Below are 121,896 nucleotides of genomic sequence, written 5' to 3' on the forward strand. Positions count from 1 at the left end.
TCCCAGCCACATCAGTTATTCAATTAAAATTAAAAATGCAAGTTGTAGAAAGACAAGTATCACATGATCTCTTATATGTGGAATCGAATGAACAAAATAAACTGATAAACAAAATAGATCCAGAGACATGGAAGCATGGAACAGACTTAGTAATCTCAGAGGGAAGGAATAAGGGATAAGGAAGACATTAACCAAAGAACTTATATGTATATATGCATAACCCATGGACACAAATGATAGAGCAGTAGGCCTGGGAGTGGGGTGCGGGAATGAATGGGACATCTATAATACTTTCAATAATAAAGATAATTTTTTTAATTAAAAATTAAATTTAAAGGGCCTCTTAAATTTTCCCTTCTTTATTATTTATTAAATTTTCCATGATACATCTCTTCCTTATATTGATCATAGGTCTTATCCTCACTATTTGTTTCATGCTATCTTAATTTGAATTAATTTTTATTTTTTATTTTTGCATATCATGTGGCTTGCTCTAATTTTTCTTCTTGGAACTTATATTCTTCTTGTTTTTTATTTTTGCATTTTTAATGGGGCTCAAGAGAATATATGAAATATCTTCTCATTTTCCTTTTCTCTGCATGAGAAACCATTAAAAAAAAACACACACACAAAATGAAACATAAAATGAGGGACATCAAAATGACACCTAGAGTTGAGGCTAGGTTGTAGATTTTGGGCTGCTTTCCATTTTCTCTTTCATGTTCTTTATTCTTCCAGTGTTCCTCAATGAGTATTTATTACTAATAAAGATATTGTTTAAAAAAATTTTTTTTTGCCTCCACTTCTTTATAAAAGGAATAAAATGGCCTGGGAAAGGATACAGGCAGCATTTGCATAGTCACAGGAAACAAATTCTACTGTTCATATGTATACAGGTTTTCTTTTCATCCAACAAGTAATAGGTTGTTGCTGAAACCAGTTTGGCTCAGTGGTAGAGCGTCAGCCTGCGGACTGAAAGGTCCCGGGTTCGATTTCAGTCAAGGGCATGTACCTTGGTTGCAGGCGCATCAGCTGGTCGATGTTTCTCTCTCATCGATGTTTCTACCTCTCTATCTCTCTTCCTTCCTCTTTGTAAAAAATCAATAAAATATATTTAAAAAAAATTTTTTAAAGTAATAGGTTGTTGTTCAGCCTCTAACTCATGAATCTCACTTTTCTTTGATATTCAGTCCTACACTTCATCTGCAATAAAAGGATCTATCGCTTTCTTTTGGAAGGTCCTTCAGGTCCACATGTGTGATGAGAATGTATATACATTCTCATGCACACGGGCAGGGTCTCTTATTCTACCAATGGACAGAAATGCCTGCCAGTTGCTTTATTCGGGAACAACAAAAAAAGGGTGAAACGGTTCTATTTCTGTCCCAAGTGACCTCAGGCAGTTTCTCTGGTAAAGAGTCTGTTTCTATGGAAAAGGTTTGCAGAGAACCCTGGGGCTGCCCAGCTCAAGCATGGTGCCCTTTTTGGAATGGTTAGGAATGGATGATGGTGCGTTTGGATCAACTTCAAAGTATCATCTGCCAAAGAAAATAACTCGGACGCTGTCTTGTCGGGAAAGGCATTTGCCTCTTCTGGAAGTTTCCAGACATCCTCTCTTACTAGAGACAGCCCTTGACACTCTGATCCAGCTTCAGTGCAGCCAGCTGCCCTGTGAACAGGAATGCGGGGACCTCTTCACTGAACAGTCACTCCGAAGCTCCTCCTTTAGTCAGGTCCCAGGATTCTGTGAAGACCAGCTCTCCTCTCTAGTGCCTCCCTGTCTCCACTCCCCTCCGCCCCTCTGGGACCAATCCTCCCCAGTGTCCAGAGGCACTGTCTCCATTCCTGTCTCTTTTGCACTTGACTGCTGTGTCCCTTGTCCTGGGTCCTTCCAGCTGGTTATGGGGTTCCTCACCCAGCAGACTGCTTGTTTGCATGAGTTTCCAAGAAGATAAAGACCTGGGGCTCTGGGGTTGGATCGTGGCTCAGACCCTCAGTGGCCGTGGGGTCTTGGGGAAGTCCCTCAGCATCCCTGGTAAAGGGATAGTGATGGGCCCCACCCCACCAAATCAATGTGGGAACAAAGGTGAGGAAGCTCGGAGCGCTGGACCCAAGATCTGAGAGCATCAAAACTGAGCCAGCTGGAAAAAATGAAGCAGCCAGCGTTTACTGAGCATCTAGTTACGTTTCATGTAGTTCTAGTTCATTCCTATAGACCTCCTCTGAATTGTGTGTTATCGACATGGTAAACGTAAGCCTGAGGTTCAGCGAGGTTCTGCAAGTCTCCACTCCCAGTGACAAGAGCTAATGGGGTTGCAGATACACTTTGGCCCAGACGGTGCTCTTCTCTGCTTCTCTGTGTCCTTCCACTCAATCAGAGGACAACTTCCAAGCACCGTGTCCCCCAAGCACTCTGCTGGGTTTAATTAGACACAATAAACATGGATTCATTAGGTGCAATTACTATTTATTCATTTGGCTAATAAATAATCACAGCTTCCGAAACCAGTTTGGCTCAGTGGATAGAGCATCGGCCTGCGGACTGAAAGGTCCCAGGTTCGATTCTGGTCAAGGGCATGTACGTTGGTTGCAGGCACATCCCCAGTAGGGGGTGTGCAAGAGGCAGCTGATCGATGATTCTCTCTCATGGATGTTTCTAACTCTCTATCCCTCTCTCTTCCTCTCTGTAAAAAGTCAATAAAAATATATTTTTAAAAAATAAAATAAATAATCACAGCTATGTAAAAAACTCTCAGTTAATGAATATGTAAATGCAGCCATGAGGAAGTACCCCCTGGGATGATGGTTGACAAGGTGAAGTGCAGTGACCTCCTCTACTCACAGTTTCACCTTCCGAGGTTTCAGCTCCACCATCCCAAAGTATTAAATAGAAAATTTCAGAAATAAGCATTCTTATGCTTTAAACTTCTCACTGTTCTGAGTAGCATGATGAAATCTTGCCCTGTCCCACGCCATTCCACCAGGGACGTGAGTCACCCCCTTCGTCCGGCGTCTCCACACTGGACGCTCGCAGCCGTGAGTCACTTAGTAGTCATCTATCAGACCAGTTGCCAGGAAGAGAACGTGAGAAGCCGCATTTAGATAACTTTTATGACAATGTGTTGTTATAATTGTTCTATTTTATCATTAGTTGTTGTTAATTGCTTCCTGAGCCTAATTTATAAATTAGACTTTACCATAGGCACCTATGGAAAGGAAAATATAGTACCTACAGGGCTCAGTGCCAGCTGCAGTTTTGGGTGTCCACTGGGTGTCACAGGACGCATCCCCCATGGAGAATGGGGTTCCTCCCCGAGAACACAGCCTCAGGGGCTGCTGAGCTCTGGTGGCCTGCCCCTGGCCTTTGCATCTGTGAAAGGCTGGCTGCAAAGCTGTAAATGGAAGTTTGGCTTTGTTTCCATACTGGGCACTTTGCTGCCAAGTGGGGAAGGAATTAGCCTCCTAGTGCCAGCTGGCCGGATCCCGGGAGGCCACGGTGTCCAGTCTGAGAGGAGAGAGCATGCTCAGCCCTCACCCAGAGGCCAGGCTATCCAGGCTTGCGAGCCCCTCTTCCTGTGTGTGCTGGTCCAGGGAGGAACAGGAGTCCCGCAGATGGGAGAGGACCTGACAAACTCCAAGAAAGCCAGATTCAGAAAGAGGTTTCCTCTTCCCTCGGTCAGAAAAGGAGGCCGGTGCCTGTGTCTGCCAGTGGTGCCACACCCGGTGATCACCGAAATGTTGACCTGTGTTCATTTGTGACCCCCTCTTTGGGAGAACAATTTTATAGAAAGAGCTGTGCCTACTACACATCGCTTTGTATGTGACCCAGCAATGCTGCCTTAGAGTTGCTTTGCAGTGTATTTAAATACCAAGTGGGCCATTGCTTCATGTCACACATCACATTCACAATCTTCAGGTGTGTACTGAGTGCTGCTTCCTCCACCGGGGCATTTGTGACTTCAGATTTGGGGGGTGAGGGTAGGGCAGAGACCTCTCATTTTATCTCTTATCACCTCTCAGATCTAGAGCTGGTTCCAGCTACCCCAGAACCCCAGTAATGGTGCATGTCCTCCATCCCTCTAGCACAGAGAGTGAGAGGAGACCAGAGACCCACACACACGCCCGAGGGGGCAGGGCTGTGCAGTGAATGGGAGGAAGAGCAGGAACAGCAGTCATGGCCGCTGAGGGAAGAGGACTTTAGGTGGTCAAGGGCACTAAAAGCCACGCAGTTTAGGTAAAATGACAGCAGAATCATATCCATGGGGTTTGGCAACATGGAGGGCACAAGTGATCTGGGAAAGAGCCACTTCAGTGGGCACAGAAACCGAGTCTAGCAGCTATTTATAGCAGAGCTATAGGCCACAGGTAGCTGGAGAAGTTCGTGGAACTAAAGGAATTGGCTGCACATTGTCTTGTTTTTGTTAATTTAGGACACTTGAGCTCATGTTGCAGATGGAATGATGGAAAGAACATGCTGATGGTGTAGGAGAGAGAACCTGTAGGATCCAGGTTCGCAGAAGGAAGAGAGGAAAGGACTCAGAACTCTGATGGGAGCAGGAGCAGCTGCCAGGTGAAGGCGGGCACAGGTCTGCCAGGGGTGCAGGTAGGGGGACCATGAGGACGGTGAGTCCTGAGGCGACACCGTAAGAAGGGCCTCTCACTTCAGGTGCTGGCTTTTGTCAGAGATGGCTGTAGACTCCTTCAAGTGATCTGAGCCAGGAGCCTGACCTCACATGAAGTGAGAACAGGAAGCGCTTTTGTCCCTGAGATGTTGTCCTCACTCACTGGTGGCTCTGTCAGCATTTCTCCTGGCCTCTCACATTGAAGCTGGGCATGTGATAAGACCAGCAGTCCAGCACTGGGGAGAGTTAGAGCCATTCAGGCTTCTGGATGCCACTCTAGTCCACTCACTGTGTGGAGTAGGAGATGAGAAAAGTGAGCCCACAGACTCACTTTGAGTTAAAAATTGACAGAGGTTTCTGTACATGTTTGCCATCATCAGAGGACACTGGGCATGTGGGGGCTGATCTAGTTGGGAAGACCCAGTACACCCTCCTCCTTCTCCGTGTCTGATGAACCATCGATGTACCACAGAGGGAAATGTCTTCAGCAGCACCCAATACGAACTGTGAGAACTGCCCTCTTCCCCCCCACCCCCCGCAGCTGTGCCCCACAGGAGACCCTGTGGTCACCCACACCAAGGGCTGAGATTAAAAATTGGTCCTAACGAGCCAGCTGACCTGCAGCCTCTGGGTGAGGTCCCTCCCACAGTACCGAGCCGGAGGAACTCCCTCTAGACAAGCTATATCCTGCTCGAATGACCAAGACTTTCTTCTTTCCACAACATAATCTAGGTCATTCTTTCAACAATTTTTCATCTCAATATCATTTTTAAACCCCCAGAGCAGAAAGAACAGGGTCTCCACACAGGACCACTCAAAACTATGTGTCTACCTCATCAGATAAAAAGACCAATAATTCCTGTATTGCCAACCAGATCAGGTGACCAAGAGGTATGAGAAAAATTACTAGCAAGAGGCTTAGCAAACATGGAAGCCCTCCAGTAGGTGTATTTAGCCCTTTGTGATGGCCTATGTCATGCCTCCATTAACTAGCATTCATTGTGATTGGGTTTCTGGTTCATTTAACTGGGGGGTTATTCAAATAACTTGTTTGTTTCAACCTATGCTTAAAAATATCTATAATGTTTGTACACTTTCAATCATTGGTGACACCATCTTGAGGTAGCTCTCGCTGAGTGGAGGGACATGGGACACAGGGCCAGGTGTGAAGGTTGGAGATGAGCTGAAATGATGTTGGTGTCATGGAGACCAGCACCATGGAGACAGGATCCTTAGTGCAACACAACTTCCCTTCAGTAGCTACACAATAAATATTTGTTACATGAAACCACTCCTGATGTTAATCTTGTTTTGATTTTTATTTTATGCTTCCAAAATAGGGAATAATTAGTAATGTTGATATTCTTATAGGTTGAAATAATTTAGGTTTTTACCATCTTCAGGAATTAATACTTTTCAAATGGAAAATCAAAATATTCAGAGAATGACCAGGGATTACCCTGTCCACATAAATCAAAGGGTAAAGTGAATTAAGGCCATTTAAAGCAGTGAATCCTAATATCTGGCATTATGGAAGCAAAACCCAGAGGCTCTCCTGGGCCTGGGGCAAGAGTCAGGGTCCGAGTGAAAATGTGGGCGTAAAGTTGGACATCCATAATGGGCCCGGTCAATGATGAAGATGAGAAAAGTCCAGACAAAAAGAGTCCCTGGGAAAGCCATTCTAGAGGAAATTCTAGAGGCCTGAAGAAAATTGTCTACATCTTCTAATATCATACAGTCAGCATCATAATGAGATTACCCTAACTTTGAAACAATGGAATCAGGCAACAAAAGCCTTGCCCTAAGTGTCCATGAGAAAGGGTCCTGCCTTAGCGTCAGGGTCACTTAAATGTCCGTTTACTAACACTGGTTCAATGTAAAATGTAAGTCATTTTGCTTTCAGAATGGTCTCAGACACCAAGAGGGTAAGCAAAGACATATGGTAAGACTGTGGCTGGGTCCTTGGCACCTTCCCCGAGGAGCCCCCATGACCACAGCTCAGTGAGAGGCTAGGCCACTGCTGCAGGGTAGGGTTTCTCAAAGACAGGCGGGCTTGGAGGGGAGCCCAGGAAATGCATGTCCAAGTTCCTTGACCTCAATTTGGAAATCACGCATGTCTCAGCTTACAGGCAAAGAAGCCCACACACAGGGCACTGGATTATAGGATCTAGACATCCAACCACCATTTAAATGCCAGAAAGCTCACTAGATTGGCAGTTTCATCTATGTCTACACGGGTAATAACATACTAACGTAGGGGTGTCGAACTCAATCAGAGAAGGGGCCAAAATCTAAAATCCAGCCTAAATCGCGGGCCGAATGGTTTACTGAACAGTCATAAACTGTCATTGTGATGGAAACGCAGCGGAGTGCAGTGATGACAGCACGGTGCGGGCCACATTGCAAGGCCTGGCGGGACGGATTTGGCCCGCGGGCCTTGTGTTTGACACATGTGTTAACGTATGAGCCATGCATGCAGTTTCAGCTAGGTCTAGAATAAAATTACGGGACACCTCAATGCTTAGGGTTTTATTATTATGGCTTTTTAAACGAAAAGGGAGATAAAATATGGATCATAAAGATTTATTTTCAGTTCCTTTGCGCCCTGCACATTTATGCCCCAGCACTTCACACTGAGCCTTTCTACATTACGAAGCAATCAAGACGGTGGTCAGGAATCTGCTCTGAGACCACGGCTCTGCCTCTGAATGGCTAGATGACTTTGGAAATGCTACTTGGCCTCTGAGTCTGTTCCCTCAGCCTCACCAGGTCATTGTGAGAATTAAATGTGATAATTCAGGGGAAGTGCTTAGCTCAATGTCTAACACGATAAACACCCACCAATTCTAGTTGCCATTAGATAAATACTGTTTTTGTTTAGTACACTATTATTCTCATCATATTTGGATCAGAATCACTTGCGTCTAAGCAAGCATATAATCAGGTAACTTCCTGTCTTTGTGTGCCTTGTTCTTCAGGTCTGTCCAAAGCCCAAAGCACATTCCCTGGTGACTTTCAGGCCCCGATCTTCATTACCATTTATGAGGTTTGAGAGGTGAGAGCCAGCTCTGCACTTGGAGCCGGCACAACACTGCACAGACCGGAACAGTGTGTGCTTTCCCTGCGATCCCAGAGAGGACCTCTCCATCCTGCCTCTCCAGGAGCCTGCGCTCCCTGTCAGCCTTGCCGGGTTTTGAGGACAAAGCACAGTGCCTTAGCATGAGGTGAGCAAATGACCGTTCACCCACACCGCTCTCTGCGTCTGTAAAAGGATTTCTAAGAACCGTTTCGTTTGCAGCCGTCATTATCACGCTGGCCAACAACACATGCTCGCTTTCCTTGCCACGGCGTACATTCCAGACCCAGACCCAGGGTTAGTCAACTTTCCTACGGAGGATGAGGTAGTAACTAGTTGGGCCTTTGCAGGCTACACACAATCCTGTTTCATCATCTTCGTTTCTTTTTCCCCACAGCTCTTTAAAGATATAAAACCGGTGGACTGCATGTAAACGGTCTCTAAGCCAAAACTGGCCCACAGGCGACAGCCGAGACCCCTGTTCCAGAGCCCGGTTTCCTTTGCATCAGACCGCTTGGCCCCGGAGGAGAAGGCGCACTGAAGTTCTTCTCTTTGCCAGATCACACCGAAAGGCAGTCTCCTCACCACGGCAGGAAACGGGGCCCTTCAGAGATTTCATGGGAAGGGAAGAGGGATTTCGTTGCAGTGCATTCTGAAGCACACGGTGTATCTTCACACGCGCCCGCACACATATGGTCTCCTTCTTCCACGTGAGTAGAAACATCTGACCTTTTCCAGCTCGTTTCCCTGGGAACAAATGTTAAAACACAATGTATATTCTCATCGAGCTCCAGGCTCCTGGCTGATGCAACGTTTTACGAGTGGACCCTGGAGGGTGTTTCATTTCCATTAGTGCCTGCCTGGCTGGCTCTCCCTCCCACCCCATCCTCTCTCTGTGTGTCCCCTCGGTCACATGTGCTCCTCTCGTCTCCCCCCTCCAGCGCCTCCCTCCTCTTACCAACTCTTTGTGCTGCTTGCTCTGCGGCCTCAGAGCTGAAGGGCCCACATCTGGTTTCCATCCACCGCGCTGTTTCACTGAAGCCCGGCCGACCCAGGTTTCCTGTTCATAAATCATTACTCATCTGGAACGCACTCGGGACCACTTCGGGGGCTGTTTACTCAGCCCAGCTCCTTTTTTAGAAGAAGTTTCCCTTCCCTAGCATTTCAAGTTGGCTGCCATCTTCTCCGTTGATAATTTTCTCAATTTTCAGTGTTGCGATGTGAACAGAAGGGGAATTCACTTGGAGAAGGCGTTAGAACAAATTGCATAAAAATTAGAGTTGGGTAAAACTTAAGAGTTTATAATACTAAAAGTGGTAAAAGAAAAAAAGAAGTGGAAGTACAGATACTGTACTGAGGAGATGTGATATTTGATACTTTAAATAAACTTTTCAGAAGTGGAGGTCGTTAACACAATCATAGCTTTGTGCCAGGTCATGCTTGAACTCATTGAATTCTCTCAAGAAGCCTACCCAATAGGCACAATTGGCCTTACTTTACAGACGAGGAGACGAAGGCACAGAAATGGTAAGTAGCTTGCCCGTGCCGCTGGTATATGGCAGTCCTGTGGCAGGTCCCAGACAACCTGGCACCACAGCCCACGATCCCAAGTGCCTGAAGTGGTTTCTTCAACTGTATGGCTCAACATTTGGTGTTGTCTCTATCCAGGTCTTTATTTCCTCCATCTCTCTCTCTTGCTCTGCAAATATCTCTTTCATTGGTTTGGTTTCTTTAATATAATTTGTGCCACTTTTTCTGTGTTAAGTGGGGTGCATAAATCATGGTGAAGGATGGACACATAGAATAAAAGCAGAAAATTAGCTTCTATTTATTTATACAGACAGTATCCAGATGGTATTTAGTCTCTCTAGTCTCTAGTTTCATAAGCCAACACAAGAATCATCACAAATTCTTCTATTGCTTAGTGATTTCTGTTATTCAAAAGCAAAATATTTATAACTAAGAAAAACCAGCAATTAGTTATCAGATTCTAACAAGGGGAGCTGGCTCAGGTAGAGGTGTGGTAATAGTCCTCCAGGTCTCTCCATCTCGGAATGAGAGCTGGCAGCTGCTATGATCCCCTGGTGCTTGGATGGCATGCCTCCTGAGCCTGGGACTTCATTATAGCAAATTGTGCTCCCTTGCTATCCATGCACTTGGTCATATTAGGAGTGGGTAAGTAAGTACTTGACCCAAACTGGATCACTTCATCATTCCCCAGAAACTGGTGCGAGGGAATCCCATAGTCGTGGATCTGTATCCCAGTGAAGAACTTTTTGGATGCAGGTAAAACAAACCATGTGTTAAGAGGTTCCACAAGATGGAGGAGGAGGACACTAGTGACTATTATGGGATTTTGTGATGATTGGGGCAAACTCACACATAGAGCCTGTTTTTCATAATAATGATCGATGGTGACTGCCTTTTTACTGAACACACTCAATGTGTCATGTGAGGTACTAGATACTTCACTTACAAGGATTCTAGAAATAGATATTATTGCTATCTCCACTTTATATATGAAAAAACTGACTCAGAGAGGCCACACTAACCCAAGTAGATTAATATAAATTGATGCTGTAACAAGTACCACAGAGACAGTGGCTTCAAGCAACACAAATGTATTATTCCACAGCTCAGGAGGTCAGAAGTTCAAAATGGTCTCTCAGTGAAGATTAAGGTGTGGGAGGAGCTGAGTCCCTTCCCGAGGGCCCCAGGAGAGATTCTGTTCCCTTGCCCTTTTCTTCTCTAGAGTCTGCCAGCATTCCTGGGCTCATGGCCACCTCCTCCACTATCAAAGCCAGCATCAGAGCACTCTCTGGCCTTGCTTCCATTATGATACCTCACTTTGCAGGCGTCTTCAAACTACGGCAAGCAGGCCACATGCGGCCCGCAGAGGAGTCTGATCCGGCCCGCCAGGTTTTTTGGGCAGTGAGCGCAGCCGAGGTGTTACAGTAGGAATTAGTAGTTCATATAGTCCGGCCCTCCAGCTCTCTGAGGGACCGTGATCTGGCCCCCACTTTAAAAAGTTTGAGGACCCCTGCCTCACTGACTGACTCAATCGTTTGTCTCCTTCTGCCACTTTGAAGGACCCTTGTAATTGCATTGTGTCCAACCAGATAATCCAAGATAATCTCCCTATGTGCCATCTAGCGAATTTAACGCCCCTTTGTTATGTAATGTAACATATTCATGGGTTCTGGGGATTAGAACGTGAGCCTCTTTGAGAGGCCCTCATTCTATCTACAACACCAAGGTTGCATTGCTAGCACCTGGAAGAAATTAGATTCAAACACAAGTCTGACTACAAAACTCATATTCAAAACCATCCCATTCTCCAGCCTCTCATCTGGTTTCCTCGCTGCTCCTTCTGCCCCTTCAGTGTCTTCCTGAGACACTAGAACATCCTGCATCCAAAGCCTCCTCATTCCTTAAAGTCCCAGGTGATTCTCATCTCTGCTGTGGAGCCTTTCCTGCGTAAACTCTCCCACAGAGCATCCGAGTCATGCAGTCAAACCTCCGTCTGCAGTCTTCCAAGTGCTTGTAGATTCTGGAATAAATGACTGGTTGGTCTCTTTCCTACACATCTCATTCTTCTGCCATCTATTCATCTGGCTTTAAGCCTTAGAGATAAAGAGAACACAAGTAATCTTTCTTCGACAGGAAAGCTTTTCACATCTATGAAGGAAATGACCAATGACCTCTCACCCCGCATCTTCTCATTGCCACATGGGAGAGCTCTGGTTCTTTCAGCCATTCGCAAGGCCAGGACACATTTCCCTGCACACACTACGGTTCACCAGTGGCTCCTTACAGAGTAACAATTCCTTAGGTTGGTATAATCAGACCTCCACTTAGATGCCACATTTCTATAAGCCATGTGAGGCCAAACCAGCTGTTCAGTGGGTCTATTATGTATTTACTCAAATTTAACTAATACTAACATGAATTAGAAGCATTAAGATATTTGCAACATGCTACCACTACAATACCATTTTTTATCTTATATTGGGAGGTAGTTTATTTGTGATATTTGGGTGAGCAGACCTAAATAAAAGACCTTACATTTATGCCTAGTAAAATGTATTTTTACAGAGTCAGCCCCCTTCCACCAACACCTGATCACTCTCCCTCCCAGTTTCACGCCATTTATAAATATGAAAATCATGACTTATGTGTTTCTGTCCATGACCAGTTTGGAATCGGGTCAGAGCTCTATAACGGAAAGATCAAAAACCTTTGGGTTACTGAGTCAACAATTCCACTGGACCATCAACCAGTTAGTAATTCACCTCATTCTACCAGCCTCCACCTCATATTTCTCCAGCGTGTCCACAAGTAGATCATGAGAAGCTTGTCAAATGCCTTGATGAAGAACAGATGGTGCCCTGTGTCAACCCATTCCCAGCTAAACTTCTGTGAAAGAAGGAAATGAGATCTGTGGGTAGTGGCAGCTGGTATTAGAGGAGTTATTTCCCCCAAATCTTCCACAAAGTAAAATGCACTGATAGGAATGATTGCCAACTTTACACAAAATGACAATTATAACCTTTAATAATATGGAAACATATAGAATCAACGAGCACAGTCATATAATCCGCACTGCTGTCAACGAAATAAACACAGTCAGCTCTTCCTGTTTCTCTGGGTTGTGGCATCACTTTAGCTGAGATAATGAACATTTGCTATAAAAACCACAGAGATGCCCTCCAGCTCTGTGTATTAGTTGAAGCAATCTTGACATCCTTCAAGCACACCTTTCATATCATCAACCAGCTCAGGAATGCCATACATCTGGCTGCAAACCTCAAGGAAGTTCTAGATGCAATAACTTTCTTCAAAAAGCACTTACTACTTAGGGAAAGTTTGGAAGCGAAGAACAATTCATAAGCAAAAAAACAAATAGAATAGCACTATTCCCAAGAGAAAGATAATGCCACTTTATTTTAATAGAACAACTTTCACACTTCACAACCCAATTTGTATTTATGTCATAGCTCTGACATCTTTTGAATAGCTCATCCAAAGAAAGGTATTAGCCCATTACATTGAAAGGACACTTCTTAGGTATGTTCTGTCACACCTGGTAGTTAATGCCAAAGAGATTATAAACACGGAGGATGAGAATGTGTTTTCTCCCCTTTCATTTGAACACACAGAGCAGTTAACTGGAGGTGTGTGAAATGTGGTAAAGCAAAGATCATAGGCAAAAGACCAGCATTCTTCACTCATCAAGTTTGGGACCTTGACCTGGCCACTCCAAGTGTCAAAAATTAATTTCCTCATCTGTAAAATGAGTTCTTTGTACCTTCTTTACCATGCCAGCTTCTTCTTGATAGTACCTTCTTCATCATTCCCCACCAGCATTCTCCACCATCTGTCTTCTCTAACATATTAAGGAAAACATTTGTTGCTGTGTTAGTCATGAAAAGTACTATGGTCTAGCCTGGCTTTATTTACCTTATCCCTCACAACTCTACTGCACCTTCTCCAAATTATACCTTCTCCACCATCGTACCTTCTCAACACTACTGTACTTCTCCACCATTCCTCCTTCTCCCCCATTGTACCTTGTCCACTATTGTACCTTCTCTACCATTCTACATTCTTCATCATTCTATCTTTTCAACACTGCTATACCTTCTCTACCATTCTACATTATTCATCATTCTATCTTTTCAACACTTCTGTACCTTCTCAAAACCATTCTACCTTCTCCACCGTCGTGCCTTATCCACTACTGTACCTTGTCCACCATTGTATATTTTTCACCACTGTACTTCTTTATGGAACTGTTGTGAGGGGTAAGTGAAATAATGTATATGAAATTGCCAACTCTAAAGCCAGGCTAGATCACAGTACTTTCCATGACTAAAACAGCAACAAATGTTTTCCTTAAGATGAATCACAGATAATTCATACAAGACCAGCTTCTGGGGATGAGTGAGTATTGCCTTTGATCCCAAGCTCACCATTTGTCATTCTGTCAGAGCTTTCAGTCATTATATCATAATCCCAAGCACATTGACTTTTAGTTAAAATAGAGCCTTATATGATGTATAAGCACTACAAAATAAACTGAGCATGTCTGTATTTGCAATAACAAAATTACAAACTTAAGTAATTTGCAACAACATGGGTAGATCTGAAGGGTATTATGCTAAATGAAATAAATCAGACAGAGATAGACAAATACCATATGATTTCACTTACATGTAGAAACTATAAAACAAAATAAACAAACAAGACAAAAATAAATTCATAGATACAGGAACAAATTGATGGTCTCCAGATGGAAGGGTGGTTGGCAGAATGGGTGAAAAAGGGGAAGGGATTAAGAAATACAGATTTCCAGTTATAAAATCAGTCATAGATATATACAGTATAGGGAATATAGTAAATAGCATTTCAATAACTATGTAAAGTGTCAGGGGTACTAAACTTACCAGAGAATCACTTCATAAGTTATATAAATGTCTAATCACTATGTTGTCCACCTAAAACTAATACAATATTCACTGTCTACTATAATTAAAAAGTAAAAAAGTAATTTTTTTAAAAGTCGAGGGCAGTGAGATCATTCACTCTTAACTAAGGTATGAATTAACATACCTTAGTTATAGATAATGAGGGAAAATAGTATTCTATAATAGTAAAATATTTAAAGTAAAAATTATACTGAACTGTGCAATACAAAGACCATTCCACAGATAGTAGCCCAAAGAACAGCTTTTGCAGCTGGGAAGACTGAAGCTTAGAGAGCTTAGGAAGCTTCCTCGGGGCCACAGACAACTTCAGAGCCAACCTTGGGATTCAAACCCAGTCTGTCCTGCTCTGAAGCCCTGGCCTTTCTGCTCTGAGCTTGCACCCCTCCCAGTACAACAGCTGCCTTCAACCTCTAACTCACCTCTTCCCTGTTCCTTAAAATGCCTACCTGAATACACACCATTGTTGTCTCGCTTTCTGGTTTTTATCAAGAGGACTCGGGCACCAGGCCAGCTGGAGGTTAGGATATTAACTACACTGAGACATGGCTGGAGGCAGCCAAGAAGACCGTGCTAATGTCCAATGTCCAAATGGGAGAAGTGTATTCAGACGTGTCCAAGCAGATGACACCACCCAAGGATGAGCTGTCAGGTTGGTCCAGAAGTGGATGATTGGCTTCCTTCCTGAACAAGTGGAGTTAGTGTTCCTCACCCACCTGGTTCAGGTAATCTGCAGACAAGACTGGAGCAGAGGAACCAAGGCCCCCATTGTCCTGGAGAGAGCAGCAATCAGGCAGGAATTGGGACCTGGGCCAGGAGACAGTGGTTGGAGTTAAGCTCTAGAATCAGGTGGATGGCAGCACCAGACAGACAGGAAAATAAGAAGGTGTTGTTACCCCCTAGGTCTCACTAGAGGCTGGAGAAGCAGGAATTGGACATCAGTCAGAAGAATAATTCAGGAACCTCTGGTGATCAATCAAGAATGCTGACATGCTGCCTACCCTGATCAAATCTGGCACAGGAAGAGTGAGAACTGGTCCACTAGGAAGGAGTCAAGGTGAGTACAGCTAGGACAGGTTGAGAAAGGAGGGGCTCAGTGCTCATCCTGCTCCCGTGACCCTCTTCACATCTGCCCGGTGAATATTGTGTGTTATTATTATTATTATTATGTTGAATTATATGTTCATTTATCAACCAATAGCCATTGAGTTCCTGCAATAAGCTAAGTGGGATTATACAATGTAGCTGAAGCAGACATGGTCATGTGGTTTTCGGTTTTCTAAGTAATAGACTTTATTTTTTAATATTTTTTATTGATTTCAGAGAAGAAGAAGAAGAAGAAGAAGAAGAAGAAGAAGAAGAAGAAGAAGAAGAAGAAGAAAGAGAGAGAGAGAGAGAGAGAGAGAGAGAGAGAGAGAGAGAGAGAGAGAGAGAGAGAGAGAAACATCAATGATGAGAGAGTATGCCTCCTACTGGGAATCAAACCTGCAACCCAGACATGTGCCCTTGACCAGAATCAAACCTAGGACCTTTCAGTCTGCTGGCTGATGCTCTGTTCACTGAGCCAAACCAGCAAGGGTTAGACATTATATTTTAGGGCAACTTTAGTTTTATGAGAAAATTGACCAGAAAATACAGTTCCTATGTGTCTCCCTTACTCATATCCCCTTATGTTAACATATTGCATCAGTGTGATACGTTTGTTACAATTGATGAACTCAGTTAGTTGAGATTCCTAGCAAAGGAGGAGCCTTTTCCTCCATGAGTGAGGAGTCTGAGCCCTTGGGGGTCCTGCCTCCATGTAACTGTGCTCAATCCCTGCTCCTGGTGATCCAGGAGGCACCACGGGAAATCCTGAGGGCTGCATCCGCACTCCTCTCCACCCAGGTTGGGGAACATCTGGTTGGAGACTGGTACCCTGACTGACCTGGCCACCTGTCACCTACTAGTATGACAACAGCTATTTCCAAAGGAGAGTACTTACTTGCTCAAGAGGGTGCGGACGGGCTCCCGAATCACGGCAACACTGCTGTGACTCACCAGTCCAGGCTTGTCACAACTCCTGAGGCTCGCTCACACCCACAGTTTCGGCAGGACGCTCTGCTGGATCAAAGAGCCGCAGCAGGGCCTCCCAGCTGGTCCCCATCTGCCCCCTCCATGTGTCTGTCTTATGATCAACCAAAAAGTCTTTAAAGAAAATAAGCAAATAGCTTGTACAAATAAATTTAAAGACATAAGCCCTGAAGTTTACAAAGTTAATTTTCAAAGAAATAAAAAGAAGTAAACAACCTAAAAAAGTGTTGCAATTTAGAAAGGCAAAATGAAGTAGCATGGACCGAGGTTATGAACCACCAACACACCATCGGAAAAGGTGAAGAGGCTGCCCAGGTAATGCTTTGAAATGATTCAGAGGATAGAATAAAAGTAATGTGAAGACCAAGGGTGATGGAACACTGCTTAAAAGAACAAAGAGACGGTAGTCCAATATGATGGCAGGTCTAACTCCAACACTTTACTTGATAAAGTAACGGTCCACATGACCCCTCTGACCTCTGGCTTAGTGAGGGGCCCAGGCACAACCCTCAAGTTTGGGTCAAATCAGATACTTGGCTTCCTGCCTCACCAAGGAAGGATTTGGAAGCCTTTGCAGTTGAGGCGAGTGTGCCCTTAGAAGCACTTTGTCACTCAGCTCAAGTGTCCCCAGAGAGGTCCCTATGGCCTTCAGCACCTAGAAGCCTGTGTGCGCTCATTCCTCACCGTTCTGTGACTGCACAGTGGAGAAAAGGGAGGAAGTGGGCACGGAGGCCAATTAGGAGATTCGGGCGGTGATGGTTGATACTCCTGGCCCCTAATAAAAGGGAAAGAAACCTAAGCTCTGGGGTGTGGGAATCAAGAAACAAAAGATACAGTGGCACCAATGGCACCTTCCCATGTCCCCACCAAGGATGTGCTCTCGGTTTGGGCATTCTGCCAGCGGGGCGGAGGCTGGGACAGATGCTCTGCTGAACTGTGTCTATTTCTGACCCTGTTTTTCAGCCCTAGCAGGCCATTGAGAGCTGCGGTTGGCCCAGAGACTTTGGTACCCCGGATGACCTGAGATCCTGAGACACCTGAGCCTCAGTTCACAGCATCTGGGGTTTCCCTGCAACAGGACCTTGGGGAGCTGCCTCACAGCTTCAGCTGTGGTACCCGAGGTGTCTGAGCCAGGACCTGAGACCGCTGAGTCAGCCACTCTACATACGCCCCAACAGCTTATGTGGCAATCAAAATTCACTTTGCTTCAAGTGCTTGGCTGACCCTTTTGCACTTTGTTGCTCTTTTGTCCCTGCTGTGGCTTCTTGAGTAAGACAGGCCCTCTCACACAGGGAGGTGGGACCTCAGGTAGGTGTCAGAGAAAGGCCCTGGACAGGAGCAGATGTCCCAACAGCAACTACTGCACTGTTTTTGAACAGGAGCGAGAGAGAGAGAGAGGGCATTTGTGAGCGTGGCAGCAGAGAGGAAGTGTGTAAGGAGAAGAGCAACAATAGATATGAGTTCATCACAATGTAAAGCCACATAAATAAAAGAAAAAACGCTGCCCTGGCCAGGTGGTTCGCTTGGTTGGAGTGTTCTCCCATGCACCAAAGGATTGCAAGGGCGCCTTTGGGAGGCAACTAATCAATGATGTGTCTCTCTCACATCAATGTTTCTCTCTCTCCCTTCCTCTCTTCTAAAAATAAATAAAAACATATTATGGGGGAGGATTTTTAAAAAGAAAGAAAGTGTTACGTATTTTAAAAATGTTTATGAAAGTCATTCAATAAGTACAGAAATCTTTAAAATAGAAAAATAAGCTGAAACTGGTTTGGCTCAGTGGATAAAGCGTCGCCTGTGGACTGAAAGGTCCCAGGTTCAATTCCAGTCAAGGGCATGTACATTGGTTGCGGGCACATCCCCAGTAGAGAGTGTGCAAGAGGCAGCTGATCGATGATTCTCTCTCGTCAATATTTCTAACTCTCTATCCCTCTCTCTTCCTCTCTGTAAAAAAATCAATAAAATATATTTTTTAAATAAATAAAATAAAATAGAAAAATAAGTATGTCCAAAAGAAAACTAGCACATTGGCAAGACAGACTGTTGGGTTTGTTCATTTAGCAACTGTGACAAACTGCTCTGAGCCCCTGCCGGCCTTCCTGCAATGTGAGCTGGAGTCAGCGTGCAGGGAGCGGGGAGCACACTGGGCCAGGCCTGGAGAGCAACCTCTGGCCTGGAAAAGCCAGCGTGTGTGTTCCTGTTAGACTTTTACAGCTGTTTGGGACATATTCCGTTTGCTTCAAACTTTTACTTCACTGGCAATTTCAATAATTGAAAATAATGCAATATAAATTCTCATATCTGTAATTCATCTATGCAGCAAAAATGTAATAAATGAGCACATCCCTAGCAGACACTTCAAAGAGGAGACATTTTAAAGAACGTTGGTAGGAATGTAAATTGGTGTGACTTTTTTGGTTGGCAATTTGCTGACGCACATCAGCAGAGCAGAAGCAGTGTAATTTTACCATATGTCCTATTCTTCTCTTTTGTGCTACGGTAACATTTAAACTGTGTTAACGTCTGCACAAGAGGTTGCTTATCACTGTGTTTTTTCCAATAGCGGAAAGTGGAAGCAGAGTGGGTCTACTCGCCAGCCTCAGCAGCCCAGTCCCCAGTCCCTCACTCTGTCCCTCGTGGCTCCCAGCCCTCACTCCTCCCACTGCAGTGGCCCAGCCCAGATCAGGGCCTTTCCCTACTCCTAATAGCCTCCTCTCTGTCTCCCTACTCCCATCTACATAAGCCTAACGGCTCATGCCAACAGTCAATGTGGGGTAGATTGTCCTGCTTTACAGAAATGGAATGTTTACTCAATATCCTCTGACTTCATTGTCTTAAACATGAACCCTTTCGAGTGATGAGCGGCACCCTTCAAGATCAACCTTGTCTCTGTCGTCTCAGGAAGGGCCCACCGTGACAAAGTCCACATTCCCTGAATACTTCCTCCCCCAAAGCGTCAAGCAGTTGCCATGCTCAGTACACACTGAGCAGGGACACCCCTTCTTTCAAGACCCCTCCGTCTCCCCTGAACCCCGGGGTGATTCAAATATACGCTCCTCAACTCCCACTCTTCTTAGTCTCACCTCCGTAGGAACAAATGTTACCTCGTGTTTACTCGCCTGTATATCTGCCTCTAAATGCTGGTTAAGAGCAAGGGCTACGATGTTCCATGTAGTCATCCCTACTGGCTTTCCCAGGGCCTGGTTGTAGAGGGCCTCCCGGCATGTGTGTGTCTTTATCAGAGCTCAGCCTGCCGCACAGCAATGCCTGTGTACGAGGCTGGACAAAGACTATCATCCCGTCGTTGTCCACGCAGAGTCCGGCAGAGCGGTGCCCTGGTGGAAGCACTCACACACACCAGCTGGTCTTAGATGTTAAAACTCACGTATGTCCTTGCCTTCTAGCATGGCTGTTCTGCGATCTGCTTGGCTTATGGGATGCACAGATGTGCTGAAGGCCAGTTTGAGAAGGAGGACCTACTCTGGACCTCACGACCAGAAGCATCTCCCTTCAGGGGCTGCATTGATGACAACGTTGTGGGCATTGGGCCCTCGTTTTAGGTCGGCTTCCTCTTCCCTTGTGGCCCCGACTGCCCAACACACCCGGACACTTGCTGCGTTGCACCAGGTGCTGCTTGTTCTTTATGAAAACAGTGCTGTGAGCATAATGACTCTCCCGACAGCACCGGCAACTCTCACAGTCAGGCCCGGGTTCACAGTGAGACCTCTAGACTTAGATCTGCTACTCCTGTGGTCAGGAGTGGGGTGGGGGGTTGGTGTGGGAGTGTGGAGGAGAATCTACTTTCAAGCTAAAGCTTCAAGGTTTTGCACAATTGTACACAGCTAACCAGACACCGCAACCATGGATTTTAACCCCGTGCCTCTAAATCAGAGGTGCCAAAAGGCCAGATGGGCTTAGAGGACACATATTTGCATTAGTGTGTTATGTTAAAATCTTCAGACCTGAATGCCTATAAGATGGACATTTCCCCTGTAAGCCTCAAGTCCCATCTGTGAATCTGTGTGCCCTTAATGGCATTGTATCTGTGTCCCCCCCCCTAAGCCAAACCTCCTCACTGAGCTCCACACACAAGGGACTGAGCCCACGGTGGCCACTGAGGTGTGGCCTCCATGACTGATCTGGCTGTGGATCCCATGTTCTCGGTACTGTCCCATCCTGCCCTCTTAGGAAGCTGTAGTGAGGCAGGTAGGGATCCGGGGCCCAGGAGCCTAAGGAAGCATGAGCTTAGCCTTTGGGGCCATAACAATGGGGAGTGGCCTGGGGGCACCCAACTAATGGAGCACCTCTCTGAAAACCAAAAATTAATTTGGGGTGGGGTTTGAATAAGAACTTCTGCCCAGGAAGGACAGTGTCCCAGTGAGACCCAGCCGACAGCTCCTATATTTTCTCCGCCGATAGAGACCAGCGGCCAAGGCAGAGCCTGGAGAAGTCTGCCCACTATTTTTAGCCCTTCTCCCTGCCACGCTGGCAGAGGCTGCCTGTTCACTCGATGGCAGGGGAATGGTTCCATGTGTGAGAGCTGGAATGGGACTGCTGTGCCCCACCACCCAGCTGCTTCCTTAAAAGGCAGGAGAAAGTCCAATGGGAGGCTACAGGGACCAACCAGCACGTGGCCCGGGCAGAGGAGGCACTTCCAACCCCCAGAGCCCTCATTCCACACTGAACTCGCTGCGTGTGAGCATCTTCAAGTGCAAATGCGTCTTTATTTTGAAACTCAAATAAGGATAGGGATCTGAGCTGACAGATATGTTGCAGCCTGGTCCCCTGAGGAAAGACAATTCCTGCGTGAGTCATAGAACACTCTCTAAATTCCCTTCAGACATTTGCATTACAACTCAAAGCTGCAGGGCCACTGGGTTAGAGTGTGAGGCTAAACAGACCCAGTCCTCGGCTCGAGCCTTTCCCAGGGCAATCTCACAGAAGGAGACAGTTTTCTGAATGTAGTCCAAGATGGATAGAATACAATAGAAAGGACAGAATACAATATAACAGGATTTATAATAATAAAAGCATAATATGCTAATTAGACTGGACAGCTGAACGTCCTTCCAGACAAAGCTGTGGCAGCTGTGAGGACCGAGGGCAGGCAGCCACAGCAGCCAGCAGCGGTGGAGTGATGGGGGCAGTGCCTTCCCCTGATTGGTCCAATAACCTCCCACAGAGGGAGGCCAGACTATGGCTTAGGCCATGCTCCCTGGGCCACCAGTAGGATATCCCCTGAGGACTCCTGGACTGTGAGAGTGTGCAGGCAGGGCTGAGGGACACCCCCAATGCATGAATTTTTGTGCACCAGGCCTGTAGTTAGTATATAGTCTAATTTGGGAACTTTAGTCTGAATAGTATAAAATGTGTGTAAGTTTTTATTTCTGGAAATGTTAATATTTACTTTTTGTTCTATTGAAGCTGTGTCTTATCCTGAGTAGCCTCAAGCCCCTTGATGAGTTGGGAAGTCCAACAAACTCTTTATTGTGAGAACTAAGGGCCACGCACTCCGTTGTCATTTCCCTCTTTTGCCCACTGAACCATAGAGCAGCAATATGGAGACATTTTTGAAGTCTTCTCACACAGCTCTAAACACAAACTCCATCATTACATGGTTTTCCAAGACACTGTCATAGGCCATGGCATTAGCTCTGGCCCTGGGATTAAGGATGTCCATCAGAAAATCAAGAGGGTGGAGAATGCGGTGTGGGCTGGAGTGTTGGGCACAGACCACTGATGTGCAAATCAAGAGAAGCAGAAAGCGGTGCCGCACAGAAATAGTTGAGTTGATGGTCACATCAGGGCTGTATTCTTGGCCCACAGACCACACTAGGCTGGAAATGTAAGTCCCATTATTTCAAGGGCTCCCCTTTCACAGAAGCTATAGAGTTTACTCCTGTTGTTCTGATTTCATTCTTTGGAAAATATCATGAGAGTTCATTGGTATGAAAAAAGGCTTACACCATCAGGTGAGCTACACACAGCTTGTTAAAAGTCACGCACATGCAAATTGACACAGTAAGCCCACATCCTCCAGAGCTGAGCCCACTGATTCTCAGAAGGGAGATGGGCTTGTCCTCTTGCCAGTGGTTGGCATAGGGAGGCCTGGGAGCTGAACCTGGCGCATGGAGTGCTGGGGGCCATGCTGGAGCCATTAGGAGACGCTTTCTCGGTCCTGAGGCAGCCACAGACAATGGTCTTCCTTCTCCCGTAAATATTGCCATGAGACCATCTTGTTACCATCAGAGGATGGAGCCCACCCTGAAAATGGCAAAGAGAGATGGAAGGAACTGGATCTTTGATGACACCATTCCACCATCTAACTCAGCAGTCCCCAACCTGTGGTTCTAGGACCACTGGTGATTTCTGAGGTCAGAAAGGTTGGTGACCGCTGATATAACTGATCAATCCCACTGCCCACACTCTGGACATCCTGAGAGCTGGGGATAAAAGATGTCCCTATAGGCAGGCAATTCCAGACTACAGAGAGGGTTTAGTTCCTGGCCACTGAGAACATCTAATCCCCCACCAACCCCACACGAATTCTCTCTAGACTCCCTGCCCTGGTCTCAGCAGCTTTCAACACAGCAGAGCACTGTTTTCTGGAAGCAGTTTCTTTTCTTGCTCTCGGTGACATCTTCTCTCCTGGTAGTCCCTATTGCTACAGCTGCTCCGTCTTAGACCCTCCCGCTGTCACTGAGACCAGAGCCCTCTCTGGCCTCCCTTTTTCTCCTTCATCCACACTCAACGACAAGGCCTCTCATCTGCTTTCACAGCGTAAAATTGGATATATTGCCAAACTGCCATCCTATTCCCAACCCCAACCCCTCCCCTGACCTTCCACTGCCTTCCCATCTTACCACGTGAAAGTTCACAGGCCTCCCAAATCAAAAAGCACAGGAGAGATTCTTGATGACTCCACCCACCTCTAAAAAGAAGCAAATAGCACACTAAAATGCCATTCCTTCCTCATTTTTCTTCGTCACACTAGAAGGCTTCATCAACCATTTAACTATATTCCTTAGCCCCCTGTCTAATTCAGAAGCAAGTCCTATTGTCTCTACCTCCAAAGTAAGTTTAAAGTCATCCTCTTTTCTCCCACCTCATGGCCAGCACCTGATCCGCATCTTCTCTAATCAGTGTTGCAGATCCTATCCCCGCCCTGTTAGCCTGGCTACATCTATCATCCTGCCCTTTTTCCATTGTCCCAGACTCCACACAGCAGGCTCAGAAAAGCCTTGGACCCAATGCTTCTCTCAGCCTGGAGTCCCCTCCCTTAAGGTCGTCCCATGGCTGGTTTCCCTTGCCTTTTGGGTTTGAGGATCTGCTGAGCTCATCAGATCCTCTCTGCCCCCCCTAAGTGTCCTTGGTCATTGTGTGTTTGACAACCATCTCCCTTGCCATTGAGGTCTTGAGGGCAGGGAGTATGCCCTGTTCACCCTGCAGACCAGCACCTCATACCACACCGGGAACAGGTGAGGTGCTCAACAGATATTTGTTGGGTGAGTGACTGAAAAACTTAATATGTACCAGTCAAGGTCCTAGGTTGAATATTATTTTATTGGAAGAATATTTAGTATCTCAGAGCAACAATGGGAAAACTAGAAAACCAGATTCAGTTCCAAAAATGGACAGGAACCAGGGAGCTGAGCAGCCAGAGCCACAGCCAAAATTCACACCACAGACACTATTGCTGTCTCTGCACCCCTGGACTGCTGGACATCTTTTACAAAATTTGCTGATCCCCTAGATTAGGGGTGTCAAACTCAGTCAGAGAAGGGGCCAAAATCTAAAATCCAGCCTAAATCGCGGGCCGAATGGTTTACTGAACAGTCATAAACTGTCATTGTGATGGAAACGCAGCGAAGTGCAGTGATGACAGCACGGTGCGGGCCACATTGCAAGGCCTGGTGGGACGGATTTGGACCGCGGGCCTCGTGTTTGACACATGTGCCCTAGATGATGGAGCGGTAAGCCTGCAGCAGGCCAGGGTAGAGCTCAGAATATCTGCTCAGTCAGTGATACTCCATTTCTCCCCACCAGAGTAATAAGGAATATAGTGTCTATTATAGACTCCCCTCTATTGGGATCTCAATCTTATGTCTTTGCTTCAACTCTGTGGGTTCATGTCCAAAGGCTGGAAGGCAGTGCTGTCTGTGCCATGCTCCTCAACCCACCTCAGTACAGCGGAAGTTCCAGGTGTGCAATAGCTCTCTACCGCAAGGGCTCATGTCTCCCTGCTTCTTGACCTACGGACCTTCTCTAGCAAACAGCCTGGGTAGAAAGTTCGAAAGTGTAAGGACTTAACACTCCCGTGAAACCCCAGCCAGAATATGAGTCAAGAGGTAAGCACCCAGGGTCCCTCTCCTTGTCACACTACCTCCCATTCCACCGGTCCCCAGCAGGATGGGTTGGCCACCACCACTGCTGCTCAACATTAGTGATCTTCTGTTAGCTTCTCTCTGTCTTGCTTCTCAATTCCCTCTTTTGTGCTTCCCATATTTCTTCCTAAACAAACTATCTGCAGCCAAAACGAGGTCAGCACCTGGTTTTAGGGAACCCACATGAAGGCTGGGTCACAAATGACCAGGAACTCCTGGCACCAGAACCCTATCAGACACACTGGTCTCATTTGAGTCTTTAAAAACAGAGATATTGTTTCTCAGGGATATAGGCTCCACCAGTTGTGTGTGTGTGTGTGTGTGTGTGTGTGTGTGTGTGTGTGTGATGCTATTTCTGTTTCTATCATCTCCTGGAAAATGTGTGAGCACTGTATTCAGCATTCCTCTGGAATGCAGATAGGCATGGCTGCTGTCTTGTGCCAAAGCCCACGTCCCTTCCACTGGAGGACTTTTGCAATAGCTTTTTGAAGGTCTTCACAGACATCTCCGATATTGTCCAGGTTGAGTGTCACTGGCAGGTGTTTCCACTGTGCACAGAAGCCTTTTCTTTCTCAGATGTCTCCCATCAGCCACAGTCACATGTCTTTGGGCTCTACAGACTGGATTTTAAAATACTCTTTCTTTGGAGTTTTACTTTTCAGCAATTTTATGCCTAGTGTGTGGGTCCCAGAATCGGGAACGATGTGGAAAGGGGTCCTTGAACTGGCTCCACGCTGAGCCTCAGGACTTCTGAAGCAGCACCCAGCTCTGGAGTCCTGGTTTCCAACAAACAGGAAACCCCCTGGGGCCCGATAGGGCTCAGAGCAGCTCATCACCAGCACTTTGGCCCCAAGGGAAGGCAGGAGGCATAGGCAGAGGCAAGCTCAGACCAGGGGACTAAAGTCGGAGAAGGAGCAGACCCTGGAGCAGCCTCCGGACGTGGCCCAGCGGCTTGGCACCACCAGCAGCGCCAACCTCTCCAGAAGTTGCACTCAGATGAGTGAACCAGAGAACTGGCTTCTGAGGAGCAGCCAGGCTCAGCTGGAAAACTGACAGCAGAGAACTCTGAACTAATCCCTAAAAATGAGTCACTGTGGGGGAGGAAGTTTAAAACTGACCTTGAGGGTTCAGGATATTGGCTTCCATCCACATTCACTCTGACTTTTTATGTATTGTAGAAAGTTGTAAAGGGTGGGGGGGGGGGGAAGGGAGTAGAAGGCACTATGCTCACAAATCCAGGAAGATGACAGTGATAGGGCTGAAATGTGCTAGTGGTTGAGTCCTAACAGATGTCCCCATGACTCGGCCCAAGCAGGCCGCCCTCAGCAAGCCCTAAACATGAGCCAGGATGTCGGCTTCTCCTTCAGATAAAGGCAAGGGGGAAAACTAAAGGGGCAGGACAGAGGGACTCTGTCCTCTGAGAGGAATAGAAGGTGCATGCTGGGCAGGGCATGCTTTGTGCTGGGAGGAGACAGAGCCATAACTCATCTGACTTCCAGGGAAACAGTCCGAGGGCCCTGGGAAATGTCAGTGGGGGTCCCACAGGAATGAACCCATGCTTGAGAGTTTTAGGAGAGCGTCTGGGTCCTGGTGATTTGCCCAGATACAGCCTCCAGCAGGTCATAGCTGGATGAAGTGGACACTCGGACCCTGTTTCATCATCTGAAAGCTAGAATCCTGAGCACTACCAGACACACAGCCTGACATGGAGCGTGTGAGTAACCTAATGCAACTCCTGACACACAACCGCTATTGGACGAAGGTGAAGTGTGTTAACTGAGGTCACATCTGCTGCTACAACAGCCCAAAACCTCAGAGCCTTACCCCAGGAGAAGTTGAATACTTGCTCACAAAACCCATAACTGGTGTTCTTTACTGGCAAGCCACCCTCCACACCAGCCAGGCTGAGAGTTCTCTGAGACTTCTCCTGAAAGAATTGGGTGGACACTGGGGCTAGGGACATGCTAGTGTTCGAGGAATGATTCGGAGTCCCTGGCATGGTCTGGCAAAGGCAGTCGGAGAGTTTTCGGGGCAGGAGTCCCCGTTTCTCTAAGCACAGAGTCCGGGACAGCTGACTCGGGGTTCGCTTTTAGTTTCTTCGTGAGAGTAAATGTGGAAAGCTGAACAGGATACAAAAATGATATCAGTTCTTGCGTATTTTGGATCAAAACATACCCAGAGCGCACACTTCATTCCTCTGCTGTTGCTCTGGTCTTGGCCGCTGCCATCTCTCACCTAAATTTCTGCCACCGCCTCATCGCAGTGTCATCGCCTTGCTGCTCTGGCATCTGGTGCACGCACGGCAGCCAGGGATCCTTCCACACTCACAGAAGATCACGTCAGTCATCTGGAGCAAGCTGCTGAAGGATGACCTGCCTACTCGGCCACCAACTACTCCTCCAGCCTGCCCTCCATCTTTAGAGCTCCTCCTCCATTGGGGACACACTCCTGCTCCCTGCTCTTGGCGTCCTGTCTGACCACAACTCTCTCCTCAGCTCTCCGGGTGGCTGCCTCCCTCACTGTCTTTGTGTGTTTCTCCAAAGTCACCTTCTCAACAACAAGGATGGTCATGCTATCAAAATTTGATGGCCGCTGACCACAGCACTGTCAGCCTCACCTTCCCTGCCCCACAGCCGTTGTCATCATCCAGAGCAACACGTCATTTGCTTCTTCATCACATTCCTTACACTTTGGCTACCTCCCACCATGAGAATGTAAGACCCTCTGGTTTGCTTGCTAATTTACCCCAAAAGCTGAGTGGTGCATACCATGGGCTCCGTATCCATCAAGTGAATGAATATCACCAACTGTATCTATTGAACAAACAGACCCACATGGAAATGGGACCTTCATGTAAAATTGGAAATCTGAGGTGGCTGAAGCCATCCATCACTCCTCCAGTCCATCGTGTAACCAACACTGGGGTGAGAGCAGCTTTGCAAAGGTCTAGAAATGGGGAGTGAAAGCCCTATCACTGCTGGGGAAGCACTGGTGAGCGTGTCCTTGTAGCTGAGTGAGGTTCTGACAACAGCCACCTTCCCTCCAGCAGTCCCCTGCCCTGCACATCCTGGACGAGGGTGTGGGGTGTGAGGTATGGCCACATGTGACACATGTGCCCCAGAGTACTTCTGAAGTCCAGGCTTCCTCTTGCTTGGCACCTCCACTTGCTCACTGTGTAAGGAAATGGGAAAGGTGGACATGCTGCCTTTTGCCTCAGCTCTACCCTCCTAACATTCACAGATGTATTGGTGTTGTCCTGTTTCCCCACCCATCTCAGTTCCAGGAGAACTGCATTTCCAGTGCGCAGACCTGTGTTTAGCACATGATACATAGTCAACAAACATGCGGACAAAGGAATGAGTGAATGAATGAATGAATGAATGAGGGAATGAATTAATTGATGGTTAAGTACATCCATACAACACAGATTAAAACACAATTTCAGTTTACAAGTACTGCAATTCGTGTTAGAAAACATTGTCAAGTTTAAAATAATTGATGAAGGTAGTATGTTTATTTTTGAAAAAAATTAAGTGTGGGAACATTTAAAGAACATTTAAATCATATCACCAGAAATAGTCACAGCTTGAATTTTGTTGTATTTCCTTTCACTATTTGTCTTTGCAAAAGAGAAACGTATTATTTGTGTGCATGTACATACATGTGAATGAAATTATCATATTAAATATACAGATTTGTATTTTTTAACATTATATCATAAACATTGATTGGTTATAGTAGTCTCTATCCAGGGTTTCCTTTTCCACAGTTTGAGTTATCTGTGGTCAACTGTGTTCCAAAAACATGAAATGGAAAATTCCAGAAATAAACAGTTCATGAAGTTTGAAGTTGTACATGGTTCTGAGAACCTCACTTCATCTCATCATCATGTAGGCTCTCATCTTCACAAGAAGAGTGCTTTCAGCAAAATAAGATATTTTCCAAAAGAAAGACCACATTTATATAACATTTTTACAGTTCTATCTTATTATAGTCATTGTTGTAAATCCCTTACTGTGCCCATTTTAAAAATTAAACTTTATTATAGATATGCATTAAAGAAAAAAAGTATATATAGTATTTGGTATTCTCCATGGTTTCAGGCATCTACTGGGGGTCTTGGAGTGTGTCTCCATGGGTAAGGGACCACAATAATTACACGATCCATTTACCAACTTATGGGGTAAACAATGGCTACCCATCTTTTTCCTTTGTTGGTGAAGCATGATGTATTTAAATATCCTCCTCTTGTTGGCCATTTTGGTGATCTCTAATTCTCTTCGTCATTGCAAATAATGACAGATTGAATATCCTTGAACATAATCTTCATACATTTCCAATTATTTCTTTGAGATAAATTTGTACATGTAATGTACTGGGGAGGAAAGCTATGAAAACGTTAAATGCTCTTTACACACATTGCCAGATGGGTTGTCAGAGATGTTTCACATCATGAGGGGTGAGGGTTTCAAGGCATTCATTTGTTAAAATTCATCAAACAATACACATAACCAGATGCACTTTATTGTACGTAAAACTAATTATTTTAATGGGGGGTGGGGTGGGTAGATCTCATGTGAGATCTACTGGGCATGAAGCAAGACGCCCACCTTGCTGCCATCTCCCAAGCTTTTGTTTTCCTGGTTGAAGCGCCCACGCCGGGAATGGCCTAGGCAGCTGTGGAGGGGATTTTAGGCAGCCGCTGGGGGGAAGAGGAAGAGGAGGAGATGTGAGCAGCTGTGAGGCTGAGACAGCTTGTTAAAGGGCATTTGTATGAAGTCAGTTCCCTCAAGGACTCTTCAATAAGACACCCACTTCTTACTAATGTATGGTGAAGGCAGATTCACATGCACTATCGGGGTGCCTTGGGGATGCAGTTTTCCTTCTGGGAGAGTTAGAGGCATGGTGGGAAAGTGCAGTGTTGAACCCATTGACAGGGGACTGGGGACCAGAGCTCTCTGATCATTAAGTTCCTGCACAAGGCTGGCATTAGGTGCCTGATGGGTCCTGTCTGCCCAGAGGTGATCACCGAGGGCCCTACTCCGAGCACACTGTACTGAGCCACACAGTCACCACTGCAGTAGAAGAGAATTAGGACAAGGTCACGGTGACCTTCTGAGGGCCATGCAGCACCTGTGAGGCAGCCACACTCTTCTCTCCTCTCCCGTGGGGAAATCAGGGAACTCACTGCCAGTGGCAGCAGCAAAGGGCATGCAACTGGCCCTTCCTTGAAGACAAAACCATCAGAGAAACACTCCAAGTTGAGGGAGTGATCACCACCACCACCAAGGCAGGGGCTGAGACCAGTTGAGCATGTGCCTGACCACTGGACCAGTGGAGTTCAGTGGTTGAATGGGGAGACTAGTTGATGTGGCAAGGTCATGAGTTTCCTGTGGATTAAGTGACCCAAGAGGGTGGCTGGACTTGAGTCAGCTTGATTACATTGTCCACCAAAAGGGTGATCTACTGGATAAAGACTCCAAGCACCAAGAGCCTATGTGGAGGGATTCCCCCAATGGGGAGCTCCAAAGAGGGAAAAAGGAGGTTCACAGAAGCCAGATTGTCCAAGCAAGTCCCCACAGATGCTGCCAGGGAATCAATATATGCCCAAGAGAGGCAGTATGGGGGCTCTGCTGCAGAAGGGAAACAGGGGCCAGGCAGGGTGAGGGAGCAGCACCCGCAAATACAAGGTCAGCCCCAACTTTGCCCCAGAAGTCCAATTAGGAGCTTCAGTGCAGAACTCTACCAGCCTAGAGGATACAGAGGCATACAGGAGAGTCAGCCCTGCCCTTCTCCACCCAAGCCCCCTCCATGGCCATGAGTTCAGCCTGCACTGCAGGCAAGGAAAAGGCTTTGTAAAGTATTTAAGATAAAATTTTTAAAATGAACAGGACCCCTCAAGGTTCAATAGGGAAGCTTTTAATAACAAAGTGACTGAGAGGTGACAGAATTTGGCTGAAGGGGTCTACACTGGAGCTGCTGTCAAGCTGTCAGCAGTGCTCCCACATAACAGAGTTGGGAGCAGGTACTGGAAATGCAGAGACTCTGCTAGGAGTTTAATCGTGTCCCCCAATAAAAACATGTGCTGAAGTTCTAGCCCCTACTACCTCAAGATTCGACCTTATTTGGAAATAGATGGCATATATAATTAGTTAAGGTGAGGTCACACTGGAATATGGTGGATCCCTCATTCAGTGTAAGAAGACGGCCTTGTAAAGGCAAAGACATTTGAAGAAGCCATATGAAGACCCAGGCAGAGATAGGAGGCTTATGGAGGCAACCTAAGAAATTACCAAAAAGTAGGAAGAGACAAGGAGAAATTCCCATGCAGATTTTAGAGTAGTTCAGCCCTTCCAACACCTTGAGAGAGGAAATGTCTGTTGTTTGAAGCTACCCAGTTTGTAGTACTTGGTTGTGGAGCCCGAGCAAACAGATAGACTGTTTCCTGCTATGCCCCCCTTCACCCCAGTTCACCAGGATCACTCCTTCCCCTAGTCCCTCTACAAGCATGTCCTTGCTCCAATGGAATGAACTTGGATGAGTCCGAGAGGAGGTGCACACGCACATTCATGTGGAAGGGGCTGTTCCCATGGGGATGGAGAATTTGGGTGGCTGTCACTGAGAAGGTCCCAGAACCCATGTTTCCCACCCATGGTCAGTACCCATGACTCCACTGGGCTCTTTGTTGGTCCAATGGGTTTGTCTCATGCTACAAAGGAGGCCCTTCAAAGGTTAAGAGGGTTGGCATCATCTAGAGCAGTGTTTCCCAAACTTTTGACATATGTGTACCCCTTCTATAATTTTCATAATGCTGAGTACCACTCGTACTCATGAGAATGTAGAATTAGGTGCAGCTAAGCACGGTGCAGTGCATATCCCCACCAAACTCCAGTGCAACGCTTACCCCCACCAAACTCTTCCCGTATCCCTGGGAGTATGCTTACCACACTTTGGGAAACATTGATCTAGAGTACAGAGGTGGTCCAGACCCTCCTGACTGTGGGAGCTTCTAAGGAGTCCCCAGAGCTTTGCATGTCCCCTGAATCTGCCCTGATGTCCAATCAGGTCCTCTCAGTCATTATGGGATGCCAATAAAATAAAGTCCCTGATGTTATAGACTGTGGAGTTTTGAGTGCTCCCCCAGGTTCCTGCAATTCCCAGCAGAGGTGTCCTCCTTCCACTGGTCAATGTGCTTTGACTCTCTCCTGCATAAACTGGGGCAGAGAGCTCCACTTTTCCACCAGTCCTGTGCAGGTGCGCTCACCTGGAGGGCACTGTGAGAACTCAGAAACTTGGATGACAATTGCAGGGAGTGGTGTCTGTGATCCCCAGTCTTCTCTCCTGTCCCCAGCTCGACACACTTTGTCTTCCCTTCTCCCTTCTCAATAGAATAACTGACAGATTCACGCTGGATCTCACATACAGCAGGTCTGCCCAAATCCAGGTCCCGGGAGCTCTGTTTACCAGGGGAAACATGTTCTCAAACAAACCCTGTCTCCTTTCTCCCTGGAATGCAGGGACCAGCTAAAGATGAATTTGTTTGTTCCTTTTGTGTTATGTCTGAAGACAAGAAGAGACAAATGTCTTTGAGGAAGAAATTGAAAAACATTCCGCTTTCTCTTTGAGACTCCAGAAAAGGGATGGGGTGTCCTGGGCCAATTGCACATCATCTCTCAGCTACTGGTAGGGGGATAAAAAGGGAAACAAACGAAACAATTCTTTTAAAGAGGCCAAGAAGGAGGCCAAGGCTCTGGGGGCCCATCAGAAGTTAGAGGAAAGGGTGAAAGCCATCCTGGTTCTTAAGATCAGAAAGACTCTAGGAGTCCTAAGCCAGGAATGTGGTCCAGGTGGTCCTGGTGTGCTGGAGCCCTGGGCTGGACCACTAGCTAGTCTCACACACTGCCTGAGAGAGCTCTCTAGCTCCCTTCACTGGAAACAAAGGGGTGATACTCAGGACTAACCGTCTGGCCTAGGGGTGATTCTAGAAATAAGACAGAGAATAACACCAAACCCTAGACACTTTCCATATACTTTATTAAAAAGTTTCTTTGTATAAATTTCCTAAAAACTTTAAAATTAAAATTAGACCCCACCCACCCCGCACCAAAAAAAATAAACAAAAAAACACAACATTAGAGGAATGCCAAAAATATTCTCTATTATGACTTTCTTTTCATTCTTTAATGAAGGCATTGGTCCCATAGCAGTGCGCAGAGGATTAAGAGATTTCACTTCCTTCCAACCAGATGGTTTGTAAGAAACTTTAGAAAAAGAAAATTCTCTTGGACTCTAATCCAGGATTTGGGGAGAAAAATGGAGACATTGGGTAGTTGTTTATTTGCCAGAACAGGCTATCCATCTAAAGTCATGCTTAACTGAGAAGGAAAGAGATGAACCAAGCCGAAGGATAGGGTAGCTGTGAAGTTGGGAGCTATTTTCTAGACCTTGCATTTGCCTGGAACAGGCAGAACGTGAAACTGCAGAGGGAATTTGAATGTATAGACATGTTCACATAGACACCAGCAGTGGCTATTACACACGTTGAAAGTATTCGCGGTCACTGCCTGGGGACCAGAGCGTGGGTCCACAGGCACACTAGCACCATGTTGATAGGTCGTGCGGCAGACGGCTCCCCAAGTTCGAGTGTAAATCAAAGCATGAAATGGTAGGTGCCAGGGAATCTATACCCAGAGCTTCTGTGAAGATGACTTGGACATGGCTGACTCCTTCTTCTTCAAGAGGTATGTGTCCCTGGTCGGCCATGCTTAGGTCCCGATCACAGCCATGACTTTGGGGTTGACAAGCCCTGAGCATTGACAGATGGGGTGGGGAGAGGAGGAAAAGCCATATTACTGACATGAAATGATCCCACAGCCTCTGGTTTTTGTCACCCATCTCTCACGGTCCTGCTCAAAGCCTTCACTAACTCCCCAGCGTTTCTAGGCCTGGAGACAGGGGCTCTCCTTCAAGCTGAGCCTTCTCTCACTTACACCCCTGGCCAAGTCTTCGTACAAACTGAACACTCATCTCTGCCACTGTCCTGGCAGGGCCCAGGCTCTCGGTGAAGATGGCCTGTTTTATTACCAATCGAATTGCCCAACGTAATGGAGATTTTGGGTGGCCCCACAACCAATATTGCTTAGAAGAAGCAAAATTATTTAAAGATGAATCGGTGGGATTTGTTATCTTTAGTGTTGTCTACAATTGTTCATTACACTATTTCCCTCATAATCATGTGTATTACAATATTTTATGAACAACAGAGACTTTATAGCATTTCCAGTAGTGCAGAGTAATTGACCATGTGTTTATTCATTGGCAAAAACATGAGGATATGAGGAAGTATTTAAGAAATGTTAATCATTCAGAAATTTCCTTTCATATGCGTTATTTGAATATATCTCCCTTATCTGAAGATACAACCAATTTTTTTGCTTCATATCTACCATAATTATTGCAATTCAAATATCTTAAAAAGGTGAATTACTGCCCTGGGTCTCTTTTATCTTGTTTAGAACACCTCAAACATAGAAGGCAGTCACTTACCAGGAGAGCAAACCTTCTCACATTCTTCCTGTGAATCAAATCTGTTTTCGTTTCCGCCGCACCCTCTGTACCAGAACCTCCCACAGGTCTTAGTCTGCGCGTTGTGGTACCATTTCAACACAAAGTTTCTGCATGTGCCTTCCTCTTTGGGCAGTTTACATATATCTTTAACAACGAGAGGAGAAAAGACATCATCAGAGCCCGCAGGTGACTGTCCAAGTGCCAGGGGCTGAAGGTCTCATCACAAGGCTGTTGGAGGGAGAAAGAGAAGGGGGGGGTGGGGGGGGGGCTCCCAAAAGCTCCCCAAGCCTCGGTTTCCTTCCTGTCAAATGAACTTTGTAACCACCCAAAGCTACTTAAGCAACAAATACAATTGTACCGGTGAAAGGACTCAATGAACTGCACTGGGAATCCCAGCATATCAGCTCCCCTTTGTTACTGGATAATTTAAGGTAAAATGAGCTGTGTTTCCCTTTCCGACCCTGGGCCAGCCACTCTCCAATTCCCTCACCGCTGAATCCTCCGAGAGGAAACTGAATTTTCCAACCTTGGAGTGTTCCGCTCCCGGGCAAAATAACAACTAATATTGTTAGAATATAGTTCAAAAATAAGGCTGTCCATTTCACTACAAGCCAACTAGATTGAAAATAAACCTTAAAGTGGAAAAAAAAAATCTTTATGAGAGTGTGTATGTGCGAACATGAGTATCTGTGTGTGTGTGTGTGTCTGCATGTATGTGTGCATGTGTCTGCATGTGTCTCTGTGTGTGTGTGCATGTGTGTATGTGTAACTGTGCCTGTAGCCCAGTGCCTTTGTGACTGGCCAAATTAAACAAGTAAGGAAAAAGACATGTTGACACTGATGTAAAATTCACAACAGCAAAAATGCCTCAAAGAGGAGCTGCTCTGAAGGCAGGAGGCATTCTTTGTCCAGTTAAGGAAGTTATGTTTGAATGCACACGCCTGATGCAGCCCAGCTGCCCGCTGAAGCTGCGCTTTGCAGAGCCTGGGGGGAGGCGCCCGCTCACACTCAGGGAAACGTCTGTTTGCAGACTTCCTGGCAAACTGCAGGTCCTGCTGGGAAAGAGAGGCACTAATATCAACTGTTATCTGAGAGTCTGGAAAGCGTAAACCTTTCCACAAAGATCCCTGGCGTGGACGGTGCCACGTGTTTCCGTGAGTAGCTAATGGGTCTGACTCACCAGCCCTCCCCACACAGGGCCTTTACCCACAGCTGCGTGAGCTACCCCCATCAGAGGTAGTCGGCACAGTTCTGACAGATATCAAGAAAGAAAAATGGAATCTTAGGGAGAGAACCAAAGCTTGTCTACTACATAATGGACCAGACTCTGAGGTACACAAGACTGAGGCTCAGAATCCCGTGAGGATCAATCCCACAGGTACCGGGTCCGAAGCAAACCCGGGAACTCGTGTCCGCACGCTGATGTGAATTGCTTGGTGGGAAGCCCACCACTTGAAATGGTGAGGGCACATTCAGGCCCTGGGTTTGACAATTATCTCTCATCAGAACGCAGGACAGAGGTTTAGATTCATCCAAATAGACTACTTGGAGCCTTGAGAGACACAAGCCCCAATTTCAAAAACTCTTTTCTATCACAGGGAAAGAGGAGACCGAAGGGACAAATGTCTGGATTGAAAACACTCTCTTACTTCTGAATCCGTGTCTCAGTCTTAAAAAAGAAAAAGAAAAGAAAAGAAGATGGTCAACCCTGCCAGATTCTTGTTTAAAGATTGTGTTGTTTATATTAACTAAATGCTGTTTATATATTCTTGTCCCTTCTGGACCACACATAAGAGAGCCAAAAAAAAAAAAAAAAAAAAAAATCCCCAAAATTGCTGCATAGTTTACACCCAGTCATTTTCTCTCACTGAAGCACAGAATTTGCTAGAAATTTTACATTTCACATACTCTTTAAGGAGAAAACTTACAATGGCTGAGAAACAATATACACAGATGTCAGTGACTCTGGAGTTATCATCCCATCTGTCCTCACCCGTCTCTTTGGGGGACTTCTATAAGCTCTTTGTGGCTTCTCTCAGCTCAAGCACCTTGTGGGGAAGCCTCATGGAGGTCACTTGGGGGTGGAGCTGGAGGGGGCTAGGAGCTCAGTGCCCAGTGCAGGGGACAAAGGCTTTCCCGGATCCCTTGGTGCAGGACTCAGGAAACTGCTTATGAGCAGAAATCAAATGGCTGAAACTTAAGTTTTCTTCTCCAACCCACCCTCAACTCCACATTCCTACTTCCACTCTTTTCCATTTGAGTTGAAATCCATAACATTAAAACTTTTTATAAAATCTGCCATGAACTCCTGAATCATCCCCATCCATTTACATCCAGAGGAGACAATTTCTTGTTTTTCAATCAATTTTTCCATTAGAAAGATTTGAAGAGCTTGAAAAACGTGGAAGTCCCTAACACAGACTAATTTTCAAACTTGTTTCCAGAGGCAAACTATTATAAACATTTTTTTTCAGTTATCTAAGTAGTTCATTTATTTCCCTTATTATACAAACCAGTATAGGTAGGTGCATAACAGTTTCACAATTCCTGTACTGACTCAGTTACCTCCTTTCTTATAATGACTAAGGCCACATGTCAGTATGAATTGTGGTTATATTAATTAATGATAGATAGGAGAAAGAAAGAAAAAAAGAGAGAGAGAGAAACAATGTAGATGTATACATGTAATGTAAATATAGACATAGATATAGATTATAGATTATAGATTATAGACATAGACACATATTCATGGACATAGGGAAAGTCCATTGATGGAATAATGTATTCTAGTGACAGAGAAGGTTCTCACTAGAAACATAGAATCAAGAAGCCTCTACTCCCAAGTATGGAGTCAGAAGCCTCCCAATTTTATTTAAACACAGACGAGACAGGGTACAGACCCTACAGAAATGGCAAAATGGAGAAATAACACCTTAAAAACTTATAGTGGAAAGAGTAAAATGAGGAATCCTGGTAGGTAACTGAAAAAATAATGTGCTGTTGCTGCTGACGATGCAATACTATGGAGAAAACACAGCTGCTTTGAAATCCAGCACAGAAGCAGCTGGGCCCCAGCAAATGCCTTTTATCATAGTCGGGTACAGAAATAAACCCCAGAAAGAGCTATGCCTTCCTCCTCCTGACTGTGGCCAACACACTGAAAAAATAATGACCTGCCACTCCTAGGAAAACCTTGTGCTCTGGGACCTATAAAACATGGAATTTGGACTATGGATATTAGTAGCAACGTCTTTTGGGAGAACACTCGAAAGCAAAGCATGTTGACTATGTCAGTCAGCAGTTCCTCTAGGCTGAAAGACTGGAGCTCGTGTTCTGCTCAGCGAGGGTTTTACAGGTCTGAGAGAGTCCCACTGACCAAGAAAAGAAGCAAGGAACAGTGGCCAGTCCAGAACACGCCCATCTAGTCCCTGATTAAATGTCAAACGTGCCCTCAGGCATGCAGAGTGGTATGATAGACTGAGCCAGGTATGTGCTTAGGAAATTGGGACCAGAACACAAATTCCATGGGACATTTCCAAACCCATCTGCCATGGATCCTCATCTGCATGTCTTGAGTCCTTCTGAGCAGTTTTTGTTGTTGTTGTTGTTAATCCTCACCCAATGATATTTTTCCATTGATTTTTAAAGAGAATTGATTCTCACAAGAGAGAGGGAAAGATAGAATGAAACATCGATGTGAGGAAAACACATTGATTGGTTGCCTCCTGCATGAGCCAGGCTGGGAAGGAGTCTATAACCAAGGCCCCAGGCTGTGAAGGAGTCTGCAACTAAGATGCGTGCCCTTGACCAGAATCAAACCTGCATAGTCTATCCACTGAGCCAAATTGTCTAGGGCCTGAGAACGGTTTGTTAGATTGGATCACTGAATGGGTGACACCCCACTCTTTGTAGCATCACAGACCACACAAATCCACCCTAGTCCCAATATGAGAAAAGTGATTAACAAAACATGGATTTCTGGCTGCAGTGCCTGAAACAACTCCCATCCAATTTTCTCCAAGAGCCTGGGCATTGGCAAGGTAAGTTTCCAGGGATGGTTTGGAATATGCAGAATGAGTCCAGGATGGGCCACACTAAGCGGATATGGAACTTTTCCTATATAAGTCATCCTACTCTGAGAGTGACAGGGTATCCTCAGCAGGTGACGGGGTATCCAAAATGCAAGGATTGTAACTTGGTTGGGAGAAGGCTGTACTGGTGCTGCTAATGGGCTGAATGTTCTCATAACTCACCTATTTCATTCTCAGCCAGTGGTTCTGTGCTCACCATGAGATTGACGGTTGCACTAGAGGCCGACCTTGCCGGTTGTGGAGGTGGAGGCTGAGTTTTCCCTATAAAAGAAAAAGGATTGAAACTAGTAGGTAACTCTGACACTGAAGGGCCAGGGAATCCTTAGGGCTGAGGCAGGCTTGCCTACCCGGATTAAGATAAGGGTGGGCCACTGAAACACTGGGACCCAGGAAACCCAAACACAGCCTCCTGATATCTGTTATCTGCTGGCTCAATTCATCCAACAAGCAGACAGAGCAAATCTCTGCGCTTTGAACAAATCCTCTCATGTTCTCATGTACACTCTGCTGTTTCTAGCCGAGAAAACAGATCCCTGGGGTGGAAGGGTCTTTGGCCTCTTTATCTTCATGGATTACATGATGGCTGGTGGGAATCCCCTTCCCTCAGCACAATTCTTTGATCTGAATAGCACTGGCCTGAAGAGGAGGAATGTGAGCCCCCCCCCCCCCCCCCCCCCCCCCCCCGCTCCACACCCCAGAGAAGCCAGGGTCAGGAGGAATGTGGGGGGATTAGAAGGAGGTGGGGCATGACTAATTTAGAGGCTGGAGAAGCTGCAGGGCCAGGCCTTGGGGCCCTGGAAGAGCCAGGGGACAACAAAGGGCAGAGCCCGAGCATGGAAAGGAGGGGAGAAGGGAGTAAGGGAGGGAAACTCTGAGGTCTTTTCTCCAGTGGCCATGGATGCCTGTAGCCCCCCAGCTGGTTACACCCTAAGGAGCCAGGGACCCTGGGTGGTGTTTCTGTTCACTGAACATGAAAATGTGCTTCTGAAACACAGGTGTGGTGGGCATCAAGCCCGGCCAGGTTACACAGGGCTATTTCTTTCTCCCAGTGGCAAGGGCGGCACCCAGGCCAAATGGATCTGGTTTCCTCCAGGACCCCAAAGGCAGAGCAAGAGGTTACAAGGAACCCCATCTCCCATTCATTTGTTTATAAAGGATTTTGTTTTAACCTTGTTATTTCAGAACAGAGTCAATGAATACGAATTGTCCCCTCTATGTCCTATCTCCATTCAGGTGAGCAAGTCAGGTACCAACTTTTGTTGAATGGACCCCATACTCACTTGTACTGAAACTTCCATGGTAGATGGCCTTAACCTGAGACCTCAGGTAGCAGACCACCACCACGTGGTACGTGTGCCCGGAGCGCAGGTTCTCGATGGCGCGGTTTGTGACCGTGAGGTTCTGCCTCAGAACTAGGGACTGGTCGTGGGCCGAGGTAACGGTGAGGTCGTAAAAGTAAGGGCTGGGGGGCTCGGGCCTCTCCCAGTGGAGTTTGGCACTGTTCTCGGTGACCTCCAGCACCTGCACCTCTCGGGCAGCCTTGGCTAGAGAAGATCAAAGCACAGTGTGGAGTCAGATAAATAAAACCCCATGTGACAGAAACAGGCAGGCAAGAGACGAAAGCTGAGAGATGTGTATCAGTAGACAGTTGAGCAGAAAGTGAGGTGAGGCAGGAAACCAATTTCTCACTCATGGTCCTGGGAAATATTGGTCTTCTACCAATGTAGATGAGATGTGAAATGACTCATAGTAATTAAAACTTGCATTATTCATCAGCAAGGTACACAACTCCCCCTTTTTCTTTCTGACAATCTCTCTTATTGAGGGGATACTATGAAAATTCATGGTCCCATGTACTATCTGAAATGTGTTCACTATGGCATGGACCCCGGGATTTTAAATATATTGAATCATTAAACCTTAGGGTATGACATGAAATTCTTCTAAAGGAATCTCTGCTTTCTGTTCATAACACGAAGACTACTCCCATGACCTTTTTAGGAGCACATGCATTCTGCCTTCACCTCTCTGTACAGCTTGTGATACTCTCTAGCAGTGGTGTTCAACCTTTCTAATACCGTGACCCTTTAATACAGTTCCTCATGTTGTGGTGACCCCATCCATAACATTATTTTCATTGCTACTTCATAACTGTAATTTTGCTACTGTTAATGAATTGTAATGTAAATATCTGTGTTTTCTGATGGTCTTAGGCTCTACAGCAGCGGTTCTCAACCTGTGGATCGCAGCAGATTGAGAACCAATAGTGGGGTCGCCTAAGACTATTGGAAAACAGATATTTACATTATGATTCATTAACAGTAGCAAAATCACAGTTATGAAGCAGCAACAAAAATAATGTTATGGTTGGGGGTCAGCACAACATGAGGAACTGTATTAAGGGTCGTAGCATTAGAAAGGTTGAGAACCACTGCTCTATAGTATCTCCTAACATTTTCTTTGAGGAAAAAATAAAATAACACCCTCTAGGCCTCCTAGCTCCCCTCCCCTGATTTCTCCTTCAGGCTGAAGCCTGCTTTTCCCATGGACAGGCCTGGCACGAGGTTCAGCCTGTGGGGTGGCTGACTGTCCAGGTTGCTGAACTAACCACTGGGCAGCGAGGGACCGCTTTGCAGCAAAGTCCGCAATCACAAAACTCCTTGCAGATCTGGAGTCATATCTTATGGGAGGCAGGTCTGGCTCCAGAATCCAAGCACAACCCATGGCTCAAGAGCAGACAACAGGCTTTTATTTTTATTTTTATTCTCACTCCCCAAATGGGGCCCCAAAATTCTGCTTCTGTTTAGAACTCATCCCTTTTGGGTTTCCAGGAGAGAGGGGTCATGCCCGCCTGTGAACTTCCCAGAGAGAATGAACCGGTGTGGGCGCAGGTGGGAGGAGGGGGAAGTGGGAAAGCCCTTTTGCCTGTTCTGCATGGAGCTCACCGGCCTTACATGCGGTGAGAGATCTCTTTCTAATATAGAAAACAGGCCACGTTTTGACAATTCCCTACTCTGACCAGCACCTTTTAGACGTACACATCCCCCAGATGTATAAAACCCTGATCAGTGACTATATTTCAATGGCTTTGTAAACAGGCTTTGAGGGACATGCCCTAGACACAGTACACAGGGTGTCAGGGGGCAGCCCTCCCAGCAGCTCGCTTACCCACGGGCTTAGCAGTGGCTGACTTGGTGGTGGCCGGCCTGTCTGCCTGGGGTTTGGGGGCCTCAGGCTTTGCTGCCACTGGTTTGGTAACGGCAGAGGGTCTTGCAGCTGCTGGCTTTGCGTCTGCCACCGGCTTTGCTGCTGCCACTGTCTTTGTTGTTGCTACTGGCTTTGCTTCTACCACCAACTTTGCTGCTACCGCCGGCTTTGCTTCTACCACGGGCTTTGCTGCTGCCACTGTCTTTGCTGTTGCTACTGGCTTTGCTGCTACCGCCGGCTTTGCCTCTACCACCAGCTTTGCTGCTGCAGCTGACTTTGCTTCTGCCACCAGCTTTGCTTCTACCACCGGCTTTGCTGCTGCCACTGGCTTTGCTGCTGCCACTGGCTTCGCTGTTGCTACTGGCTTTGCGGCCAGTGCAGGTCTGACTGTGGCTGTCTTTGAGGCCTCAGGCTTGGCAGGCACGGGTCTTGCAGCTGCAGGTCTCGAGGCGGCTGGCTTTGAGGCCGGCAGGTTGACCACGGCCACTGGTTTGGATGTAGGACTTGAAGTAACGTTATTCGGTGTGTTTCTGTTAAAACAAATTAAATTTTGCTTTAACCCATCTATAGTTTTGCCTGCTATATAAAATGGACAGAGACATGACCTAGTGAGCTATGCAAAGTATGCTGTCTTATTAAATGCATGCAGTAGTTTTATGTATTACATATAGGCCTGCGCATATCAAATTCCTCCTTTATAGGATCTGTGCCAGAGAGAACATACTGGACAGCATGGAAAATAATAACCATTAAAAATGAAGCATCTATTGTACAATAAATACATCTGACATCTCATCTTCAATTTATCAAATAAAAGCAGGGAGAGAGTAAAGAGACAATAAATATTGAAATGATGATAATTATTCTTATTGTTAACAATAATAATCAGTTAATAGCTGCTCTCATTATAAAAAGTGTCCACTCAGCAAAATGCTGTGTTGAGCTGGAAAATTATAAAATTGGTGTATGCTTTCACTCCCAGGCTCATTGTGCATTTTAGTTTGTATTGGTTTGTATGTGTGGTTTGTTTTGGTTATTTTTTTATAATTTCTTACTAGAGGTCCAGTGCATGAAATTCGTGCATGGAGGAGGGGGTGTTCCTCAGCCCAGCCTGCACCCTCTCCAATCTGGGTCCCCTCAAGGGATGTCCAACTGCCCATTTAGACCTGATCCCACCTAAACAGGCAGTCAGACATCTCCCACAATCCAGGACTACTGGATCCCAACAGCCTGCCTGCCTGCCTGATCACCCCTAACCTCTCCCCTGCCAGCCTGATCGATGCCTACCTGCTCCCCTGCCGATCCTATTGCCCCTAACTGCCCTCTCTGGCCAGCCTGGTCACCCCTAACTGTCCTCCCCTGCAGACCTGGTCCCCTCCAACTGCTCTCCCCTACAGGCCTGGTTGCCCCAATTGTCCTCCCCTGCAGGCTCAGTCCCCCCCAACTGCCCTCCCCTGCAGGCCTAGTGCCTCCCCAACTGCCTCCCCCTGCTGGCCTGGTTCCCCCAACTGCCCTCCTCTGCTAGCCTGGTCACCCCTAAGTGCCCTCCCTGCTGGCCTGATTGCCCACACTGCCCTCCCCTGCAGGCCTGGATTCCCACAACTGTCCTGCCTTGTAGGCCTGATCCCCCACAATTGCTTTCCCCTGTACTCCTGGAGCCTCCCAACTGTCCTCCCCTGCTGTTCTGATCACCCACAACTGCCCACCCCCCTGCAGGCCATCTTGTATTCACATGGGGGCAGCCATCTTTGATCACATGGGGGCAGCCATCTTGTGTGTTGGAGTGATGGTCAATTTGCATATTACTCTTTTATTAAATAGGATTCTATTCAAGACCCCAAAGAAAACAGCAACATAATTAGACTCAAAGGCATAAAGCCACCCCTTGTTCATTTCTTGCCCTGACATGAACATTTGTTATTTTATAGATATATCACACTACATGTGATATGCAATATACTTTCAAATTGTTATCATACAAATTCAAATATTAGATTTATTTATTCTGTTTTCCTGGATAAGGTTGAGCCAACTTTTGGGAATGTTCTAGAGGAATTATAAAGATAATTAAGGCTAGAAAAAGAGAATCTATGAACCAAGATCAACAGGGTCGTACCATAGTGCCAGAAAAGGGTCATGGCTGCCTTAGTAATGATTCTCAACTAACGAGGCTGAGATCTGAAGCATCCCCTCTGGCGACAAAAGCGAGAGCTGAGGGACATAAGGGGTGATGGAAAGAAGGGTGTGTAGGAGGAAAAGGTGGGCTCTCCCTCCCCATCCTGAGGTCAGTGGGAATAAGACAGACATTCCTATTTCAAGGATAATTCAAATCCACACATCATCTGGGTGCCACAGTCATAACCCCCACCTCTCCCAGAGCATGGCACACTGTTGCATTCTCTTAATGGGTACCAATTGATGCCACATTCCCTGTGTTGGGTCCTGCCACCACATTCCCCTCATCAGGCTCTCAGTCACACAGCTAACTGCTTTCCCATCTGCTCCTGGAGTTGGCACCACAGATGGAGCTGGGCATAAGGTCACTGAGCACATCTCAGGTGGCCAGTATCACTGAGGGTACCACAGTCCCTCCCATCTCCCAACCCTCTCATTAGCCTTCGTGGTGGAGCATCCTGTTGCCTCCACTTGCTACCACCATCACCTGTGTGATTACAGCATTAATCATTTTAAGTGGATCTGAAGTCCATTCTTTCCTGAATGCATCCAATCCTTCTATAGGAAATCATTTCACACCCAAGATGGTCAATCGATCACTTGGACACAGGGCCTCAACTGCCCACCCTCTCTGTTCCCATGCCCTGCAATGTGATGTGGCAGGTCTCCCACCAAGTCCAGCTCCCATCCTCGAATCTAGCAAGGCTGGCCTCTGGACATGCTTTGACCAAAAGAATGTGGCATAGGTAACAGTGAGCCAATCTTAGCCCCAGGCCCCAAGAGGTCTTGCACACTTCCACCTTCTCTTCTGACCCTGCCCTGTCACCTGTGGACAAATCAGTCTTCCCCACTGAAGAATGAGAGACCTTGTGGAGCAGAGATGAGCCATCCTGCAGAGACCACCCTAGACCACCAGCCTACAGCTGATGAGTTGCTGACCACAAGCATATAAGTGAGCCCAGTAGATGCCAGAAGAACTGCCCAGCTGATTCCAGGCAAAAATTACTAACCCACAGAATTTCAAATTAGAAAATATTGTTGTTTTAAGCCACTAAGTTTGGGCTCATTTGTTATGCAGCAAAAGCTAAAAGATACAACAGATTCTTCTAAAACAGTGGTGGAAAACCTTTTTTTCTGCCAAGGGTCATTTGGATATTTATACATCATTCTTGAGCCATACAAAATTATCAACTTAATAATTATGCTTCTATGAAAAAAGCTTTGAGATCTGTTGAATTTCAGGTCCCACCTGCAATTTCCTTGACAGGGCCAGACCAAATGATATGGCCCGTGGGCCAGACATTCCCCACCCTTGTTCTAAAAGTATGTCTTATGTGACCTTAGGGCAGTCACATTTTCTGAATTTTTATGTCCTCACCCCATAATGTTAGGCGTTTGGAGGATCTTGGCATTCTCCCTAGCACTGTAATTTGTGGGACAATTATCATAATCACTTACACTTGTTTGTGACCAAATTTCACAAGAGTCTTTGCTGGTTGGTCCCCTTGGAACCAACTGCAGTGTTTCCTGATATCAGGGGACAAATAAAAAGCATTTTCACCTAGAGAGAAATAGAAAAAAAAAAAATTAAGTGTATGCAAATCCCTTGCAAATTAAAATATGCTAATGAGTTCAATGATTGACATAGTGTTTAGTTCATAAATATATGTTGACTTAATTAATTCTTCCAGTCAAGTTCAGTGAGTTTTAAACATTATAATGGTACTCGATCAGTAAAACATATTAAGCCAATATGTTGTATTTGGCAATATTTGGGTGATTTGGTTAAAGATAATATTTACTCAATGTAATCGGGAAGATAGGAATAAGAGAATAATCAAGTGCAGAACTTAACAGTTCCAAACCCTCAAACATCAAATTATAACCAAGTCACATTTAATATTTTCTCAACGCTGTGTTTAACAAGAGTGGGTTTTTTTTCATCTTCTGCAGTTAGTGATGATGGCCTATGTGAACTTGCTGCCCTACCTTTGTTTCATATGTTCTCCCATAAAACTTTTGGAGCACAGGCTTCACAAAAGTGACTCCTGTTTTCAGGGACTACACCTTACCTTGAATAATAAACTCTCCATATATGCATGTTTATTCATACTTTATAAATCTCTCTCATATGTTAAGTACAGTGTACCTTCCCGTGACAACTCTGAGCCCAGCACTATGCCAGGCTCAAGAAAACACAGTGAATTAAATACTTTCTTGCCCTATCCGGTTTGGCTCAGTGGATAGAACATCGGCCTGCTAACTGAAGGGTCCCAGGTTTGATTCTGTCAAGGGCACATGCCCAAGTTTCGGGCTCAATCCCCAGTGGGGAGCATGCAAAAAGCAGCTGATTAATTATTCTCTCTCATCATTAATGTTTCTATTTCTCTCTCTCTCTTCCTTCCTCTCTAAAAATCAATAAAAATATATTTAAAAAAACAAAAAACAAATAAGAAACACTTTCTCCAGGACCAACCATGCAGTCCTCTGTGATCATAGATCCCATCAATGGATGACCAATGGGTCATGCAATAAATGCAGAAAGTGCAGTATCCAGATTAACAACACATAAGCCTTGGGAGTGGGGAGCATCCATGGTGAGTAGGGGCAATTGGAGGTGAATTTTGAAGATGAATGTGGATTTGTTGCTGAAGCAGAGGTGGAGGACACTCTGGGAGAACCACATCAGCAAAGACACAGAAGTTTCCAAGGGTGGGGTTGGTGGCAACTTCTTCTAGAAGCTTCTATGAGCTCCATCAGGATATACTTCTCTGTGACATGCCAGGATATTACATCATGCATAACAAATATGCACTTGATCCATTTGCCATCTAGACTGTAAACTCTCAGGGACACTGTCTATGGCTGGGAGGTGCCCAATGGAACTTGGTTAAATAAACAAATGAATAAGGACAAGATTTCTGTCTGTGTGTTCACTGCCAATCCTGGCAACTTAAAGTGTGCCTGGGACTTGTGGGTGTTGATATTTACCTATTGAATGAATGAAAAAATAAACAACATTACACTAGTTGTCTTTCCCATGCCTGTGCCCCTCGCCCCTATTGCCCAAGGGTGTGGGCTGGCAGAAAGCCCAGCCAACATGCTGACTCAGGACTTACTGTTGACAAAAGATGGCAACAGCCTCCCAAAGCGCATGAGAGGTTCCTCGTTGAGCTCAGTGGACTTATCCACGAACTTGAAGAATACATCACTTGGCTCGCTGGCGAAGCTGAATACCTCCTTGACGTTGACCTTCCTGCCAATGCCCAGAATCACAAAGAAGTAGCCTTTGCACTTGGCCTGCAGGATGGCTCTCTGGGCCTCCTCCAGCTGTTGCTTCTGTACCTCCCCCGTCAGCATCAGAACCACAATTTTCTGGTCCCGTGGGTTGGGCGCATTTTCAAAGACATGATCTATGGTGTAGTCAATGGCACGGCCCAAGGACCTGGACCCCTGCAGCTGTACCATCCTGTTGTCCAGGGCATCCACTAGCTTCTCCTTGGAGCCATAGTCAGTCAGGGAGAATTCCACCTTTACAGGTGGCACACTGGCATTGCCCATGGACTCATAGGGTGCATGCTGCACCACGGCCACTCGTGCAAAGTGCTGGGAAGCCTTGGGGTCGGGGCTCAGGTCCAGCTGTCTGACCAGATACCCTATATACTTCTTCATCTCATTGAATTGGAACAGGGTGGTGGACTCAGAGCTGTCTAAGATGAAAGCCATGTCGATGTCCACATCGCTGCCCGCTGCTCGCCGGTCCCTGAAGGAAGGCCTCCAGCTGCCGAATCCACAGGATGGGTCGATGTTGCAGATGTCTAGAAAGAAGCATGGTAGCCATTTATAGTGTGACTTCACAGCTAGATATAACTAATCAATCTGCTGGGAGCCCGGCCAGCTGAAACTATCACAAAACATAGAAACCTATTTATATCTTGTCAATATTGCTGTGGCCAGATTCCCATTTTCATCATAGGATGCTTACTAAATAAAACAAGTTAAATTCTGTTGGTATTCTGTGGCATTGACGTTAAAAAGGAAGGAAGGAAGGAAGGAAGGAAGGAAGGAAGGAAGGAAGGAAGGAAGGAAGGAAGGAAGGAAGGAAGGAAGGAAGGAGGGAGGGAGGGAGGGAGGGAGGGAGGGAGGGAGGGAGGGAGGGACGAAGGAAGGGGAAAAAGAAAGAAGGAAAAAGAGAGGAGAGGGGAAGGAAGAGGAGGAAAAGGGTAGGGAGGGGAGGGAAGGAAAAGAACCTTACTTTTTTGCCACTGTTTGAAGAAATGTACTCTAGAAAGTCCAAAGCCAGATAATTAAAAACTAGGCTCCAAGGTCAAAATTGAAGTAGAACCCAGGTTCTCCTTCATTACTTATAAAATGAATCATTTTCCATCTAAGTGAAGCTCTATTTTGAGGTTCTACTTTAAACATGTAAACTACCATGTAGTGTCTATATGATAAATAACAGGCTCCATGAATCTTCACTTAACTCAAGCCCTTTACCCAGATAACAGGTATTTACTCAAATGTCCCTCCATGGACTGTATGGTCTGCAGTTGCAACTGGACAGATGTGCCCGTTGGAGAAGCATCTTACCCAAGCAAACGTGACAAGTCAAGACTTTCTTCAGGAAGTCTGTGAGGTCCCTCCTGGCAGGCAGGACCAGTGCATGTCCCACAGCTGTGTTATTGATCTGGTCAAAATAAAAGGAAACACTCAGTAGGAATGTTCAAAATCAGTAACTACTTACAAAATATAGCTGAACAATAAATTAGAGTCACATCAATAAAACAAACTTCCCAGAGAATCAGTATCTTCTCACTGTGTTAGAGGGGAGATTAGAAGAGGCACTGAGTTTAATAGAAAAACACAGGTTTTCTTCTGTTGAAATGAGCTGGAGTTTGAATCCCACTCCAGCACTTTTTGTCAGACCTGATTATTTAAGCTCTCTCAGGTTCAGTTTCCTTGGCTGTAAAATGGGATGATAGTAAATTCTCAACAGAATTATTTGAGGGATTAAGATCGGTAATGTATGTAAAACGCCTAGTCTAGCCTTTATCAAATATTGGGGCTTAAATAATATCATCATTTTCTACAATAATAACAACTGGGAAACACTAGCTCCATTCCTTCATCTCTCTCCCAGGTCTCGAAAGGGATTTAATGACAAAGCAGTGATTAAATCATTTCCAGAAGATTTTACAATTCCTGCCCACCACAGCACACCATCACTAACTGTTTATTTAGTGAATAATTAAGTTCAATCAATGAATGACTAATTCATTTTCAAACTTGCTGAACTATGTTGTTAGACACATGTGTGGTTCTGGGTTCCTCGGCCCACACAGCATACCCCTTACAAAAGCGCACATCTGGTGGCCCATGCAGGATCCCATGCCGGGTGCTCTGAGCCCTAACTGGCCTGCGGTTTGGAGAATAAACCCTGAGAAATGGTGGCAATGACCCAGCTGCCTCTCGCTGACACAGGCAATGGGAAAACCATAGAATGTCCAGCTTGGAAGGACAAATGTTGGAGCCCATCTCAACCCTGCCTCATCTTCTACAGGTAAGAAATCTAAGCTACAGAGAGGTGAAATGACGTGACCACGTTACTTTAAGAGACCTAAAGCCAGATGCTGGGTAGACTAATAACAGAGCCAGGGCCTCCTCACTCCTGGTCCAGCTCTCCCTTTGTGCCCACCATCCACCCCCTTGAACAGGAAGCCCAGAATTTACAATGAGAAAATAATCATTGATTAAGTATAACAAACAAGTTATTCAAGCAAATGACAAGGGTGCCCTTTTCTGTGTCACAGCTGACTCTTGGGTGAATAAAGGTTTGAACAGTGGTACACCCTGGAGAGCTGGACTCACAAATGTCTGGGAACCTCACGAGGAGATGGAAGGCCTCTAGGGTTACCCTGGGAGATTCCCCTTCAACAAGTGAGGAGGGAGCCTAGGGTCTGGTGCCTGAGCCAGAGGCTGTCCTAGAAACCCTACTAGAAAAGTTCTCAGCACACCAGCATCCTCCAGGACCTTCTAGAAACTCTGGGTCATGGATACTCCATGATGAGCAGAGGAATGTGTGAGAACCTTTCCAGAACCCAAGAAGGACAGCAGGAGGTATCACAGAGCACCCGGGAACAGACCTGCAGAGCATTGACCAGCTGCCGGTCCTCCTGGCTGGTGAGGAACAAGGGCGTGATTCCGGCATCCGACAGCTTCAGCACAGCCTCCCTGAGCTGTGGGGATGCCCTCGTAGGCTTATTGCTGAAAAAAATGGCCACTTTCCTCATCAGAAATCCATTCCTCACTCTCTTGAACGTGTTTCTGGCCACGAAGGACATGGCAGTCTCCAGGCTCTGCTGCTTGGATGTCAGAGCCACCTGAAGGTTCTTGATCCTGTCCAGGAGGACGGACTTCTTCTTGGAGTCGGCAAACCGGATCTCCGTGGTCACCTCGTTGTTATAGGTGACCACCGCCACGCGGGCCCCCCTCGGGCAGTTGCTCTCAGCAATGGTCAAGTCGCCCACGATTTTCAAGAGCACGTCCCTCATTCGGCTAAAGGCATCTTGGTTGACCCCCTCAGAGGTGTCCAAAGCAAAGGCCAGTTCCGTGGGGAACACGGGGCACTCCAGGGGCCCTGGGAAGGGGGAGGGTTTCAAAAGCAAACTTTACTTACTGGAAGAGGGGGTCTTCTTTCCTCGAAGGAAGTCACACCACCAAAATGAACTTACCATAGCAGCAAGCTACAAGGGAAACAGAGAGAGGAAAAGTCACTTCACCATGTGAGAACTTCAAATATCAAAATAAAAATGTACCCCTGACAGTAGGACGCCATGTACTTACGACATTTATCTTTGATGCTCTGGACAAGGGCACATTGCTAAAAGGGAGAAAAGAAGGTGTAAGGACAGCAGACAAAAGACTCACAAACAATGACTTGTGCTGCATGCACACAACTTACATCGATCGAGTCGCCTCTGTTGCCTTTGTGACCCTGAAAAACAAGGAAGGAGAAGCTGATTGGGGGATGTAGGACACAGGGAACAATCTTCGGTTCACAAAAACAGAGAAAACAGAGGTGGGTCCTGAGCCGGTATGGCTTATTCTCAGACTCCCCTGTACACTAGACTTGACAGCTCAAAGGGCAAAGGGGAGAAGACTGGGAGGACAAAGAGTGTTCCCCCAGTGAAGAGAGTAGCTCCACAAATTCACATAAACAAAACATTTGAGCTTGATTCCAACACCATCTCTCTGAGAGAAGGGCTTCCTTCCACCTGCTAGCCCAGTCCACCCTGTCCCTGGGAGGACAGCGGGGAGTCTCCTGCCTGCCCATCACTCCATGTCTAAAGCATCCACTGATTTCACTCAGGAAGGGACTTTCTGCTGCCCTCGTCATCACATCCCAGCATGTGTTCCCCTGATGCCCAAGGAGTCGCCTCATGGGCCACTTGGGCATCTCTCAATGAGGCTGTTCCTACTGGCTCGTCCCCACAGTAACTGGCATATTGATCTCCCATTGAATGCTTTACTCACTGAACACCCAACTCAACCTTCTTCTCCGAGGTCGACTTTTCTAGGACGACTTCCCATTCCTGAGTTATTGGTTCAATCTTCTTTGAACTTTATCAATATCAATGTAAGGAGACAGGAGAGGGAGAATTCAAGTAAGGAAACAAGGAGATTGGTAATGAAGAGATTTTATGGAGGACCCACAGACAGAGAGACACCTCCTGGCTCCTGGTGGCCAGGTGATAAATGGGTTCTGACCATGAATCAGTAGCTTGATTGGGGGTTTTACAAAGGAAGCATTCCCTAAACCAAGGTCTGACATAATTATAGTCCTCCCACAAGGTGCAATCAAGAGCTAATATGATGTGTTCTCTTTCTTTTGTTCCCTACACAAGCCTCAGACAAGGAAACTACACCCGGGAATCATAGAGGCAAACAGCAGTATGCCCTGGACTGCAGAGTGCCACTGCTCAAGAGCTCTTTTCTTCATTGTGATATCAGAAGCAAAGTGATTAAAAAGAAACAATAATAACAGCAAAGATGCAGACATTGTCTTTGTGAGAAGGAGATAGTAGAAAGTTTTCAGGGACCTCACACAAAGCACCCACCCCACAGGCTACTTGATGGGAACCAGCAGGTACTTACTGATGGTCCCGGATAGCCAGGGTCTCCCTTCTGTCCCACTGCCCCTGGAGGTCCTGAATTCCCCTGCAAGGGGTAGAAAAAAACAATGTTCAGTTGTGGCAAAGGAAGGAACATCCGCAGCTCCCACCTTTGGAAAGGGGGATTGAGGTGATCTAACCCGACGTCCCCCATCACCACAGGAAAGCTCTCATTTTCAGGATTCCTGTGTCTCCAAGATTCAAATATAAGGACAAGAGGCTTTCACAAAACTGTTATGCATCTCCCACAACTGTGCTCTCTAGGAGGTTAGAGAAGGCAGATGCTTACCTAAGACCCATGAATGAGACTGTCCAGGAATGCACAAGAAATCAGTAACTGATAATTAGATCACTGATGGTGTAGACAACCAATTTAATGTTTATAAACCCCACCTTCATTTAAGCGGTAACTGATCTAATTTGACTGTGTCCACTAAGCAAATGAATAGGACAATTATGGTGAGTTTAACTATATGTTAAGCTAAAAACAACTTTAGAAACATTTACCTGTATCTAGACCAAAATTGGTTCACTCAAGACTCAGTGCAATTTTAATGGGGTGAGTAAACATCTCCTGAAGAGAGGCATGCAGAACCAAACACAGCTTAAGGAAGAGGAGTCCTATCGTGGTAGGAGGCAGGAGCATAGGGTGCTAGCCTGTCTTGCCTCTGAGCCCGGGACCTTTATAATCACAGCACACACCCCATGATATCCTGTTGCCTCACCATCTGGTGGGCAAGACCAAATGTGGGCACACGAACTCTGACATTACTCGTTCTGACAACTGAGTCCCCCTGGTCCCATGCAGGGAAAGGACCATGGACTTACGACCCTTGAGATGTGTTAGAGTAGGGGTGTCGAACTCAATCAGAGAAGGTGCCAAAATCTAAAATCCAGCCTAAATCGCGGGCCGAATGGTTTACTGAACAGTCATAAACTGTCATTGTGATGGAACGCAGCGGAGTGCAGTGATGACAGCGCAGTGCGGGCCACATTGCAAGGCCTGGCGGGACAGATTTGGCCCGTGGGCCTTGTGTTTGACACATGTGTGTTAGAGGAAGGGGCTCTCAGGGTTTCCCCTTAAATGAGAAAACACAGCCATAGCCACAGATGGTCCTGAAAACATGGGTCTTCAGCTTAGGATTCCTTTGCCCCCACCCCATGCTATCACTGGGCAGGTTGCCGGTGACAAAAAAGAACTTTCACAGAAGTAGTGGAGGCATCAGGGTTTCACCACCCTCCCACATGTTCTCATTTCTGTGGCAGCCATGGTCCAGGCAAACTTACCCTTCGACCTCTGATGCCTTTGGGTCCTGGTGCTCCCCCTGTTCCTGGGTCGCCGGGGATACCCTGGGAAGAGAGCCAGGAAGCAGTACATTAGCTCTGGAATGGAAGGTGTAGCCGGGGGTTCCTGGGGCATCTGGACCACTCTTCCTGGAGCAGCCAAAGGGCTGACTTTGCTCACTTTCCCACTGGGTTACTAGTGCATGTGTGTCTTGCAGATTTAGCTTTAGCTTGCTGAACAATAATAATAACATCATGAAGATACATCACTTTAAGGTCTACAAAATATTTTATTTTCATTTAACCCTCAGAAGCACCATGACAAGTGTATACTGTCATCTCCATTGGACAGATGAGGGACTTAGAGAGAGTGGGGCCTTCCCAAGGTCACTCAGTCCATAAGTGGCTGACCCACAACTAGAACCAAGATATTCTGATTTGCAGCCCATGGACACACTAGACTCATCCCAAAGCAGGCAACATGTTATCACCAGGGGAATATTTACCTTTGGACCTGGGTATCCAGGAAATCCTCTTTCTCCCTATAAAAGATAAATAAATGACTTAATATTTGGTCTCAATTTAAATTCATCTAAAATAAATTATTCTTGAACAGAAAAAAATGCATATATCCATAGACTCATCAAGAGAAAAGATTCACTATATCACAATAAAATTTTGAGAAAGGGTTCTGTACAAATACAATATGTCAGATGTACATACCTTTTTGCCTTTGCGCCCTTCACTGCCAATCCCATCTCGACCATCATCTCCCTAGTTGTGGAAAGACAGCGTTTCTGCAGGTCACCACATTGGGCACGTCACACCCACCTCTGTCTAAAGCCCTAAGCAGAGTCCTTGAGTCCCTGAAATGTTCCCAGATTGAGGTATAGCTTAAGGCTGTGTTCCTGTTCCTACACCATCTTCCAGGTGTGAACAAGACCATGTCTATAAGAGGGTGGGCATAAAGCATTCCTGTGGCAAATGGTACTGGTGGGGCCACCTATTTAAAGATCCACTATGGCTGTTGGTAAAGACACTGCTTGCAGGTGGAGTCAAATGCTCATTGAATCTGGGAATCTTAAAGTTAAAAGGACTCTTGAAGGTCACCTTGACTCTGTGCATCTATGAGTCTTTGATTCAACTTCAAAGCAAAAAACACGGGACTCAGTCTTCCATACCCTCCTGAGTGGTCTGTGCTCAGACCTTTCCCCCTGCCTGCCCCCAGCCCTGTATCCTTCCCCTGCATAGATCATCCCACTAGACTATCTTCTTTCCAAACACCTCCTCCCCGGACTCTCACACCTGTCCCTGTCACCTTCTCATAGGGGCTTTTAGAACTGCACACAATTACTTCACTCAGAAGAAGTCATGTGAAACATGCATCAATATCTCTAAAACATGAATGGAACGTGCTACTGAGTTAATTTACAGTTTCAAATGGACATCAACAGTGAAAGAGCCATTGCCTTCAAATTTATAGAAACAGAATCAGAAAGATATTTTCTTTGATAGTTTGAATGGATTTTAAGTTTGACTTTTTCCCCTCTGCTTCTGAAACTAAGAGTAACGAAATGTATTTTTTTTTTAAAACTTCAGTTGTCTGTAGAGAAGTTATATTCACAAGGAAAATATCTTAAAGCTTTAAGATCATAAAACAGATCAACCTGGTCAGTTCTTCTATGTATACTGGCTTATTTTAGAAAAATTACCAACATTCTGCAGATTTATTTTTCTGGCATAAAAATATATCCTACAGGATCATTTTAAATAACAATTTTTAAGTGAGCTATCAAGGTAGCAATTTCTATTCTTGGGATGTCTCATTCAAAGGGAACTGTTTCGAGCTGGCTTAAGACCTTATCAAACCCAATTCCATTTGAACCCAAAGTGCTCACAAAGCGTCCATAAGCCTGAAGATGAAGGCGGTTCAAGCTTTAGTGAGCAGTACGTTTACCCCAAAAATGTCAGAAGAAATGTCTTTATCACCCCGCCCTCCAATGAAAGAAACCTTATTTGATAATTATTTGCTGGTTATAAGCTACAGGTTTCACTATTTTCAATCACATCCCAAATGACAGGAGAAGCAACTACCAAGTTACCTCTGTTTAAAGCAAAACTAATCTGCACTGGCAAAGGCTAGCCCGGCACAAGCCCCACCTCCCAATTCCTGGGTGTTTCAGCCAAAAGCGACAGCAGCACAGCGCATGTTGATCTTACCGTCTCCCCTCGGGGACCCCGGTTCCCGATTCCTCCCTTTGGCCCTGGGTCTCCGGGCTCGCCCTGCACACGAGAGAGAAAGCTGAGACACCTGAGGGCCCAGGCCCATTTGAAATGAGAGTCCAAGCCCCAGCGTTCTAGGTGACGCCACTGCCAACCTCAACTTTTGGATTTTTATAAAAGTGATGTCTTCAGTGGCAACATTCATGTGTGGACTCCTGTAGGAGAATCGGGGAGGCAGGTGTGTGGTCTTTTCAGGATCATGGCATGGGGACATGCTGACAAAGAGAGAGAGGGGGTGGGGCAGGAAAGAAGATGCAGGGAAACCCAACACCAACAAAAGGCAGAAAAAAGGCTCTGGACTTGCATGAACACATTTCTTTTGCTGAGAAAATGCTGCCCTTTCAGCATTTTAACTGGTTATGTTAAATTATGGTTTTTCTCATAGTTTGTAAAAAACAGGTACTCAGATAGTCAGGGCTCCTAGATTAGCTCAACATGCCCAGCAGAGCAGCCATGTGGACCACTAGTAGTCAAACAAAGTGTGTTCAGCAAGTCTAGTGCTGTGCTATGTGCTCTCCGCCCCCCACCCCTTTTTGATGGCCCCGAGATGCTGAACTGTGGCCACAGTTCACGGCAGGAGCAGACCAGACACCCACAGCTGTTGGCAAGTCCCGGCTCCCAGAAAGCCAGCCCACTGAGCATGAGCCACATGTTCCCTCGTGGTGGGACAGGGGCCCCACTGGCCAAGCGGCTCTCAACTAGAAGGCTGAGTGGGAAAGACCAGAGGGGAGGCGAAGGGATGTGTAAAAGAAGCAGGTAGACAGGCTGGCAAATGAGGGAGAGGTTGCCTGGGGGGCTGGCTGGGCCTGGCCTCCGGAAACCTGCTCTGCCTTTGTCCAGACAAACCTTTCTTCCCAGGGGACCAGTTCTTCCACGCTCCCCCGGAGCACCTGCGGTCCCTCCGCTCCCCTGCAGTGGGAGAAGAGTGTCAGTGAAATATTCGCCTTCCGAGCTTAAGAGTCTGAATCCCACCTCTCCCCCAGGCCCCAGGGGTCAGAGCCCTAGTACTTAGTGCCACCCATGGTGCTGGAGACACAACTGCAAACACACATGACTTGTGCAACACACAGTATTAGTGTGAGCCTCGGGCCAGTTTGCACAAACACCCGCACGGTGCAGTTTTCCACGTACATTCATTCATGTCCTGAGTCCCTGACTGGAGGATAAGCACTCTGATTTCATGTGGCTTTTATCCTTCCGCCTGTCCACATCTCCACAGGGACACCTGCTTATACAGGTGTGGAGACCTGCGCACACTTATCCGTTGAGTGAAGGAAGGAATCAGTGTTCCTGCGTGTGGCACAGCCCAGTGAGCACAGGAATGACCCCCACAAATATGGCAGAAACCAGCTCTCGGTTATCAGTAATTATTGCACGAGCTTTGCCTCATCCGTATTCTGTCTTAGGTTCTTGATTAATAAGAGCTAAAATAAATATGGGGCAAAACTAAAAGCTTTCAAAACAGGTGTCAGGTTTTGAAGTGGAGAGGACTTTCTAAGTACACAACAGCTCTCGCCAAGGTCCTGTTTCCATGGCAAAGCACATCTGTGCCCTAAGGGAGCCCAGGCTGGTTCACTGCCAGGTTTCAGTCACTGCTCTTTTCTGTAACAAATGGTAGGTGGCTCCCCCAGTGTCCTATCGCACACCAGAGACAGCAGGTGTGTAGGACACCTGGTCCCAGCTCAGCTGTAGCTACACGTCTGCCCATCGTCACTAACAGCTGAGATGCTGAATTCTGCAGTCACAGCAGGTTTAAGGAACATCTTCTGGGCTGAAGTGGAGGATGGAGAACACCAGCCACAAAATAGCCAACCTCCAGAGCCAATCTCCAGGGGCGATTATGAAACCATTTGTCATAATCTGAGCATTTCAGTGGATTAGGTTACATTTATGCAGTCTCATGCTGAGACCTCAGGGACAGGCACATCCTGCCTCGCTGACCCCAGCTGACCTGTGTTGGGAAGGAGTGGCCTAGCTGCCTCTGGGTCACCAAGGAAACAGGGTTCTTACTTCCTCACATACACTAGCTGTGAGGACTGAGGTCAACCCAGTCCTGTCTCCAGAACACAACTCCTCACCTTGAGTGTCACAAAAGAGTCAGGCCAAAAGGAACATCTGTCCTCAGCAACATCCCTCCCCCTACAATCTCAGCCTGCTAAGACCCTGTACAGTTCGCTTAGCCTCACAGAGGGATAGGCTGAGATGCACTTACCCGAGGGCCAGGAATGCCCTGTTCTCCCATCAGGCCTGGAGGGCCGGTGGGACCAGCTGGACCCTGAAAGAGGAAAAGGCCAAGGTCAGTGCTGTGTTGAGGAGACACTCCAGGAGGAAGCTCAAATGACCTCTGTACTTTCTCCGGAGCCCAGAGCCCAGAGCCTCCCTCCCACTGCCAACAAGGCCCCCAGAGATCACATTGTATCTCCACTGTAGGAGAAGCAGCAGCAGCCCAGAGCATGAACGGGGAAGCTAGTTTTTAAAAACACAAATGTGTACATGACATTCATGGCAGCAATATTCACAGTTTCTAAAAGGTGGAAACTACCTATGTCCATCAACCAATGAGCAGAGAAGTAAGCTGTGGTCTATCCATGTAATGGAATATTATTCAGGCATGAAAAGGAGTGGAGCCCTGTGACATTCTTTAACATGGGGAACCTAAAAAACGTTATGCTCAGTGAGAAAAGCTGGACACAAAAGGCCACCTATTCATGTACATGAGATGTCAAGAATAGGCAAATCCATAGAGACAGAAAAGAAATGAGGGCCACAAGGAGCTGGGAATGAGGAGGTGAGGGGAGATGATGGGTGACTATGTAACAGGTACCATGAGGGTCTCCTTTGGGGGTGATGAAAATGCTTTGAAACTAGATGGAGGTGATGCTTGTACAATATTATGAATGTACTAACCACCCCCCCGCTGAGTTGTTCACTGTAAATGATGAATTTTCTGTTCAATTTTGCAAAATTGTCACCTTTGATTAATATATATATATATATATATATATATATATATATATATATATACATACATATATATGCAAAGGGTAATAGCAAAGGGTATGCAATGTCCATGGGTACCAACCTGTGCACCTCTGGTCCCCTGCTCTCCTGCAGAGCCCGGCTGGCCTGGACCACCCTTGTTGCCCTTAAAAGAAGAAAGAGAAGATTCAGGGTAGGGTCAGCATAGTTTATACCAATGTCAGCTCTCTGTTCCAAAGTCACATCTGGGTGAGGGGACAGGGCCATGATCCCAACTCTACAAGCAGCTTCAAAGCCACTGACCCCATCACTCTAGCTTGAAACAGTCAACATGTGGTGCCAGCTGCCCCTCTGCACTGTCACAACTATTTCCACTCTCGCCTCACCTTCTCTGCAAGATGGCTTTGGGAAATAAGGATGCTTTGCAACCTAATCCTGTATAGCACAGGTGAGAAGACTAAGACACAGAGACGTTGTGACTTGCTAATGACTGGATAAGTGGGCATGTTGTAAAAAAGATGCCTAGGAATTGCCTCCTCCATCTCTCTTTTTCCCTTCATTCCCCCCCCCCACCCAAAATCTGACCCCCACTATCAATCATTGTCACAAGTTCATTAGAAGAGGCCAAGTTTAAAGGGCTAGAGAAAGGTGGTAGCTGCTGGTTGAGCTGCAGGCTTTGATAGCAAAGGAGAGAGGAGGTTTTAGCTCGTGGGTGGGAGGTGAACAGGAGGACAGTCCATGAGAGCACATGGTGAGTTACATTGTGCTGATGGAGAAGAGGAGCCAGCTTACCTTAGCTCCTGCTGGTCCTCTTCGGCCATAGCCGCCCTGCAGAAGAAGTCACACACCATTAGGGGAAACAGGACAGAGCCCGGACTTTGCCAGACTTAACCCACACATTCATCTGCCACCCACTGTGTGCCTGGCCCTGTCAGCCCCAAGGAAACTCCTTCCTGCCTCATCTCAGTCAAGCTTTGCCTCCATGCTGCCCTGTTAGTCACCCAAGTGAAAGTTTTGAGAATTACTTCAGACCCGCCAAGCAAAATAATGACTCCTGGCTGCAGGGTCCCAGCCAATTTCAAATAAGGAATGTGAAAGGGGAATGTCAAGCTGTCTGTTTTTCTACCATTTTTCCAACTGTCAGGAGAAGTCATCATAATACGTTAATTATCATGGAAGGGAGTCCCAGACTCTCCAAGTCCTGCTGGCCAAGTATAACAGATCCTCTGGTAGGTGAGCAGCCAAAGGCACATGCGTGAACCTGCGAGCCCAGGGGTGCCTCATGTCTTGGGAACATCTGTGTCTGTGCTCTAGGGGTGACCCCCAGTCCAAATAAATGTGGGCTCACTGTGTAAGTAATCTGCTACCCCCCCCCACTTGTGATTGCTTCCTCTGTGGTGAGGAGGTTTGGGATGGGAACATGGGAACGTCCTGGATAAATCTTTGCAAGGTGAGGAGTTGTGTTCTGGAGACAGTAACAACCGGTGGTTACTGGGCTTGACCGATTGCTGCATCACCCAAAGACCACAGTCTCCACTCCCAACAGGCCATCCCAGGGATCTTCTTGTGGCTGTTTTTTTTTGTTTGTTTGTTTGTTTTTTAATTCATTTTTGCTATTATTCACTGTTGTGGCAGCTTCTTTAATGGAAGACTTGGGCCTCCTTCCATGAACAACATATGGACAAGTCGGGGGCCAGGTTAATCCTCCAGAGTAGCAATCTGGCTGGCCCCTCCCAAAGGGGACAGCCTAGAGTATGTCAGAGGCCACCAGTGCTCAATGACTCATTGCTCAGGCCAGAGGCTGCCTGTGGAAGCCCTGGGGGCTGGGGGGGGGGGGGGTGATGTGAAGAACAAGGTGGCCCCACAGAAGAATGTGCTTTGTCTGGACCTGGGCCTGACACAGTAAGGTCCCAGGGAAGGAGGAGGCCACACTGCCAGGCCTCAACCTGCTACAAAGAAAGCAACTGAGTCCACAAGAGCCCTTGACTGTATCGAATTCAAACCCAAGGGTCCACCTGTGCATAGAATGAAAACGAACTGTTTATATGACTGTCAGTCACGAAAACCAGTTTTAGGCCTACTCTACTCACCAGCAGTTACATGGCACATTATAACAATTGGTTAGCTCCTCTTTGCTTTTTCATTATTTTTTATTAGCTTAGCAGCATTATTCAAAAATAATACTCAGAACTATTAAGAGAGCATTTTCAGATATTAAGTCTTCTTCTGAATTTTAAAAGCGAAATTATGCCCACAGCATGTCATCTGACTATGGATGATAGTAATTTCTTCTGAAAGCCCTCACCTCACATGCTCTCTCAAACCGTTCAATGGCTCAGCCCTTAAAACATTGCTGCCACCTGGAACCGGTTGCACAGCCCCAGCTAGTCTCTGAGCAGAGATATGGCTGGGCACCCACAGCATCCTGAATGGGCCCCTGAGGATTACAAATCCCAAACACTCCTCTGCATACAGGAGCCATCTTCTCCCACCTTAAGCTCTGCGTACCCCTTGGCCCTAGAAGTTTCCAAACTACTTAGTGTCCCTTTGGCTTTAGGTAGGAACTCATCAACAAGACACAAAGATTAGGCATGCAATGAGCTACTGCAGCTCACATTTCTGATGTGTTTAAGAAGCCACTGCGAGCCTGGCCAGTGTGGTTCAGTGGTTGAGTATCAACCTATGAACCAGGAGGTCACACAGTTCGATTCCCAATCAGGTACATCCCCAGGTTTCAGGCTCCCTCCCCAGTGTGGTACGTGTAGGAGGCAGCTGATCAATGATGCTCATTATTGATGTTTCTATCTCTCCTTCTCCCTTCCTCTCTAAAATCAATAAAATATATGTATTTTTAAAAGCCACTGTAAGATGCAATTCTCTAGAAAAAAAGAGTCTAGTTTCATTGATTGGGTTCCAGCAAAACACACACACACACACACACACACACACACACACACACACACATACACACACCATCATACACAGCATCATACACACCATCACACACAAACAGTTATAAAACCAATAAGCATATGACCCCATCAGCCTTCCTGCCCTCATTCCCTCATCCCTCCCAGATTCATGCTTTATTTGGATCTTTTAAATATTTAGTGGGATAAAACATGGCCAAATTTCCTAAAACAGTAAAGATAATATTTTTAAAGCATCTGTTCAGTGTGTTTTCTGGGCTGGGAAAGAAGCAGGTCTTGGGGAGGGAGAAGAGACAAAGTATAGAACTAAGATAAGAATGAGAGATTTCTCTAAGTGGCATGATTTGGATGACAATAGTTTCAGAAATTTCTTAATAAGAAGTAAGGCAGGGTTTGGGGGTTTAGGATCTAGGTGGCACTTTAATATCAGGGAGCCCATAGCCCTCAAAGACACTCACATCCTTGCCGGGATCTCCAGGCCTTCCAATCTCGCCATCTCTTCCAGGGAGGCCCTGGTGTGGGAGAGAAAACGGCGTGAGATTCTCCTCTGCAGAGAAGAGCATCAAATGTGGCAATTTTGTTCAAGACATCATGGGAAACGGTATTGATACACAGAGGGGGTCACCCAAATAACTTTGTGGGTGCATCATGCTCAGACACATTCCAACAGCACAAGGCTCTGGCTTGAAAAGCACTTTCTGTGAACATCTGGGGGGTTGGGGGCCTCTTGGAAGGGTTGTTCCATTTCCCAGTGGAGACTTCCTTCACGGGGACACACATGGGCTCTGGGAACCCTCTGCTCCCAACCTGTTAGGTCTACAGCCTGAAAAGCCACTTCCATGGCCCCCAGGCTAGGGAAGGCCCCCTGTGGGTTTTGTGTCTTGGCCCCCAGCACAGGGAGTCGAGGAACGAGGAGCATCATACCATGGGCCCAATGTCTCCGGTTTCTCCTTTGGGTCCTCTCTGCTGGCTGTCCCGTCCTGAGTCACCCTGGAAACAACACAGGTTGTGGGAATGAGCCTCATGGGCAGGAAAAGACACCCTAAGTTTGCTTTAGGAAAAGAAAAATGTTTGTAGCTCATCTTTGATTCTGTAAGTGCAAGCAAATGACCATCTCTGGGCCAGGCTTCTGTCCTCCCAGACAGGTCTAGGCAAGAGGGCCCGAGGCCCCATCTTCCCTGGAGCTAAGAATGATTGGCCGATCCACAGTCAGGGCCGGGGGGGGGGGGGGGGGGGGGGGATGGATGTTGCCTGAATGGTTGTGTCTAGTGGGGCTGGTGCAGAGTCTTGCATTCATGTCCTCACTCATATTTTTTTTGACCACCCAGTCCAGCTCGATTAAAGAAACCTGAGACCACATTTTAGGGAAATCCTCATGTCTTCCCAGGACAGGACTTGCAAACACTTATCTCCACAGCCAGACAGAAAACATGTCCCCAGCAACCCCAAAGTGAGGGGAAATGACAAACCACATCTTTTATCAACAAGTTTTAAAGCAGCATCAAAAGAAAAATTCCCCCTTTCAGCCCTCTGTTCCCACAGCCCTCTTCCCCAGACTCAGGGCTTAAAATGTCCGTGAGGAATTCTTACCGGGTCCCCTCGAATTCCAGCATCTCCTCGTTCTCCTCTGTCCCCTTTAGGTCCTTTGTCACCCTAACAAAAAACACATGTGGAGCTTAATCACTAAATAGAATTACACATTTTTGTCTCATTCTTAAAACCCCATTCTTCAACTCATAGGTTTTAAATGGACCAATGTCAAGCATTTACTCATTTGGCCATGAAGGTAAAATTACTTCCAAATATTTATGATTTGTTCAGATAATCCACAAATATTTATTAGGGACCCCCTCTGTGCAGACACTGGGATTTATTTGCAACAAAACAAACTCAGTCCCTGCCCTGTGAGACACAGTCTCCAAACAAGACAATATAATGTAATCTGTCACAGCTGCCAGGGACACAGGGATGCCAAGGAGGCAGCCCCAGAGGAGGTCAGGGGAGGTCTCGGAGGAAGTGGTCTTCACATACATCAGTGAGAGACATAGTCCCTCGGTGACATGTCCCTCCATCCCAGCAGCAGTGGAAATGCACCTACCCTTCTCCCGGGATTCCCTTTCTCGCCAGAAGAACCAGGCACGCCTTTGTCTCCCTGCCAAAGACAACAACAACATGTCATTTCTGGCACAGTGGCTTCCAGAGGCTGAGTACAGTCCCTGGAATCTTCAGGACCAAAGCTGCTAGGACTTAGAGCACAAAGTCACTCACATCTTCCCCGTCGAGACCATCCAGTCCGATTTCCCCCAATTCACCCTGGAGGGGACAAGACACACAGGTGAGTGTGGATGGCCTTCAGACAAAGAAGAAATGAGAAGTGCTGGGAACGTTTTCAATAGAAAAAGGAAAACAAACTGAGTACCTTCTCTCCTGGGAATCCTCGAGAGCCCTGGAAAGTAAGGAAAGAAGACACATTAGCTCCTTTTGGAGGCTGGTCCCTGAGCTACAGGAGAGGGCTGCCCCAACCCCAGTGAAGGCCATCTTAGCTGAAAATTCACTATTGGGGATTTATTTGTTTGGGTTATCCTCTCACCATTGCACAAAGGTCATAAAGCTAATTTTCCTGGACCTGGCCACTGGTTGGTTTGGCTCCCTGGTCAGGGGAGTGGTCCCTGAGAGCCAGGAACCAGGAGGCCCCTCTGTGACTTTGCAGTCTGGTGACCTTCCCTTCAGCACCCACTCTTAAACTTCAGCAAATGGAGAAGAAAGTTTATCAGCCCTTGAATATAAGTATTTCATGCAAAGGACTGGCAAGTGCAGTGATCTCTCCCTTTCTTTTGTTGCCCCATCTCCCCGGCTCCTCCCGGAATCCCAGGCTGAAGCCACTGGCACTGGCCTTCTCCCTGTTCTGGCCCACATCCTGTCTGTCCTCGTGATGGTTTTCTGGCGGCTGCCTATTTCCATAGGAAACTCTTTCTGCATTCCCAGGCTCCCTTCCCAGTGCAGCCTGTGCTCCGAACCTACCAGACTGTGGGCTGTCTTCCCAGGAGAAGCCCCAGTGGCTGGATGCTGACAGCAGAGAGACCCAAGCACCATCCTCTCCGTGGCACGTGGAGAAACTGTCCACTTTTTGTACATACTGCTGACTCTCCTACCCCCAGATAGGCCAATGCTGTGGTCCCCCCACATGCAGAGCCCCCACACACACACAGACTGTACCTTTATTCCTCTCTGGCCAGGACAGCCCTGGAAACCTTGAGTGCCATTCACACCAGGAGGACCACGATCACCCTGTCAGGAGAGACAAAGGTTTTGGTCATCACATCTCCAATGGGTCCACAGCTCAGTGAAAGCCCTGCCTTCGAAGCAAATTTGCTGCCGGGAATGCTGCCTGAGCCGAGGGATCCCGGCCTTCCTGCCCCCCAGGCCCTGTGCACAGCTGAACTGGAGGAAGGGGGCCTCTGGGCACCATTTCTGGGTGGGACCTGGGCCCCTTAGACAATGCTTGCCCAGACTGCCTCTCTGTATGGCCCCAGCTCCTGACTCTCCAATGAGGCTGTTCCCAGCCCTGACTCTGGCACTGGGAGCTGGGTCCCCATGACCTCACCTGCTCCCTTTAACTCCAGGGCTGGGCCTTCTTCTAGGGTCTCAAAGCCTCTGGAACCATGTTTGTCCCTGTATCATTTCCCAAAGGCTCTGTACACCCTCAACTGGCCCCTGAGGCTATGGCCCATCCAAACCTTCTCTGGGAGACTTCCCCTAAAGGGCATCGACCTGATTACAGCCTGATTAGGGCCCCCCTGTCCCCTGCTCCCACTCACTCCCATCTCAGCTTGAGTATTGGAGCTTAGCAGACTTTGAATATGCCAGACCCGGTGGCTCTCTGCCTCAGAGGCACTAACCCCTCCCTGAGGAATGGAAGGAGTGGAAGCCCGCTCTCCATAGCCACTCTGGTCATGTTTGGGCCATCACGCTATTTCCATCATGTAGAAATCTGAATAAAGATGCTAAGGAAGTTAGAAATTAATGTCTTCCCAGTGGGATAACCAAACAGATTGTGAACTCTGAAATTCAACCCCTACAAGGGACAAGGAGGGAATAACAATTTCAGGAATAAAACAACTTCACTTACAGGTCCACCTTCATCACCAGGATAACCTCGGTAGCCATCTTCTCCAGAAATACCCTAAAACAAAGTACATAGGTTCCTAGGTTAAATCCATGAGTTTTGAAGGTGTCTGTTCTGTATGTAAGCATCTTCCTGAGCCCCACCCCCTCCTCTCAGTAGAGTAGTGCTAAAATTCAGCATGGCTTTAGGTGCTCCCCTGAACGTCACAGTTTTCTACACATTATTTCAGTGAAATTATTCTTTCTAGCAGGATCTTTAAGGCTCCTGATCTACCCAGAAATCCTGTCCATTTCCTGTAACTGAGGCAGATCCTGAGCATCCCAGCTGACTATCCACAGGGAGTCTGCTCATCGGATCTTCTGGGGCCCACTCCCCTCCCCTTTCCCATCTCTAGCCAACATGAAGACGGACTTCTGAATTCCAGCCTCAGGTGTAAGAAAAGGACAAAGCTGCTACACCTTTGGCCCGATGCTGCCAATGGGTCCTCTGTCTCCTCTTTGTCCAGAGCATTTGCAGGGCACTCCACAGCAAGCTTTCTCAGCGATGTTGTCCTGCCAAAAAATAATGAAAAAGTTCAAGTCTTAATAAGCCTCCAAAGAAAACATAGATATGCCCTGAAGGTAAGATCTAATGTGGATTCCACGATCAGATAAAGGCACTCCCACACAACGCTCACTCACAGACCAGCTTAGTGGTTTAACCGTCACATCACGATAGGGGAGGGAAGTCACCAGTAGGAGACTAAAGAGCAACCAAAGTAGAATAAACCTCATTCACAATGTCACCTCAGGCTGGGCCTTATTTCTAGAAGGTTCTGACATACCTTCTAGAAATATTCAAATTTCAAAGTTTCAAATAGAAAGCATTACTTATGTGTTTTTAAGCTCCAAGGAGCAAAACAAATGAATTGCAGATGGTCAGGTGAGAAGGTGGTTCCAAAATGAATATCCATATGCTCTTCCTCAGAACCATGGTCAGGGCCATGGACTAAGGCACCAGCCTGGAGGAGGCCTGGGGGCAGCCTTGTGTGGGCAGACACAGGCAGTGCTGCCTCTAGCCACAAGCACGTGACTCTGGGTCACCAGTGCCTCTGTGGCCCATCACACACCATGGATGCCCCTTCCCACCCCAGGCCTGGACTTCACAAGTGAAGTGCAGACCCAAAATACATGTCCATCTGCTAAATCCATGGTGGTCAAATGTGCTTCTGACAATGAGCTTACTAGTTTTCATTGTCTCTCACATCCCAGACTCATCCCCTAACTCAACATCTTCCCACCAGTTTTCAAAAATCCTAATTCCTGTGCTGGGAAGAAGACAGAGAGAGGGAGGGTAGAGTCCATGCATCCCACGTCCCACTGCTGCCACCACCAAAGGACTTCAGGGTCAACCACTCAGCCCACATCTCCCAAGGGCCCCACCCGCACTCCCAAGTCTCCAGCAGAGAGAGGCTGACCTCCTGAGGGTGAGGGAGTCCCAATGGCACCCTCATTTGCTCCAGAGGAAATTGGAAGGGAAGGCAATCAAAGCACTTCTCTGCCCAAAAGTGATCCTCCTTTCCTGCACATTCTTGTTTCATCGTGCAGGCTTTCTGAGGACACTTTCTGTTTTGGAGCAGGCAATCTCAACCCTTTGCCTTCTCAACAATTAGGCATGAAAATTTTCAGGAAAGGGAGCCTAGGAAATGACAAGGCAGCAACATCACACACCTGGGGACCTGTGGCTCAGCTCACTGCCTCTCCAGCTCCCGAGTATCTTTAATTCCAGGACTCATATGTGTTATGGCAACAAGGCAGGTCCCAAGTATTTAATGGGTTAAATCACCCACCCAGAGGCCCATCTCCCTGACTTCATTGCCTTGAGAAGCCAAACACTGTGGCATCTGCACTGATCTCACCAGCTGCTCCGCGAGCTCGTAGTCCAGGTCCAGCAAGTTGAGCCTCAGGGGTCTGTTGTACATGAACCCTCGCCCGAACTCCAGATGCATCAGCTGCTCCAGGTTGGCCACACGCTCCAGCCCCACCAAGATCAGAGCTCGGACACCTGCGAGGATGGGCACATTTCCAAGGGCTTGCTGAAGCGCTGAGAGCCACAATATCTTTTGGGGGGTGGTTGGTGTGTTGTTGTTTTGTTTGTTTGTTTGTTTGTTTGTTTAAGAAAACTTCAGTATGTAATTTGGCCTGTAACTGAAACATGTTTAATCAAGCTAGTCAACCAATCTGAAGTGCTTGGAACTCCTCAGAGCAATGGTCTCAGATGTGTCAGTAAGTCAACTAACTGGTTAATATAAATACAAGAAGAGACACCATGAAGTGTATGCATAAATTCTCAAACTCTGGTCTTACCTCACACAGGTATACTGTGGAAAAATTAAAATGCCACATCTCCAAAATCAGGTAGGAGCGATCTTATCTCCATGGTTCGGGGGGTTGGGGGGGAAAGCAATACACAAAATGTTTTTATGATAATGTATGTTTCATAAGTCCTTCTTAACCCTCTGCTGTGGACATCCACTTTTTGATAGAGCTACCAAAGTCCAAAACTGTGGACAGACAAATATTACCTCTGTTAACAGGCACCACAGCTTATCCAGTCACCCTAATTTGGAAAGTATACTGTTATTTACTTTATATTAAAGTATGTGTTTACTTCATGCTGTAGTTTTGTTGAGCTCTAATAACTGCAAACTGCTACAAAATTAATCCCTAGTTTATGGGATGTGGCTAAATGAAGCAAATCTTCATGTTCTTTTGCAATATCACCATGCTTTCTAGATGTTGTACCACCTGGATGAGTCTGAGAATCTGTGGGACCCAGGCCAGCACTTGTCTGTGGCATCCTTGGTAGCCCCTTCCCATAGCCCCAGACAGGCAACTGAGAGCCAAGTTGATGAAGAGGAGCTTGCCCCAAGGACTCTGTAAGCAATTTCTGTCTCCCCAGCAGAGCAGTGTGTCTGCCTCCCCCACATCTCCACTTCCCGTTTAGAAAGCCCCGGAATCTACCTTCTTGTCGAAGTTCCTCCGATGCCTTTTGTAAATCAGCCATATCTCCGTCCACCCCATCAGTAAAATGAATGACCACCTGAAATTAAAAAGAAGCATCACAGAGCCTGGTAAGGGAGCTTAGCCAGTTCAAGTCCCTCATCTTACAGTTGAGAAAACTATGAGGGCCAACTACTTCATGTTTGTAGCTCTTTGCTCTTGTGCAGTTAGACAGGTGGAAAGTGAAGGAACTGCAGTACTTGATTTATTCAAAACACAAGCAGCAATGAAAATAAGAGCAGTTATCTCACTCTCTTAGTATTGTAATGTCTTTTCTGGAAATCACGTGTGTGTGTGTGTGTGTGTGTGTGTGTGTGTGTGTGTGTTGAATACAGGCACCAGCAACCCATCAAATGTGAAGAGTGTTTAGGGCACACTCCTGACCAGGAAAGTCCAAAAATGGCACAAGAAGCTGAACACGGGCCCTGCTCACCTTCACACTGTCGGGTGAGGACTGCCTGAACTTGTTCTGATAGGCCTTCAGTGTGTCTGCTGTGAGGACATAGGGGTGCTGGCTGCGCATGTTCCGGAACTTCTCAAACAGCTCCGGCTCGTACTCGGCAAAGTCGAAGGCCTCCACAGGGCCCGATGGTGTGTTGGCCACCACAGACACCCGCACGGTGGGCATCTGGCCACCGCTGCAGCTGAGTCTTTGCATCTGGCTGATTCTATTCAGGATGATGTCCACCTTAGACTCGAGGCCTTTCTGAGTTACAAAGACATTCTGATCTCTTGAACCATCAAACCCCAGAACCACATCCAGATTGCAGGCTGTAAAGGGAAAAAGCAGGCAATGAGCTCTAAGAGGGGCTGCACAGGTGAGTTCAAGGTATAGGCACAGGACATGGGCCAGACATCATGCTCAAGGGCAAAATGAAATCTTCTAAGGATGAGCTTTGAGAAGAAATTAGACCAGCCTGTCTCACAGGGAACACCAGTGCTGACTGTTAGGAACCAGAATGGTAGGCCATTTTAGTCTATTGCTCTTTTCATGATATTAATCAATTTTGCCATGACATATAGTTGCTGTTTACATGCCTCCCAAGTTCCTGAACATGAGATCTCAAATAATCTGGTCTCACATAATTGATATAATAAGCCTACAAACAGAAACAAGAACCATCTGAATTATTTGGGGGATTAAAGAATAAGGAGAAAAGGTAAATCTTAAAAGGGCATGAAAAGCAGGCTTCCACTCATTGAAGAACATCTGAGACCTGGCTAGGTGCCCACCAGGACCCAATCCTCAGGGAGATGAGGAAATGCCCGAAGTAAACGATGCTTAAGGAAGCCACAGGCCAGTGCTGGGGACCTAGGTCACTAAGTCACATCAACAAGACGGGATGGAAAATCTGCTCAGGAAAATGTTTACCTTTGGAAACATCCGTCACCCCAGGACATAAGACCTCATTCATGGCATCGTCCAGAGTTTCCAACACCTGCTCCTTCAACTCCGACAGCTCCTGGATGTTCCCTACCCGGAAGGCTGTGGCGCTGTTGGACGCAATTTTCCCAACCTCCACTGAGTCGATGTTTCCCAGGCCCACCGCAAACACTTTGACACCTCTCTGGGTGAGTGCCAGGCTCGCCTCCTGAGCATCCTCCGTGGACTTCCCGCCAGTGATCACAAATGCAATCTGAGGAACCCGCTGATCCAGGCGGCTGCCCGCGACTGGCACGAAGTGATTCAGCCGCAGGTGATCAATGCCCACCTTGGTGTTCGCGTGCCTTCCCCCTTTGTAGATCACCTTGTTGATGGCATCGATAATCTGCTGCTTGGTGGAGTACTCCCTCAGGAAGAACTCGTCGGTGGGGCCGGAGTTGTACTGTACCAGCCCCACCTGGATGGAGTCTCCTTGTCCATAAACCGTGTCCACGATCTCAGACACAAAGTGGAGCACCTCCTGGAAGCTTCTCTTCTGGAAGTTGATGGAGCCGTCCAACAGGAACACAATGTCGGCTTTCTTTTTATCTAAAAGGGGCCAGAATGAAAAGGAGGAGAACTTTGGTTTCCATAGCCACACATTAATAAGCAAACTATAAATTAAAATAATTGACATAAGACATTCCTGTAACTTATTACATTGAATACCTTAGCTCAATCCCATGCCTCTATAGCTTCTGAATTCACAGCCCTCAACACATTATGCTAAAGACAAGAAGATAAAATGATAAACCACTGAAACAAAAAGGAAAGAACACGGAAACTCCATGAAACTGAGTTCCCGTTATTCCATACCAAATGGTACTCTACAATGGATTCAGTGGTCCATAGCCTCAGGTGTTTTAGGAAATACCATTGAACACTTTCTTCTGGTCAGAAATAAAGGTTGATATCTGACAGAAGTCAGGGGACATCTAGAAGTGCTAGAGGCAGAGCCAGGAAAGGCTTCAGATACAAATTGGAAAATGGAAAGCAGACCCCCGCCTTTGAAGGGTGGCATGCCAGTATGCTGAGAGCTTTGTGGGACACTGTTGAAAATCAGTAACATTTGGGGTAATAACCCAATTATGTCAAGTGGTCAAGATCAGAGTAGAGAAGGTCATGGATTGGCCAACTTCAATGATGTTGTCCTATTCTGAGAGTCAACAAGCCTGTGGTTACTCCTCAAAGCACCTTCATTGAACCTTTCAATGGGGCTACATTAGCCTTACTGAAGCTTGTGGAAGTCTCATGGAAGAAAAAGTGACCATATGCTTCCTAGGATATTTCCTTCTACAATTTCAACTGATTTTTATGCTAGTAGTTACTTTCTAATACTATATGCAGCAACAACCCTACAAGATGAAAATTATTCAAATAAATGCTATTTACATTTCTCAATTGGAAAGCAATTGATGTCATACTCTTCAGTCATGGGTTCCACAGTTCATACCTGTCCGAGGGGGAGAGGGTATGTCCACTCCCGGTGGTGCCGGTGTGACCCCTGAGGGTCCAAATGAGTTCATGATCCTCTCTTCTACATTGGGAAGATCTCTGAACTCTCGCACTGTGAAGACCAGTCTGGGGTTATTGGTGATAGTCTGCATCTCCGTTCTGTCAATGTTTCGGTCTCCTACCCCTAAACTCACAATCCCTGCGTTGCGTATCACCTGTGAAAACTGGGAAATGTCATCCTGGGATTTTCCACCCAGAATCAGAACCAGGTGTTGGGGCACCCCATCTTCTATCCGGCTCCCAGCAGACTTGACAAAGAAATTTCTTGCCACATGTTCCAGAGCTATGCCGGTATTCCGTGGAGACCCGCCTTTGAACCGCAGGCGGCGGAGGGCATCGACCACAGCGCCCTGGGACTTATGGGTCTTCAGGTAGAATTCTGGGAAGACTTCATTGCTGAACTGCATAACTCCAATTCTCACTTTATTGGGGCCAACATTGAGCCTTTGGACAATCCTGATGATAAAGTCTCGGATGTGTGCAATGCCTTCAAATCTCACACTGTCAGAGCTGTCAATGAGGAAGACAATGTCGGCAGCATCACTCTCGGCAGCTGGGAGAAAAGAAGAGGAAAGCTCAGTGCATGGCTGGCACCCATGTATCTTGATTTCTGCTTTTGTTTCTGAGGTTTGTATTTTATTCTGGACTTGGTGTGGTATTGCACCATAATATTAACATTAAAACTATGATCTGAGTCATTGGTGTTTATTTCTTGGACTTTTTAAAATTAATCATTAAAATTGGGTCTTTTTCGCCTAAACAGTATCCATTTCTTGATGTATTTTAAGGTCTCCAAGACTTTCTGACTTTACTCAATTTTAATTTTGGCTTTGGGGTATGGAATATAACTCATTTCTAAAATAAAAGTGATATTTAGAAACAAATCCCTGACCCATAATCTACAGAGTCATGAACTGTTACCACCATAAGGAGCTGAGATCATCCAGACCAATATGTTGTACAAAAAGAGAAAAGCAGCTGAGGTCAAAGGTCCATTCCCACTCATGCTCACCACTTCACTGCTGACCACCAGGTAATCCCAACTGTCCCCCAGAGGGCCACTACAGCTCCCCATGTGTTACAGTCATAGTATTTCTTTTTTGCTCACATTTCTCTAAGATTTATAGAAAGTTTTTATTTTCAATATTACCATTTCTATTTCTTTACATGAGTTTGTTTTTTAACTATAAAATCAATAAGAAAGTCCTGTTTTCCTCTTAATTGGTGTTCTAGGTACTTCTTGGATGCCATGTATTAAACTACTCATATGTTTCCACTCCACAAATTCAACCTGTATTTTGCTTCATAAATCACTCAGCTACTTATAGTGGAAACAGCACAGCATAAGGTGAGTAAGTCTTGGAATTGAAATGTTTATACTAAGAAAGAGGAAATCTCTCCTGGCACACACAGCCAGGCCTCAGAGAACATCAACACCAGGGAAAGCCACACTGTGGCCACCATGGAGCAAGACAAAGATGAGGTCATGCTGGAATCCTATGTGAACACTGACAAAAAGAAGACAAAAATAACCAAACACCCCTCTGTCCTGGCTCATAGGAATGATCACTGCTTCTTTACCAATTATAGCTTTAGCCATCAGATTTAGCAAGGCACCCAATCACAGAATTCCTTTCATTTCTTAACAACATCTGATCCTGGCAAAGTCCCACTTCCTCAAGTGTTCCACAGACTCACCTACCATAAGCTTGAGACCTATCAGAAATCCTTTCCAACACTGAGCTATCCGTGGTTCGCCGTCCTATGCTTCCTTCTTCCTGGCCACAAGCAATAGGCCCAAGTGGCTCAACAACAGGTGTGCCTTTTTTTAAATTAACTTGTCCTGAGGACAATGGATCTTTGAACCTTTTTTTTAATATATATATATATATATATATATATATATATATATATATATAGATATATATATATATCTCAAAACCACTCAGAGAGCTGCAACAACAATACACTCCAACCTACCAGGAGGAGGGTAGGGAGCTCGGGCCAGCATCTGCTGAATCTGCTGTGAGGTCAGGGTTGTGATGGGCGTCAGCAGCCTCTGCTCCAGGCTGGGCAGCTCCCGGAAGGTGCTCACTGAGAACACGTACTCAGGGCTCAGGGAGATCTTAATCAGCTCCTCCTGGTCCGCATTCCTGGCAATGGGAAATGGTGCCACGCCATACCGCTTGAGCTCTACTGCCGCGTCGTCCACCTCGTCCCCAGAATTTCCAGATGAAATGAGGACCAGGAACTGAGGAACGCCCTCCTCAATCCGGCTCCCCAGTGGCCTCTTGAAGATATTTTTTGACACAAACTCCAGGGCATTCCCAACGTTGATCTGCCGCCCGCCCTTGGGCCGCAGCCGCCTCACCGCATTCTGCACCTCCTCCTTGCTGGAGTATTCGTTGAGCAAGAACTCCACATGTGTGCCCTCACTGAACTGGATGACTGCCACCCGGGTCGTGTCAATGCCCACGTCCAGCGAGTCCACCACTCTCTCAATGAGGTTGCGGATGTATTGAAACTCAGAGGCAGCACGCTGGGACCCATCAATGAGAAAGACCACATCCTTCTTGTTGCCTGAGCCTGCGAACCAAACCATATATCATGGGTTTCACCTTCATTGGCATCTCATTCTCAGCATTAACAAACCACCTCCCTGGTTGTCATGGAATCAGCACCTGATGGGCAAATATCCTAATTCTGAGTCTTGTCACAGCAATGACAAGTCAGGGAGAAGAAGAGGAACCAGCAAAGGATAAGGAAGGGTAACTGAGGGAGGCAGAGATGAGGCATATAAGACACATGTGTAGACAAAGTGGGAATGGTATTTCGGGAAGGAGGGGACCTCAGCGGTGACAGCAAAATGTCACTTGTGAATTGCCAATGCATTGGAGGGGCCTTGAGAAGAGCACTCTGGGTGGAGTGGCAAGAGTGAGGGGCAGAGAGGTGGGTTCAGAGTGAAGTTATAGGGCATATATAATAGGAACTCACCTAAGAGGAGACTGAGGCGCTGCTGGAGGGGATGCAGGGCACCATGAGAGAGTGTTTGACACAGAGAGAAAGCGACAGGTTTGCAGAATGAAGGAAACCACCTTCCCATCCTCAGTGGAGAACTGGTGATGCAGGAGCGAGAAGAATCAGGTGATCAGGTGACGGGAGAGCCCGGGAGCAGAGGCGGGTCACCACAGGCACAGGAGGGAAGCTGAGTTGGGGATACCGGTGCTGGGATGGACCACATGGTGCTTCTGGGAGTTCTTTTCCAATTTACTTACATTTCTCAGAGTAATGGGATTCCAGCCACCATCTCAGACTAAGCTGAGGGAGAAGAGCATAGAAGAAGCGGGTGGGAAGAAAGGAGGAGGAAGGATATAGTCACTTGAAAGAGGGAATGTGAGTGAGCAGGAATCCTGTTATTATGGAAACATGGGCTTGCGCTTCAGGTAAAGGAGCCGCACGTTCTGATGCCGACATTTCCAAAGGGCGCTCTCAGGACACAGGCGCTGCAGCTATGCTGTGCAAAAGGCTCTGGCCCCACTGCGCTGGAGGCACCACGCACATTGATTAGGGGTAAAGCTCTTTCCCTTTGTTTACCTCATGATGCCTACATTCATCTGGTGACAAACCCTTTAGAACAATCCACGTGCTGCTCTCTGGCCTGGACGCCAGCGAGGAGAAGCTGACACCCCTCCCTCGCACTGTGTCCGTCAGCCTCACCTCCCTCGTCTACCCAAAGGCATGTATGCTGCATCCCACTTTTATCCCTGGCTTTTTCTCCTCCCTACCTTCCCCCTGCTCCATGCCATGAGGCCATGGATGGTGTCCTGTAGAACATGAACCGCAGGGAGAAGCCACAGTTCTCTCCCCACCTGGGGCCCAGAGAAGACAGGCCGCTGCTAGGTATTTTTGGAGGGTGTGGCCATATCTCAGTCCCCTTTCTTCTCAGTGGCCAGGCTCCCACCATTTTATAGTTTATTGTAACTAGGCCAAGGAAAGCAGATAGGAAGGAGGATATAAGATAAATACCATCACATAGCCTGGCAGTGTTCCTGCCAGCTAAGACACTTCTCAGCACCAAGAAAATTCCAACACAATCCTCACACTTTGGCTCTGGAAACACCGGTATTTCAGAGACTGTGTTTCAGCTTGACAAAGAGCCTGTGCTCTAACCCCGTCCCTGGTCATGGAAGGCTGCCAGCTGACCTCCCTCCGGCAGCTCAGAACCACACTGAATTGCTGTTATCGATGAGGTGGCTCTGCCCTTTGGATACCTACACAAAAGCCTTCATGCAGAGTCAGAGCACCTACACTGTCAGCGAGGCACATGCCCTTCCTCAGCCTTTTCTTTGGCCAAAAACATGAATCTCAGCATCTCCCCAAGCCTCTGCCATTTCTAAAAACCAAACAAGGTTCCCAATTCTTCACAAAATTAGGTGTAAATAGAAGAAACAAAATGTGCAGGCCACAGTCCAAAGTAGCACCGGATGTTTCAAGGAATGATGATCCAAGAGTCCCCTCCTTACCTGGCCTCGATGGAAGACTAAACACCGGCTCCAAATTGTGCAATTCTTCGCTGGTGAGCTGGGTCACCCTCTGGGAGATGTCCTGCTGGACATTCTCCAGCCGCCTGAAGGTGGGAACGGCCACAGCAAAGTCTGGGATGTAGGAGATGGTCTGCATCTCCGTGATGTCGGCATTCCCGATGCCAATGCCAATGGGCACGACCCTGCCCCTCTTCAGGACCTCTGAGGGGCCTCTCACGTCATCCCCGGACCTGTCTGCTGTGAGGACGATCAGGAGTTGGGGAACGCCTTCTGCCATCCTGCTTCCGGCAGAGCTAATCAGGATATTCCTCAGGACAAAGTCCAGAGCGGCCCCAGTGTTGGGGGTCGGCCCTCCCAGCAGTGCCAGCCTTTGAATGGCACCGACCACGCTCTGCTGATCCATGTATGAATTCAGGTAGAACTCAGGCCTGGTCCGGTCACTGTACTGCACCACGGCCACACGGACTCGGTCTGGGCCCACATCCAGGCTCTCCACCAGTCTCTGGACAAAATCCTTCAACAGAGAGAAGCCGCTCCTGACACCATCAGAGCCGTCGAGTAGAAACACCACATCCTTTCCAGCTGAACCTGGAAGGAAGACAGCCCAAATGACTCACACAGGATTTGAGAGGGACAGTTCCACTACTGATGGTGGTGGGCTGAAGAATGTCCGATTCAGAATACCCAGAACTTGGCTTTGGGGATGTCCTTATAGGTGAGAGACAAGAGGATCAGGTTTAGAGGAAGAAGATATGAGGAGGGAAACAGAAGTCAGAGAAGAGAGAAGACACTATGCCTCTGCCTTTGAAGCTGGAGGATGGAGCCGTGAACCAAGGAATGCAGGTGGTGTCTAGAAACTGGAAAAGGCCAGGAACCTCCAAGAGGGACATATTAGTGGTCAAAAATCCTTTCATCTACAATCCTTGCTGATACCTTGCTTTTAGCCCAATGAAACTAGTTTTGCAATTCTCACCTCTAAAACTGTCAGAGAATTAATTCCTTTTGTTTTAAGCCACTCCACTTGCCACAGGAGGAAACAAACTCACTAATTTATATAGATAGCCCTTTCATTTTAGAATTGTTCAAGTCTTGAGCAATAAACTCTCAAAGGTGTACTCAAGAAAAACACTGAGGGCTAGAGAGATCTGGGTGGAAGAGACTGCATAACCAGTAACATTTTATACTTGGCGGTTTCAAATAAATTGCTACAAGTCACAGTGGATCAATGGGGGAAAAATGTAACCCAGATGTCCAGGTTACAATCCAAAACCAACAGTTTGTGGGACCAATAGTCAATGCAGACACTCTAGATTCTCAGCTTTTAATAAAAAGGATTGTAGATGAAAGGATTTTTGACCACTAATATGTCTAAATTTTTATCATGTATCTTACTGTGAAACTCGAGGCCCAAATATCTGTGCACTTGGGAGAGAGGGTGTCCCTTAGCATGGCCTGTGCCCTCTTGCAATCCAGGACCCCTCAGGGGATGTTCACTTCCCAGCTTAGGCCCACTCCCTTGGGGAGTCAGACATCCCTATGGCAGCCCAGGAGTCCTCGGGGGATGTGTCAGACAACCTTAGCACTGCTGAGGAGGCGGGAGAGGCTCCTGCCACCACCACTGTACTCACAGCTGTGAGCCCGGCTTGTGGCTGAGCAGAGCTCCCCCTGTGGGTGCGCACTGATCACCAGGGGGCAGCTCCTGCGTTGAGCATCTATCTGCCCCCGGGTGGTCAGTGCACGTCATAGCAACCGGTTGTTCCTGCTCATTCTGCCTTTAGGGTCAATTTGCATATTACCCTTTGATTGTATAGGATACTCTCATGTCCTTCCAAATAATCACCCTGATTTTCCTGTTTTGTCCTAAAGAACAGTTGGAAAATCCAAGTGAGGAAGGAAAAGTCATATTTCATTGTTCCTACAGAAACCATTTGTTAGTCTTCCACCTTCCCTGGAAACCCAAGGATGGCTTCGATCTCAGGACCTGGAGCCAGTAGCCCACCATCAAGCCACACCCTGAAGAGCTAAGCTGAAGGTACAACCAGAATTCCTATGCCATACCTGGTGAAGGCACTGGCACTGTTTTTAGGAGATTCACAATCTGTGGTTGAAGTTCTCCAATCTTGGGAAGCGACTCCGCAGCCAGGATAAAGGCGGGGGATGGTACTACCAGCTCTAACTGGGCAGGATCTGCATTCTTGGCCTGTAACACGAAAGGTATCACCCCACTCTGCTTCAGCAGGCGTGCCGGCTCTTCCACACTATCAAACGAGCGTCCCGCCACCAGCAGCACCAGGAACTGGGGCACCCCATCCTCCATCCGGCTCCCGGCGGACCTCACATAAATGGATCTGAGTGCATCTTCCAGGGCATAGCCCACGTTGAGGGTTTTGCCAGTCTTGATTTTCATTCTTTTCACAAAACTCAGGATTTCGGGCTTATGCTGGTGCTGATTAAAATGAGACTCGACCCTGACATTGTCGCTGTACTGAGCCACTGCAATTCGGGTCCCATCCGGCTTCACATCTAGCTCATCGATCACTTTGTAGAGAAAGTCACGGACAACTTGGAACTGGCCCACAAGATTGGCTGAGCCATCAAAGAGAAATAGAATATCTCGCTTGCTCTCTACAAGAAAAAGGAGGTTAGGACACCGTGAGGTTCAAGAATATAACAGGCACCAAACTGACATCAGCCCAGCACCACCAGCATTTGGTAACAGTTCACCCAATTCATCTGACGATCACTGTACCAACAAGGGAGGCAGAACCTCGCCAGCTGTCAGTAAAATGTCTGTTTCAGCCCAGCTAGTGTGGCTCAGCATTGACCCATGAATTAAGAGATCATAGTTTGATTCTCTTTGGAGCACATGCCCAGGTTGTGGGCTCAATCTACAGTAGAGGGTGTGCAGAAGCAGCTGATCAGTGATTCTCTCTCATCATTGATGTTTCTATCTCTCTCTCTCCCTCTCTCTTCCTCTCTGAAATCAATTAAAAAAAAACATTTTTTAAATGTTTGTGTCAAAGCAGTGTATACTTGCAAAAGACCAAAATAACAAGTCAACCTACCCAATCTGAGAGCTTCTCAACAGAGCAAGACAAGGACAAGCCCACAGAGTTCTATTGATACACTAGGGGCCATCATTCGAGGAGAACAAACAGTGTTTTCAAACTATAAATTATCAATCATGTTTATTGTCCTTTTGTCTAAAAATTAATCTATCTCTAATGAAAAAGGCCGATGTAGGTTAATTGCACAGGGATAACTGAGTTGACACATTATCAGCTGAGTCGATGATCAGCTCTAACTGGATTATCTTTTCATTAAATTGAAGGTAATGGATTATGACCCAAAATGGAGTATCTCATTGCTCTGTGGTCAGGCAGGCTGTCTGTCACTGCTTTCCAAGCTACTGTATTTAGACAACAAAAAAGGATGACCACCCATATGGGACTACACTGGATAACGTGAACATGATTTTCAGTTCACACAATGGGAATTCATTCGATTAGGTTTTGGTTGTCTCAGTCTTGTTACCTGTCCGTGTGATGTCAACTGCAAGATCCAGTACTTGATATCTCTCACCATCAAATTAATTTGCAAAAAGAACAACTATCCAAGACTTCCTTTGGAAATCATGTTACTGCCACATAAAGTGGCAGCCTTTGTTGAGTTTACAACAAATAATTGTCTAGATACAGCAGATTTTGAATATAACAAAAAAAAAGCCATCTAAAGAAAAGAACTATGATTTCTAACTGATGCCAAGGCATCCTCATGTGTGACAGGAAACCCACCTCTATCTATCTACACCCTCTCACTTCCACCAGAATCTTCACAGGCATTGGGGGTGGAGGAGACAGCTTTTGAATAAAGGGTGGGATAAGATGCAAAGAATGTAAGCTGAATTTCCTAGACTTGCTTTCATCAATGAACACCCTTTATATAGAGAATGTAAACTTGCTGGTACAGTGTCTCAGACCCCCAATCAAAATACTTCAACCGAAGGAAGTCAGTCGAGTTTCTAGGGTTCACCATTCCATTGAGTTTGGGTTGGGCCACCTGCCTGCCAGGGGAGGGAGCCCCGAGCAGTGGGAGAGCTTTACCTGGCTGGGTGACTTGCACTTCCTCCACACCTCCACTAACATATGTGGTTAGGGGCTGAATGAGCTGCTGCGGCAAAGCTGGCAGAGAGCTGAAATCATCCATGAGATACACCAGGCTCGGGTTAAAAGCAATCTGCTCAAGCTCGGCCTTATCCGCCTGGTTAGCTCCCACACAAAAGGTCAGGATGCCCTCACGGGCTAGTGCATTGGCGGCTTGCAAATAGGAATCCTCAGACCGCCCAGCCGTAAGCAGGAGCAGGAGCTGCGGGACGTGTTCACGGATCCTGCTGCCGCCAGTTTCAATGAAGTGGTTGGCATGAACATAGCGCAGGGCCGAGCCCGTGTTCAGGCCTGACCCCCCCTGGAGCTGCAGCTGTCTCAGGTGAGCAAGCAAATCTGACTTTGTCTGGTACGTGTTTAGGGAGAACTCCGTGACCGGAGTATCACTAAATTGCACTAAACCCACACGAATATTGTCGCTTCCAACATCAAGGCTGTTAACTACATTCATTACAAAGTCCCGCACATAGGGGAAGTTGGTCTTTCCAACGTTGAGTGATCCATCCAAAAGAAAGATGATATCCCTTGGGTTTACGTGAACTGCAGTGAAGCACAGAAAAGAAAGTGAGACACAAACACTCATGTGTGCCTGCAATCAGTGCACACATGACAACACTCAAGACATAAGACATCAGTGAGGCAAAGCATATCCGTCTGGTAAAATATGGCAGAGGTGCGCATATTTTCCCTCCGTGGCTACCAGTGCTATGAGGTATGCCATAGCCAAGTTTATGAGACCAAATTGGCTCACAGAGAGACACAGCGCCAAAGGTAGAGTGCTTTCAACCAACAAAAAGGATCAGAGTCCTTGAACCAGAACATCCTTCCTCGAGAATAAATTTTGCAAGAATGACATCAAATTCTGCCTCATTCGTGTCTCTGAATCAGGTTCACAGCCAAGTTCACCTGGGTCCTCAGGGTTCACCTCTATGCATTCACAGAGATTTCCCTTACAGATAAGTTAGAAGCGTTAACCCAAGTTAACCTGAGAACATGAGTCCCTTATGACTAAAAAACTCAACACTGTTAGTCTGTTCTCATCTTGAGGGATTCCTACGGGCACCCATTTGTCATTTCCTACTGTCCTCTTTTCCTAAAAGGGCATCACGGGGTTGCCAGATGTTAATACAAAAGGGTACCTATGGGAATCCCTCTGGGTGAGATCACAGGATCCCAGAAACATGTGAAAATACAGTCTTAGTGCTATGTTTGGCTGTATATATGAAGAATCAAAAGTGTAATTCTCAAATTAGAGTGTTTTCCCAACACATTTAGTACATGTCCTTTAAAAAAATTACTTCCCATCTCTTCCTTGGTGTCTCACTGAAATTTAAACCTAACAACTAATTTTATCCTTTATTCTATCAAATTGTACTTTGGCTATGAGAAGGTGGGTTAGAATTTTTAAGAAAATAAAAGAGAGGGAGAGAGATAGGCATTCAGAGAGAGAAAGAGAGAGAGAGAGAGAGAGAGAGAGAGAGAGAGAGAGAGAGAGAGAGAGGCTTTTAGAAGACCAGAGAGCATGAAGAGAAAACATGCACTCATGCAACATGGGTCCTACAACATGGGTCATACAACATGCAACATGGGTCATGCAACATGGGTTGTACACTGAACACTCTTTCAGTGGAAAAGTGTTTCCATGGTATTCATCTTCATTGAGGACGGCAAATTATATTTATTCAATTCATAAGCTCATAGACTGCTAGAATGTGTTTTAAAATAACTTCCCACTGACAATCATGTTAAATGAGCGATTGGAACAACCACTGGGATTTTCTCTTCACCCCTATTCATTCACTATACTTTGCACTGAAAGAAATCCCTAAAGAGAGAGGAGGGAGGGTTAATGTTCTACCCTGGTTGGGGAGGAAGATTCCAGGCTACATGTTGGTAGTGGGAAAAGGAGGCCAGGCAAGTGTCACCAAGAGAAACAGAATACTGGAACCTCATGAAGGACAGGAACTGAGAATTGACCTCCTCAACTAGGAGCTTCGAAGATAGGTGACCCTGAACCTATAATTTGAGACAGATGGTTCTTATGACATTTGAAGGCTTGCAATCTCATGTGACATCTTAAGACATGCAGTTGTATCATAGGTTATCTAAGTCTTACAATTCCCTGCTCAGGATACCTGGAAACCTGAAATAAATCTCATGGGTGGCTCTTGCTTCCACCACTTCAGAGTTGTCCCTTAACTGAACACAAGTAAAACTTTCTTTCGTTTTGTTTCTCAAAGGCTCAGCCGGCAAACCACCCTGTGGTGTGTCGGACACCTCCCACCCTGGCCGTACCTTCCGTGGTTCCGGAGAGGGTCCTGAGAGGTGCCAGCAAGCTGGGCAACATGCCCTGCAAAGGGGCAGTTTGAAACTCAGCCGGGGTGAACACCAGCGACGAATCGAAGGCCATGTCCGCCAGCTCCCCCTGGTCGGCAGCCTTGCTCCCAACTGCAAAACACAGGATGCTGCTCCTCTTCAGTTCCTGGGCCGGCTGGCTGACTTCGTCTAGGGACTTACCACCTGTAATCAGCACCAGGAGCTTGGGGACCCCCTCGGCGGCCCGGTGCCCTGCCGCACTAGTGAACAGGTTGTTCCGAACAAAGTCCAGAGCAGCACCTGTGTTCAGGGCCGAGCCTCCCATGGGCTTCATTCTCCGCACAGCAGTCATGACTTCCCTCTTGCTGGGGTAGCTACTGAAGTAAAACTCTGGCCTCACAGTGTCTGCGTACTGAGCTACTGCCACCTGGATGAGATCCTGTCCAATTTCCAGCCTCTGGATGACCTTGCTAATGAAGTCACGGATGGCATTGAAGTTGGACAGTTCCAGTGCTGATGAGCCATCCACCAGGAAAAGTATGTCCCGTTTGTTGACTTCGATGACTGTAGGTAACAACATGAGAAGGTGAGTAGAGCAGTCTGACCAACCACATTCAACTATGACTCTACACAGTTCATTCTGTTTAAAGGACTTCCCCATTGGCTCTGGCTAATGTGATGTGAGGCGGGGGAGCTTGTCATTACACACATAGGAGAATGACAGCCCTATGGGATGGCACATCCCCCACCCACTCGGCACTTTTGTACAAAATTATTGCCCAAGAACAGATTTCGTTTCAGTAGTCACCTGATTAGCATGTTGTCACTGAAAATGTCAGGAAGCCCTTTCCTGCCATAAATCTAAGGCGTGGGTTTGCGAGGCCAGAATGAGGCCACAGCTTGGGTAATGGAGGAAGCAATCAGTGAGGCTCAGAGGCCCCTGTGGCACAATCGTGAGTTCATGAGCACCTACTGCCAAGTGCAAATGCTAAGAGCGCAAACACCCATTCCTTCCGTTCTAGTCTCCTTGCCTTGATTTTTTCAGGCAGCAGGGGAAGTAACACACCAATTACTTGGCATCATAAAACTTATAAAAAGGAAACCAGTGTCAAAACCAGTAAATGGCACAGAGCATTTTTCAGTCGGAGCTTGTGCTGTGAAGGCTCTAAGTCTCGTGGTAAGCATGTGATTACTTAAAGACAAACCACAAAGCAAGGACACCTGGACAAGGCCCCTGTGCCCTGCATGTCACCGAGTGGGCAGTGCCTGAGTCATGGGACCAAAGACTTGAATCAGCCCATCACACCCCACCCAGAAACCGGCAGGGCGTCCAGACTTATAGGAACACCAGTGCTGACAGCTAAGGCCAGAGGGCTCCGTTTATTCAGTCATGATCTGGCCACAAGGAGCCCCTGTCACTTGTGTGGTCAGATCAATAATATGTAGCACATGTGACTTCACTGACATTTATCGGTCCACACTCTTCTCTTTAAGAGAAAACATGGAAATGCACACAGACACCAAGCATTAGGAGCAGGCACACAAAGACCATGGCTTTGGTGCCAAGTTGTGATGTAAACAATACATTTCGAGTCCTCAGCTCTCCTGGAGACCTGCAGATGCCTGGGGATCTCACTGTACCTGCCGCTGAAACACAGGAGTGTCCCATGCCCACCTTCTTTTCCCCCTCCATTGCTCTATGGAGGACATGTATGAGCCATACAAACAGCCATATGCCTGCTTTCACACACAGACAAGGACAGCGAGCACACCTGGGTCTATATGCACTCACAAACGCCCCCACTTATAACCACAGATGGAGGAGCTGATGCTGATACCCTATGTGCAGTTTCCTATGCTCAGCATGAGGTGTGCACCACATGTGATGGGTTTCTAGAAAGACCAATCAGCACACACCCTGTCCCATCCTACTCCTGGCACCTGCTGGAGTGGCAGCCCCTTGCTCATGACTTGCCTACCCAAGCAGAGTCTCTTTGCTCTTACAACTGGTTCTGCTGGGACTTCCTTGCTGGGAAGTGAGCCTGAGGTTCCACTAATCTGTCAGTTTCAGCTCCTTCAGGCTCCAATCCTCCAGCCACACCTGAAGCCCCAAATCTGCTCACCCTGACTCCCAATTGGCCCCTTGCACACTACACTTCCCTCTCTCCATCTTCAGGGCCTTGACCCCAGCTCCCTGGCCCTTCCCTCAATCAGACACTCCTGGCAAGCTTTGCACTCTGCTCAAAGCTGTCACACAGCAAATTAAGGTGGGAGGAGGCCCTCAGCTCCCATTGCACCCACCATACCCTACCCTCCCTCCCCCACACCAATAACTCCATGTCTTCCTCCTAATCAGCTTCTTGGCGGCTCGGGCCCCAGGCGATCTCTGTCTCCCTGGATTCACACTGCCCTCACCTGGCTTCCAGCACCCTCCCTCTGTCACTGACTGCTCCCCTAGGCTTCTTTTCAGAACTTTCCTTTCCTCACCAGCTGTACAAGCACAGTGCCTGCAGCCTGGTCTCAGGCCTGACTCTCCCTATCCACACTCCCAGACCTCTCCTCTCAGCCCACAACCATGTCAGCCCCAATGCCATGCTCCTCTCACTCGCACTCCACGTGCCCACAGGAAAGCTGTTCTCTCTCTTGTCAAGTAATCACCAGACCCACTGGGAGGCACCAGACTCCTGTGTGCTGTAGGCAGCCACTTGGGACTCTCTCCCCTCTGCTCCTCACCTGCTTGCCTCCTTTCTTCATACCCCTCTTGGGCCAGCCTTCCCTGGCCACCCCATCTGAAGCTCTTGGCCCCATTGCTCCCACTCACCGCCCCCTTCCTGGCCTCATCCCTCCAGTTCCCTCAGGCTCCACGCCATCCTCCCTCCCCGCAGCCACACCTGAAGCCCCAAATCTGCTCACCCTGACTTCCCTGTAGTGTCCTCATCTAACTCTTCACTGGGGAATATTTGGTGTGGTCGCTGGTTTATAATTTTGTCATCTATCTCCCCATTATACTCTGACATGCCAGCAGCCACACTAGTCTTGGTCACCAGCCTGTAACTCCAGGGCCTGGAATACTGTTGGGCTCAAACCAGAGAGCCAAGAGTACTAGGTGAATATTTAAAAACTAATCACAAAGATTAAAGATGATGTGTAAACTGGGAATTAACACTTAATCAGCTAGTTAGCTTAGGAAAACTGAAATGAGGGCAACACGCTGTCCAAAATAAAAAAGTTTGAAACTTTGCCTGGAACAGAACTATATATTCACCAAGTGTGATCCCTATGTCCTCAGCCCATCATCACGCAGCTGGTGAGTGTGGGATTCAGGCTCAGAGGCCAGTTCACCATGGCGCTCCTGCAGTGTTTACAAAACCTGTGGAAATCGGGTATTTGTTTCCAAAAATGTACAAGCCCGGAGAAACCTTAGTGGATTGTATTCCCATTAGAGGGATGTCTGGAAATATCAAAAGGATCTTCAGAATGTAATGTCATGTCGATTCTAATTAACCTCCCCAACTACATGCCTGCAGCCATTGTAACAAGATCTCTGATGGATGGAGGGCATCCACAGCTCATATCACTGTACACCTGTGTGCTGGTTCTTTAACTGCCTTGCATCAAGCACCATTGCATTCTTATTTAAATTCTGAGATCCACTTCCTAACTCCCACAGTTGTTACATGTTGTATTTATGGGACTTGGTTAGTTCTATATTTTTTAAATGGCTCCTATTGGTCTTCCTGCCAAAGACCCATATTTGTGTGTATGTCATCATGTCTCCATTCAGAAGAACTATTACTAAATTTGACAGGTGCAGGAAAAAGTTTCTCCTAAATATTACTCCACGTGAGGGCTCTGTAATACATTTCCAGCAGAAGCGCACTTCTCAATACTCAGCACACAGAGGGCTTTGGGAGACAGCCCCCAGGGATCTGTGAGCACACCTCTAACATCCTGGCTCTCAGAAGCCAACGCCCTTTCCCTGGAGTCATTTTCCCAGGACTGTGATGAGCCCTTGCGGTCCACCACTAGCATGACTGCACGATGAGGAGATGACACAATGATGTCTGATGTCTCAAAGGAGCAGGTCTGTTGAATTGGCCTCACAGACTGACAAGGACTTTCCACTCACTCATACATCTTCAGCTTTTTAGACACCCCACCATCCCAGACATGAGATCCAAGAGCCAGCTCACCTCCAGAGGGCTCAGCTGTGGTACTTACAGGTCCTCCTCAAGTGATTCATTCTGTGAGGTGCCCGCCTTCCTTCCACAAAAGCCAACACACAAAACAGCCCGCAACCCCTTCGGATGGTGAGAAGAGCATACGTACCTTGTGTGACAATGGTTGGCGGTTGCAAGACAATGTGCCTTTGGGCCACGCCAACAATGTACGACAGTAATTGCTCCTGGAGGTCCCCAAAGCTACGGAATTCCGGGACAGTAAACACCAAGTTGTCATTGGTAGCTATGTACTGAAGCTCTGCCCTGGGGGCGGCCTGGGCTCCGAGGGCGAAAGAGAATACGCTAGCCTGCTTCAGCGCCACCACCCCGTCGTGGATCTCGTCACTAGAAGGCCCGGCACTTATGAGCACCAGCACCTGGGGAACCCCTTCGTCCACACGGCTGCCCCCTGCCCGAGTGAAGTGATTCTCCACCACAAAATCAAGGGCAAAGCCGATATTGGCCAACTCCCCACCAATGAACCCAAGGGCTTTGACCGCATCCAGAACCTGAGCCTTGGTGGGGTAGGTGTCCAAGGAGAACATGGTTCTGGGCTCATCGCTATACTGGACCACCCCCACTCGGATCTGCTGAGCTCCGACTGAGAGTCTCTCAAGGAAATTGACAAGGAAGTCGCGAATGACTGTGAAATTGACACTTCCGGTGTTGTTTGATCCATCAATAAGGAAAATAATGTCAGCAGAGTCTTGTGCTTGAAAAGAAAGAAATGCAAAAATGTGAAAGCGTTAGAACAAGTGACCACATGCATTGTTCAGTGTCCTGACATGTTTCTTTGGAAACCAATAAGAAACACGAAATACAAACAAACAAAACACATGTTGATTAGGGAATGTGGAATTCTCTTTTCGTTCTGCATTCGGAATGAATAAGAGGCAACTTCTTGGAATTGATAATGTAAAATAGGAACCTTTATCTTATATTTTCATTTGTCCTATCTGTGTAGGGCAGATTTTCACATTCACTTTTCTGTGGGTGAAAATCATGAGTGCATATTCTAAAATTTTTCTACTAAATTTGGAGGGAAATACAGTATCATAGAATTGTGCACTACCATACCCACAGGATAAAATAAAGGAGGACATTAATTAAGGTTCAGAGTTGAATTCCAATTTGGGAGCGTTTCTCTTATTATCCTCAAGTGATTGTAAGAATTTTTTATTTAAAAAAAAAAAGAATTTTTTATCTAAATCCACAGCTACAAAATGTAATGTCAGATTCAGGGGCTGGATTCTTGAGCAACTGTTGTCTTCTTTTGTTTTTTGTTTTTTCAGATGGCTGCACACATGCAACTTTGTTAATTTGAAAGGTAGATCTCAAATGGCACTTCAAGTTTTAATTTTCAAAATACTCTGATAAAGTTTTGAGTCGAATTTATTTTCTCATAAAAAGATTAATTGTGTGAAACTCCAATGCAGGTCTGGGATTAGGCTAGATGTTGTGCTCATGTACTTCTGCTAGTGCCTCTATATTCAGTCACATAATGCAGAACAATGTTAAGCAGAGTGATATGAAACCAGTCATGACATAATTATCCAACTTTGTTTTTATGACATCCTAAATTGCTTGCCCAGTGGGACCATATGCACCTAATAAACCCTTAATCATAATTAAATCTGTGGTTATATTAATGGACATAAAAATGGCCAATAAGAAACTTCCATTCCGACACTAAGAATTGGAATTTCATAGAAGCACTGAGCAATCAATAAGTCTACAAACCTGAGTAGAATATTTCAAAGGCTCAGCTAGAATATGAAATCAGACTAATTTAAACTATAGGAAAAGCAAAATTATTCTGGTGAGAGATTTTTTGATAACTTAAGTGTATGACAGAATAGGAAGAGATTCAAATGAACATATATGGCATTTACATTCGGAGATTTTAGAAAACTATAGTTTGGGCATAATTATATTATAAATAAGACCATTCATTCTGATTTTCTTAATGACTGTTTTAAATATCTTCTATTTAAAACTATTTTTGTGCCAACAAAATTGCTTTTTATTTTCACTGCAGAAATGGAATACAAATCTTGTCTCAGGAAATTGAAAAGTTTTGCCACCGTGAAATTATATTTTTCATCCAAGCTCTCTCATTGTAAAAGCTGAGCCAGTGATACTCAAATCAGAGTATCTCTCACCCTTTCCTCAAATACACATAATCCCTGACAACATCTTTACAGATGAATTCCTAGCATAGGGTAGATGTTAACTTGGGAATATCTTATAAGATCTTTTAAGATTAACTGATAATAAAGTCTAATGAGCATAATTTTTCTTGAGAATAATAGAGATCTTGCATTTTTAATCATTGTATACAGAAAAATTAAGACTGGGCCTTTGCTAAGAATACAAAAAACATTCAGCACTCTTTAGTCAAAACCTAGGATTCCTTAAGAATCTGTGGGAGGGTGATACCAGCAAGTGTGACTACGGAACAGGCCAATGAGATATCTCACGTCATCACCTGACTTGAGGTTCTGCCAATCACATGGAAGAATTCCTCAACATTTCTCAGGCCTGAACCAATGACCCTGAGGGACCAAGGAAGGTTTGCCATATATGTAGCATAGGGAGAGATTTGAAAGAGGAATTAATGATGATCCCAGGGTGAATAATAGAAATTATCATAGGATGACGTATTTCTTACTATTTTATTACTTACTTTTATTGCAATTTGCAATGGTAGACATTAAGAGCAATAAACCCTGAGGGAAAACCCTTGGATATTTCTCTTCTCAAAGGCTGAACAGCTGCAGGTCATAGAAAAATGTTGGATAATTTGTCATCACTGAAAAAAACAACCTTGTCCTCTTATGCACACATGATGGGACACACACGGGCATGCTGTGTTATCCAGGAGAGCCGAAGCCTCAGGAAGACACAAGAGCCAGGTTCTTGTGTTCGGCAGGCACCCCAGTGATCCATAGGGACGTGAAGGGTAATCAGCTCTACCTAGAAATGAAACTGTGAACCTTCTGCCTCTCTGGCTCACATCTCACACCCTTCATGGCATTTTCTACAGAAAACTTCTGCAGTGTCCCTGGAAAAATCAAGGGCTCCTTCAACACTGCTCTCCTGAGCACGTGAGCATGGCACAATGCCTTCCTTACTCACGGGTTGCTTCCTTTCTGTAAAGATAGATTTAAAGGCACCTTTGCATTTCCTATGCAAATGCAAAATGGTTGATAGGTTCCCTGAGTTCTTGAAATCTTTATACTTTTCAGTGAAAAGAAAGCTGGATTTCTCACTGAATATAGATCATCTTTAGTTTTCACTTTAGTTTAAAGCTTTTGTATCCTATATCCACTTAAAAACACAACTTTTAGAGATTGGTTGAGAAGAGTACATTTAGAACATTGGCAATCATTCACATTTTACACACACACACACACACACATATTTCTGGGGAAAAGTTACCTAGTGGACATGTAATGGGAAGAAATTACCCCACCTCATTAGACATCTCTGTAATGCCTTCCCATCTAATTACTTTAACCCAAACGATAAGCAAAAGAATTATTATTATTATCTTTCTGTGGAGCATGCAGTGGGCCATAGTTCTAGAGAAATTGCAAAGTGAAGTTAATTAGAAAAGGCAACATAAATGGATTAATAGTCCACCCTGGTGCTGCTAGTGGCTTGGACGCTAGAAGACAGAGATGCTTTCTCGGCATAAAAACAAAGGTTTATCATCAGTGTGGAAACATGCTGTGCTGATAGCTCACTTAGCATTCAGACTTTAATTATCTGTTCATATATGTACAGTGATTGAACATAAAGGCAAATTCATCCACTCTTTTTCCTGATTTGGCCAAAGCATCAATAAAGATGTTCCATTTCTCTACTGATCCTCTTTATTATTTTTGACATAAATTAGTTATTATACCTATATTCAGAAATGCAATGACCAGTGAATTATGGATTCTGAGGATAGTGTATCGAATGGAATAGGTCATTTTCATGCAACGGGGACTGTTTGGTTTGCGGTGCTCCGAGGGTTCCATGTCCTTTTCCTGTAATCTGGTAGGATCAACACTAACACAGAAAGGAAGCATGTCATTCAAAGGAGGGGAGTGTTTTATATTAAATAGAAATAATCCAGCCTGTCACTCATTCCTCTCTATGAGAAGTAGGCCCACTGGTAGGACATTATTCCTCTCATGCCATCAAACCTGAAATCACAGGGAACCACTGGGAAAACCATTCTCTGAACAACCTAATGAAACACCTTGGGGTTGGTCAGTTCTCAAACCCTTCTTATAACCAAGCTCTGCCTGCCCAAGACAGTTGCTCTGTCCTCCAGACACTGAGTCTCCCTGCTTCCCTTTCTCCTCTCTGCCCTCCATGTCATAGGACATGCGTCTCACCCCTGGAACTCATCTCTCCTCTAAGGTCCTGGATTTCCCCTTCACTTCCTGTTCATGCTCCTAAAATCCCCTGTTCTCCATTGTCCATTGGCTTCATGGACCAGTTCTCCCCACCCTTCCTATCACTGATGAAGAAGCCTAGCCATGTACTGGTCAAAATTGCCATGTACGGTACACTTGACATTTTACTTATCAGATTCCTTCCCTATTGGTCTTTTAGACATTCAGCACTGCAGAGAGAGCTCACAGGCTTGACTGGTTAAATAACTTGCCAGCCAGTTCATTCTACACATGCCCCTGTGCGACAGCCCGTCAGTGTCATGTCAGCGTTATCAGTACTTACAAGCGGCACTGACAGGGCTTTTGAGTCAGGAGAGCCTCTGTGAGCACAGCCATGGTTGCAGCATGGACACGTGAGAAACCAGGCTCAGAGTCAAGGCCTAAGGGCCTCCAGCTGGGCTCTCTCTAACTGCATGTCACTTACCTTCTGGGGCTCCGTTTCCTCCAGATAGACTTGGACTGGATCATGTCTAAGGTTTCTAACAATTCTAACTCCACCAATTCTCTGGAATAAATTCCATGGAGCAAAAGACAGGCGCTCTCTTATTATCCTACTGGACACTAAAGCAGATACCTTTTCTCTCTCCATCCTCACTCTTTCCCATCTCCTTCTTTAAGGAGATGGCCCCTCTGTTCCCATCACAAGTGGCCACACTGACGCTTTCTTTTGTGGGATGTGGTTTTTTTGAGTTAAAGTGTAATTGCTTGATGTGGGTGAGTGCTCTGTCTCAGAAGGCAACTACAGAGACTATTCAAACCTTTGTTTTTAAACCTGCGAATGCTCCTTTCCCTGATCCACCCGCCATGGTTTAGCCATAGTGGTGCTTTAAGGCCAGCGGGAGCCAAGCTTATCTCAAGGAACAGCAAGGCGGGCAGCAGCGTGGCGGCGACATTGCCATTACCTGTGATGTCTTTAAGGGCCTCTGTGCCTCCAGCCCTTTCTAGAATCACGGATGAACGCACATAGGATACTAAGTTGCCTACTATGTCATGAAGGGAGGTGACATTCTCTAGGTTGAAAACATGCATATTGAACGGTTCGCTTGCTATTTCTTTTAAGGCTCCTTCGTCTGCATCCTCAACTCCAATTGCAAACACGTTAACGTCAGCAGATTTAAGTTCCGCTGGGGGCAGAGCAAGATGGTGGTCCGAGTGTCCATCAGTTAACACTACGATAACCTGAGGGACTCCGTCCCCGGCCCTGCTTCCAGCAGCCTCAGTGAGGTGGTTCTGTGTTACGTATTCTAATCCTGTTCCGGTCTGATTGCTTCCCTCAGTATAAGACAGGTTGGAAATATGAGAGAGGACCTCTTGTTTGGAATGGTACGTATTTAACAGGAACTCGGTATGTGGGTTGCCGTTGAACTTGACCAGAGCAAAACGGAAATCATTTTCTCCCACAGCTAAAGATTTTATAACATCATATAGAAACTCTCGAACAAGTTGGAAATGTTCCTTTCCAATGCTCCAAGAGGAATCCACTAGAAATATTATATCGGCAGCGGCACCATTTCTGATATCTTTAAAAAAAGACATTGGTTTAGAGTTTTCTCCTATTCAAGCAGTTACTTCATATCAGCGCAAAGCCTTCCTAAACTAAGTCAGCGTGCACTATGCTCTCACTAAACAATCCACACCTCACTGGCAATGCAGACAGGCAGGCTGACTTACCTGAGGAGTGGGGACCTGGACCTCAGACTCAAAGTCCCAGTCATTGGCCTGAGTTCCCTACATAATCACTGATTGCACTGTTCTGGGGCAGGTCCAGGATTGGGAGGGTGGGGGGGATCCCCCAGGGTGTTTTTTATCTCAAGCACGATTTTTGTGGCACTTTGAACCCCAACCCTCACTTGACCAGACAGGAGGGATAGCCTATCACGAGTGAGTAGCCATCATTTTATAAATTCAGTCTTCACTTTTGGGATCTAAAGCAGAGCCCTAATGAGAAGGAACAGTGAAAATTACTGCTGTCTTATAGTAACTAGCCTCCAATGCTTTGGGTAATTCCAAGAAAAATGCACATAGTAAATAAGTCTTCCTTAAGTGAAGATGACTTGTGTTACTGTAGAGAAAGGCAAAGCCTCATGCTTCTCAGATGGTTTAGCATGAGGAAAGGGACCTTAGCATATTTATTAGGGCCAGAAAAGCCTTCATGGGTGTTGGAGATAATCTCTCTCTCTCTCTCAAAGATAAATCCAGTGGGCCCTCATCAATGGGAGCTGGAGGCTGAGGGTGTGGGAACTGCCCTTCTGCAATGGTGGCCAGGCTGGCTGATCACAGCTGGCTCCTGGCCTCTACTTACCTCGGGCTGATCTGATGCCCAACCAATGATCCCCTTCCACTGAGCTGGCGCCCATTGCCCTCCATCTAACCACTAGTGGGGTGAGCTCTCTCAGCAAAGGAGAGGGGACCTAGTCATCCTCTGAGCTCACAATGCATGAAGCATTTCTCCATTTTCTCAATCTCTGCAAGCAAATTTTTAATTGGGTTCATTAGGATGGATTTTTTTTTTTTAATGGTTTGGAGAAACTGGTTTTTAAGAGATTAGATGACTGCTGATGACAAATGTTTCTGAGTCCGGACTACAGAGAGAGGGTACTACTTTCTGTGTTTTGTTTCCAAGGAAATCAATGTTTACTCTCAATGGTTGTCTTCTGGTTTTAAGCACTCAGAGATTAACACGTGCCAGAAATGTAGAAAAGCTGTTCCAATGGTAAAATATTTGTGATACAAACTTTCTGCTCATGCTCTGTGTAAGAATCAACCACTTCTGAACCAACTTCAAGATATCAAATTCAAGTTCTAGTAAAAGCAAGCCATCTCTCACTGAATAAAGTGTCTGAGAAGATCTGTAAACTAGATGAACATTTTGCAATGATCGGCTTAGCTGGCTCCTAGAGGCATCTCTAAGCTCTAAAGCAAGCTCCTGAGGGCTAAGGGTTGAAATCAGAGAACGCTGCTCCTTTTACAACAGTTTTAAGAGACAGTTCTGGATCTTACCTGGTTGTTGCTGCGCACGAGTTAATGAGAAGCCTGAGAGAAAAAGGCAAAAGATGGCCACCAAGGGCAAATGTCGGTGTTTCCTCATTTTGAGTTTGTCTAAGCACCACGTGTGAACCTGAAAGAGAAAACAGGGTGGAGGAGAATGAGCAGCATTTGACTCTTAGATTGCTACCGAGTGAATTAAGGACTTGTTGCTCTTAAGAAAAATAGTTTTGACTGAATATTTAAATGAGACTCTTTAAATCTAATGGTTGCATTACTTTGGCCATAGCTAAAAACTGTGCTACTAAACCTTTTTTCCTCTCAAACAGAGGCAGGCAACAGCAACATGTCAGAGTGGGAGAGTCAGGGGTAAGGTGCCCACAGTCTCAGAAGTGGCAGTTTGTGGACACCTTAACTTTGTGATTCACATTTAGAGCAATCCCCACAGACATACACACACACACACAGAGAGAGAGAGAGAGAGAGAGAGAGAGAGAGAGAGAGAGAGAGAGAGAGAGAGAGAGAGAGAGAGAGAGCGCTTCAGTTATGGAGTAATGGAGGGAACAGATTTCGCCCAGATCATGGTGTATGCAAACACAACCACAGCAGCTGGGACCACTTTTAATCTCCCCCTTATTCTCTATTAATATTTATACAAAATCTTTTACTGCTCCAAAGCACTAGTTACGGGCATCTCTCTCTGCTCAGGTCTCTACTGGACCCAGGTCAGCAGTTTATAAGTGTCTGTTCCCTTGGAGTCCACTAATTGTAAGTGGGGATCCATGTCCTTGATGGAGAAGCTCACCACTTCCCTGGGACTGAGTGGAAGGATGGGATGTGTAGATGACCAAGATTTCCTCAAAGAAGTTCTGGGAAGGGCCAGAACCAAATCCATCATCACGTGAACTTTCAGAGGCTAGATCATATCATTGGCTATACTTCCTGAGCGTTAGGAAGTATTTTGGTGTATTGAAAAATGTATTGAGTAGACTACAATTAGGTGGGGAAAGCCCATTTGATTGAAGAAACATAAATACATTTAATCTAGAGAGATTGAGTTACCCCCATAATTGATCTTTCATTGTTAGGGTTTGAAAATTAAAAGGAAGATCTTGTGAATGAAAATATGTGAATAAAAAAACCAAACACATCTCTCTCAGTTTTCAAGTATATGTCAGATTTTTAAAAGTGATTCTTTTTTTATCTTCTAATCCTAACAGTCAAAATCCTTCTAAATTACTTTTATATCCCCCTGCCTTGGGAGTGGTTTGACTCTTGCTGGGAGAGCTAAGGGGAAACAAGAGCAAATGAGACATGTAGAACAGCTTCTGAAATGTCATCACTGTTGACAAAGGGAGGACACTGACAAGACTGCATGAGCCTGGAAGAAGTGAGGACAGAAATACATCACAAATTGAATGACCTAGACGAAGTGGGTAAAAGTCTAGAAGCATACAATCCACCAAGACTGAATCACAAAGAAACAGAAAATCTGAATAGACTTAAAATGAGTTAAGAGATTATTTCAGTGATCGAAAATCTCCCAATGAAGAAAAGTCCAGGACCAAATGGCTTCACTGGAGAATTTCCCAAACATTTAAAGAAGAATTAATAATGATCCTTCTTAAACACTTCCAAAAAAACTGAAGAGCAGGAAACCCTGTCAAACTCATCATATGAGGCCAACATTACCCCAACACCAACATCTAACAAAGATATTACAAGACAAGAAAGCTATAGACCAACATCCCTGATGAGTAGAAATGCAAAACTTCTCAACAAAGCAAACTCAATTCAACAACACATTAACAGGGTGATGCATGACCAAGAACTCCTGGAAAGCAAAGATGGTTCAATACATGAAAATTAATCAATGTAATACATAGCATTAACAGAATGAAGGACAAAAAAATACAGAAATATCCCATTATAAACTCAACACCCTTTCATGATTTAAAAAACAAAAACAAAAAACACTTAAACTAGAAATAGGAGGAAATTACCTTAACATAATAAAGGTCCTATATTAAAAGCCTACTGCTAATTTCTTACTCAGTAGTGAAAAAATATGAAAGCTTTCCTTCTAAGATCAGGAATAAAGCAAGTGTGCCCTCTCTCACCACATCTATTAACATAGCATTTGAATGCCTAACCAGAGCAAATGTATGCAAAACTGTATGCGTGACAGGGTGTTTCCTGGGGATAGAGTCTAGGTTCCCATGTGACTCTCCCACCCAAGTTCAAGCACCACTGTGCCAATGAAAGTTTCCATGCACATCTTTCAGGAGGTCCAGCTCAATTGCTTTAAGAATCTGATCCAGACACAAAAATACTCTAAGTAGCATTCCAAAACAATTCTGTAGTCTGCACTAGAGCTCAATAAAATCAAAGTCATCCTAGGATGAAAGCTGGAATGTCTTTCTGAGACATTATACATGCTGAACTGTCTCCTAAGGAAAATGAGAATTTTAAATTGGTTGAAAACTCTATGTAAAGATTTTTATTTCCGAGATGTTAATCTTTAAGACAGCAATCCCCTAAATTAATTGCTTCCTATTGGGACACAAAGTAATGGAATAAATATACAGTGCACAGGATCTGTCTTTTCCAAAATCTATTCAGCCATTGAAGAGAGGGGAGGGGAGGGGGAGAAGAGAGGAGGGAGTGGAGAAGCTCTTCCAACTCTGAAAATGAAGGGCAGGAGAGAAGTTTGTGAGCTAATGAGTTATCCAGGCTCCGCTGGTGACTAATAAACTCACATGATTTGGTGGAGCTGAATTCCCAGGTGGGAAAACGCCTCCCTGCCACACACTTTTCCTGCCATCCCACTTAGGAGCAGCCATGTGGCTCAGGCTTCCCAGCCCAGATGATGAATATTTGTTAATGCTTCTGTTTGCAGTTAAATCTACTCTATTGTTCACCATGTCAGGGAGTCCCAATTTTTTAAAACTGAAGTTCCTCGCAACAAATCTTGGAGAATTTATTTTTTCATTTAGATGATTAAAAGATGCCCACATCATCGCCCCCAAATGATCACCTGGCTTTTCCACTTTAATAAGGGGAAATGAGGCAGTCACTACCCCCTGTCCTCTCCTCCCCACCACACCAGGAAACAGACCAGTGAGCCCCAGGAATATTTACTGGTCTCGCAGTGGGACTTCATGCCAACAACCCAATGGCTGCTTACACCTCTCCCCTTTCATAGCTGGGGAACTAAAACCAGGTGAGACAAAGTGACTCTCCACAGCCACATAGAGCAAACAGGACCAGCATCCTCCCCAGAGCCAGAACAGAAGCCTGTGCGTCCAACGCCCCCTGAGAACCCAGGAAGCCCTCAGAGGCTGTGCCCAACTTGGCCCAGAGGGAGGGAACTCCCCGCGTCTCTTGGGAGAAAATAGACTTCTTTGGTGGTGACAGACCATGGAGTCTGTGTCAACAGAACCCGTTTGTTCACTGCTGTCCTTTCAATATGGAACAAGCTGGCTGCTCGAGACCCTTGGATTGGGTGGGGCGATGTGCCGCTTTGTGTCATAGGCTCTGTCCTAAAGCAACAAATTTAATAATAGCACTTCAAGGCAGTTTTGTTCTTTCTGGTTTGCATTAGTAATTCCTCTTTTTTTTAAATCTGCTTCCTTCTCAAAAAGCATCTTTTTGCTTTTAGTAGCTGTCCACTCCCAACTTGAAAAGATGCCCCATACAATAAAGGTGGTTTTGCACGGCCATGGACTTAACTTTGTGGTCAGTCACAGTCCAGAGACTTTCCCAGGCTATTTTTCAATTCCGTGGGTTTAGTTTTCATGAAGTTTACTCAAAGGCTTCTCCATTTTCCACGTCTGGAAATCTTTTTTAAGAAAGACACATACACAGGCACACAAGGAAACAATTTTGAAACCAAGGCTTAAACACATCCAGAGCGCCCATTGTGAAGTCATTTATTCGGTCTCCTCCAAAGCACTGCCTTTGAAACGAGGCTGGACCTCCTATCAAGTGCTGGGACTTGGGTTAACTCCTAGCTGTCCTGGCTAAAACGGGAGCTGCAGAAACAATCAGAGGCCACGGGAGAGAGGGGCCATCTGCCGCTAAATGAATGGTCACATTTCAGTAAAGCCGAGGGTCCTGAGCCACCAGCCCCTCCTTCTCTCTCTTTTGCTCACTCTGCTTCCTTGTCTGCCTGAACCCTGCAAAGGGAGTCCCCATTCTTAGCCCCAGAGAGGAAGCTAAGAGGGGTTTATTGGGTCCATCTGTTAGGAGGAGAGTGGACATGACATACTACTGTCATTTGAAAGAGCTCTGGAGGATCTTCAAAAGCAACTGATTGGGAACAGCCCTGAGAAAACCCCTTCAAAGAAATACATCAGAACCTGCACTTCCATCCCATGAAAGTTCACTATAATAGATAAGAAACATCAGTGGCAAGTTCCGATCTGTAATCAGGGATCTACTTGACCCAGGCCCTGACTGTGTTTCCTGGGGCAGCAACGTCTTAAGGCCTCCTCTGTGTTGACCCAGCCTCGCTGCCACTTGTTGGTGTCCTCGGTAGACACTGTGTGGCTGACTCGAGTCTCCATCTCTCCCTGGCAAAATCGAGTGAAACAGTTCAAGTACTGGAAGAAAGCCGGACAGGAAATGCAGGTTGGAAGGTCCCCCCAAAAGCAGCCTCCTCCTGAAGGAGGCCACGTGAGGGGGTGCTGAGCACACGGGGGTTCGCTTCCTTCCCCATAAAGGCAACTTCTAGAAGCTCCAGGGGAACTGCCCACACAGCTGGAAATTTATATGAATTTATATGAAGACATAATCCCAGGGTCTGAGGCAATGCCCAGCAAGCAGAAAGCTCCATCTCTGCTGTCATTGGGTGCCCTAAACCCACGGATGCAGATGTCAAAACATTTACCCTCTGAAGCAGGAGTCCCCAGACAAAGCTTCCCCAACGTACGCCACTAATTACAAACATTGGGCGGAAACTGGCTCAGCGTCACGGTAAGGTGGAGGAATGCCTTAGAAATGGTGCAAAAATGGCACAAACTCCCATTGCATCCCAGCCCCATGTCACAGGCCACTGGTGGCTCCAGGTGAGGGCTCGGTGCATGTCCCCCTCGCTTCCTTTCCTGGCCACTGCCTTCGGGCTGCAGGCCTCTCTGAAACACAGTGTCCCATTGTGGAATTATTCAGGGTGGCTAACGTGTTCTCATATTCTAAGGAAAATTAAACATTTTGGTTTGCTTTCTGGTCTGATTCATGATCGAGTCTAAAAGAGAAGCTTACTTAAAGGAGAGACTCTAAAACACTAAGTTAAAACATCTGATAAGATATCATCAACTCTGGTCTGGGCATACAGGCTGGGAAAACACTCCCGGTAAAGGTCAGTGACTGTCTCCCAGCCTCGCTTTGGTGGAGTGTGAAACAAGGTGAACTGCCCCATGCTCACGTCCTTCCATCTGGCCCCCTGGGCTCTACCCAGTGACGGGCTTCCCGCCGCCCCCGCCAGAAACAAAGCGACCATCCCCCGCTCCACCTCAGGACCATCAAGGGCTCAGCTGAGCTGGCTCCAGCCCCAGTGCCGGCACTGGGCTGCCAATCGACTGATGGACATTCCAGAAGAGACAAACCAGTTTCCTGGAACGGCTCCCCCGGAGACCTGAGTCATCTCCAGCTGCCGTGCAGTTTTTAATTTTGAAATGAGACCAGTCCTTCCTTCCAGTAGCCAGTTTTCATGCTCTGGATCCTTGAAAACTAGATCTATAGCACACACCGAGGGGGGCGTGGGGGAGGCGTACAGAGCATTTCCTGTTGCACTTTTCCCTGGTCTCAAAATGTTTCTCCACATTTCCTGAGTCTTCGCTTTTGGGAGAACAGCAGGATTGCATTATGCTAGATGCAGCCAGACCCCTTCAAAACACTAACAATTTGCCTTTGGGAGAGGGTTTGGCAGAACTTTGCGTATTTGTCTTATTATTATTCTCTCCTTTTTCCTTTCCAGATTTTATAACAACAATTACCTCTTTGCTATGTAAACGTAAAACATGCTACTCTACAGGGGGGGGGAAAAAGTGCCTTTCTTCACAGGATGCTCAAAACCATACCCCTGGGCACTGTGCTCCCTCCATAGTCCTGGGCCCAGCTGTCTGTGCGTGGAACACACTGACGGGTGGGAGCACCCAGGAAATGGTGACTTGGCTTTGCTATGGGATCTGTGACCTCAGGCCACTAATTCACCATTTTTCATCTGAAGTGTCAAGGGTGTGGAGAAAGCATCAACCAAGGTAGCAATTTTGATTTTTTAAATATGCTTTATTGATTTTAGAGAGAGAGGAAGGGAGAAGAAGAAAGAGAGACAATGATAGAAGAGAGAAACATCGATGTGCTGCCTCCTGCATGCGCCTACTAGGGATTGGGCCTGAAACCCAGGCATGCGCCCTCACTGGGAATCTAACCAGCACCCTTTCAGTGCATGGGATGAAGCTCAACCCACTAAGCCACGCTAGGCAGTTCTCATTTTCTGATATTTTAAATAAGCAAATGGGCCAAAACCGACTGAAAGGTCCCCTTCCAGACAAGGCATATACATTAGTTGTGGGCACATCTCCATTGGGGGGTGTGCAAGAGGCAGCTGGTCGATGTTTCTCTCTCATCGACATTTCTAGCTCTCTATCTCTCTTCCTTCCTCTCTGTAAAAAATCAATAAAATACATTAAAAAAATAAATATATAATAAATAAATAAATAAATAAATAAGCAAATGGAAGTCAAACTTGCCAACCAGAGAGAAGGGCCTATGTCTTAGTCATTTTTGTCCCCTCCCTGGACCCCAAAGCTCCCCTAAGGAGGGCATCAGGGCTTATTAAACATAAATGAATATGAGCACACAGGAGCCAAATAGAGGATTAGATTTCTTCTCTCTGAGCTAAATTCTGTAACTCAGGACCTGAACTCTGGACTTCAGACTAACAACCAACCCTAAGTCTGAAAGTACATAATCTATTTTTTATTAACGAACATTTTAAATAAAATCTATTTTTTATTAACGAACATTCGTAATTATAGTTTGTGTGCATTGTTTAAAATGTGTTCAAACAAATTGCCTGTCAGGAGAGACTAGCAAAGTGCAGGTAATGAGAAATTTGAGTTACTTGATCAGTTCATCTTAACATCCCATCCAGTTCTAAATTTCAAAAATCCTACCCAGATACAGTGTGGCATAAATATGCAAACTTGCTTTGGCTCTGAAATATCTTACTGTTAATTCAAACTTTTCTTAGTAGGTATGGGAAAATGTTTCCTTAAAAGTTCTTCTTTGGTAAATGCTCTTATAGTGGAATCATCTTAGAGTGAAGAATACCTCATTTCAAGGCATACTTTCACCTCATACCTGAGTTAGAAAAAAAAGAAAATCTAAATTTACTTCTTCAGATACTGCAGTCACATCTTTTTAATTATGTATTGAAACCATCACTCCGTGGTTCCTTAAGTTACTCCCCAGCCCTGTTGAGATCTCTACCAACACTCCCTACAGATCAGAAACCCCACCCTGAGGACTCCAGCCTCACTGGGAGGTTTTTCTGGAGCTCGGAGGGTTATACCGCCCTCTAGAGGAAAGAAAGCCAAACTGCACTTTCAAGAACCGTTCTAACTCAAAATTTCATCTCCTTCCCAAAATAGACCTGTGAGACCAGAAGGTATTAAAAGACATGTTTTCGAGAATTAACATAAGTAATTTCTGAGGGGAAGCCCTCTTTGTAAATCAGGATGGCGTGTGTGCTGGCTGAGTGTGTTTAGGAGACAAGCAGCATCTCTTCTGAGAAGGCAAAGATTATCTCTGGAATTTTTACCTCGGAAAGAGAGAAACCATATCTAGAAGCATCTCATTCAAAGCTGTCTGAATTAGCAGGAATGTTTTTAAGCTTCCTTGCTTTAAAACCTTAGGGTTTCCATTTGCTAAGCTAGCGCTCCTAATAAAAATGGTTTAAGTGTCAGGTCCTGCCTCAAATCGCCCACTGTCTCTGTCAGCAGGGGAGTTTTACTGCCCACTTTCCACAGCGAAGACACCGTGAGAAGACTGCTCCCACAGGTCACCATGGGAAAGCTGCCTGGGACACAGCGTCCCGTTTTGGACGGGTGGGGACATCCCAGCCAACGCCTGACTCTTTTCTAAGAGATAACAAATCCTCAGGTTCTTCCAAAGAGAAGAGTGACAGAAACCAGTTTTCAAATAAAACTTATGACTGAAGTCATTAACATGCCTACAAGACAGTCCTACGCTATAGGCATCGTGACTTGCCAGTGAATTCTAAATCCTAAATGTGGAATTTCACATAAAAGTGGGGGGTGGCGCACACTGCTGTTAAGGGCCACGCTTTATCCCATTGTCTGAACACTGAGCGAGAAGACATAAAGCCCCGATGGCAAAAACTATCCCCGCTTTCACAGGGGAAGGAGATCCGATCTAACGCTGGCTTCAGGCGGCGGCGCCTGTGGCCTCCTAACCCAAAACTAAGGTCAGAGGGAAGCCTCATATGAGCCACAAATTGATCATGGATTGGTTAGAGGGGTTTCTTCCTCCTTTATCATCAGTGATGGGTTAGGTTCTAAGCTACAAGATCACAGACGACACTATGATGGGAAAATCCTGGACACTTTGGAAATTAAGGGAGGTGCAGAAAACAGACAATTCCTACCCAGAAAAGATACCTTTCTTCTATCAAAAAGAAGCTCAAGTTTGAGCATTCACCATATATCTGATCACCTGAGAGCTGCAGGTATGGTGGGGTGGGCACACACCCTTCCGAGTGCCAGAAGAGCCAGAGCCAAGGACTAGTATTCCAGAAGCTTCCCCAGCCACCTCCCAAGAAGGTGGGGTGGCCACACCCTCCAGGTCCCCAACTGGAAAGGGGCAGGACAGCCACACTCCTCCACCCCGCTATGGCATCCTTTCCCACCTCCTCCCGCTACCCCGTGTCCTCCCCATGGTTTTCTCACTGCCATGAGCAGACAATGAGACAAGTAAACCCATCATGAAAAACCCTCCTCTTAACAAAGAGCATAGCAAGACCACGAGACCATTCTTAGATCTCAAATTCCTACAAAATCCCCTCAGCTCCCCACCCCTGTGCCTTCACCCTCAGCAACAAGCCTTCACAAGAACAAAGCAAAACATAGGTCCCATCTTTCTGGGCCCCTCACCCCCCAGACCTGGCCTGAATGAGGGAAGCCACTCATTCAGAGGTGGTCTGATCACAGAGCTAGTGTCCATCCCTACGGCCACTCTCTTGCCCTGCACTTTGTTCTCCATTCATTGGAAGAGCCATGGGAAGCTTACACTTCTTTCCCTTTACTTTTAACAGAACGGGAGAGAGAGGAGGGCATTATCTCCTGAGGGAACGAAGCAGATAACACATCTAGATTAGAAAATCTAGACGTAAATTAGCTCGGGGTCCCCCATGGTAGGCCATCTGCTTTTCTGAAATGGTCAAGATGTTACCGCCTTCTCAGCCACCCACTGGCTCTGTCGCCTCAGCAAGGAATTCAGCCTCTCGGAGCGCCCCACTCTTCATCTTTGAAACCAAGGGACCACGCCCCAGAGGCGCCCATCTAGAGCCTCTCCCATTATCTGTGGCCCAGCAGAGAACGCAGAGGTCCCAATGACGTCCAGCAGCCACTGGTTCTCAGTCTAATGCTGGTTAGAAACATAAAATGCCTGAGTTTAAAGCCATCTCTGTTCAGGGTTTCAAAGAGTTAAGAATGGGTGGGTCCTTGGGAGGCTGGGGGATCCCAGGCTGAGGATCACTATCCACATGGGCTCTGAGCAGCCTTGCAGCCCTGAGATCCCACAGCTCTCGAGGTGCTGCCTGGCATGGGGCAACACCCCTGCATCAGAGCAGTTTCTTCTTGGGGTTCAGAGCAGCTTCTAAGTCTGCTTGGGTGGCTAGGAAGTGCTATTTTTTTTTTTTTTTTTTTTTTTTTTTTTTTTGCATTCCCCAATACTCCATGAGGCCCTTCCCAGGGCCCCACCCCCACCCTCTCCACACTGATTTCCTAACACAGTGAGCCCTTGAAATAAGTCCCCAGAGCAGGCTGGCAACTGTCAGGGAACACTTTCCATCCTGGGTGAGAGGCCCGAACCCCACCCTGCGGCCAGGGAACAGACCTGGGCCTCCGGCTTGGCACCGCCCTCCATCTGAGCAGCGCAGGCCGTGGCCCCGGGGACCCTGCCTTATCCACTGGGCATGCCGCCCAAACTCCAATGCCTTCTCCCAGCCTGACCCTGAGGCTCCTTTGAGCAACCGCAGAGGACAAAGGCTTCACCAGGGGCTCCTGAAAAAATGAAGCCCCGGTGATAACGCTGACTCTTAACTTGGCCCTGATCCTGGGCTCCAAAGTCTCCAGAGCCCCTCCAAAGGACACAGATGTGCTCCCCCAGCCCAGCCCCTGTGCGGACCCAGCAGAAAACCCGCCTGGGGCTCCTGGGAGGGCCGAGAGGCCTCCCTAAGGAGCAGCCCGCAGGTAGCTCCCGAGTTCTCCCTGCTAACAAACAGATTCTCACAGAGTTCCAGGAGAATATCACAACCAATAAATGCCTATGAGCCCAGACACGGCTGCTGTAGGGCACAGGCTGAGACAGAGAACTCAGGGCCCCACAGCCCAGCCCAGGTACCCCCATTGGCAGCCCACGCCTCCACTGAGTCAGAGAAAGCCAGTGGTCACAAACCGAGAAAGAAAAATCAACTGAATCCTCCAGAAACCTGCAACTTATAAAGAAATCTACGACTCTAAGGAGCGACCCTGAGACCATCTGGACATGGTCACCAGCTCCAGAGGAGATCCCTTCTTCCCACAGACTCGGGTGGCACTTACCCTGAGAAACCTGAAGAGGGGATGTCCCTGGGCTTCTGTGCTCAGCTCTGTTGGGTCTGGCGCATGTTCTGCCCACTCCCGGAGGCTCCCTTCCGTTCCGCAGGAGGAGCACTCGCTGCGGTCCCTGCAGGAGGCTGGAGCACAGAGGACTGAGCGCCTTTGGTGGAAGATCCGAGCTGCAACTGGCCCAGGTCCAGGGGTACAGTCAGGGCTTCCTCCAGCTCCTCCCCTTCGCCTCCCTCCCCCACCCCTCTCTCCCCCTCCCCACCGCAGGCCTGCCCCACACTGTAAATGAAAACCAGACTCCCTCTGTTGCTCCTGGCCCACTGCGGGCTGATGTCACCCTCTGAATGCCGTCTTCACCCTACAGCGTTCAGCTGGGCTCCGGCAAACCCTGACTCTTGAAAGAGAAATTCACCAATTCGGACTGGTCACCTTTGGGGCCCGGCCCCCAGTGGCAGAGAGAATGAATTTTAGAATTTTTTCTTAGGTCTCCATGGTTTTCCTGCAATGTTTTCCAACACCATCGGAAAGGAAAACAGGAAATGCAGTCGCCCCTCCACCCTCACCAGGCCCGCCCGCTTCTTCTTCAAGTTTCTGAATTGAGACTTCTCCTAATAACCTCCCCTTTCAAAGACTGAGAGACCAGCAATGAGAACCACCCGGTTTTCCAGTTTTCTGCAAACCATAGCTCTGTTTGCCAGTGAAAAGGCAAGAAAAGGAGGTGGATTTTTTTTTTATTTTTTTTTTTTTTTTACAGTTCAGTACATAATGATTCTGATTGTGAGGGTTAGGACCCCATTCTCCTCTTGCTTTGAGTTTCAAGAAGGTTCTTGAGAAAGAACTCACGTTTCCACGGGGCTTTGCACAGTTCACAACACTCTGACATACAGCCTTTCTTTTACCTCAAACATCAGCCAGCACCCCAAACACCTCCAAATGGATGGACATGTGCCATTTTTTGCTCGGTGAGATTATGGTCCCATTTTACAGATGAGGAAAACCCTGGGTTAAGCAGCAGAGCTCAGAATTGAACTCAGACACTCCAAAATTTCTCACTGCTCTCCTGTCACGTGACGCCTGTGACAAGTCAGCTAATGTGAAGTATTGAGATCCTTCCAAAGAGAAGTTTGAGGAATAAGGACATGGTGAACTTTTTTTCACAGATGATCTCCTTCAGGTCCAGGGAGCAAGGGGAGACAGTACCAGAGAGACCACGCCCACTCCCCCCCTGCAGCCCCAGGACACCCTAAGGTTCAGCTCAGAGAATCTTGGGCTAAGGGACAGGGATGGACACCTGGATGGTAGTGATTCCCTGCTCATCATCTTAGATGAAAAGAAAACGAGCAGAGACTCTGAGTAGGAACCACATTGCCTGTGTGATGTGAGAAAAGACGACATTTAAAACAACCGAGAGCTCATCCGAGCCACTTTGACTCAGTGGAGAGAGTATTGGCCTGCAGACCTAAGGGTCCTGGATTCAGTTCTGGTCAAGGGCATGTACCTCAGTTGCAGGCTTCTCCCCAGCCCGGGTCCTGGTCAGGACACGTGCAGGAGGCAACCAATGGATGTGTTTCTCTCACATCGATATTTCTCTCTGTCTTTCCCTCTCTCTTCCACTCTCTCTAAAAATCAATGGAAAAAATATCCCCAGGTGTAGATTAAAAAATTAAAATAAAATAACTGAGAGCTCTGGCCGGATATTATGCCGAGTGAAAGAAGTCATACAGAGAGCTCTGCCTGTGTCCTGTGCACCAAGAGGTTGCTGGTTCGATTCCCAATCAGGACACATGCCAGATTGCGGGCTTGATCCGGGTAGGGGAATGGAGGAGGCAGCCGATCAATGTTCTGCTCTCACATGGATGTTTCTCCTTCTGTCTCCCTCTCCCTTTCTCTCTCTCTAAATATCAATTAAAATACTTTTTAAAGCAGAGAATATACCTCCCTTGGTATTGGGAGAATAAGAGTTAAAGAAGCCAGACTCTAACATTTAACTGTAACTAGTCATTGATGATGTAGGCCCTCTCCAGCTCTGCCCCTGGTGCCAGCAACTCCCTAGGCTAGTGGCAGTTGGTAGCAAGCCTCCCGCATCTTCCCTTGTGCTCACTGAAGAGAGCATTTTGGTTGCTATGGTTTTCCCTCTCGTTCCTGAGATTTGGGATCCTCATTGGAATGTCCCTTCCTCTCTGCCATCTGGTCCCAGGAGAAACCATCTCAAATGTCAGCACTGGGTCTGCGTGGCCATCTGGGAGGCCTCACCAGCGACCCATCTCTCCCTCAGTCTCCCCTTCGGTGTTGGGTTGAACAGGTCCTGATGCCCCCTCTTGTTTCCTTCTGCACAGTTGGCAAGTTCCACTGGTCTCCCAAGCTCCCGGGTCAAGGGATGGGGGGAGGGGAGGGTTCCCTTAGACACACTGCTGGGACATGGGGAAGGTGGACAGAGGTGCTGGCGATTATTCTGCTACTCTGGCTGGTCTTTTTGCTGCTGGCAAACTCAATGGGAACCCCTCCCTGATCCCCTCCGGGCTGGGAGCATCCACTCCAGCAGCCACTGTGGGTGTCTAAGGGCTCCCAACAGCACCCTTTGGGGAGAATTGCCATTGGCCCCAGGAGCTTCCTCTCCTGGGGCTGTTGGGGTGAGTGTGGAAGGCAGAATTCTAAAGGAGGCTCCAGCTTTCCCAGTGCTGAGGGTGTGGAGAGGGGCCTCTGGGCTCAGAACCCAGAGCCCCTGCCCTGGCTCCCGGGAGCTAAAGGGAAGCTGTGAACAGAGGAGCAGCAGCCAGACTCCACACTCCAGCTGAGGACACCACCCCTATCCTGGATCCCCACCCCCACCCCCACCCCCTGGATTGCAGCCCTGCATACATGTGCCAGCACAGGCTCTCCAATGCAGTCCCTGGGGAGGCGGGGAGGGTTGGCCTGAGTGCCTGCCCCAGAGCCCACGGCCAGGGCCTGCGTCTGCAGTCATGGTCATAGACTTGCTTGTTTGAGGCTGGAGGATCATCTTACTGGAGGTGGTTTGTGAGATTCCGAAGTCAGCTTAAAGTGACCTGCTCTAAAGAGGCAACCCTGCAGCCCTACTATTTCAAGATATGAAGTGTGAGCACAACCATGGAGGAGTCGAGCTTCCCACTGACCCCGCAGCTGCAGGGCAGCTGGGACTCCTCCATTCATCCCTGTGCTCATTCTCAGCCTCCTGAAGTGGCACAGGGCAAAGTGGAAACCAGACCCTCATGCCTTCTTGCCACTAATGAACCACAGGTCTTGGGCAAATCTGCTTTCTGGGCTCAGTTTCCCCATCTGCAGAACCTGTGGTAACCATCACGGCAATGTCAGGACCAGTCCAGCACTGACCCCCGGGGGGCGGGCTGTATCAGTTATATTTGCCTCTGCCTGACCTCCAGCCCCAGGCTGTACACTCTGACTGTCCACCCAGCTGAGCCCCAGGGCTGAGTGGAGCCTATGGTGAGCTCGCTGCTCTGTCCAGCCCTGCACCTACGTGGGGTCTGTACATTCTGCTGCACTCCTTCCACAGGGCTCTCTACTGCTCAAATAATGCTGCTGCAGCAATTTTCTGAGAGTCTGCAGCTCGATGACATTTCCCCTCCAATCACCAAAGCCAGCTGTGGAGGGAAATATAGTGCCCATGGGGGACATCTGTTATGGCATTTGTCTAGACTGCACTTCCCTTGGTTTGGGAAAAGCCCTTCCCCTAACTTCGTCTTGTGCTTCAAAAAGGAGCTGGCAGCGTCCTGCAGAGCCTCAGGCACCACCTCCACTGCTGGATCCGGGGTAGGCTCGTGGCACACGTGACGCCGGCAGACCCCTGCCCCAAGGTCTCCAGCTCACGCCCACAGCCAGCTGATGTGGTGACTCCCTAATATGACCCAGGAGCTGCCATATTTGCAGCCACGTGAGGGAAGCCAGAGGAATCAAGGTGACCAACCATGGATCCTGCTTCCAGACCGGCTAAGACCCAGCCCACCCACAGTCTGGTCCCACCCACCAATCTCAACTCTCCCTTTGATTACATGAGCCAACGATTGTTCTTTTTTATATACTAATTTGAATTAGGTTTCCCAGACTTGCCACCAAAGCAGCCCTGCATGGTGCCTTTGTAAAAACTGTTCACAGGGCAGCTGGCCATCTTAGAGGCCGGCAGATGGTCAGGCAGTGGCGATAATCACCGCTGCGACTCCATGGTCATTCCCACCATGGTGAGCATCTTCATCTGAATTTTCTTTTATTTTTCTTAAAGTATTTTTCTAATCAGACAGCCGGGAAGTGAGGTCCTTGTCCCAGAGTGGCACGTGAACAGCCTGAAATGGAAGCAGAGCTATTCAATGGCTTGGCTGAGGCATCTACCAGCGAGGTATAGGGGAGGGCTCAGCCCTGATGCTTTGACTCGAAGAGCTTCGGGAACAGCCATCCGTGTAACAATATCCATTCTCTCAAAGGAATGCCCAACAAGAGGAATTTTGTATTTACCTTGAATCAGTAGTCTGTGCGGAACACGTGAGCCCCTTCGCTTGGGGAAATGAGAAGATTGCTTTCAGTAGAAGCATTATGCCAGCTCTGAGCTGGCTCTCGGAAAATTTGTGTAAAATTGCCCAGTTAAAAATATAGCATACTTCCCAGAATTTTGTGAGCTATAAAGCATGCTCAGCTGATTAATTTTAAGGGTGGCAAACCCAAAAGTGAGACGGTCCAAGAAACTGTTTGCAGTTGATTGGAATTCAAAAATTTTAGCAAGGAGATATTTGGTTTTACAATTACCATACTACACTGAAGTTCCAATTTGACTCACTTTCTTTTTGATACATAAATTCCATTTGTAAAGGATGGGTGGATTGGTTCTTTCTTGAACAACCTTAGCCTCAGGGTTGACTTTTCTCTCAGGCATAACATCAAAAAACGTCTACTCCTTTTAGCTTCACTGTCACCCTCTGTTCCTTCGTTTATTTAGCCAGCGTGTACTGAGGGGCTATTGTGTGAAAAAGCTGCTCTCAGAGGTGGAGGTGACGCCCAGAGGAATCAGAGTGGAGACCTCCCTCCCTCCTGGGTGGGACCTCCCATTGCAGCCAAGACCTAGGGGCAAAGGAGAGGCCTGGGGATGTGCGGAGTAAATGCTGGAGGAGGCCAGGAGAGGGCGCCCTCACTTCCACCTGGGAGAACTCAGGGGTTCTGGAAGCTGTGACCTTCGGCTGAGGGACTTGAAAACGAGATGTTTAAGATGCAGAGGCAGGTCACTCAGGAACAGGAGGTTCCATTTAATTTTCAAGAGTGAGCTGAGGCAGACGCACAGGGATGAATTGGGAATCTGAATCGAGAGTACGCAGGCCCCTAGATCCTGCCCCATGCACAGCACGCCTCCTCACCCCAAGAGGAATCAGAGGTTAGCTTTGAAAGCAGGAAGGATGCAGAGCTTGTGGTGGGCTCACTCTCCACGTTAGGGACTCACCTTCACCTTATCAGAATAACTGAAGGAGTGGGCATGTTAGTAAAGTCTCTATATGGGAGAAAGCCCCCTTCCGTAGGAAGCCGCAGTCACCACACACTCTCTGGCACAGTGTCCTGGAACTGCTATACCAAAGTGCCACAAAGGGAGGACTCAAACAACAGAGGTTCAGTCTCAGTTCTAGAGGTGGGAAGTCCAAAATCAAGATGTTGACAGGTACACCCTCCCTCCAAAGCTTTTAGGAAAGGGCCTTCCTTCCTTCGTCCAGCTCAGGGGGCTCCAGGTGTCCCGTGGTTTGTGTGAGAGTCACTCCAGTCTCTGTCTCTGTTGTCATATGGAATTCTCCCTGTGTGTCTCTGTCTTCTTTTAAATATATTTTTTTATTGATTTCAGAAAGGATGGGAAAGGGAGATAGAACCATCTATGATGAGAGAGAATCATTGATCAGCTGCTTTCTGCATGCCCCCTACTTGGGCTCTAGGACGCCCTGGCATGTGGCCTGAATAAGAATCAAACTGTGACCTCCTGGTTCATAGGTTGATGCTCAACCAATGAGCCACACTGGCCAGGCTCTGTCTTCTTTCAAGACAGCAGTCCTATTGAAAAAGGGTTCCACACTACCCCTGCATGACCTCATCTGTACTAATTACATCTGACACAACCCTATTCCCAAATAAGGTCACAGTCAGAGTAGAGACAGAAAAGGGCCACATACTAAACCTGACAAGCTCAGGGAAGGCCTGCATGGTGGACTTCCTGAAGTAACCACACAGGAAATTAAAATTCCTAAAAGTGTATCGTGGCAGATAGTCATGTCCTAGGCAAAAGTCAGTCTTTACCTTAACTGAGCCTGTCTGTTGTCTTTGCACCTAAGATAACATGCCTCAGAATAACCCCCTTTTCCAGACCACCTCGGGGAATACCCACCACAACAGAGGACAAGACCACAGAACCCCTCCTTGTATCTTGTCCCCACATGCCATCTCCATGTGTGTAAATGTTCATTGTTAGCTATCCTGTACACTCTAATGTAAAAGCAGTACATGTCTCTGCCCTGGCTGGGTGGCGCAGCTAGTTGGAGCGTCATCCAGTACACCAAAATGTTGCGGATTCAATATGCAGGCAGGGGATGAACCTAGGTTTTGGGTTTGATCCCCAGTTGAGGTGCATATGGAAACAACTGATCAATGTTTCTCACATCAATGTTCCTCTCTCTCTCTCTCCCTTCTTCTCTCTCTAAAATCAATTTCAAAAAATATATCTCAGCCAAAACCTGTTTGGCTCAGTGGATAGAGTGTCTGTTGCAGACTGAAAGGTCCCAGGTTCAATTCCGGTCAAGGGCATGTACCTTGGTTGCGGGCACATCCCCAGTGGGGGGTGAACAGGAGGCAGCTAATCGATGTTTCTCTCTCATTGATGTTTCTAACTCTCTATCTCTCTTCCTTCCTCTCTGTAAAAAAACAATAAAATATATATTTTTTTAAAAACATATCCACCGAAATCGGTTTGGCTCAGTGGTAGAGTGTCGGTCTGCGGACTGAAAGGTCCCAGTTTCAATTCCGGTCAAGGGCATGTACATTGGTTGTGGGCACATCCCTGGTAGAGGGTGTGCCAGAGGCAGCTGGTTGATGTTTCTCTCTCATCGACGTTTCCAGCTCTCTGTCCCTCTCTCCTCCTCTCTGTAAAAAATCAATAAAATATATTTTTTTTAATTCTAAAAAAAAGAAAAAAACATATCCTTTGGTGAGGATTAAAAAAAAGGCATATATTTCTCCATTTTACTCTTTTTTCCAATCCCAGAGATTTCCCAAATTTATTTTCTCTTGTCCCCTTAATCTACTACCAATGAGATACCAATGTATAAAATAAGCTGCAAAACTGCCATTCTCTTGAGCATCCATTGAGATTTTTCCTTCCCAGCAATTGTCTTTAGTTTGGCTCAAATAAACTTAAAAAAATTCTCTACTAGCTTGAATGTTCTTTACATTGACATGAGGTGCTGGGGGTTAGGACTTGAACATACTTTGGACATACCGTTTGGGCGAGTCACAGTTGAACCCATAATCCTCTTTCAGCAGAAAACTGGAAAGTTCCTCCATGGAAAAACTCACTGGGCCAAAAGGAAAGATATTCTGATGCTACATAGAGGTCTCACAGAACAACAGGGAGGTCCTCACCCAACTGTGACAGCTGTTACTCAACAGGCCCCATCCTTGAACAGAGCTTCAATTAGGTTTTTGTGCCCCATTCTTAAACACTAGAGGCCTAATGCACAAATTTGTGCACAGGTGGGATCCCTCGGCCTGGCCAGCGATCGGGTCAATAACCGCCATCTCACCCAGTCCAGATTGGCACTATGGATACTGGCCAGCTGGGGAGGGAACATGGGAGGACTCCAGGGCATGGCTGGACCCCAGCAGCAAGCTAACCTACTGGTCAGAGCGTCTACCTCCTGGTGGTCAGTGCACATCACAGCAACTGGTTGAACAGTTGACCAAAAGCATATTAGGGTTTTTTTTATATATGGATGAACAATGAGGGGAGCACTCTAGGAAAATCCTTAAATAAGAAACCGAAATTTAAGCAAACATATTTGTTTGTTAATTAAAGAACTCAGAGGAGACAGAGATAATGCTGAGAGCAGAGAACTGTTTCTACAGGGCAATCATAAATATTCATAGGAATCCAAGAATAAATCTTGCAGCCATGAAACAAGAAAAGAATTCTAATTTTTAACTGGGAATATTTGCTGAATAATAAATCTATTTATAAGTAAAAAATACCATAGCAAATCTCACTTATATATGGATTCTAAACAAGTCAACCTCACAGAAGCAGAGAGTGGAATTAGCAATGGGAGCGGGGGAAAAATGAGATGTTTGTTGGTCAAAGATGTTGGGGAGGTACTAGTACAAACTCAGTTATAAGTTAAGTAAGTTCTGGAGACCTAATATACAGCATGGAGACAAGATTTAATAAGTCTGTACTGTAACCTTGAAATTAGATGGGATAGTAGATCTTATGTATTCTCATCACACAAAACGGTAATTATGTGAGGTGATGGATGTGTTCATTGTAGTGGTGATCATTCCCCAATTAGACATATATCAAAACATCACATTGTACACCATAAATATACCCCATTTTTATTTTTCAATTTTACCTCCATAAATCTGGGTAAGGGAAGGAAGACAAATACTATAACAAAACTAAAACATTCAGTAGAAGTTTTGGAAGACAAACTTGAGGAAATCCCTCCAAAAATATAACAAAATGTCAGAGATCAAATAAAACAAAAAGACAAGAAAATTGCAGGCCTATCCAGGAGGTCTCATATCCTATCTAATAAAAGGGTAATATGCAAATTAACCATCACTTCGTCACAAAGATGGCAGCGCCCATAGCCACACAATGGTGGTGCCCAGTTCTCTCAGCCCCACCAGAGTCCCCGAGTCCCGGGGGGGCCGGCTGCTGAGAGTGGGCAGTGTGAGAGACCTGGCAGAATGCTTGCTTCGTCACTGCAGTGATGAGGCAAGCATTCGCACCTGGCTGGCTGCAGATGGGCCACTGGGCCGCGGAGATCTTTTAGGCAGTGGGCGCAGAGCGGTCAGGCCCTGCAGAGAGCTACTGGTGCACGGATTCGTGTGCAGGGTTACTAGTCTGAGAAATAGAAGTAACAGAATGGAAGAAGAGAAAACAATAGAGAGAAAATTATTAGATAAATAATATGGAAAAAAAAAACAGAATGGAATGAAATAGAATAGAATATAACAGAATAGAATTAGAGTTAGAATTAGAATGGGATCCTTCTGCACAGGGCCACCATGGGTGACTCCCTGTGTCACCACCAGTGGGCACCCAACAGCCTGCCCTGGGACAAATGGGACAAGAGAGGAGCATTAGCCCTGAGGAAAGGAGGGCCAGCACCCTTTGAGAGACCACAGGAAGGAGGTGGCTGCACAGGACTGGGAGAGGATCGCAGGTGGGTGAGACGGGCCTACAGATGACACGGCAGTGAGTAAGGTTGGAAGCAAGCAAAGGCGAGCCAGCTCACCAGCTGCCCACCCACTGCAGCCACGGAGCGGGAGGGGCTGAGGCATTTGAGCAGAGCAGACAGACTGCAGGGCAGCCGTTCACGGCGGCTGGACAGGCACACCCGTTTCAGTGCCCCCTCAGCCCTCCCTCCAGGGGCAAAGTGAATGGGACACTCACAGAGCAAGCCGTCAGCAAGGGCGGCTACTGATTCACGGTTTATAAGCAACGGTGAGGTCCTTTTTCCACTGGCTGCACCGGCCTGGATGCTGTAAACAGTAACGGTGACCACGCCAGTGGGTCCCCACCACACCCTCTCCTCGTCGCCTCGTCTCACCTCTCCAGCTCGGAGCAGTAACTGGGGATGTGAAAACTGCTCCATCACTTACCCACACAGCTGCTGCTGCTGCGTGCTGAGGAAACACAGTGACAGTTAAAAAGACACACAGACTTTCATGGAATCTGCCTGCCCAGTTCTGAGAGGGGTGCGGGTGGGGGCTGCCAGCCTGTTTCTTAGAGAGACGGAGACATGGAGGCCTTGGTCTTCCCCAGTACAGTTCCAACAGCAGCATGCTCGGGTAGCTGGTGGCAACAGGATGCATCATTGTTTCATTCATTTGTTCATTCATTTATTCATTCATTCATACAACCAAGCCATCCCTGGTGCTTTTATGTGCCAGGACCCAGGCTAGAGACACAGACACAGACAGACACAAGTGTCTCTCGGCTCCTTTTCAGTTAGCAATGCCCAAAATGATTGAAATTGGTCTGCATGACAGTGTGCTATGGGCATGTCATAGTGTCGTCTCAATAAAAATACTAAAGCAGCCTAGGGAGAGGGAGGGAAGGAGGTGGGGGTGTCAGCAGCCCCCTCTGGGGCTGTCCGTGCCTGTGGTCAGAGAGTAGATGAGCAGAACAGGGAGAGGACTTTCTAACTTCACCATCGCTCTCAGCTCGGCCATGGGCTGCTCTGCTGATGTAAGTGTTCCTCCCACTCACAGTCCCGTGACTCCTCCTGAAAAGCTCACAGCTCTTCCTGTGCGGAACATCCTCCCGACAGTCCTAATAAGGAGAGGGAGAGATTTTAACAAGTCATTTTGCCAAAATGCTTCAGAAAGAGGCATGGGACCAACATGGACTGAGGTCTACAGCGAATCCTTAACATGTGTTACTCCATGAACTCTGCAGCCGTGTGACGAAAGGTACGGGTTTTTAAAACCCCTGTCATTACCCCGAACCAATAAAAGGAATTTACAATGCCATGATAAGCTATTTCTGCTTAGGATTCTTCAAGCATTCTGCGACCCCATGATTTCAGAGGTACCCTCTAGGGTAGGGGTGTCGAACTCAATCAGAGAAGGGGCCAAAATCTAAAATCCAGCCTAAATCGCTGGCCAAATGGTTTACTGAACAGTCATAAACTGTCATTGTGATGGAAACGCAGCGGAGTGCAGTGATGACAGTGCGGTGCAGGCCACATTGCAAGGCCTGGAGGGGCGGATTTGGCCCGCGGGCCTTGTGTTTGACACATGTGCTCTAGGGAGTGATGGACACAGGGGGCTCTGCAGCCTCCAAGCCCATCTTCACCTCAAAGGGAACCCCAGAAAGCTGCCCCCTTGGGCTCCACGAACCTGACCCCACAAAGTGCCTTCTTAGGGCATTCTCAGCATCTTCAGGGCCAAGCTACAAGAATACATCACTAACACCTTTTTCTGCAGAAGATACCTCAAGCCAAGAACTTTGTCTCAGAAGCCATGTGGTTGGTTCCTTCTATAACCAACTTTCTTGATCTTGATCAGGGAACCCCTTTTCCAGTTGACCTTTTCTTTCTTCTTATTTTAATTACTTTTTATAAAAGGGTAAGTGTTTCCCTGCCAACATGTCTCAGTGGTTGAGTGTCAACCTATGACAGTTCAATTCCTGGTCAGGGCATATGCTTGAGTTGTGAGCTTGATCCCCAGTGTGGGGCATGCAGGAGGCAGCCAATCAATGATTCTCTTTCATCATTGATGTTTCTATCTTTCCCTCTCCCTTCCTTTCTGAAATTTATATATATATATATATATATATATATATATATATATATATATATATATATATATATTTTTTTTTATTTTTTTTAAGATGTTTGTAGAGTAGGAATCTCAGTTGCTTTAGGATAGAAATTCCATATAGAAATGATCAAGTATTATATTTTACATAATCATGTGTAATTTTATATACACTATATTTTGTTATATTAACTAATATATCATTTTATTAACTACTAGACGTCTAGTTCACAAAATTCGTGCAGGGGCGGGGGGGGGGGGGGGGGAAGGTGTCACTCAGCCCAGCCTGCACCCTCTCCAATCTGGGACCCCTTGGGGGATATCTGACTGACCAGCAGTCAAACATCCCTCTCACAATCCAGGGCTGCTGGATCTCAACCGCTCACCTATGTGCCATCCTGATCACCCCCTAACCATTCCTCTGCCAGCCTGATCGCCCCCAGCTGCTCTCCCCTGCTGGCCTGGTAACCCCCAACTGCCCTCCCCTGCTGGCCTGATTGCCCACAACTACTGTTCCCTGCTGGCAATCTTGTGGCAGGCATCTTTGACCACATGGGGGCGGCCATCTTGTGCAAGAGCATAAGAGTCAATTTGCATATTACCTCTTTATTATATAGGATATGATTCTCAGAAACCAGTTCTAAACAGTCATTACTGGGATGTTTTCTCTCTGGAGGTGTTGACAGATATTCGCAGCTTTCTGGAACCCTAAAGGATTTCAGGCCAACGCCCAGCTGCTCAGGACTGGCCATGTGCTTCTTTCACCACAGGTCTAATGTGGCATGCCAGGGGTTAGGGAGGTCAGCCTCTGCTCTTCTCACCCCAACTGGCTCCATCCATCTGACCCTAGACACCCAGGACAACTTCAGTTATATCAGTTATAGTAGTACTAGATAAAGAAATGGATGGATGGCAGATAGATAGATAGATAGATAGATAGATAGATAGATAGATGTGTTTGTGTGTCTGTATGTACGCATGCATGTAAATATTTTCCAGAGACAAAGTTTGGGGTTCCTGGTTTCTAGCCTCCCCCTCTCTGGCCTTGGAACCCTCTCCCACACCCTACTCCCACAGTTCCATGTGGTTAAGGTGTGATGAAAACCATGGGACCTACGGAGAACCTCCCCACTTCCCTGCAGAGGTACCCCCCCCCCCAAGGCTGCCAGAGCTTCCAGAATTTTAAGAGAAGCTGCAGATATTACTTTTTGTGTGCAATATTAATTTTTAGATATCAGAGCAAATTTTCTTTAAAATAAAACACAACCTGCAGGCCTTCTGTCATGACCTCTGTCACAGAAGGGGGACACTGGGGTTACAGACCTTAGGACAGATCTCAGTCTTGTTTGGGCTCCTCACTGCAAGGTAGGGGTGCATTGGTGGGTGGATGGGTGGCTGGTCTTCCAGCTCCCTCTCAGCTCCATGTTTCTGATTCCTCCACCCTTCACACACACACACATACACACACACACACACACACAAAAAAAAAAAATCCTAACTTAAAGGTTCTAGCCTCTCCTCCGTGTAACTTTTTAGAGCATTAACTAAATTATGGCCACTGAACGTTTAACCAACTACGAGATTTCCAACTGTTTTCCATTGACCCATATATTAAAATAGTAGAAGCCGCTGGTCTCCAGAGGCTGCTGGACAACCCTGGATCCAGCAGAATGACGCACCGTTGTGGAATGTCACCAGGGCAACGGGCCCCAAACAGAAATGTCAGCACTTCTGAGGAATAAGGCAGCATTTCTGGTACACATCCCTCCACCCCTTTCTTACCCAGCTCCTCCTCTTTTCTACCGCTGCTTTTAAGTGTTCGTGTGTGTTTTTAATACTGCAATTTAAGGACTACTTAACTCCCTAAAAGGACCCTTTCTGACTCACTGCCTTGCCTACAATGATTGTGCCGGCCCCTTCTCTGGAGCAAGGCTCTGTTGAAGTGCCCACCTCGGAAAGGAAAGGAATGTATGCCTCCCCACTGGGGTCTGGTGCTCAAGGAGTCGTTCATGAGGAGATCAAGGCTTTGCTCAACAGCCAGACAACTAGTCAGCCCCAGAGGAAGGCCAGCCCAGGAGGGAGCAAGGCCAATGTCAAGGTCCAGCCAAGGGTCTGTGAGCATGAAGAGAGATTCAGGCACCAGCATCATCCAAAGGCAGGCTTCTTCCCAGGAAGAGCCAGTCTACCCCTCGCTGCCATGCAGTGTGTAAACATCTGCTACATGAATCAAGATTAGGAGACCCCTCTCTTTCATATAGTGTGTACCGGTAGTCCCTCCTTGTAGGGTCATGGAGCAGAGAGGCCCCCAGAGGTCCAACAAGGTGGCTATGTGCCCTGGTCCTCATCTGTCAGGCTCCACAGAGATCATTCTACAACAAGCATGTCAAACGGCAGGCAGGCCACATGTCTCACCCACCAGCCACGAGTTGGACATGCTTTTTCTAGAGGGACTGAGGCCAGAAAAGGGGGGGGGGGGGGGGTGTCTGCAATTCAGGAAGAGTGGTGTTTGAAGAGAGGTGCCCCCGCCCCTCAAAAAAATATGTCCATGTTTTCACCTCCAGAATCTCAGAATGTGGTCTTATTTGGAAAAAGGTCTTTGCAGATGTAATTAAGGTAAGGATTTTGAGAACATCCCGAGTTACGGGGTGTGTCCTATAGGCAGTGAATACTGCCTGTATAGAGACTGGAGAGAGGACATGGGAGTGGGGAGAGGAAATGGAGACACTCTGGAGTGATATGCCCACAAATCGAGGAACACAGAGCCACGAATTCTGGCAGAGACGAGGACTGAGGGTTTCCTAGAGCTTCTGGAAGAAGCACGGCTCTGTCGCCACCTGACTTAGGACGTCAGCCTCCAGATCTATGAGACAACACATTGCCATGGCTTTAAGCCATGGTGGTGGGCTACTGGTCCCAGGACACTATCAGATGGAGATGTCTTATGGGGCCTTCACCCAGTGAGGACATGAGCTCATCTGGGGGGTAGGAAGGTCAGTGTGGACTACTGACATTGAGGGTCTTAACCAACAAACCGCTGACCTCCAGGTCACCCCACAGTGAGGCCCACAATCACCTCCACACGGGAACCTTCCACCAGATCCTGCGGCTCCAAATGCAAATGATATGTGCCCAACAGAGTCGAAGACAAAGAAAAGTTGACAAGTGTCGAGAAAAAAGGGACTCAGACTTAAAGTGAACATTACAGAGAGCAGAGTAAACTTCTGGAACCTCAGAGAAATAGATAAAATAATGTATTCTTAAAACAAGTACACTATGTACCCAAAGAGCATACGTTTATTGCCCATGGACACAGACAACAGTGTAGTGACGGCGAGAGGCAGGGGTGGGGCTAGGTGGAGGTGTGTAAAGCAGGTGGAGAGGGGGGTGGAGAGAAGGATGCTGTGAGGGGGGAGTGGGGACATCTGGAATAGAGTCAGCAATAAATAAAAATTAAAAAGTAAACTGATTAATAATGACCACTTTACAGTGAAACATATGAGGATGAGAACAGGGGGGAAATGGTGACAGAAAACAAAACTAAAGAACTCTCCAAGAAAGAAGAAAAATAAGTGTACAGTGAAGGAAGAAAAATGCGTGCTTTAAAGAATCAGTCAGTCCCAGAAATCATGGGTGGAGAGGGGGGAATTTTGAAGGAAATAACACAAGAAAACATCCCAGAATTGAAAGAGGTGAGTCAACAGCTTGAGGGGCCTGACAGCAACCCTCAGCCATGGGGGTTACTCTCGAACTCCATGCTGTGAGAGGACGAGATGTGCTGTGTCCTCTCCTGTCATGGGCTGGGGGCTGCCGGGAACACACAGCCGGGGCCTGAAAGCAGGGCAGAGCCACGGAGGCCGCCAGGGCTGCAGGAGAGCACAGTCTTCCTGGGAGAGAGCGCAGACGGCACACCTAACTCAGGGCTGCCAGGCCCGGCCCTGAATGCTCTTTTCTTCTGCTGTTTTTCCTGCGTGCTTTCCTTTGCTCCTCTCCTTCAACCTGCCAGCTTTCCTTAAATGTCTGGCCCGTACTGGCTGGGTTCACTATAGGGCGTGGCAATGGGCGCTGCCTGGGGAAGGAGCTGGCAGCGGGCAGACCTCGCACGGGGGGATCTGCAGGGACCTCAGGAGCAGTGTCCAGGGAAGGCGTCAGTGCCTGTCAAACTGCCAGCTTGGCTCTGAGGTAGCCAGGGCAGGCCATGCCAGCTTCAAGCCTCCCAGAAGATCTCAGCGAGTTTCTTTAGAGCAGAACCTTCTGTGGGCTGGTTGATCCGTGGATGGGTTGGTTGAATTTTTAGGTGGAGATGAGACGCTCCAGGAGTGACAGCAATGTTTAAATGTCAGGTGTTCTGGGGAGGGGAAAGTCAAGAGGTGTGCTTCCACTTAACCCCCCTCCCAGGGCAGCAGCCTCCTCCACACCCAGCACCCTGAGTCTGGGCATCTCTGGGCTCTGTGAAGTGACCACCCCCTCGGCCTCCCCTTCTCTGCAGGTGTCCACGCTAGGACCCTCCACCGCCGCCCCAAATGTGTTGAAATCTCTCATCCGCTGAAGGATCCCCTTTCCGTCTCATTATGTGTGTGAGTTTATACCTTTCAGCAAACCCACGCTATCCTTTAATGGGCTACAGGCTGGGACTGAGACAAAGCAATAGGGTCCATCCCCCATCCTGACCTGGGAGCCTAGAACTCGTGTGGGTCAAGCATGGCCATCATAAGTCTTCTCAGGGCCTATTTTGGAAATAAACAAGTCATGTAAGTTATCTTTCTTTTTTTTTTTTAATATATTTTATTGATTTTTTACAGAGAGGAAGGGAGAGAGATAGAGAGCTAGAAACGTCGATGAGAGAGAAACATCAACCAGCTGCCTCCTGCACAGCCCCTACCAGAGATGTGCCCGCAACCAATGTACATGCCCTTGACCGGAATCGAACCCAGGACCTTTCAGCCCACAGACCGACGTTTACCACTGAGCCAAACCGGTTTCGGTGTAAGTTATCTTTCTAAAACTGCCTTCATGGAGCTCACAAATTTTTCTCGTTTTTGCTTGCTTCTTACCGCCTTCCTCCTGGTCCTGCTCTGGGCTTCACCTTGAGCTCCTGTCCTGGGACAGGGAGCCTCGTGAGCCCCACTCCACGTCTAAAGAAAAGCTCCAGTGGCCCAGACGTTACTGGAAGCAGCTGTGTCTCTCAGAATTGCTCAAAACAACACACATACAAAAAAACAAAAAACAAAAAACTCCCTAGAAAGTCGCTCAGCCTGGTCCCTTTGCAGTTCTGTCCTTTGGATCTCCTGCCCCTCAGCCTGTCCTTGCAGGCCCCCCAGCGATGCCCCTCCTTTCTCCTCCAAGCCTGCCTCCTGGGACTATCCCGCCCCCTCCCACCCCTGCCCCCCCTCACCCTTA

At 46.8% G+C, this 121,896-nt stretch overlaps 1 protein-coding gene across 7 annotated transcripts; it reads right to left on the reverse strand.

The window, feature by feature from the left end:
• Positions 1 to 32,657: 32,657 nt before the first annotated feature.
• COL6A3 (collagen type VI alpha 3 chain) lies at positions 32,658 to 105,152 on the reverse strand. Of its 7 annotated transcripts, none has more exons than XM_036421270.2 (44): positions 104,959 to 105,152; positions 94,127 to 94,244; positions 92,029 to 92,646; positions 86,785 to 87,387; positions 82,435 to 83,019; positions 80,080 to 80,679; positions 78,035 to 78,601; positions 75,956 to 76,564; positions 73,413 to 74,018; positions 71,371 to 71,985; positions 69,867 to 70,466; positions 68,928 to 69,265; positions 68,456 to 68,534; positions 67,351 to 67,496; positions 65,912 to 66,004; positions 65,457 to 65,510; positions 64,544 to 64,615; positions 63,747 to 63,773; positions 63,596 to 63,640; positions 63,426 to 63,479; positions 62,918 to 62,980; positions 62,252 to 62,317; positions 61,786 to 61,839; positions 59,190 to 59,225; positions 58,501 to 58,563; positions 57,631 to 57,693; positions 56,265 to 56,327; positions 55,356 to 55,418; positions 53,859 to 53,909; positions 53,642 to 53,677; positions 53,139 to 53,201; positions 51,835 to 51,897; positions 50,642 to 50,674; positions 50,524 to 50,560; positions 50,412 to 50,423; positions 49,824 to 50,317; positions 48,271 to 48,367; positions 46,800 to 47,498; positions 45,139 to 45,241; positions 41,467 to 42,035; positions 39,579 to 39,842; positions 38,461 to 38,559; positions 34,187 to 34,351; positions 32,658 to 33,446 (listed from the first exon to the last, which is right to left on the reverse strand). In XM_036421270.2, exons 2-44 carry the CDS (start codon positions 94,212 to 94,214, stop codon positions 33,406 to 33,408), a joined length of 9,696 nt encoding a protein of 3,231 aa, XP_036277163.1. In that variant the 5' UTR covers positions 94,215 to 94,244; positions 104,959 to 105,152; the 3' UTR covers positions 32,658 to 33,405. The 7 variants fall into 7 exon arrangements, with proteins under 7 accessions (XP_036277163.1, XP_045431786.1, XP_045431787.1 ...); XM_045575830.1 differs by having other exon boundaries at positions 92,029 to 92,136; positions 104,959 to 105,151; XM_045575831.1 differs by lacking the exon at positions 73,413 to 74,018.
• Positions 105,153 to 121,896: the final 16,744 nt, after the last annotated feature.

Source organism: Pipistrellus kuhlii, unplaced genomic scaffold (assembly GCF_014108245.1).
Source record: "Pipistrellus kuhlii isolate mPipKuh1 unplaced genomic scaffold, mPipKuh1.p scaffold_m20_p_7, whole genome shotgun sequence".
NCBI lineage: Eukaryota > Metazoa > Chordata > Mammalia > Chiroptera > Vespertilionidae > Pipistrellus > Pipistrellus kuhlii.

Excerpts from the sequence above, each read along its gene's own strand:
- COL6A3 (XM_036421270.2), bottom strand. The coding sequence starts at position 94,214 with ATGAGGAAACACCGACATTTGCCCTTGGTGGCCATCTTTTGCCTTTTT. Across the intron at positions 68,535-68,927 it reads CCTCACCCGACAGTGTGAAG|GTGGTCATTCATTTTACTGA; the intron begins GTGAGCAGGGCC and ends TTTTAATTTCAG. Across the intron at positions 63,774-64,543 it reads CTGGCCAGAGAGGAATAAAG|GGCTCTCGAGGATTCCCAGG; the intron begins GTACAGTCTGTG and ends CTTACTTTCCAG.